The following is a 121896-nucleotide window of genomic DNA, read 5'->3' as shown; positions in this document are numbered from 1 at the left end:
GATCCTGTGTTCGGGACCCTTCTGGACTCTGCTCTATGTACCTGTTCATCTGGCTGTTCATTTGTATCTTACATAATAGCCTATAATAAGTACAGTACTTCCCTGAGTTCTGTGAGTCATTCTGCAAGTTGTCCAACCTAAGGGCAGGGGAGATCTGTGGGAACCTCTGGATTTGTAGTCCACTGGGCAGAAATTCAGGGAGCCTGAGGATCCCACTTTCAGCTGAAAGTGTCTGAAGTGGGGGCAGTCTTATGGGACTGAGCCCTCAACCTATAGGATCTTCACTAACCCCGGGAGTGAGTGTCAGAATTGAATTATAAGACACCCAGTTGGTATCAGAAAATTGGAGAATTGGCTGGCGCTGGAAAACAGTACAGGTGCATATTATCGTGTCAATTAAAACTCAGTGAAGTTGTTTTAAAAAGAAAAACCCACAACCAAGCAAAGGCTTTTCAAACTGTACTCGGAATTGAATTCCCTTGAGGGTCAAGGTCCCTGTTAACTATACACAGAGCAGCTCTCCTTTCATCTGATTTTTATACCAGACGTCCATTTGAACAATGCCTTCCATAGCTTAAAAAACATATTTGAAAACCATTGGTCCCTTTGTAAAAGTCCATTAGGAGTGGCCAATTTGATCGGCCCATACATATGAGGGAGGAAGGACTTGGATGTTTCCCAGGGTCTGAATTTCTCCTGGCCAGCATTTCTTAAACCCAGCTGCACATCTCAACCATCTGAGGAGCTTCTAAAAACACTCTGGTGCCTGAGCCCCACCCAGGATCTTCCTGGTGGGTCAAGGACATAATCATTGTGCTGAAAACTTCAAAGGAATTCAAGCCTTGTGGAGAACCATCGACAGGTGCAGTCAGACGCCACCCAGACCTCCCATTCTCCTGCCTAAATATTTCACCTACCATGGAAATCCTTTTGTAACCACTCTGAAACACCATCAAGGTGCATTTTGAGCGGATTTGACCTAACCGTATCTCAAAGTTTACCTCTCTCTGAAGCTAGTTAAGGCTGGAGAGGGGGATCTCTACTCCTTAGAGAAAAATGAAACAAGGTTGCGTTTCTCTGCTTCATTTTCGCAGAATCTGAGAAATTAATCTATGAGTTGATGTCTTTAATATGAGATTTATTTCCCTCCCTAGATAACTTTTGTTTCTTTCCAGGGGTAGACAAATAGACATTTTTTATAAAGGGACCTCAGAGAAACCTGACCTGCTAGAAAACAAGCAAACTGAAATTCATGTCCTAGGACTAAGGTGTATTTCACCTCATTAAATTATCGCCAGCCGGGAGCCAGAAGGAATCATCCTCACGGCTAAAAATACCATGAGGGGCTGGTTGCTCTGCTGGTGCATCATTGGGTAGCAGTTGACAGCTAAGCCCCAGAGGATTCTGGGTGTATCCTTCAGCATCAGTGAGTGGGGTGCGCCCAAGGACATCCAGACTGGAAAAGGTAGATGATGATTTTTAGTTCTTTCTCTCCGCAACTACGACTTTGGATCTGAAGCCACTAACCAATTTCTAGAGGACTGTGGGTTGACAGTGGTTCAGTCCCCTCTGTAACTGGGGCTGCCATTGGCAGCCACAGTGAGCGGCCCACGAACTTGAGATGGAAGGGAATGGAATCGCCCTCTGATGGTCCAACTAAGAAACCAGCACATAATGGATCACAGCCGAGAAGCGAGAGTCATCTTACTCCAGGGCCTGAAAGTCTTGACCGTGGCATCAAGTCTAAAGACAGATTATGTGGACCAGAGGAGGGCAAGGAAGGAGGCACTCAGAGGGCAAAGTGCGTCCTACCCACTGCCCAGCCAGGCACTGTCCAGGGGGTGCAGCCGTGGTCCAGGACAGAGAGCAAAGGGTCTGTTGGGAAGGCTGGTCCTGGCTTTGGAGGTGGAGGCAGATAGATCTCAGTCCCGGCTCAGCCATTTCTAGGCTGTGCGGCCTTCCACAAGTACTGAACACTCTCAAGAAGGCTTGAAACAGGGAAAGACGATCAGCCACTTCGCCAATCAGGGCTCCATTTCGACTTCTGTGAGGAGCTAAAAACATTTACAGGCTAAAGCAAGACCCTGTGTCTTTATCAAAATTGTCAGTCGGCAGTCCATTGCTGATTGAGTTTAGACTCTTCCTATGTAATGCCAGGGTGTGAAACTCAATCAGTTAGTGGTTTTAATGGCTTTTAAGAATGCACAACATTTTGCCCAAAATAAATTATCTTGGATAAAAGCTTTATAAATGATACACTAATTAATGGGCCGATTGGTGTGGAGGGGTTTTGTGTGTTTTTCCTCTGTCTGGTTGACAAATACCTTACACCCACCTTCCAATTTCCACAGCCCCCTAACTTGTACACGTGCCGGGGTACTCTGGCAAGAGACATTGTATCAAGAAGCTTGTCTTTTATCACCACCTAATGGTCCTTCTGTGTCATTACAATTCACTAAGGTTCCTTTACACTTAGCATGTTTGCACTTGTGTAAGTTAATCGGTTTTTTAAAGAAAACATTTTTAATTATTCCTCAAGAACTTGGCAGGCAATACATTTCATTCTCTTTCTATACCTCTCGCATTTAATTGAGAAAACGAAGAACTGAGTGACAACCATAAACCATCCTTATCACACATCTTGGATCCTTGTACCAAACGAAGATTTCAACCCAAAGAATGGGAGGAAATCCCCCAGAGAGGAAAAAGGCAGGGTGGAGAAGGGAGCATGTATTCTTCAGTGGTTAGAATAATGCACTCAAATTTTTATGTAGTTTTTTTCAAATTAAAAAATATAAAAGAAACAGTTACTCCAAACGCTTAGGCTTTCTGTAGACTAAGAAATCAAACTCTTTGAACCTCTGTTAGCTTCAGATCATCAAATAATTATTCCATTTATCTGGTCTTTTCTCCTTTTTGCAAAATGATTTTGCTTATTCACTTGAGTTTTTCTTTAGAGTTATTCTTTTTTACATATTCCTAATGCTGTTTAGTTTCTAGAAACTTCCTATATTGATAAAGCATGTGGATTTTTTAAACTATATTTTGCTATCGCACAGTCTATATTTGGGGACTTTCCTCACTGGGCCACTGGACCCGCTAGCCACTGAAGGTTAGAGTGACAGGTGACACCGAATCTGATAGAGAACTGAGGCCAGGTATATGGTATTATTGATCTAAGTTATTTTTGCATTTTAATAGTAGTTTAGAGAAAATGAAATGTGAAAATAAAATACTCTCCTAGAATGCTAATTTTCTGACTACAGAATGACACTGTGAGAAGAAATTAATTTAATTTAAATAAGTAGTCTATTGTTATCTTTGCTCATTATTTGCACCAATATTTATTTTCACTTTAAAACAGGAGAAATACGAGGAAAATTGGCACCTAGCTAAATAAATCTATCTCCTTCCTCCTCGAGCACAGAAGAGCTAAAAGTCAGCCAAAGAACAGCAAAAGCTGAAGGCCTATTTGTGCGTGGAGCTGCTGTGAAAATTGTGTATGCTTTTTAGATGGGATATAATTTCATGCAATGAGGTAAAAAACAGAAATTAATTTTTAATTATATGTTTCCATTTCACTGTAGTCTCTCACCTTATTTTTAGCAAAGGGAGAAACGTTTTCAAAGTAGTCGATTTGGAACAAAACAATCTTAATTCTCTTCATAATGCCTCTTTGTTACTAGGGTAACGAGAAAAGAGCTGTTTCCCAGAGTTCATGTGACCCACACGACTTCTGCCACCGCAGAATACATTCCCAAATGACCCAACAGGCTTAGCTGCAAGATCAATAGGCAGACTCAGGAGAGGAAAAGTTTACGGCCACTCCAAGTTGAACTGCCATGATTGTCATTAAATAGGAAAACAGCGAGGAGAGGAGCTCTTCTGACAGTGCAGAAGCAATGTTTGCTGCAAGAAAAATACAAACAATAGCAATTACGCAGAGAGGGGAGGAATGTCGATAATCTGAGGTGGCACAGGTGAGCAGAGAAACGCTTCAAACCTACCTGGGGAACAAGTCCTCGGGGCTGGACCGGCTCTTGGTGAACAGACACTCTGCATCAGGAGGCAAAATTACAGTAACGGGCTCTCCATGTAGCAGCGAGGCTGCAAATCAATCAAGGGCAGAAGGAACCAAAGCAGCCACTCCCTTCAGCTCAGAAATATGCAAACGGCATTGGGTGGCAAATTTCTTCATCTTTACCATCATCCCTACACATGTGGGTGACAGAGTTACATTTCGATAAGGCTTCAAAGATCATGCACACAGTGGTGTGTGTGACACAAAACATGACGTAACAAGATGATCAGCGTCGTTTGAAAACGTGGACCAAATAATCAGGGCAACCAAAAGCATCCGTCCAATGCAGCCAGAAGTTCCGCTGAGGATTCAGACGTGGCCACAGACAGATTGAGTCCGGGCATCTAAAAAGAAGGGACTATAAATACAGAAATAATGCTCTTTGGGACAAGATATTTGCTATTAATCTTTATTGGTATGACTATTCTCTGGAAAGCCCTTCGTTTGCAAAGCTAATTCCGAGACAAGTAGCATAAGGCACATACAAAGAATACTTTTGTCATATCACAAAGAGAAGTTCTCTATTTTGAAATCATTTTTTTCAGGGTATTAGTAAGAAGGTCTATTCATGCAGAGCAAATAATAATAATAAGCAAAGGCCACAAATGTCAGGCACATGAAGGTATGTATGTGTCGTCTTCACATTTAATTTCGTGTTGATATAATTAAGTAGATATATCCATGTACATCTAACCATGTCAGATAGTACAATTCCTCGGTGAACCCCGGATGTGCTGAGAGAAGGGTGCTAGCTTTGGGCCAAAGCATTTGGTTGAGTTTGGTTTGTGGGGAGATAGTTGAAATGTTGCTTCATGCCTTGGGTTTTCTAAAAGAAAGAGGAAATATTAGAGAAAAGACTGTTACAGAGAGACAGAGAATGTTCACCACAATATTCATTATTTAACATGCGATATAGGGAATGACAAATAAAAATGGCAAGTAATAGGATATATTGGAATATATGAGGAAGCCATTTGCTGTAAACCTAATTCGGCCTGACCTTGTCTTTCCAAAAGAGCCTGACCAAGGCCATTGAGCATGCATTGTGTATCTGCTTTAGAGATTCCCTATGGCAAGAGCAAAAGGCCCTTGAGATAAAGGTGCAACTTCCCTCCCCCTCCTAACGTTGGCGTCTCCTTAAGGATTAAGTATCTTTCCTTAGGCTAGAAGCTGATTGCTGCGCTCACCTGCGACCGCCCAGCTGGAGACAATAGACTTGCCTGCTGCTGCTCCCACCAAGATAGCAGACCCACTACCTGCTGTGTCCATCAAGTGCTGTGCCAACAGGGCAATCTTGTGACTATTGTGGGAGGGACATTTCAATCATATGTGAAACACCCTCTTTGAGGGTATATAACCACCCTTATACCCCCACTTCTTTGGAGTGCTCTGTTCCTTTGTGGAAAGACTCTCCCGGGTTATAATCCTAAAATTTAAGCTCAGAATAAACTCACCCAAATTTTCATTTATAGATTGGTTATGGATTATTTTCGTCGACAGGAAGTATTGCCTTTTATTCTATAAACCACTACTCATCGTTTGTTCCCAAGTGTAAAGAAAGAAAATTAAACTTTTCTTGTGGAAAAACAGACCAGGTTTATATCCTTTCTCTGAACCAGCATATATAAACTCCTTAAGAGAGTCAGCCTCTCCGATTCTTGTTTCCCCACTACATCTTCACAGAAAACGGAGAGGCTGGACTTACAGCTTAGTCCTGGAGGAGGAAATTTTAATCGGCCATCGCTACTCTAGAGGACAGTGAATTAAGTAGCAGCCCTTTGGGAAGTAGAATTCAGTCTCACACTATATATATATTTCTCCCAGGGCATCAACTTAGCATCAATTTCAAACACGGGAAATGAGAATTCTTTCATAGTTCTATTCATTGCCATGTTCTCCCTAACACTATTTTTTCAAATAAAATGCCTGGCATATTCAGGAGCTATGAGATGGATTTGTCTGTGGAAGCTGGATGGTTTGCTGAATGCCTGATTGCACTGCCATGTTGCATTTTCAAGGATATGGACTGTGTTCCGGGGTCAGGGGTCTGATTCACTCCTTCACTGGCAGGCACTTTGGCCTCACAACAAACCGCTATGGACTGGCTTCCAAACTAGAAGGCATCAGAGAAACAGGCAAAAGGTGCAGCCACAGCCGTCTTTGCCCTTTTTTTTTAAGACAGCCCTATAAAGCCATCTGGCCACATGAAGGATTCTAAGCTGTGCCATTCCACAAGCAGCATTTTGTTATAATTACCACATTCAAACTGCATAATTTTTTTACTGAGGTCACATTGGTTTCTAACATTTAAAATTGCATAATTTTTAAAGAACTTGACAAGCAACATGAATAGAAATGGATTTAAACAGTACCTATGAGTCCTTTACTGTTTGGGGGTTTTTTGGTATAAGGGTAAATATCAGCATATTTTCCTTTTCCACCATTCTTCAGATAGAATTTCTAAAAGTAAACTTGCCAATTTTCTTTTTTTCAAAAATGGGTCCCAACCCATTCCTTAGATATGGGATTAGGGACACTAATTTGACTGATGACAGACTTCTCAATAGTAACAACAGAAAAAGATTTAAAACAAAATAAATGAGATCACTTCCAAAATAACCATCATTAGGCTTTTTTAAAAATTATAATTTTTTAATGTAGTTTCTTTTCTTTTTGTAATGCTTTTTTTGGTGAGGAAGATTGGTCCTGAGCTAACTACTGTTACCAATCTTCCTCCTTTTTTTTCTCCCCAAAGCCCCAGTACATATCCTAGTTGTAGGTCATTCTAGTTCCTCTATGTGGGATGCCACCACAGAATGGCTTGATGAGCACTGTGCAGGTCCGTGCCCAGGATTCAAACCGGCGAACCCCAGGCACCGTCAAAGCAAAGCGCAAACTTAACCCCTCGGCCATGGGACCAGCCCCTTATTGGACCTTAAAGTAGACGTCTCTGTGTCCAGAACGTGAAAGAGACCACCTACGAAAACATCAAACGACGGGCTGGACTTTGCTCTGTAATTTAAATAAATGAACGATGAAACTTTCATGGCCCAGTAATAAATTGTGATGGCTACTCTCACCAGCTCCTAAAAAACGATTTCCTAAAAATACATTAATTGTTTTTCTTATATTAGCTTTCTAGTTACAAGTGTTAAGTATATAAGTGGGGAGAGTCACACTATTTGAGTTGGTCTTCGGGACACAGAGCAGTGCGGTGCCAATCTTCACAAAGCATGGGGCGGGGGGGTTCTTTTTCCTTCTCCAACTGAGCCCTGTGCCCACCTTCACCAGACAGGCTCCGATTTATCACAGAGCTTTGCTGGAGACCTACTGTGTGCTTCAACGCTTATTCCCTCATTCTCTCCTCTTTCTCTCCTCCCCAATGTCAACAGCCCAAAAATCTGTCCTGTGTGTTCCAGTGGAGACATAATATGGACAGTAAGGAGACTAAAACAAAATGTTTAATTTGAATTTGAATTTTAAAAAGGACCCCAATAGCACCAGAGCAAACTATAAACTTCACTGCCCTGGAGAATAAACTGCTGCCTCAAATTTGGTTGCAAAGTTGAATAATATTAATAATACACCATTTACATAGCTATTTGCTAAATGTCTGGTAAAACCAGCTATTTTTATAGCACATAATGATCTTTAGATGTTGTCACACATCCCCTCTATCTGTATGGCCCACAACATTTGAGTACGTCCCCCAGGTCCTCAATATCCACTATCATTAGACACTATCATTATCTTATCAATATATTGACACGGCACTTGCCACACTGTTAAGAATCACATAATTATTTCTCATCGTCAGTAGAAGTTTACAACTGCAAGGCAGCAAGCGTACTTGTCAAAGGTTCCTAGAGCAACTTCCCCCTATTCCATGCCGTTTCTACACGAGTGTTCCGGTTAATATTGAATAAATGAAAAGGTACCATCAAGCACTTATCACTAAATCTCTAGCAGCCATATTTTCCTTCATGAACAACAGCCAGCTTTGTGATTTTCAGGCTGTAGTGTATGGCCATCATTATGAGCGTCGATTGTCATTCCCCTGCAGATATGCAAGTACACTGGTCAGCAGAGGAGTCTGTGCAATAGGGTGCTGACAACAGAACATTTCCTGTGCCTTCACTTAAATGACGGTCACAGAGAGAAAGAGGAGGGAATAGGTACAAAACAAACTCTTCCTGGCCCCAAAGCTACGCTTTTTCTTGGAAATCATATCAATCACAGCCTTCCACGCCCTAGTGTACAAGAAAAGGGTCCGACAGACTTCACCAGCGCTGTGATTCCAGAAAGGGGCGTCCCAGGGCCTTGGGAAGACAGACGGATAGACCTGCATTTGAATCCACTTCTCCTATTACCGAGTGAAATGTAATATAGACCACACACTGTAATAAACAGGTTTTCAACCCCAGATGTATGCAGCTACCTGGAAAAGTTGGAGAAATCGAGCATGAAAAGACCTAAGAGTCTTCTTCTTCTTCTCCTGGCTCCTCCTCTTCTCCTTGTTCAGCTTCCTCTTCCTCCCCTTCCCCTTCTGCTCCCTCCTCGGTTACTTCTTTCGTCTTATTTTAACAAAAATTACATTATTATCGAGAAGTGTAAGGGTCAACAGACACAGTGAGGGAAGGGATAGAAAATCTCAGGCTAGAGTTGAGGGCCTCCCACACCTCCTACCCAACACACCTACCACACACCCAACACACACCCAACACATACACAACACACCACACATAACATATATGCAACACACACCAAATACACACACACAGAGCACATCTACCATACACAACACAACACACACACAACACATATACAACATAACACGCGTACAACACAAAACATACATACAACACACAACAAACACAAACAATGCACACAACATACATGCCACACACAGACATCATCTTTCTGAACACAGAGCCCGCAATTTGGACTGGTGATGCAGAGCGGTACATTATTCTAACGAGTTTCATGATTTCTCTTCAGCCTACAGTCTTTGCTCATATTAACAGATCACTGTCATCAAATCATCTTCAAACAATTCAGAAGGCAGTTAGAAGAATAAAATACAAAAAGAATCTCAGCAAATAGAATTTTTTCAGAAGGGAGGAAGCTTTTAAATTTATAAGCTGGCGATATTTTGTTAGAACTAGCTAATTTCTTCAAGCCAAAGTTATCGGCAACATATACATTTAATCTGAAATTACTTCCAAATTAATAGTATGTTTGTCTTATTTTTATGCATAAAAATGAGATTTTTAGAAACAGAAGCTTGCCTGACAAGAAAGAAACTAAAGAAAGAATTATTGGAAGGCTATAACTTATAGATAATGAAAAATCACAGCATAAAATAAGCTAGAAATAATCTTTAGGTCTGAGAATAGGGATTAGTTTGATAAGTAACATTACATAATGAAGTAGATCTATACTTACTGCCACTCCCAAAAAAATATAGATAGACTACACGAAAAAAGTAGATTACAGAGGAGTATTCAGCAAGGTTTGATGACTATGTGTGTGTGAGTGTGTGCATGATGTGTATGTGTGCGTGTGCGTGTGCAGTTAGTGGTTATCTCTGGGTAACAGGGTTAGAAGCTATTTTTATTTTCTTCTTTCATCTGTATTTTCTATAAAGATCATGAATTATTTTGTAATTTCAAAAATCAACAGAAGTTTCTTTGGAGAGTTTCTTTTGACATTTGGGACCCTCTTTAATGTTGATGACCATCCACAGAAACACCCAGATAATACATGTGACTTTTGGTAAATTATTCTCCCTACCCTTGAGCTCTCCATTTTAATTTAGCTCTCTGATTAGTATTTTAAAATGATTAATTCAAAAATGTTCAAAAACAACATTCTTAAAACTCTTGATTACAATGAAAGGAACAGATTTAGCTGAGGGGAGGGAATCCAAGAATGTCACTTTGGACCCGCCCTTAGAATTCACTAACATTCTCTGAACTGATTCATCTACACATTCCCATGATTAGGTCCCTATTAGGGTTTAAATTTAAAACTCCCCACATCCCAACTGATAAACAGCAGATTCAACAGGCAAACAGCCGAGTGAGAATCTCAATTCTGCTTCATTTTGACATGTAACGCCTCTTCCACCCTGTGAGCCATACGAAAATAGCATGCTGATCTTGCAGTGCTGAATTAATGAAAATTACCATAAAGCTCTTTATAATGAATCCTCCCCAATCCCTATTAGGAAGCAAAACAAAATTTCTCAAACAAGAAAAAGATCATTCTTTGAAGTTGGAATGTTTCAATATGCAGGAAAGGAATGGGAAAGAGAGGACTCCTTTGTGAAAACTGAAACGGAGTTTAAGAGCTCCCTCCATCTCTGCATTTGCTCTCTCTCCCTACTTATTTCCCATTACTCATTTCAATCACCAAAAGAAAATCAAGGGCTTTCTTTTTTAACCAAACACAGGTTCTTAATGTAAAGTAAACGTTATTGTCTTTGAAATTAGATGGACTTTCTATGACGAGCAGCAAAACAGGAGGAGTCCTTGTAATCGACCTCCATTTGACAACGCATCGGATCACCTAGAACGTAGATTCTAATCCAGTGGTTCTCAGACTTGACAGAGCATCACAGCCACCTGACGGGCTTGTGAAAATACAGTCTGCTGGGCTCCACCTCAGAGTTTCTGATTCCTGACATCTGGGGGCAGGCCTGAAAATGTGTATTTCTAGGGGTTCCCAGGTGAAGTTGATGCTGCTGCTCTAGGAACCCCACTTTGAGAACCCCTGCTAGAGTCTGTATTCTCTCTCTTAAATTATGCTGATGGATAACCAGAGCATGGTGAGCACTTGCAACTGGCAGGTTTGGCATCACGACCCAGCGAAGTCTTCATTTACCAGCGTGGGTTATGTAAGTTCCCACATTTGTGTCCCATTGGAATTACATAACTTAAATAAACAGCATGGAAATCAATAAATATGAACATGAAAAGAACGTTTTTTTCTATGTAAACTTAATGCAATACTTGGGGAAAACCCAATACATGTAAGTCACCTTAAAAACTTGTCATCAAATGAGGTGCCAAAAAAGTTGGGTGACAGGGAAGGCTCATAAAATTTGGAGAGATTATGTAGCCAGACTGCTTTGCAGGTGTCTTTAAACTTCTGCTCTATTTTAAAGAAACCAGAACTGGAATTTCTAGATGGACAAATGACTATGTTTATGTTAGAAAGACAATAGCTAATTCTAATCATCGAACTCTGGGGAAAAGGTCTTTGTCTAGCATCAAAAAAATTGGCAGTATATATACATTTATATATTTCAAGTCTGAATGCTTAATGCCCCTACGTTATCATGATTTACCACTTTAATTGACTTCTTCAATTGGTCAAACAACCTCCAGTTCCAAAGAAGGCGTAGGAGGTCTTCTTCTGTACTGGGGATGTTGGTTATTATTTAAACATAGACTCTATAAACAAACACATCAGCCAGTCCAACGACAGTTTAAATTACACATGAGGAGAAATTTTATTGCTTTAAACTTTATCCTTAATATTGTTTTCTAATTTTTCTTTTAATGTTGTAACTGCACTTTTAAATCTTACGTACTCAGCACTCACAATTTTTGAATAGTTTCTTCTAATTTTGTATACTCCTTAACCTTTTATCCTGATTGTCTTCTATTTCAGTTCTTCTTATTCTGCCCTTATTCACTTAAGACATTTCTTTCTTAAATTCTTCATCTTTGTGAATATATATGTTTCTTTTACATTCCTAATTTGAATTCTTTTTATAGTCTTTTCTTTCTTGTTGCTAGTGTTTCCTCTCATGGCCATAGTAGGGACAGCAAAGAGGAAGGCTAAGCCCCAAACAGGAAGTGAAGGCTGATGCATCTCGATATGATCTCTCATGCCTGTCAGTCCTGGCTCCTAAAATGAAGGCTCTCAACCTCAGCTCCATCAGACAACCTGAAGGCGTGCCAGCGCCCAGTCCTGGAGGGTCTGATTCACTGGCTGATGGAGGCAGGCTTCTGGAGGGTCCAAAAACACCACGGGTGATTCTAATGCTCACACACAGGAGATGAGAACCACTGTTCTAATATAACCTCAAGTTGGGGAGGCAGGTTCAAAGTTCTTCCCAAATCAATAATGCTCTCTCTGCATAGATCGCCACCAGAAACCCTGGAACCATGGGGTTTCTTAATGTCATACATCTTCCAGAGACTTAATAATGAGCTGCATGTTTAAACTTCATGGTGTCTAAGACCTAAAAGATGCAAGACCTAAAATTAAGACTCAATATTGTGTGCTGCCCTGACATCTGGTAAAATCAGGAAGGCCTGAAATGGCTTAATCACTAGTTCCCCTCCCACTCTGCTCCTGCAGATTAGGTCTCCTATAGGACCAACCCTTCTCAACAAGGGACTAGGCACAGTGCCTGCGTACCCCTCGGAAGTATTCAAACAAGCCTATCACATCCTCCTTGGGAACCAGGGGACACCTCATCCTCTTGTTCCTACAAAGCCTGCCTCCTGCCATCTCTGGTTGTTCATGCTGTTCCCAAACACAATCCTCGTGTGGCCCTGAACTGTGCAGATGTCCTCCTCCCCTGGGCTTTGAGAATATGTGACTAATAAATGACTGCCAATCTCATCTGTCCACTGTCAGGTGTTGTGCATCAACCATCCCCATAACCGTACAGAGGGAATCACTCCCGCACCAATGATGTGAACAGGAGGTGACCATAACACCACCACCAAGCACCATGCAAGCTGCATAAACTGTGTGCTATTCAATGGGGTGGGAAGGAGAAATGGAGAAGAAGTCTCTACCTAGTGACCTGGCCCCACGTGGTTGGACGTCACTGAAGACACCTTCACCATAGGAGGCTCAGAAAAAAATCCATAGCCAAGCCCTATTTCTCTACCCACCTCCCTTTGATAAATTTATCTGTCTCCAACTTATTTTATTTGTCTTCTCAGCAGTCTAAAGGAGGATATTCTGGGAGCGTGGGTTGCATCAGCTTCTTTATACCATGAAGAACAAGGAGAATGTGGCTAAAGCTGCAATTCTCTCACGTCAAAGGTGTTTTTATTAAGTGCAACTGTTAAATATGTTACTGTACCTCTTCCGTTGCTGTCTCTGCCTCTTCTTCCTTAGTTCCAAAGTAAAAATTAAAGAAAAAATATAAATTCACATAAATATTAAGTTGAATCTAAAAATTAAGTGAACTATAATAAATGCATGTTCATCAAAATGAAATACATTATTTATCGATAAAATATATGTATAGCAAAGATACGATAACTCAGCAATGCCTACTTATTTCATGCATTATATCTCAAGCTCTTGGAATATTATGAGATTAAGACATTTTTCCATCACTCATATGCCTGAGACAATAAAATTATTTAATACTACTGCTTAATTCTATGTTTAATTCTTTCTCTATATCTAAAGCATATTGCAGATCTATAGAGAGATCCAGTAAAATTCAGACCATATATGTAAGCAGTTAGAAAACTGGAACAAAACTCTATCTTTTCTACCTTTATGTCCTTATAAGTATGCCTTTATTTCAGCTTTGAACCTATTAATAAAAGTAGATCAAAAACTTTCCTCCATCAGAACAAAATGATGACATTTCTGAACCATGTATTATTTAAACACAGATTTACGGTTAAAGAGAGAAACTTGCAAGGTAAGAGAGGGTGAGACCATCGCAGGCTCAAACAGGTCTCCACTCGGCCAACCCACTGGAATTTCTATTTCCTCAGATCAAAGAAACAGAACTAGACTATATCTCCTAAAAATGCAAGGAAATAGGAGCTTTTCCATCCCTTCCCAAAATGGCTCTAAGATAAAGCTTTCTGGGAGCAGAGTACCACAACTGCTTTAATGAAGTGGAGAGATGCAGTTCTAAAGAGCAGGCCCTAAAACTTCCGAAGGCCTTGCAACTCAGGCAGTGAGCTCGTGGCATCTTGGACTGCGGGCATGGAGAGCAATCTTGCAGCTGAGTATATGCTATCACCCAGTCCCTTCTTTGGACAGATGAGGACACCAAGACCACAAAGTTAAGCAATTGGCCAAAAGTCACAGGAGAAGTAAGCAACACAGTGAGGACTTGCTTCAAGGCTCCTGGTTCCTAATTGAGTATCCTTCCTACTCCACCATGCTGCCTCTCAAGATTAGGAACAGAAAAGGCAAAATCATGGAAGGCCAGTGATAGAGGACCCGCCACACTGCCGCATTCCCCGGCCCAGCCTCCTGTTCTTGGCCAGTTCCAGAACAATACTCTCAGATTTCTGAGGTTGGCATAGAAAATGCAGAACATGAAAGTCTGATCCAGCTGGTCAAGGCTGAGTCAGCCCAAGAGGTTCTCCCAGCACTGGGAATCTCCAGACTAATCCTTACATTAAACACCACTGGCAACACACCAAATTTTAGTGCTAAAACAATGTCCAGGAAAAGAGAGTCCTGCACTTGTCGCAAGATTCAGCAGTTCGTTTCTCAGTGATGTGTTGACCGTACCTCTTTAATATTGCCTAATTCTGCTCATGCCTTGTCCCTCCCCTGCCATGACCACCACCTTCTTTCATCAGGGTTACATTACCTCTAGTATTCCTCATCTCCAACTTGTTCCCCACATTGTAGCCAGAGATAGTGTTCTAAAAGACAAGAAACCATCCCATGCTACCCTTGTGTTTAAAAACTTCCATCCTTTCAAGATTAATCCATAATCCTTAGAATGGTTGAAAGGTCATCACAATCTGGCCTCTGTTTGCCTCAACAGTCTTTATTTCAGCCAGATGGATCACATGCAATTTTTGCACATTAGCCACACCTTCCAGGACACTGCTTAAAATACTATTTTCAAGGAAGACTTTCCTGACTCATCAGGCTGAGTTAGGGGACCCCCTTATCTGCTCCTATAATCATCATTTACTTACCTGTCTCCCTGACTAGTCTGTGTAGTTCCTGGGGCACAACCTGTGTTTTATTCATTTTTGGATCTCCAGGACCTAGCCACTGTCTGGAACCAAGGTGTAAGCTCAAAACATGTGTTAAGTGACTGGATAAATGAACATACAAAATCTGATATTAACTCTTGGATATCAAAAAACATTAATTTTCTTCTTATCCACTTGAGAGCAAATTAAAATTCACAATACGCAACATAGAACTATCAACTACATAGAGTTTCACATTTTCCAGATCCAATTATTTGTATTAACTGTATTCAGCTGAAACAAATGCATTAACAAGATATACACTATAAAAAATGGGGTTGTCCTTAGAGCTAGCCTGGAGGGCAGTAGGGGGTTTTACAGAAATAAGTGCCAGTCTCAACTTTTACAGGTTAGCTAGCAGCAATTACCAAGGGACCTAGGACTCTTTATCAATATCTGAACTGACCTGAATTTCTTGAAAGAGACGTTAAAGAGAGAAAGTAATTGCTCAGAGAACTTATAAGCCTCAAATGGTCAAGTAAGCTTTGAAGAACCTTGGATATTACCATCACCAGCTCTACTAGCTCCCTGAGGGAGCAGGGACTTTGCCATTTTCATTGCTCCATCCTCAGTCTCTGGACTTCTGCCTGGCATGTGGCAGCACTCAATCTGTCAATAAAATGTTGAGTGAATGCATTTATGTATCCTACTCCTGCCTCAAGTCCCTCTTAGGAGGAGGTGGGATATATTAAGTAAGCAAGAACTTAAACTTTCATCCTTGGCTCACAGAATTATAAAGTATCAGAATTAGGCAGATCTTTAAAAGTCATCTACAAGTAATGTCAGCATCATGGTGGAGTGAGAGCTTCCCTTTGTCTCTCCCCTCTAAATCACAACCAAACAGGCATCCACTGACCAAGAGAGGATTCCCTACATGGCACAACAGGATGCCCAAGAGATCCAGGTAGTTATATATCTGATGATGGAAGCAGTGGAACTAGGGAAGCGGCCCCCTCCCTCACCCCTGGGGGCAGCAGTCCAGGAGGCAGATCCTCCTGTAGCAGCCCATGAGACTGAGTGGAGGTGAGGGCAGCCCAATCCCACGCACCTGGACACCGGCAGGGTGGTAGCAGCCACACATGTACATACACCCAGGAGGTGGCAATAGCTTGCACACAAATGCCCAAGTGGTGGTAGCAACTGGGGACAGCCCCACGCTCACACAAACATGCCCAGGGCAGCAGTACTGGTCAGCAGCAGCCCTGTGCATGTGTTCACAAAAGCACCCCAGGGCAGTGGCCCCACATGCAGGTGCATGCCTGAGGGGTAGCGGCAGCAGCACAGTGGCAGGCCCACCCCATGATGGTTAGTAGGGCAGCAGCAAAGGGAGTAGCAAGACCCACACAACTGTGAGCAGACAGGGTAGGAGCACCCAGCCCCCAGTACAGGCACCTCTGACACTAACTCCACTGGCAGTGAAGGCTGCATACAAGTCCCCAGGTCCCCAGGCCCCCACCAGTGACAGCGGCACTTGTGAACCCAGTACCCCTGGCAACAGTGCAACCAGCACCCACAGACAATGGGAACAGCAACACAGGTGGTGCATGGGACAACAGCATCCGAGTCCATGGAGAGTCAGTGGAGGAACAAGAGAGCCAGGTGACCAGAATAAAAGTAACCAAAGCCATATGCAAACAAGAGAAGGTGATTACTACCAGAAATGTGCCAGCAGAGGATCAATTCATCAAACACTGTGAAGAACTACAGTAACACTGCAGAACAGAAGGAAAATGACAACTCTCCAGAAACCAAAGCAGAAGTCACAGAAGATTGCAATCTAAATGATAGAGAATGCAAAATAGCTGTCACAAAGAAACTCAACAGGTTACAAGAAAACTCAGGAAAACAGTTCAATGAGCTCAGGAATAAAATTAATGAGCAGAAGGAATATTTCACCAAAGAGATTGAAGTTCTGAAAAAAAAAAAAATAGAGGGGCTGGCCCCGTGGCCGAGTGGTTAAGTTCGCGCGCTCCGCTGCAGGCGGCCCAGTGTATCGTTGGTTCGAATCCTGGGCGCGGACATGGCACTGCTCATCAGACCACGCTGAGGCAGCGTCCCACATGCCACAACTAGAAGAACCCACAACGAAGAATACACAACTATGTACCGGGGGGCTTTGGGGAGAAAATGGAAAAAATAAAATCTTTAAAAAAAAAAAAAGAAATTCTGGAGATGAAGAATACCATCAATGAGATAAAAAAATAATGTAGAAAGCATAAAAAATAGAGCAGACCTTATGGAGGAGAGAATTAGTGACCTCGAAGATAGAAATAAAGAAATGATTCAGGTGAAGGAGAGAGAACTAAATTTTTTTTAAATAAAGAAACTCTTTGAGAAATATATGACTCAATTAGGAAAAGTAACATAAGGATTATATGTATCCCAGTGGGAGAAGTAGGGAGAAAGGAGCCGAGAGCTTATTCCAAGAAATACTAGCTCAGAACTTCTCAAACCTGGGAAAGGAACTAGACATACAAATACATGAAGCTAATAGAACTCCTAATTACATCAATGCAAAAAGATCTCCAAGGCATATAATATTGAAACTATCAAAATTCAATGACAAAGAAAAAATATTAAGGGTAGCAAGATGGAAGAAAATAAGCTACAAAGGAACCCCCATGAGGCTTTCAGCAGCTTTCCCAGCAGAAACCTTACAGGCTGGGAGAGAGTGGAATGGTATATTCAAAATACTGAAAGACAAAAACTACCAGCCGAAAATATTCTATCCAGCAAAATTACTCTTCAGATATGACAGAGAAATAACAGCTTTCCCAAAGAAACAAAAGCCAAGGCAGTTGCCACTAGACCTGCCCTACAAGAAATGTTGAAGGGAGCCCTCCTACCCAAAACAAAAAAGCAAAGGTTTACAGAGCTTTGAACAAAGAGACAAAGAGACAGATAAAGTCAGAAAATCACAGCTCTATATCAGAACAGGTTAGCAAAGACTTAATTATAATGTAAAGGATAAAGGGAAAGAAAGCATCAAAAATAACTATAAACACTTCAATTTGGTCACAAACTCACAACACAAATAAGAATAATTTGTGACAACAAAAACATAGAAGAGGAAAAGGAAAAGGATGGAGCCTGCATAGGCTAACATGATAAGAGGCTATCAGAAAAAGGACTATCTTAGCTATGAGATCTTTTATACAAACCTCATAGTAACCACAAAACAGAAAATCAGAACAGAGTCACAAATCACAAATAAAAAGAAAACTGAGAAAACCTCACAGAAATGGCAAACAGAAATACATGGAAAAAGAAACAACAGAAATATAGAACAACCAGAAAACAAGAGATAAAGCAGTGGTACTAAGCCCTCATATATGAATAATCACTCTGAATGTAAATGGATTGAACTCACCCATCAAAAGATACAGAATGGATGGATGGATTAAACAACAAGATCCAACAATATGTTGCCTCCAGGAAATACATCTCAGCTCTAAAGACAGCATAGGCTCAGAGTGAAGGGATGTAAGCTAATACTCCAAGCAAAAGAAAGCAAGTGTAGCCATATTTACATCAGACAAAGCAGAATTCAAGGTAAAAAAGATAATAAGAGACAAAGATGGGCACTATATAATGATAAAAGGGACATTCCACCAAGAAGACACAACACTTATTAATACATATGCAACTAACACAGGAGCACCAAAGTATATGAGGCAACTATTAACAGACCTAAGGGAGAAACTGACACCAATACAATAACAGTAGGGGACCTAAACACCCCCCCTTACAACACTGGATAGATCATCCAGACAGAAAGTTAACTACGAAACAGTGACCTTAAATGAAACACTAGAGAAGATGGATTTAATAGATACATAGAGCATTCCATCCAAAAACAGCAGAATACACATTATTCACAAGTGCACATGGAACATTCTCAAAGATAGACCAAATTTTGGGAAACAAAGCAAGCTTCAATAAGCTTAAGAAGACTTAAATCATATCAAGCATCTTTTCAAACCACAATGCTATGAAACTAGAAATCAGCTACAAGAAAAAAGCTGGGAGAGTCACAAATATGTGGAGACTAAACAACACGCTACTGAACAACCATCAGAACAATGAAGAAATAAAAAAAAAAAATACCTGGAGACAAATGAAAATGGAAACACAACATACCAACTCATGGGATGCAGCAAAAGAAGTACTAAGAGGGAAATTTATAGCAATACAGCAATATAGCAATACAGGTCTACCTCAACAAACACGAAAAATCTCAAAGTAATCTTAAACTACACCTAACAGAACTAGAAAAAGAAGAACAAACAAAGTCCAAAGTCAGTAGAAGGAGGGAAGTAATAAAAATCAGAGGAGAAATAAATGAAATAGAGACTGAAAAAACAATAGAAAGGATCAATGAAACTAAGAGCTGGTTCTTTAAGAAGATAAATAAAATTGACAAACCCTTAGCCAGACTCACTAAGAAAAAAAGAGAGAAGACTCAAATAAATAAAATTAAAAATGAAAGAGGAGAAATTATAACAGATACCACAGAAAGGCAAAGGATTATAAGAGACTACTATGAAAAGCTATATGCCAACAAATTGGATAACCTAGAAGAACTGGATAAATTCTTAGAATCTTACAACCTCCCAAAAGTGAATCAAGAAGAAATAGAGAATTTAAAGAGACCAATCATAAGTAAGGAGACTGAAACAGTAATCAAAAACTTCCCAAAAAACAAAAGTCCAGGACCACACAGTTTCTCTGGTGAATTCTATTACACTTTTAAAGATTTAATACCTATCCTTCTCAAACTGTTCCAAGATATTGAGAGAACAGGACGCTTCCTAACTCATTCTATGAAGCCAACATTACCCTGATACCAAAACCAGACAAAGACAACACAAAAAAGGAAAACTACAGGCCGATATCACTGATGAACATAGACGCAAAAATTCTCAACAAAATACTAGCAAATAGAACACAACAATACATTAAAAGAATCTTACACCATGATCAAGTGGGATTTATTCCAGGGACACAGGGATAGTTCAACATCCACAAATCAATCAGTGTGATACATCACAAAATGAGGAATAAAAATCACGTGATCGTCTCAACAGATGTAGAGAAAGCATTTGACAAGATCCAACATCCATTTATGATAAAAAAAAAACTCACAATAAAATAGGGATAGAAGGAAATTACCTCAACATAATAAAGGCCATATGTGACAAACCCACAGCTAGCATCATACTTAACAGTGAAAAGCTGAAAGCTATTCCTCTGACAACAGGAACAAGACAAGGGTGCCCACTCCTGCCACTCTTATTCAACATAGTACTGGAAGTTTTAGCCAGAGAAAGTAGGCAAGAAAAAGAAATAAAAGCATCCAAATTGGAAACAAAGAAGTAAAACTCACTGTTTGCAGATGACATGATTGCATATACAGAAAACCCTAAAGAATCCACCAGAAAACTATTAGAAATAACCAGCAACTACAGCAAAGCTGCAGAGTACAAAATCAACACAAAAATCAGTTGCATTTCTATACACTAAAAATGAACTAGAGGAAAGATAAGTTAAGAATACAATCCCATTGACAATCACAACAAAAAGAATAAAATACCAAGGAATAAATTTAACCACAGAGGTAAAAGACCCATACAATGAAAGCTATAAGACACTATTGAAAGAAATCGAAGAAGACATAAAGAAGTGAAAAGATATTCCATGAATAAGGATTGGCAGGATAAACATTGTTAAAATGTCCATACTACCTAAAGCAATCTACAGATTCAATGCAATCCCAGTCAGAATCCCAATGACGTTCTTCACAGAAACAGAACAAAGAATCCAAAATTTATATGGAACAACGAAAGATCCTGAATAGCCAAAGCAATCCTGAGAAAAAAGAACAAAGCTGGAGGTATAGTAATCCCTGACTTCAAAATATACTACAAAGCTGTAGTAATCAAAACAGCATGGTACTAGCAGAAAAACAGACACACAGATCAATGGAACAGAATCAAAAGCCCAGAAATAAAATCACACACCTACGGACAGCTAATCTTCAACAAAGGAGCCAAGAACATACCATGGAGAAAGGAAAGTCTCTTCAACAAATAATGTTGGGAAAATTGGACAGCCACAAACAAAAGAATGAAAGTAGACCATTATCTTACACAATACCCAAAAATTAACTCAAAATGGATTAAAGAATTGAATGTAGGACCTGAAACCATCAAAATCCTAAAGGAAAATGTAGGTAGTACACTCTTTGACATCAGTCTTAGCAGTATCTTTTTGAATACCATGTCTACTCAAGAAAGAGAAACAAAAGAAAAAATAAACAAATAGGACTACATCAGACTAAAAATCTTCTGCAAGGAAAGGAAATCATCGACAAAATGAAAAGACAACCCACCAACTCGGAGAAAATATTTGCAAATCATATACTTGACAAAAGGTTAATTTCCAAAATATATAAAGAACTCACACAACTCAACAAAAAAAAAAATCAAACAACCCAATCAAAAAATGGGCGGAGGGTATGAACAGATATTTTTCCAAAGAAGATATACAGATAGCCAACAGGCACATGAAAAGATGTTCAACATCACTGATTATTAGGGAAATACAAACCAAAACTACAACGAGATAGCCCCTCACACCCGTCAGAATAGCTATAATTAACAAGACAAGAAATAACAAACGTTGGAGAGGATGTGGAGAAAAGGGAACCCTCATACACTGCTGGTGGGAATGCAAACTAGTGCAGCCACTAAAGAAAACAGGACGGAGATTTCTCAAAAAATTAAAAGTAGAAATGCCATATGATCCAGCTATCACACTACTGGATATTTATCCAAAGAACTTGAAATCAATGATCCAGAGATTTATGCATCCCTATATTCATTGCAGCATTGTTCACAATAGACATGCAAGCAACCCAAGTGCCCATCAACGGATGAATGCATAAAGAAGATGTGGTACATATACACAATGGAATACTACTCAGCCATGAAAAATACAAAATTGTGCCATTTGCAACAACATACATGGATGGAACTTGAGGGTATTATGCTAAGCAAAGTAAGCCAGACTGAGAAAGGCAAACACCACATGATTTCACTCATATATGGAAGACAAACAAACACGTGGATAAGGAGAACAGATTAATGGTTACCAGAGGGGAAGGGGTTGGGGGGAGGGTGAAAGGGGTAAAGGGGCACATATGCATGGTGACGGATAAAAACTAGACTATGGTGGTGAGCACAATGCGGTCTATACAGAAACTGATATGTAATAATGTACACCTGAAATTTACACAATGTTATAAACCAATATGACCTCAACAAAATAATTTTTTTAAAAAGTCATCTACACACAATGCTTAAATTGACTTTTACGGTTGGCAAACCATTATATTGGCAAAAGGTGTTTTTTAAGATAATTATAATTACATGGTCAAGTAAGCCAAACTCTTGCAAGATCTTAAGACAGTGTCGGAACCATTGACTTGACGAAGCTACAACTGAAAATCATGTTACCTTGCTGGTCTTCTAAGAAAGTTAGTCAAGGGAAGCCTCCGAAGTGGGAAGTCTTAGAACCTTCACCAGCAGCTATTTTTGTTGGGGACTTGGCCAGGAAGCAGGCTGCTGACGTGGCTCATGGCCAGGACTAAGGACAGGTGTCGGCCGTGGTGAGTGTGAGGCAGTGGGGAGTTAGGACAGGTGTCTGGTATGGAAGGAAGCCGAGGGCCAGCCCAGAGTGACCTGAGGAAGGCAGCTGGCCTCAGAACGGCTGGAGATCGGGGCCAGAGCAGAGCTGTCTAGATGTTCAAGCACTACCAGGACCCAGGCCCAAACTCGCCAGCTCCTCGAGGACCTAAACAACGTCTGCCTCTTGAGAAAGCAACTCTCCTCAAGACTGATTTTGGAGGAAGCCAAGGGGGGTGGTTTACAGACGGTAAGCACGTAGTCGAGATCTGAAAAGATTCTGGAGAGGACCACTGAGTTGGCAAAAAATACGCCGTAAAATAACTTTACCTCGATGAAAACCAACACAAGGATGAATAAGATGTGTTTCCAGCATTTCATAAAGTTCTCATGATGTCCCCAGTCTGCAGTTCCTTTCTTAGAGTGTGCCCAGAAGCTGAGGTGACCTCCTGCTTTCCTCCTTTACTCCTCAGGTACCATTCACAAGCCTCCTCTCTCCTCCTCAGCATCTCATCCCCCCTGGGTCATCAGAGAAGGGGACCATGAAGTCCCTTCTCTACAGGCGGTCTGAAGCAACAGGTAGGATCTTAGGCATGAATTAATGGTCTTTTCAGCATTCACCATCCTGCGTCCCGAGTGCTACCCCAAGCTGTCAGCAAGCAGGTGATGTACATCTTGACATCTTGTGCTTAAGAACCCTGGGGGCTTCGGGAGGCAGTCAGGGCAAGTCCATGTCATTAGAGGAGAGAACTCTGTCTCCATTTCTGATTTTTTTTAATCAAAATAATATTCTTAGATATATATTTCTCCCCGTTAAAATGGCATCGTGTGAGTGTTTACAAGTATGTAGAGTGAACACGTGCAGTAGTTGAGATCAGATGAGCAAGCCCATGACTTAGACACTTAGCTGGTTTATCATGAGGTTTAACACTGCCAGCTGCTGGGGGCACTTGGTACCATTGCACACTTGAAAATTGTTCTGAACACACAAATGAATGGCTCTTAACACACAATCGAAAGATTTAAAAAAACAGTAAACACTGAATAAAGTCTGTAGTCTGCTCAACAGAGAGGCATCAGTGCCATATTCCTGGTTTTGATACTGTACTGCAGCTAAGATGTCACCACTAGGGGAAGCCAGATGAAGGACACACAGGACTCTGAACTATGTCCCTGGAAGGCCATAATTATTTCAGAATAAAAGTTTAGAATATGTTTGTATTCCTTGTCATAAATAGTGTGGCTGAATACCAGGATACGAATTCATTTTTTTGTCCTCCCTACTACACAAAACTGGGGAAAGGGAGCAGAGCTACCATCCCTCCCCACACTCCAAGAAGATAGCTACATATTTGTTCCGGTTCTCCGCCCCTAGGGAAGAAATTCTAGGCCTTGCTTTTCAAAACCCAGGGCTAACAGAGGCGATGAAGCTGGATGGTCCCTGGAAAAGGGCTTGGAGCTTAGGGCTTGGAGTTGAGGAGATGGGAGCAGCCAGACTGAAGAGAGAAGGGGGCCGAAGAAGCTGTGCCAGGGACCACGGGGGCATTCAGGCAGCAGGGGCCCTCTGCACCGGGCAGCGGCTGTCTGCGGTCAGAGCCCTGGTCGCTGTGAGAGGCACAGCCATGTCCACCCAGGGCAGAGGATCTGACCCACGCGGAGGGACCAGTGCTTGATGGCTCCATCAGGCAGCAGAAAAGCCACGTCATGACATGCTCATGGCAAAGAACCAGAGCTCCCTCCCCTTCCAGTCCTCAGTGAAGACTCTGCGGGCACTCGAAGTCCCTAGGGAGGAGAGGGTCTGTGAAACACCTCGCTCACATTGCATTTCCCTCCAGCCAGGAGGTGGAGGCAGGAAGCAGACATAATGACGTCCACAGAAACAAAGGAAGCTGACATGCCTTGCCCACGAGTCTTAGGAGCCAAATCTAGGCCCACTGAGACCACGTTCTCCACACCCCTCTCGGCATGTGGGCTAAGGGGGGACGCTCAGCGGGCAGCGCTCTTTCCACACAGCGGGCTGGGAAGAGCCGGAAGCAAGGACCCAGAAGTCTCCTCAAGACCGCCTCCAACAGAGCCGGAGTTCTTGTCGTAAAGCTGTGGGTTTAGCTGAGTTGTCAAATCTAGAAGAGCCTACTAGGATGTGTCTACTACTTTGAAAATCAATGTTAAAAAGGTGAAACGCAGGGATCCAATTAGCCTTTCTGTTTACTCCAATTAAGCCCACCGAAGCCTGGGTGCCTGGGGGTAGAGAGGTGATGACAAGTGGCTGAGCCAGCAGTCCTATATCAACCTTTAAAAACAAACCCTAAAACTGTATCAGCAAACAGGTGGTCCTTCCAGCAAGGATTCTCAATATCAGATCGTCTTTTTCTCCTTTTTAAATTTCAGTCGATTTTCCTATATATTCAGTCTCAACGCTAATCATGTTATTATGCGATTTTCAACCTCGTTTACTGACAAATTGTGGCTTTTTTTCTTTTCCTTTTTCTTTTTTTGAGGAAGATTAGCCCTGAGCTAACATCTGTCACCAATCTTCCTCTTCTTGCTGAGGAAGACTGGCCCTGAGCTAACATCCATTCCCATCTTCCTCTACTTTTTACATGTGGGACGCCTGCCACAGCATGGCTTGACACACGGTGCATAGGTCCACACTCAAGATCTGAACTGGCGAACCCCGGGCCACCGAAGTGGAACATAAACTTAACCGCTACACCACCGGGCCAGCCCCTTTTTTTATTTTTTAAGTGAATTAAAGTAAGTCAAAGAGCACGTACCCCTTGTCAAATGGGAAAAAGTCAGAATTCGCCTTTATGTAGAATAAATATTATTAAAGAGTTGAAAAGTGAGTTTGATAATTAATGTTAACAATATAGTCATCTAAAATAAAAATGTCTTTTACTTAGTCATTTATTCATCACAGCCCATGCAAAAATCACAAAAATGGTTTTCGTAAATTCCTATCAAGATGCACAGGATTATAATCTACTTTGGAAAGGGCTCATAATGTTAAAATATCGTAACAAGGAGAAGCCCAGGCTGGCTGGCTTATCACGTCATTGAACTAACCTGGCCCACCGGCTGAGAAGCTGGAGCAAACCTTGCCCTTGCTGTGGGAGGCAGGGTTTGGTTATAACACTGCTCCCTTCCTCTAAGTCTCATGGGTCTTATCTGTGTCTCTCCCTCTTAAAAGAAGCAAATTGAATTTCAAAGTACAAATCAATAACACTGTAAAACTGCATTAGGCGATTCACGCAAAGTTTAAATTACAAAAACACAGATTTTTGTTTTAATTTCAAGATCATGAAACTGTCACTCTATTTAATTTAACATTTATTATTTCTGAATTATACAGGCTGCTGTGAAGCCCCATCTAACTTCGAGGTCAAGATTGAAGATTTCATCTTTCTTCAAAACAATAAAAACTTCAGAGTCTTAAATTATCAACATTTTGAAATAGCAGTCTTCAAATAGGAGGGAATTTACTGCCCTGGCATCTCAGAAATTTAAATTCCCTAAGATAAAGACAAATTGATGCCCACTCCACACGCCTCATTTTCCCTAGCGTGGTTGTCACGCTCAGCACCCTTCCTAGTCACATTCCGTCTACTCAGAATGAGGCTCCAAATATCTGAAAAGCTGTCCGCACCTCTCCTGGAATCAATGAGTAGGTAAAAACACAAACCATCAGGGTTTGGTAGACAGTCTTTGCTACAACTGGTCCAGTGCAGCAGCCCACTGGCACGCTCCTAAGAGGAGCCTCAGCCCCACGCCAGCAACCCCTCCCGTTCAGGTTCCCTCTGCACCGGAGTCTCCCCCTTACCTGGATTCCCAGCCACATTTTTAGAATTCCTGATTAAGTGGCCCACCTGGTCCCCCATTATCTCAGCTTGGTGCTTCTAGAAACCGCAGTGTCCTTCCCCTGACATACTCCCCCATCCTTTATCCTGTGGCTCTTTAATCGGAACCCCTTTAGAATTAGATGGCAGGCCTTGGATCAGCTGGGACCTGTGATTCCCCCAACTGGATTTTAATTTTGTGTCGGTTTTCCTCCCCAAGGGCCCCTTTCTATCCTCAGCTCCTGTTGGCTTCCCACAAAACACCCCACCCCCTTAGTTCTGTGTCCCCACTGGGTAGTGCTCTTGGTGTGTGTATGCTGGGAGTCCATCATCACTCATGATCAAGGAAGAAGGTCCTCGTTTTATAAAGAACTTGAACCTAACCTAACCCTAACAACTCAGCTACAAATTCTTAAAGCCTTTCTAGCCTGTCCCTCCCGGCCTGGGTTCAGGGTCCTTCCTCTGGCTTCCTTTTAGCCCTTTACGCACCTCAACCACAGCAGTTAACATGTTAAATGAAAAGTACCTGCTTCCTCCCTGGCTAAGCCCTCAGCTCCTTCCTTTCCTGCTCACTCTTGGGTGCCCAGAATGATTCCTGGCACCTGGTAGAAGTTCAATAAATGTTTGGTGAGCAGAACTGAATCCAGTGAAATGACAGTGAAAAAAGCAAACACTCACATTTTTCTCCTGGGATTCAGCAAGGTTGCCTGCATCTTCATTGTCCTCTTTTTGTGCCTCATTTTCTCCACTTTCTTCAGCCTTCTCTGTTCCCTGGTCATAAAGGAAACCCACAGCATCACTAACCTTAGATAAGCTTCCAAGAAAACACCAGACCACACGTACTGTGGTTTTCTTATTTAGATACACAGAATATAAATGGAGCAAACGTGGACCTCCTATTTATTAGATCATTATCCACTAGAGTATAGGATCGCCACCTCTCAAGATTGCTGATTCAATCTGTTGGTGTAAGTCAATAGATCTGACTCACATGCATGATGGAATAATAAACTCCCTAATCAGGAGTTTCAACTCACCCATTTAAGGCTTATGAACTCCAAAAGATTCAATATTTAGGTAGTGTTTGTTTTCTATTGCTTTTGGAGAGAGGCTTTATAATTTTAGAGTTTAAAAAAGATGGTTGGATGGATGGATGAATGATGGATGAATGATGGACGGATGATGGATGGATGATGGGTGGATGATGGACGGATGGATGGATGGATGGATGATGGATGGATGAATGATAGATAGATAGATAGATAGATAGATAGATAGATAGATAGATAGAAAAGGTAGACCAACAGGCAGACAAATAGATATAGAAAGATGAGAACCAAGTAGACCTTCTGAGAAACCTGGTCTGGGGGAAGATGGTTCGACATACAAACTCTTACCTCTGTGGTGCCCTGCGCCTCTCCCACTACGTCGCCATTGGGAAGGGAAGATGCTTCCTCGGGTGATTTTTTCACCTGCATCATATAAATTGAGAATGTTTGAGAATTTTCTTGAGAATAACAGCTTGAATGTCAACATCTTTGAACTATTCAAATTATGTTTGTCTTCATTCCTCATCTTAGCTTCACAGCAACACTGTAATCTAAGTAAGTAGGACACTCGCTACCACTCACAAGCTAGTGACAAGAACATAAAGGCAGCAAAGGTCACACTGCAAGTTAGAGGCAGGGCTAGGTCCAGACCTCCTACTTTATGCTTTTTTTCCCTTACCCAGTGGTTCCAAGTCTTTTACAATATTAGATTATTTTTCTCAACACACACACACAAAATTGTAACTATGTGAGGTGATGTAACTAAACTTCTTGTGGCAATCATTTCACAGTATATACATATATCAAATCATTATGTTATACCCTTTACACTAATACAATGCTAAATGTCAATTATATCTCAACAAAACTGGAAAAATAGGTTGTTTTTATTAAAAAGGCACTTCAGAATCATGGGAACAAATTAACCCATATACACACCCTCCAGTCCCATGCTCCTTTGATAATCAACATTAAAAATCTGATACGTACCTAACTCTATCCTAATGCATTCATAGAGGCTATTTTGGGGGGGTTGGTTCTAATTTTTGTTCTATTTTTGTGTTTTTTAAAACAGAAATGGGACCATACTATGAACAATTTGATTTTTTTAGCTTATTATATCATGGACATTTGTCCAGGTTAATTCGTATGGTTCTACCACATTCTTTTTAAAATTGCTTAATATTAAAAATATAATAATTTATTCAAATATTTCCCAGTTGATGGTTGTTCAGAAAGTTTACACGTTTATGCCTTTACAAACAACACTCTGCTAAACTAAATAAAATGGTGGGGGTTTTTTGGTTTGGGGGAGTTTTTTTGAGGAAGATTAGCCCTGAGCTAACATCTGCTGCCAATCCTCCTCTTTTTGCTGAGGAAGACTGGTCCTGAGCTAACATCCGTGCCCATTTTCCTCTACTTTATATGTGGGACGCCTGCCACAGCCTGGCTTGACAAGCAGTGCCATGTCCGCACCCGGATCCGAACCGGTGAACCCCGGGCCGCCGAGGCAGAACATGCACACTTAACCGCTGCGCCACCGGGCCGGCCCCCGTGGGGTTTTTTAACTATATTTCTTTCCAAAAAAAAGAAATCATGGCGATTCATATTCCCATAGTAATATGTGAATGTCCTCTTTTCCTTTATCCTCATCGCAAATGATGATGATTGCTTTTCAATCTTTGTCAATCTGTTGGGGAGAAAATGTAATTTTCTTTCTGTTTTCATTTACATTTTCCTAATTACTGAAAAGAAAGAGCATGTTTTTCATGAGTTTTAGCCACTTACATTTCTTGTTCAGATAATTGCCTTCATGTGTTTTGCCCATTTTTACTTGAGTTGTTTGTCTTTTATTATCAATATTTTATTATTATAAATTTTCAGAGGTTCTTTATATAATAGAAATATGAGCCCTTTGTCAGATTATAAATTTTTTCCAGTCTATCATTTTTTACAAATTTTTTTATATTTCTTTTCAGTTTTTAGCCTTTTATACAAATAAATTTATCTAACTTGAATTCTCTGAAATGTGGTTCTATTATTTTATATTCGTTATTAACAGCTAGAGCTCTAATGCCTCTGGAACTTAATTTAGCATATAATGTAAAGTACATCTCTCTTCCCTTTCAAATAGATGGCAAATTATGCCTGAACTATTTATAAACTCTCATTTTCCAACTGAATTAAGATGTCATTTTTCTCATTTACTAAGTTCTATATATAATTGGATCTGTTAATACACTACTTTATACATCAATATATAAACATATCCGTGGATGTATTTATCAGTTCTCATGCCAATATACTGCTTGTATATTGGCATGTATCTCTTTTAACATGAATTTTAATATTCAGAAATGCAACTTGCTACACAAAGTCTTCTTCAAAATTTTCTTGGCTCTTCTCAGACATTTATTATTCCAATAAATTTCAAGATCATTTTTTTCTAGTGTCAAAAATTTTTAAATAGACTTTTGATTGAAATAGCACTAAATCTATCTGTTTAGAAAATGTTCACTTCTTACTGTTAAATCATCCTATCCAGGAACATCATTGGTCTATGACTTTAGTATTTACTGGCATCCTTCAGAATAAAATTAAGTTAGGTTCTTCATAATATGAAGCCAAATATGTGTCTTGATAAATTTACTTGTAAACATTTCGTAGATTTTTATCACTATTGTGAGTGAGATTTTTTTTACATTTTAACTTCCCACTTGTTATTGGTGATATAAATGAAAGTTACTAATTTTTCTATATTTTTCTTTTATCCAGAAATTTAATAAACTATCTTATTAATTCTAATGAATTTTATTGGGGTTTCTAGAGATTTCTAGGCATACAATTACATGATACAAAAATAAAGATAATTTTCAAATTTTTTTGTGCTCTTATAAATAACATATGGCTCAATCTTTGCTAAAATCTGATTTCACTGACAAATCCAATTCCAGCATAGCCAAGTAATCTTCTATTGAAATCACCCTCCAACAGAAAATGACTATAAACTCTGGACTAAATTTTTTTAAATAAAAATTAAAAAAAGAAAACACAAGAAAAGGAAAAACAAGAGGAGAATAAACCAAAGCAAGAAGATTCAAGAGGGAGTTAACACTTAAAAGATGAGAATGATTTGCACACCCACGTTCATAGCAGCATTATTCACAATAGCCCTGCCTCCCCACCCAGCTCACACTCACTGCTCTGCCCAGGGACAGGCGCCTCTGCTGACCGCTGACCGCTGCCTGGACTCAGGGCAGCACGGAGGTGGAGTGAGAGGGTTCCATTTGCCAGGCGGCTCCAAATCAATGCCCAGGGCCCCCTCTGCAGCGGAATGTGCCACCTGGGGGCATGGAGGGCCCTTAAACCACTCCCACCTTCTGCAGGTGGCAGGGCCTTGGTTTCCTTCTTCAAACCAACGCCTTTGGTGTTCCAGCTTTCAGAGATTCTTCCATAGTGTCTGGTCCTCCCACAGCATCCTCTCTGGTTTTCCTGCGCAGCCGCAAGACCAGGGGCCAGAGCGGGAGGCTGCAGCAGCATCTTCACCTGAAGGCCCTCCGGTGTCTCCTTAATGACTAGTTCTCTCCGATCTGGTCTTTGTTCTTTCTAGAACTCCTATTACTCACATATTAGGTCTCCTGTATCTGACGTCCAGATTCTTGGCTTTCCCTCGTGATTTCCATTTCTCTGTGTTTTACTTTGTGTTTGATGTTTGTCCCCTGTGGATCTTCCTGACCCACAATGCGGGCCTCCACAGTGTCCATTCTCTCTCTTGCTCATCTTGCAGTTTTAAAGTAGGAAATTCCAGAATGTCTGTTTCCGCCCCAAATTCACGTCCTTCACGGTTCTCATCAAATGTTTCTCCAAATCTCCCTCTGCTTCTTCCCTTTGTGCTCCCTCATTGGAAGGCACCAGAATCCTGTATTCAGTGCGCTCTTCCTCCTCCAGGTTACAGGGAAACGCTGCCCTTATTGAAATATTTTTGCCATCACTCAAAATTGCTTTCAACAGGAATTCACTAATCACACCAGAAAAGGAATATCAAAGCTTTTAATCACACGTCATTTGGGGCCCAAAGTTGTGTTACTCGGATGTATCATCTGCACCTCGTTCCTCAGACTCGGATGCGTAAGAGCAGATCCATCTTCCACTGAGGACGCCACCATGGCTTCAACAGAGGGATCTGAAGCCTCTTTTGAGCAACGTCAGTCTTGCTGTTAGGAATGTTAGAGCGTCCTGAGGCGGCCGCCATGGGGACAGCGCTCACCGGGATGTTCAAACTCTGACCCTGAATAGTCAGTCACACCCCAACAGCGTCCTGTAAATGCAAGGCTTTGACATTGTCACCACTGTACTTATCGCTACCAGTTAGGGGAAAATCCAATTACATGTATAATAGGATATTTCCCACTGGTATCTTAATAATATTCCCCTGACTAAAATAATGTATAAAAGACACTGATTCTAGCGTTTCTTTGCCTGATATTTAACGACAATGGTATAGGTCAGCAATCATAGCTTCAGTTACATCTTTAAATGTTAACTTGGTCAAATCTTTGCTTCATTAATTTCAATCTAGCACGTTCTAGGACAGCAGTTTTCAGTCAGAGATTCTTATCACCTCTCGTATCATTTTACTAATATACAGATATCTAGGATCTACTTCAGACGTCCTGAATCTCATTTACTTGATTATTCTTGATATAGTCCTACCATATATGGTAAGAAGATGCTTGGCATTTGTGGTATATTGCATGGTACACATGCTTAGTATATTCATGGCATATTATGGGTGATTATTATATCAAGATTTTTTTCCCCTGTTCATCCATTTTATAAAAAAAATATAATGTTTGCTGTCTTCTTTAAAAATAGGCTTAGTGATTACATTTATAGATATTTTGTCTAAAACTTTCTTGGATTGACTTTATTATTATCTTTTGGATGCCACGGCAACAACCAAATTTTCCTGTCAGGTGCATTATTCTGGGTATAATTCTCATCAATTCTTTCACCTTTGAAAATTATTGGTAAAAGATTAATCACAGTCACTTTAGGTCTTTTGTCATCCACAGATATTTTTCTTAGCTTGTTTTACTTTGACACTTTCCTGAAAGCTTTTGCAACCAGCTACAGGCCAGAATGCTTCATCTTCCACATAGAAGGACCCAGAGCCCCAAAGAAAAGGATTATATGCCGGGTGCTTTTGGGTCTAGGCTTCTGATGGCATCACTTAAAGAACTTTGAGACTATACCAGTGGACTGAGCCAGGATTCCAGAACTCTAGTTGAGAAGTAGCTGGGTTCATCAGACTGCTAACCCCAGATCCAATGGAACAGGAATTAACTACATAGGACTGAATGAATCGATGAGGGGTAATTGTCATTTTTGCTTGGAATATTGTTGATGTTATTTTAATGTCCTATTTTCTGGATATAGAAAGAAGCCCTCTGTCTTTCCTCTTAAGCTTTTTATAAATCATGACCATGTAGTAGACTCTGCTTTTGCACGCTGAAATGAAACATTTGTAAATGATCTCTCTGCCGAACCCCTCCAGAGTTTGAAAATTCTTCTCAAATCTTTTTACATGCCATGGCAGTATCGTCATTTGCCTAGGTTCAATAAGAATCCATGTTTCTTGTTACCAGGGCATAATTGGAACTGGTTATGTAACCAAGGCCTTGCCTGGAGTGTGGTATTAAGAAAGAGGCTCATTTACTCAGACACAACCAGACACTTTTAAAGAACTAAGGTTGACATTATGGAGCCACCGCTTACTCACAAAGCCCTCTTGGGAAAACTGGCTCGATATTGCCTGCCTAAGACAAGAAAAATTGTCTAACACCAGTAATACTGCTCATGATGCTTAATACCATTTTATAAGCATACATTTCTACGTAATTGTCAAGAGTGTCTATTTTTAGCTTGAGCAAGATTAATTTCCTTGCTGACACGTCGCCACAATGTTGTTTACTAGAAAACGACACTGTGACAAATAATATCATTTCCATAAATCATCAAGTGTCTTCCCAAAGGATACTTGAAGGACTTTCTCCATGTACAGACGTGTAAACACCCATAAACCCAAGCAATGTTGACAACACGAAGGTTCTAGCACAGACTGTGCCGCTCATTAGTGGAGTATCTTTGTGCAAATCGAGTAAACCCCTTGGGCTTCAAGTTCCTCCTCTGGGAAGAGAAGACTCTGGACGGGTAGACCTCTTAGGTCTCTGGGCCACGTTTTATAATTCCACGGCCATCCCGTTCTTCCACTTAGTTAAAGAGTATGTCACGCAATATGACAGCACCTAAGCCCAAATCAGGGCGCAATCTAAAAACTGAGTACACATTTTTTTAATGAGATAAGATGACACACAGCAGAGGCTGAAATAGATTTACACATATGAGTATGGATACATCGCAAAACATAACGCTGTTTGTTAAAAAGCAAGTTGCAGAACATTCTAAAAAACAGGATACCAATTAGGCGTTAAAAATACAAAACAACACATGTATTGCTTGTGGAGGGAAGATAAAATAGGAATTTAACTAAATATCCCAGAAAGTAAAAAAAAAAAGACAAAAACATGGAAAATGAGAGAGAAGAGATAAGAAAATTGGAGAATTAGTCTAGGAGGTCCAACATTCAAATAAGAGAAATTCCAAAACAAACAAAGAAAAGAAAACAGAAACTAATGAAAAACGAATGACCACAGAAATAGTACCCCCAACACTTTGCAGAACTGAAGGACATGACTTTCCAGATTAAAAGGGCCCAGCAAGTGCCCAGCACAAATAATGAAGAAAAGACCTACCCCAAACACCTCATCATACAACTTCAAAACAAAAGATAGGATCCTAAAATCTCCCAGAAATGAGCAAACCAAAAACAGGCACAAACAAAGGATCAGGAGACAGATTGACATCAATTCTCTCAACAGCAACTCTGGAAGCCAGAAAGAACTCAGAGTAGCACCTTCCTGGTTCCAAGGCAAAATAACATCCAACCTGGAATTCTGCACCCAAAAAAAACTGGAAAAGAAAGGTTCAACGTTCACGGTTAAGGCAGGGCCTACCGCTTTTTGTAATAATCCTTGTAGGACTATTCGACCTTTACAATAGTATGTACGTATTAACTTAGTATTCAAAAAACTGTCTTTTCATAGATAAATGAAAGTACACATTGGGTTACAAAGATGCACTTAAGATAGACATTCCTCACACCACAGTCTCTCTTCATAGCACAAGAAAGTCAGAAACAAAATTTTAAAATAGAATCTGATGGTGCTAAAATCAAGGAGATTAAACATGCTCATTGCTGGTTCAGGAAGGCTGGTCAGCCACGGTGCGGCAGGATAAATGTTATGATCTCACCAAAGAGAAATTTAGTGGCACATTTCAATCTCATAAAAATACTCATGCACTTTTATTTTACTAAAAACGCTACTGGAGATGCATCTTAAGGAAATATTCCAAAAGAAAGAATGCTATTTCGTGGCAACACTCACTGCAGAGTTATATACAATAAAAAAAAACCGTCAGCAACAAATGTTCAAAAATACAGTAAAACTTATGACACGCCAATTTGATAGAATATTATACAAACTATTTAAGTGGCCCTTATGAGACTGTAACAGCATAAACAAGTTTATGATACAATAATAAGTAAAAATAAAAAATAAAGGAATGACAAGTCAATTAGGATACATCAATTTAATAGAGTATTAGACACAATTTTAAATGATCATTATGGAGACTACAGCCACACGAAAAAAAATCATAATGTTACAAGAAAAGGAATTAAAAAATAATAAAGAACATTGCCAAGGAAGGAAATGAAGAAAAGACGATTCCTGGGATTTGCCGTGAATTTTTCTACTCCCCCTCTCTCCATTCTGTTTATTGTGACCCTTGCTGGAGAGGGTAGCTCTAAGAATCTGACCCATGAAAGATTAAAGGAAAACTCTCATTTCAAAGCTTTGCCAGATTATTGTTGACCAGGGATAGAAAAATCCCATTTGTTCTGAAAACCCCTGCTGAGTCTATAGTTGTAAAACTAGACTCCACCCTCCCACCATCCGCTGGTCTAGGGTCTGGGAAGCGGGGATTGAGAAGTAGTAGGAATGTGGGAGATGTCTACTGAGAGAGAACTTGGATTCAGAAGAGAGGGGAGAATTGTCTAGAGGGTGGGGAGGAGCAAGAAAGCTGGGAACTGGCAGCAAGGAGGGAGTGCAGGGGCTCTGCCCCCTCTCCAGGGGCGGGGAATGAGTAAGCACTTTTAGGACGCCTGACACCTCTTCTTGGGGAAATTCCCCAGAGATAACTGACTCTACATAAGCCTTGCTTCTCACCACCAGTTTTCCTTCGACCTCTCCTGCCTGGCTTCTGGCTCCACCCCTCCTCAGAAACTATTTGTCATGGCCACCAATGACCTCCACGTTGTCCAAGCCACAGGTCACTCTTTTATTCTCACCTGACACAATCTCTCAACAGTGTTGGACACAACGAACCTCACCCTCTTCTGTGAAAAATACCCCTCTGAGGCAGCTTTCACACCACACGCTCCTGGTCCCCTCCTGCCTCAGAGACTCTCCATCTTAGCCTCCCCGGCTGGCTTCTCCTCATCCCCTAACCAGCTCTAAGCTTGGAGAAGCCCCCAGCACGACCCTCTCTCATTGTGTAACCTCACCATACCCCACGACTTTGACTCCATCCACGTGCTCCTGGCTTCCACAAGTGCATTTTCAACCAGACCTCAATGAGATGCAGATCAGTCTGCAGCTGCCTACCTCACTTCTTCACTTAGACGTGTTGTTCAAACTTAACACCCCCTGTATGTACGATCCTTCATGGAATGGACGTCTACACCCAATGGCTAGGAGTAACCATTCATTCCATCCCCACTCCCAGGTTCAGTCCATCAGCAAGTCTTATCAATTCTTCCTCCAAAATAGACCCTAAAATCCTCGGCTTCTGCATGGTTCTAGCCCCACTGCCCTAGTTCAAGTCACCGTCTCAAGTGTATTACTTTCAGAGTTTGCAGCTCTGTAATCATTCAGCCCACAGCAGCCAAAATAAGGTGTGTTTTTTCCCCAACTCCCCCCAGTACATAGCTGTATATTTTAGTTGTGAGTCCTTCTAGTTGTGGCACATGGGATGCCACCTCAGCATGGCCTGACAAGTGGTGCCATGTCCTCTCCCAGGATCTGAACCAGCAAAACTCTGGGCTGCCGCAGCAGAGTGCAAGAACTTAACCACTCGGCCACGGGGCTGGCCCCCAAAATGAGTTTTAAAGAAGGAAATAAGATCACGTCATTCCTCTGCTTAAAATCCTTACAATGTCCCCACTGCACCTAAGATAGAATCCGGAGCAGTGCTATGGCTATGCTGAAGCCATGAGACATTCAAAGTCATGATATTAGCTTTATTGGCATAATTCTCTATTTAATTAACATGATTATACATAAGCAAAGATGAAACAACACCAAAGGAAAAACCCTGGTGAAATTTATCTTGTTCTTATGTCTGGATCTTTCTTTTTCCCTCTTTATCAGACTAAAAAAGCAAAATTCAATTCATTTTAAATAGAAATAATTAATATAGGGGTATATATCATTATAAAATTAACTAACATAAGCTATACAAGAAGTCAAATCAAAACAAAACAATTTCATAAACACAACCTGAGAACTCATTTTTATAAATTTAATGAATCCACTTAGATTACTGAATGCAATGATATTTCTTAACTTAGATACTGGAAAATTTACTATCACAAGGTGTAAACAGGGGAAAAATATGAAAAGCATAGTTTAGGAACATGTTTTAGTAAAAACCTTATATTTTTGCTATGTATAAGACTTCCTCAGAGTAAGGAGTGTATTAAAGCCATGTTAACTTAAATATGACCATTTATTAAACAGTCTTGGATGCTGACTTCTATCTTCACTTATTATGACCTGTATTGGGCCCAATGGCGTGTTCCAGTTTACCTTAGAGCCCGGAGGGGGAGCCAGACCAAGGAATGAATAAATAATATTCTCTTCTTTTGCAGAGAAGAAAGAGTCAAAATCCTGGAAGCAAAGAAAAAGAATCAATTGTGAGCCAGTGTATTTACCCAAGCTGATCTTTTTTATTTACTAATTTTTATTTATTTACTTAAGTTAGGAGCTAACTCAAAAGGTGATCCCAGTTTGCTTTGTCAAAGATGACCAACCCCAAAATAAAAAATCTAACCGTGAAATTCACATTTTTACACACTTTCATTGTGCCTATTACAGTGCAGTGAGAATAAACATGTGCATGTGTGTGCGCATGCATGTGTGTGCATGCACACACACACACACAAACTCAGATATGCTCAGTAAAAGGCTTCTACAGATGTCTCACATCTTTAGCTGGTTTCCTTGTAATTTGGTCCTATGGATTTGGACTCTGATCAGCTGAGACTAACACAACACAGGATTTCTCTACTGTCGTTACAGCAGCTTCTAGGGGCCCAGACTCATCTCAGGAATCTTCAGACACCAGGAGCCACAAGATTGTGGAGGGCTTAGAGCCGTGCTTGTTTTGGCAAAATGGGGAAAACTGTAGAGTGATGTGAAACCTGGTAGCAAATTGAAATCTGAAGCTTGATGAAGCTCCACCCCACACCCCAGACCCCACCCAGAGTGACCTCCTTCCCCAGGTGAGTCCAGCCCTAAACCAACTCTTCAGTCATGTGGTTGGCAATAGCTGAGAAGAGCTTCATTTTCTATCATTAAAACATAAACATATTCCCCCAGACTACTTAATTACTGCCAATCTTTGTCACTGCTGAAACACTGTTTCAACAGTGTAGCAAAAACCCCTCACTTCGAACAGCAGTGTGTCTGGCCTGGCCTGAACAGGAAAATTCTCAAACCAACTTAGTTGCATTATTGCCTACCCTGCTCTTACTGTGTGTTGAGAAGCGTAAAACCAAACACAGGCCAGCTATGTTGAGAAGAAAATGTTAGGTATTCCTGTGTGTTAATCTTAATCACAGCTTTATTCTTTTCTACCTGTTGTCCAGATTCTCTCAGTGATTAATTTTATTCTTTAATACTGAATTCATTTTTGTAAGTTGCCTCAAAGCTCAGCCAAAGGAAATAGGGCATCATGAGTAAGTGATCTCTTGGTATCAGAAATTCTGACCGATTCCCAGAGCACACACTTACTAGGCATTGTTAAAAGATTACACGATAGAATACATTAGTGGCAGTGTTGGTAAATAGGTGAAATATAAGGAGGTAAATTTATGCTATTTTCCAAAAATTCCATAGACAAAGATCTAACAACTTTTCTAGTTGGCCAACACTGGAATCTTCCAAGTCAAGAATTTTCTTACAGTTGAGTAAATTGTCTTTTGCCTCAACTTAAGTTCAAAGACCTTCTTCAGAATTTCAGAGGAGTGAAGAACAATTTGTCATTATTTTTGACTTAATGCTAACAAATAGGTATAGAAAATAATGAGTATAGAATGGTTTTTGAGCTTCCATTTCTGTTAGCATGGCAGATTAGATGCCCTGAAACACTGTCTTGAAAAAAGAACTTCTTTTAAGCCAGATTAAGAAAAAGTATAAATGCATTGCTGAGCTGGTACAAAAGGAAAGATGACAGCAAGTGAGATCAGGAATCCTGAGAGTGAGCACACACCAAGGGTACCACCCATGCTGAGAGTTTCTGACAAACCCAGACCTTTGTCTCCCACTTTGATACTGCAAACGGAAAAGGGGAAGTGGATAAAGCCCCGGGCCACCTCAAGGTTGGGAGTTTTATAACACACACACACACACATACATACACACACACATATGCACATACACACATACACACATGCATATACAGTTGCATGCATGCATACATATACACACATGCAGACACACACACACACTCCAGAACCCCGTTGAAGGCTCTGCCCTCAATATAAATATAAATGAGGAATAATATTGCCATGCAGAATAGAATGGAAGAAAACTTTCCTGGTTCAACTTTGGTGTTGAGTGGAGGAGAAAACAATCTCCTCTGAGAATTCATAACCACAAGCCAGAATTCATGAGACTTTGTGGTCCAAATTCCCATGACATGTGTTGTCCAAAACATCTTCAAAGGAAATCTTAATTTAAAAGGGTTCTAGTTTTTATATAGCTCCCAGGAAACTAGCAGAAACAAATTCCAGGCCTCAAAGAGTATCCAGAAATAAAGTTTTCAAAAATGATCAGTTCAAAGTCAAAAAATCACAAAGTAAATAAGGAAATAAAAACATACCATGAGTGAATGCCAACAGAAATAACAAAAAGCAGAGTCAGAAATTAGGAGCAGATATTTGAATTATCAGGAAGAAAACATAAAATATCTATATTTAACTTACTAAATAAGTGAAAGAGAAGCTTGAAAACACAAGAAATAAACAAACTAAAGAGAACAATGAAGCAAATTTGGAAAAGAACAAAAACTACTCCCCAAAATGAAAATGTAACAACTGAATTGTAAAAGTTAACATAGATGGATTAATAGCTAATCAGACACATCAGAAGAGAAAATCAGCTAACTAGAAGAGTCAATCAAAGAAATTACCTAGAGAGAGAAAAAAGAGATGAAAAATGTGGAAGAAATATTATTACAGGAAAACAGAATGAGAAGGTCTCAGAAACATCTTACAGGTGCTCTAGGAGAAGCTAACAGTGATAACAGGGGAAAGCCATGCTCAAATATTTTCTAGACTTGTCGAAAGATGCCAATCCTTAGACTAAGGAAGCCCAAACAATAATCATAAACCAGATAAATTAAAAAAAACCTCTAAACATAGACACATCCCAGAGAAAGATTATTAAAAGCAGCAGGGGTGGGGGGAAGGAGGGAGACAGTCAACTGGACGAGGTGGGGAGGAAAGGGGGAAGAAGAAAGACAGTTTCCCTACAAAAGAGCGGCAGTTAGAGTGACAGCTGGCTTCTCAACGGCAACACAGAAGACAGAAGAAAATAAAATGATAATTTCAACGTGTTTAGAAAAAAAATAACCATCAACTCAGAATTCTAGACCCAGTGAGACTATTTTTCAAACATGAGAGTCAGATAAAGACATTTGTCAGAAAAGGTCTCTTAGACAAACAAAAATTTAGAAAATAAATCATCAACAGACCTTCATTTAAAGAAACTTTTAATCTCTTTATTGATTTCTTCTGTATTTTCCTTCTGGAGTTTGTAAAACAGAAGTTTAAGACCTAAGTTGGAAGAAAGGTCACATATTTCAAACAAATAGATGGGGCTCCAAAATATTTGTATCTCTGTGCCTGAACTTGAATGGCCTTGAACGTGTTTCAGTTCTAACAGCAGAATTTTATTTGGGCAATATTCGCCCATCTTGGTGTAATTTATGTGACTCTGGGTGTTCAAAGCTGCCGTTGAAGCTAGTATTCTTACTCAGTTCCACAGCACTGAATACCTTATGCTGTCGAAGATATGAATGAAGTGTGCAATGTGCATCTACTGCTGAATTCATTTTGTGCTATTTTTGTAAATACGGTAGTTTTGCATAACCTCAAAAAAAGAGAAGGGGCTGACCCGGTGGCACAGTGGTTAAGTTCGCACATTCGGCTTCAGCAGCCCGGGTTCACCGGTTTGGATCCTGGGTGTGGACCTATGCACCACTTATCAAGCCATGCTGTGGCAGGCGTCCCACACATAAAGTAGAGGAAGATGGGCACAGATGTTACCTCAGGGCTAATCTTCCTCAAAAAAAAAAAGCTAAACATGCTGACAGCTATGACCTAGCTATTCCACTCCTCCTTACAGAACCAAGAGAAACTCGCATGTCACCGGGAGACCCACGGAGAGCATTCATTGAGCAGCCTCTTTGTAACAGCCAAAAACCAGACAAAAAACCAGACAAAAATCAGACACTGCTATGGTCTGAATGTTTGCGTCCCCTCCAAAATTCACGTGTTGAAATCCTATCTCCCAAAGATGGTTGGTCTTAGGAAGTTGCCTTTGGGAGGTGTTTAGGTCATGAGGGTAGAGCCCTCATGAATGGGATTCATGCCTTATAAAAGAGGCCTCAGAGAGCTCCCTCACCCTTCCATCACATAAGGACACAGGGAGAAGGTGCCAGCTATGAAGCAGGGAGAGGGCCCTCACCAGAACTCAACCATGCTGACGCCTTGATCTTGGACTTCCAGGCTCCAGAACTGTGAGAAATACATTTCTGTTGTTTATAAGCCACCCAGTCTATGGTATTTGGTTATAGCAGCCCAAACAGACTGAGACACACACCAGCGTCCATTCTGGAGCAGTGAAAATGAACAAGCCATGAACACCACCAATCAACATGGACGTATCTTTAAAATATGTTGGTGAAAGAAGCAAGTCAAAGAATACAGGTAGCACAAATCCAGTTATATAAAGCTCAAAAATAGGCAAAACAAAACGTACTGTTTAGGTATTTACACATGGGAGATGAAAGAGACGAATGGGAATGGTGAACACAAAATCCACTACGGCGGCTCCTTCCGGGGCCGAGGAACGTGGACATGACAGGGAGAAGCACACAGCGGAAGTCTCAATTTCTGGTGATATCATGCTTCTCAAACTGGATGGTGTGCACATGGTTGTTCATTTTATTATCCCTCTTTAAACTATATATTTTTATCCTATATGGCATATTTCATATTAAATTTTCAATGACATAAAATAGCTTGTTCAGCAACATCGATGTGTTGAGAGAGCCCTCCTCCTACCCTAACTGGGCGGACATCCTGCCCTCCCTCGCTGCCCTGAGGGTACTGGCCTCTCTGCTGAATGGTCAAGGTCCCCTTTGGTTGTGTTCAGGCTCAGGTGGGCACCCCAGCCCTTACCTGGGCTGAGAGGCACAGACTGCAACTTGGCATCAACAGACACGTCTGCCACCTCCAGTTAGTACCCTCTGCCAGGCGGGTAAGCTGGCCTCCTCTGTGCCTGGCTTCCTGTCGGGTGTCTCCTTTCTCCAGCTACCAGCTGCCTGCCCTGCCCTTGGGATAACATCTTCATCTGTTCTGCAGAGAGCAGCAGGAGTTCACAATGGCAGAGACATGGCAGTATTCAGAACTGCTGACGTCCCGTCCTCTCACCGCCCTGGTGCAGAGAAATCCACTGCTTCTCCTTGCGGTTCTCTCTCCCTGCGGCCATCATCAGGGATGGCACACGGGTGACCATTCAAGAATCCTCAGAGACCAGTGATTCACTGTAAATCATAGAGTTATTCTTACAGCTCACATTTCAAGCACATTTCAATCTGGATTGACGCCATTTTAACAGATCCTTCAGAACCTTTGAGCCTCCTTTTAAAATCTGAACCTACAATACAAATAATCATTTTTAGCCACTTTCTGGAAACAACGCCCTCTGCCTCACTAATGCACTTTTGTTAAGAGTGTCCACAGACTGCAGAAAAGCAAATGCAGCAAAGCTGTTAGTAAGGTAAACTACCAATACCTCTCTGAAGGCAGAACTGAAGGTATTAAAAACAGCTAAACATAAAATAATTTGTATGTTCATCTCATTAGATCCATACTTGTAATAATAGGAAAATATATCTTAAAAATAGAAGTCTTTTTTTTCACTTGAAAAAACTTTTCCTTCTCCTCCACAATTAAAATTTAAAAATTGCTAGATCACAGCAAAACTGGATAAGAAATGCCTTTGAGGCTTTATTTTTATAGCAGAAGATAACTGCAGAAACTTTACCCCAGGCGTCAGCACAGACTGAAACTTGCACACTTCAACATTGTCTCTACTGTAGCTGCCCTTAAGTAAAAAGGGCAGCTGAAATAAGCAAAAGGAAGAGATTTAAAATCCTGCTTTCACTGGGGAAGTACTAGAAGAAACCATGACATGATTCTTTTGATAATTTTAGAGTGTAGAAAGCTTTTCTAAACAAGACGTGGGATGCAGGAACCATAAAGAAGAAAAATTAATAAATTTGTCCACACGAAAAACTTTTAAAGTTCTGCATTCCAAAAATGTCACTTTAAAAAGTCAAAAGACAAATAAGAAACATGGGGAAATATCTACAATATCTATGGTAGTGAAAGGGTCACTTTCCTTCATAAGTAAAGACGCTGGCAAACCATAAACGTTACTTGTAACCCAACAGGAAAATACAAGTCATAGAAAAAACACAGATAGCTTAGAAACATAGGAAAAGGTGTTCAGCCTCACTCACAAAGACAGAAATCCAAGTCAAAGCCACGAAAATACATTTTTCATCCAATAGATTGGCAAAGATTCAAAAGTTTGCAACGTACAGGCGAAGACTCAGGGAACTAGCCACTGTCAAACTAGCCTAGTGGAGACGTAAATTGGTACCACTGTAGTACAGGGCGATTTGCCAATATTTCTAATATGAGATGCATATATGCATTAACTCAGCACATCTTCTAGGAATTTATCCTCGATATATATGCTCATACTGGATACAAAGTCCGTATGGATACAGAGATTTCCTGCAGCATTGTTTGTAACGGCAAAAGACTGAAAACAACCTGAATGCTTCCCATCAGAGGACCGCACCAATAAATTATGTTGCATACGATGGAACGATGGAACATTTTATAGCCATTCAACGACTATGTGCAGGTACGCAGTGATCTCTGAGATACAGTTACCAAGTGAAAAAACGAAGTGTGTACAGTACACTCCCATTTTTAAGTGATACGCAGTTGTAAATATACCCAGAAAATTTTTGGAAGGTCAATCAAGAAATTGCCAAGATTGGTTGGTCAGAGCAGGACCTGCTACGAAACTTGCAGGGCCCCCTGCAAAATGAAACACAGGGTCCCTTTTTGAAAATTGTTATGTGTTTCAAGACAGGGAGAGCAGAGCATTAAAACAGGTAGAGAGCTCCCTGGAGCATGGGGCCCCTGATGCCAGCCCACCTCAGGGGAAGGAACCAGAGTGACAGGGGTCTGAAATGGGAGGGAGAATATTTTCACTGGAGGTAAAATTTGAACCATTTTAATTTTCCAGTGTGCACGTGTATTAACTTTTCAATTATTAAAAAAATATATTTTATAAAAACTAAAATAAAAATTGCCCACCACCACTACACCAACCAAAAAACTTTATTCTCCCTTTCTTTATCCAACAGAGCCACAATTCTCAGAAACGTGGGTCACGGTGTAGGGGTGTTGGGAGGTGGGGAGGGTGTGGGGAGGGCTGCAGCGGGAGGTGGAGGGGAGGACTTCCTCACAGAGGAAATCCTCTCTAACCTCTGGGAAGCTGCAGCTTAAATCCACAGGAGAGTTGGACTGAACCACACATTCCTCTAAATAAGTGCTGGCCACACTGAGACTGTTTGAAAACACTCCCACAGCCACGGGACTTTGAGCTAAGCCTCTGAAGAATGCTAACACAGCCGTGTAAACTCATGCAGCCCTGTACTGGGTTGAATAGAGTCCCCACAGATTCATGTCCACCCAGAACCTCAAAAAGTGACCTTATTTGGAAATGGGATATTTACAGATGTAATTAGTTATGAGGAGACCATACTGGATAAGGGTGGGCCCTCTTCCAATGACTGTTGTCCTTATAAGAAGGCACGGGAAGACACAGAGAGACATACAAGGAGAACGCCATGTGACTATGGAGGCAGAGATGGGAGTGATATATCTAGAAGCCAAGGAATGTCAAAGATTGTCGGCAACCGCCAGAAGCTAGGAGAAAGGCACGGAACAGATTTTCTCTCAGAGCCTCCGGAAGAAACCAACCCTACTGACTCCTTGATTTCAAAGTTTTAGCCTCCAGAACTGTGAGAGAATACATTTCTGTTATCTTAAGGCATGGTCATAGTCAGCTTGGGCTGCCATAAAAAAACACCACTGACTGGGTATTGACTGGGAAATACCATTGACTGGGAATGTATTCTGTCACAGTTCTGGAGGCTGGAAGTCTGAGACCAGGGTGCCAGCATAGTTGGGTTCTCTTCCTGGCTTGCAGACAGTCACCTTCTGGCTACATGCTCACATGGCAAAGAGAGAGGGATCTCTCTCTCTTCCTCTTCCTATAAGGGCACTAATCTCATCATGAAGGCCCCACCCTCATGACCTCATCTAACCTTCATCACCTCCCAAAGACCCCATCTCCAAATACCACCACACTGGGGGTTAGGGCCTCAACACGCGAATGTGGGGGATGGACAAGCATTCAGCCCACAACAGCCACCGAGTTTGTGGCACTCTCATCCATCAGCCCTGGAAACTAACAGAAACCCCCAACAACTAAACCATTCATGCTTCAGATCAAAGGCCCAAAAGCTTTTCTGTAAACGGGCAGACAGTAAATATTTTTGGCTTTGTGGGTCTTAGGTCTCTGTTGCAACCACTCAGCTCTGCCATGGTGCAAAATCAGCCACAGGCGATAGATGAGTGAATCCGTGTGGATGCATTCCAATAAAACTCTATTGACTAAAAACAGGTAGCTGCGGGCCTTGGCCCTCAGGCTATAGTTTGATGACACCTGCTTTGGAGGAGAAAGGTATAGTAAAGAGAAGCTAACCTAAAGGGCCAGCAGTTTCATGTAGCAAGAAGAGAAGAGGTGAGTTAGGATTCCTACCCCTGGCTCCAGCCTTCTGCAGCACGACGGATCAGTTCCTGCTACCTTCCAGAGCCCTGCTTGCTGCATCTGAAAAACGACCTAGAAAGTTGATAAGACCCCTAAGATACTTCCAGTTCTCATGTTCTAAAGTCCTCTGAGTTGTTTTTGTTTTTGAGGAAGAATAGCCCTGAGCTAACCTCCACCGCCAATCCTCCTCTTTTTGCTGAGGAAGTCTGGCCCCGAGCTAACATCCGTGCCCATCTTCCTCTACTTTATATGTGGGACGCCTACCACAGCACAGCTTTTGCCAAGCGGTGCCGTGTCCACACCCGGGATTGGAACCGGCAAACCCCAGGTGGCCAAAGTGGAATGTGCTCACTTAACCGCTGCGCCACCAGGCCGGCCCCATTCTTTGAGTTTTTAAATGTTTCTTTTCAGCTATATTGATTTACTAAGTAGAATCTGTAAACTGTTAGGAAAAAGTGATTTTATAGTGAAATGAACTATTAAATATATAAAATGAAGTTGCTGTTGTGATCAAAATGTCCAGAACCGTTCTTAAACTGTTTAGATACATTGACACAGATTCGTCTTGAATCTGTAGGAAGACTTTCCTTCTGCAAGTCATCCTTTCTGAAGATGAAGACTCGCTCTGTGTCTGTGTGGGCGCATGGATGTGTACACTGCCAGGCTGATTAGAATTCCTTTCCAACGAAATACATATTTTGTTTGAATGAGTGATCTCAATTCTTCAAAATAAAATAAGGAACTTAAAATGGTCCCCAGAACGTCTAAATTATTTTATTGTTTCCATCATTTTGTAAATCTTAAATATTGATTATTCACAATGGATCTACAATCCAGGTATTGGGTAGTAGAAATACATCATGACTTGAAAATTGTGAACAATTCCGAATACTGCCTCGAAATTGACCTGCTTTAAACAATTTCCGATGGACGCACACGCAGAACTTTCCAAGAAACCAAACACTCACCCCACAGTACTGCTCTTCGTTGAAGATTTGGGGAGGCAGAGGAATCCCATTTTGAGGTTTTTTCTCCCCAGGAACATTCTCTCTCATCCACTTCCTATTGTCTTCATCTCCAGCTATGTCTAATTCCTTAAAGTCAATTTTATTAGCTTCCAGAAAGCCCACGACTTCTTGCTGCTTCTTCCTAATCTGGTCAAGAGTAGAGAAAGATAACTATTAGAGTCTTTTTAAAAAATGTTTTGCTTACATTTACATAAATTAAATCTTTTCTCCAACTATACCATACAACACAAATAATTTTGCTAAGTATTTAAACAAGGAAAATAATAAAACCACACTGTATTTTAAAGGATCAGCAGAGTGATTATTGAAATTCTGAAACTGTAATCTCATCGATGTTTAAATCATGGTATAGTCAACTTAATAAGAACAGAAATGCTCTCGCAGAACTTCTATTTAAGATCTTCAAGATACTTTTAATTCTCTGCTAAGTTTTAATGTCAAAAAATAAATAAGAGGGGCTGGCCCCGTGGCCGAGTGGTTAAGTTCACGCACTCCGCTGAAGGCGGCCCAGTGTTTCGTTGGTTCGGATCCTGGGCGCGGACATGGCACTGCTCATCAAATCACGCTGAGGCATCGTCCCACATGCCACTAGAAGGACCCACAATGAAGAATATACAACTATGTACCGGGGGGCTTTGGGGAGATAAAGGAAAAAAATAAAATCTTCAAATAAATAAATAAATAAATAAATAAGAATTGGTTATGAAGAAAAAGGGTGTTTGGAAGAAGAGAAAGAAGAAAATTTACTATGAAACTCAAATACCAAGTATACCCATCCTAAAATACACTTCATTCACAGTTATGAAAATAGGAACACGAGTCACATGGAAGAAAAGTAGCTTTAGAAATAATACAGGACATTGAAAAGCCCACATGGAGATTACTGGAAGGGGAAGGACAGAGGAAAGGCTCGAAAAAGATATTTCTGCCAGCACATAAAAGAGTAAGGCAGTAAAATAACCCTGTTGTCCCGCAGATTCTTCTTTCCCTTATCACACCCAACTCCAACTGAGAGCGGGGCGGCAGCCTCGCCTCAGAGAGGAGGCTGGAGGGCGCTTTTCTCCACCCGTGGGTCACATGCACGGACTATATCTACCAGCCATTTCTTACGAACGTGGCCATCTTTAAAGCTTAGAACTCCTTCCCTGGAAACAATTACAAAGAAGAATTCACTCCCAGAAATGCATGATGCCCTCTTTCGCAAACACTGGTAAACAAGTTACAGCAGAGTCTGCTTCCACAGAGATTTGTATTCATTTTTGCCTAAATGAATGATTCCATCAGTGACTTGTGTACAGTGTTTCTTTCTTAACATAAGGAAAAGTAAGATACATATAGATGCTTCAGCACCGGAATGAAATCATCACCAAAACCAAAATCTATATAATTTGGTTTTGGTAGTCACTTGATTCTACACATTAAATTAATTATAAATATAAGTTAATATTAAATAATTTTGAAATCTTTTAAAGAATCTGTAATTATAAATTACACATAAAATTCTATATATAAATTACATACACACATAAATATAAATGGTAATCACATAGTTACTTTTTATTTATTTATTTTTGCTGAGGAAGATTTGCCCTGAGCTAACATCTGCTGCCAGTCTTCCTCTAGTTTGTATGTGGGTCACTGCCACAGCGTGGCCACCAACGAGCTGTGTAGGTCTGAGCCTGAGAACTGAACCCAGGCCACTGAAGCAGAGTGCACCAAACATAACCACTAGACCACCAGGGCTGGCCCCACATTTACTTTTTAGTTAACATTTGTACTATCAAAATAACAAACATATTGCAACTACAAGCTTTAGATCAATAAATTAAAGGCTGCTGTTAGCTACAATATAACACTTAATCAGTAAGATTCAGGCCAAGATATGTATCTCAGTTTGGGGCAAGCGTGGACAAAAAAGGAAAATGAAAGTCATACAGAAAGGTGGAGGATGATGGAATTTCCCTTCAGCTTCTGGCATAAGCACTCTGGCACATTCCTGAGTGTCACATCTGCAGAAGCAAAGGAGGGGCTGCGTACTTGTGCACCAAGCTGCCCTCTCCCAAGGCGAGGCTGGGGGAACCCCCAGACCTTCTGCTCCTTGAAGAAACTGTACTCCAAATTCCACAGCTTCATGACTGATTTCTATTGCAAAATCCCATCAGACCTGATGACAGGTTGTTGGACTAAATTATTATCTTAATTAATCTTGTTTTCCATACATACTCTCTAACCTGTTCATAATTATTCATACCACTTTATAAATTACTTATTCTTTTAGATATTTTCAGAGATCACTTTGCTGTTTCGAAGAGTAGCGATGTCTTCATTTTAGGCAGGTTTACCTTTAATTAAACATTCAGAAGGCAACATCCTTTATTCTGCCCAAAACCATCTTCCTTGCTTCTCAAATACCCTCCCAGGAGCCTGAATAAAGCCTGGCAGAGGTCCACAGCCACCTCACCACCACTATTTCCATCTCTATTATTCATGCCTCGGGACTTGAGACAGAATGAAAAATGGATTTCATGCTTTTCCATGATTTCTAAATAGATGAAAAACATTTCCCTGAGTCCTGCCTTATGTGTCTTCTGTTAGAAAGTCAAAGATGGAGAAAATGAGAGCGGAAGACCCATTTACTGTTATTCCTCACAAGACAAGCAATTGCATCTACAGAAAGTTAACTGATATTGTGTTAAATGCTATTTCTCAGCCCCCTCCCCGCAAAAAAGAGAAGAAAAATAAAATCTGCCCCTCTGTACTCCCAAAATCCCTGTAACTTAAACTGGGCCAAAGCTATCATTCATCCGGCTATTTGGACCACTTGAGTTCTGCTTGAGACTGCAGGGGGTCTTAGGATGAGCCTGTGGAGGGGCTGGGGAGTAGGGAGCAGGTGAGCTCACCTGGCTGGCATCGTCAGCTTTGCCAGCACCCTGATGCCCACCCAGAGTGGGGGTCCTCTCCCCTGCAATCCTCCCCCTTGGTGGGTCCCTGTTGAAGGAGCCCCCTTGGACCCTTGCAGGCAAAGTGCAGCTCTTCTCCAAGTGGCTCTTAAGCTGACCCCCAGGGACACAGCATCAGCTCCCAGGGGGCACCTCCCCTTTCTGGCCTCAGGGGGAGGGGCGTGCACAGCACCCCAACAGTTCTTGCCACAGACACACTCCCCTTCTCCTCCTCTTGCCCCTTCTCCCCCATCCAGGGCGCCATGGCCAATGCTGGCCTCACAGGATGCACCATCTGTCTGGGCAGCTCCTCTGAAGGCTCTGGGGATCCTTGGGGTCTGTGTCATCTGGAGTCTTTGGGACCTCATCGGAGGCTCCGAGAGCTCTGTTTTCCTATCTTGTTACATTTACTCATAGGAAAGTGTGGTTCTCTGTCCTGAAGTCACCGGCCACTGTTGGTTACTGTGACGCATCTGAGTGATCTTGGGATCACTCTCTTGGCACCTCCCGTGTATTGTTTTGTACAATTAGAGCCTTTCCAAGTGAGGTCACACTCTCCTGCAGTAAAAGCATGCGGCTTTTGAGTCAGAAACGGCCTGCCAAAGGCTGCTGTCCAAGCAGGGGCTCTGCTCTTCAGCTGCCTCATCTGCCAAATGGTTGGGCTGCAGCCTTCCTCATTCTTTTGGTTTTGGTGAGAACCGAAGAAAAGGCCGCATGGAAAAGCATTTGGTACCACAGATTGAGAACCTGCACAGTCAGGCACCCAGCACGCCATTATCTCATCGACTCATCTTGAAAGCCAGGCCAGGCGAGTATTCTAATGACCGTTTTAAAGTAAGAAAACTGAGGCACCAATGAATTAAAAAAATTTCCAAGATTTACACTCAGATCCATCTAATTCAAGGGAAATGTTTTTCCCACTATCTTTACACTCAGTCAAGACTGGAGAAAGGATTGAGACACCCAGAAGCCACCATTAGGGTCTGTCCTTAAAGATGGTGGTCCCAGCGGCTGTGCATCTTGGAAACAATGAGGACCGTCCTCTCTCCTTCTGTCCCCCAGAGCCCGTGGCAATGACCTTCAGGAAGAGAGGAGGGTCAGAGAAGAGGACACAGGCCGTCTTTTGCTCACAGGGTCTCTTCACCTAAACCTGCTGTAAAAATATGTAACAGAACCATAGTGTCAACTGTGAAAACCCATTTGAGAGCTGCATGTGTGAAACCCCCCAAAAATCGCCCCCCCAAAAAATTACAGTTTGTTTTTTTCCTTTTTCATTTATTTCATTCATTCAACAGAAGTCATAAGGACCTCCTTGAATAGGTCTCAGGCAAGAATCCTAAATATATAGGCCAAAGAATTAAGTAGTAAAGGTTTTGCAGACCCACCACCACACACGTAACAGAAGTCCTGACAGCGGCTCAGTGGTTCCCTGCAAAGAAGCTTCTGGGTGAAATTCCCTCACCCAAGAAAAATCATTACCATGGACACCAGTAATCAGTTCTCAATCTTTAGGATAAGAGAGAAATTCTCCTATTTATATGGTTTAGAACAATTCTTCTGAAACATAATCATCATAGATTCACATCTACTAATATTTACTAAGTATAATAATTCCAATAATATTATTAACTAACATTAACAATTATAATAACTAATAATTATAATATTAGCTAGCCATAGCTAATAATTATAACCTTCACTAGTAACTATAACATTTACTGAGCACTGAGTAAGCACTCGACGCCATGCCGGCTGCCCCACACTTATTTCCTAAGTCCTCATGACAAGGCTATGAGATGAGTACTATTCTTATCCTCATTTTACAGCTAAGGAAATTGAGGCGAGGCAAGGTGAAAGAACTTTCCCAAGGTCACACAGTTCCAAGTGGCACCAAAACATTTGCTTAGGGAACCAGAACTAACTTGGCTTTTCCAAGATCCTGGAATGAATGACATCCCTGCACATCGTCCAAGGCCAACTAAATCATGCTCGCAAACTTCAAGAATGTCAGACATCAAAGAAGCCTAAGAAATCCTTAAATTTTTTCATTGTCTCCAGAGGGATGCAGAGGGCCACTCGGACCTGGTCTACAGAATATGTGGAGGATTGGCAGGTAAGGGGTATAAGTTTCCAGCAATGAGTGTCAACAGCACGTTTAAAGCCCACAAGCATCATTTTCCTCAAAAAATTATTTTTATGTAAATAATCCCAAAACACGCTCATTCTAGATCAAGTAAAAGTTTCTGAGGTCATCAAGAGCCACAAAAGATTTTGCAGTTTTACATTTAGAATTTTTCCTCATCTTTTTCCATTAAAAGATGCTTGAGAGATCATTAAAGAGTTGCTGATCAGTTGTGCTCAGAAGGGACAATCAGGCTCTTTCCTGTTTTCTTCTCGCCCTCTCTGGAAACCGCCTGAGCTGGTAGCATTCAATAGCTGCTGTTTGGGGCTATCCCCCGGCCAGGCCAGCAGCTCCCTGGGCCATCATCTCTGGCTGGGTGACTGTTGGAATCCACGCTGTAACCTGAGCTGGTCCGGGACCACGATATAAAAGGAAACAGCCCCCTTTGCTGGTCTCCAGCGGTAAGAATTACGAAAGCTCTTTTCTCTCCACGCCTCCCTGACTTCTGCTACAACGCTGGTTGAAATGTCAGTCCCAGATAGGCACGACAAGTTCAAGTCTAAAATCAAAGCCTGAATCACTTCCAGGAAGAAGTCAGTCTCCGCTACCCCTGTTTCTCAAGGCAGGTCTGTCTTGCCCAGCCTGAAGGCTAGAATGGAGAGGCTGATGGATGATCACGAGCCTGGTCCCAACGAAATTCCACAAAGCAATGCAGTGAGGGTCAGCTTTTAGCACCTATTTTTGGTCCATTGGAATTCCTAGAGCGTTTAAAACTGTGACCTCAGAGATGTTTGTTCTTGTCACTGTGACATCATTTTCCTCAAATAATAGGATGACACATGCGAACTTTACACTTTTGGTACGGTTACATTGCATACACGAGTGATCACACCCAGGAGTCATTTTAGTAATCTAGTTCATCCCCGGCGCCAAATATTGTTACACAAAGTGTCATTTATTTGCAACTCTAGATTAGTCTGTATTACAGAATGACTAGCAGAAACACTCTACGGGAAAAAAAAGTCCCTGAATCTCTAATCAATGCAACACAAATCGCATGTTAAAAATTCTGGTATCAAACACGCCCCCTTCCTCGGATCCCCTTTCACACCCAGCTACCCCAGCTCACACATTTTATACACTTCTGCAACACTACTAAAACAATCTCAGAAAGCAAAGGCACACGGGCTTACTGCAGAGCCACGGTTTACTCACACACTCCTCACAAAGAAATTTAAGGCCAGCGCTGGGCCATACGCGCTCCTTCTACTTCCAAGGCTCAGTTATTCAGAAAATAGTGTAGGAAGACAGCCCCACAGACGCCATCAGACACCTACCGCTACGGACCCAGAAGATGTGGCCACAAACACTTTGATAACCATTTTGATAGTCGGAAAGAGGACTCCCCCCAACACACCCCAGTGAGGGAACGCTGCGCTAGACAAATCCTGACAGTGACACGGCCGAGCGAGTGCCAGGTGGGAGCTGGCGGGGGCCCCGGGGCTCCGCTGAGCTCCGCACCTCCCACTGCAAGTTAACCTCTGCCTCTCGGAGGAGCAGCCCAGGCATCTTGGGCTTCCCCCTCCATTGGCCCGAGAATATTTGGGGATGTGTCGGGAAAATATTTGATTGGTTGATAAAAGCAGTCACTGGCCCCTTTCCCTTATCACTTTCAATGCCCCACAGCAGTCCCTAAAAGGCAAGGCTGCGCCGCGCACCAATCGGAGGCCTGGGGGCGAGGCCCGGGGGCAAGGGAGGTGGGGCCCTGGGAGCCGAAGAGCGGTGGAGGAGGGCAGGAGGGAGGAGCTGGGACAGCCAAGAAACACCAGCTCGGTCTGGTCCGGAGGAGCCTGTGTTTAGGGGGCTTTTAGTATCGGAAGAGCCACACTGGCCTTTAAAAAAATAAACAGCTTCTTTAAAATTTTGTGGCAGATTAAAAAAGCACTTCAGTGAACTGTCACCCAATAGATTCCTTTCTGAGTGGCCTGGTTCCCGTTTTCTCCCTTTACCACCTGTTTCTCCTAAAGAACAGGAGGTGACGGGCCTTGGACTGTGGAAGGTTTCTCTGACATCCAGAGGAGGCAGGGAGAGCGCGGCTGGCTCGTGGGTACCGAGGACTTGAACAAGCAAATTGTCCTCACTCTTTTAGAGACGTTGGGGAAAAAATTAACGGTCTGTTTGTAACAGGCTCACTCTGTCTTATTTATATAGATAATCTGAATTGTGTTAAAAGTTAGAGGAATTCAAAATCCAGTAAGAAGCCCAAATGCTGGCCGCCCGACTCATCTGATGGCTTTCAGGATCAAGATCAAGGGCAGTGAGGGGCAAAGGAACCCCAGGGATATTTAGTCCTCTTAGATAACTGAGTCTCTCTCTAATATTTTTAATCCCCAGCTACTCTTGGAGGAGGTGGCACTGGCTTCCTGGAGCAGGGAGGGACCTGTCTGGCTTCTGCATCCGCCCCTTCACCAGAGTCCCAGAGGCCTGGAGGTCTGCTCCCCTCCCGGTCAGGCGGATGTCTGCAATGAGAAAGGACACCTTGTCCCTGGATTATAGCTCAAAGTCACTTACAGTAGTCCCTCCTTTATCTGGGGGGGGATATATTCAAGACCCCCAGTGGATGCCTGAAAAAGTGTGGACAGTACTGAACCCTATATATACTGTTTTTTCCTATACATACATACCTGTGATAAAGTTTAATTTATAAATTAGGCACAAGAAGAGATTAATAACAATAATCATAAAATAGAACAATTGTAACAATATACTGTAACAAAAGCTACAGTAGATCTTAGCAACCTTAGCATACGATTTTTTTTCTTTCAAGTCGAGAACCTACACCTTTTCACTTAAAGGAAGCACTTTAGGGCTTCTCTTTGGCATATCTGAATTGCCAGCATGACAACTCTTGTGCTTTGGGGCCATTATTAAAGAAAATAAGGGTTACTTGGACACAAGCACTGAGATACCACCACAGGCGATCTGATAACAGAAGCTTACTAAGTAACTAACGGGTGAGTAGCTTGTACAACGTGGATCCGCTGGACAAAGGGAGGATTCACGTCCCAGGCAGACGGAGCAGGATGGTGCGAGATCTCATCACGCTACTCAGAACGGTGCAATATTTAAAACTTATGAATTGTTTATTTCTGGAATTTTCCATTTAATATTTTCAGACTGTGGTTGATCGCGGGTAACTGAAACCACAGAAAGCGACACCGGGATAAGGGGGAACCAACCCATGTCAGAAGGAATGACTGAGAAGACGCCGCCACAGTTCAACTCTAGCCTCAACGTGCAGTTTACTCCCAAACTTGGGGCCTTGGAGAGAAGGATTATTGGTTCCCCAATTTTAAATCACTAGTATCATAAATTTTATTTTAAAACCCACCAAATATTATAGGTCCTTTTTTCTTCTTTTCTATATTTTCAAAATTGCTACAGTGAGTATATACTTTTTGTCATACAAAATACTGCTTTTCAACACCTTAATGTCTACCACCTGAGCATGCTATTTTCCTCCAAATATTATTTAAGAAAGTAATAAGCTAACTCTCGCTGAAAGATCTTTTAATTTACTACAGTGACACCAAGGACCTTCAAGATAATTAATGGGGATACCAAGCATTCCAAATGAGTCTTAAAATAATGCTCAATAAATCTCTGACTTAGAAAATTCACTTCAAACATGATATCGTCTACACAGAAATCGAAATATAATGATGTACACCTGAGACTTACATAATGTTATAAACCAATGTAACCTCCATAAAAATTAATTAAATTTTAAAAAAGAAGAATATTCACTTCAGAAATGAACTGTATAATCTAGTGAAGATTCAGAAGGCTGATCATTTCATATCTCTGGTCCTTGATGTTTCAGTCAAGTAACAATAGTTTTAGATTTGACCTAATTTTTTTAACAGAATTAAGTTTTCCTTTTCTCAGCTGTATTGAGGCATAATTAACAAAGGAAACTGTAAGATGTTTAAAGTGTACATCGTGATGACTTGACGTGAGCATACATTGTGAAAGGATGATTTGACCTAATTTTATGTCAGATAAGAGTCTGAAATATTGGCTCCAGACTTCACAGAGATCCTCAGATGATCTTACGATAAATGATACTAGATGCTACGTTTTGGTTCACATAACTTTATGGGTAATCTAAAATAAGAAATAAAAGCATATTTTTATTATGTAGAATGACAGTGGTGACCATCATAGTAACTGTAATGAGCTGAATAGCATCCCCCAAAAATTCATGTTCACCCTAAACCTCGGAACATGACCTTATTTGGAAGCAGCATTTTTGCAGATGAAATCAGTAGAGGATCTTGAGATGAACCCATCCTGGATTCCCCTAAATCCGCTAACTGATGTCCTTATAAGAAGAAGAGAAGACACACAGAGAGACAAGAGAAAAACACCATGTGAAGACAGAGGCAGAGACTGGAGAGATGCTGCCACAAGCCAAGGAAGCCTGGAACCACCAGGAGCTGGAAGAGGGAGGGAGGGATTCTCCCAGAGGCCTTCAGAGGGAGCATGGCCCTGCCAACACCTTGATTTCAGACTTCTAGCCTCCAGAACTAGGCGAGAACACATTTCTGTTGTTTTAACCCCTAGGTCTGTGGTAATTTGTCACAGCAGCCCTAGGACACTAACACAGAGAAATAAAGGCATATATTAATATGTAGCATGATGGAGGTGACCACCATAACTACTAAAAGGCAGTTCTTCTACTTTGTACCCCAAGGACCTCTCCCCCTTCCAGAACACACAGATGGAAAAGAAGCACCCCACTGAAAGGCAGAAACAGAGGCTAGAGACGGGGAAAAGCTAGCAAAAAACAGAGAGAGACTATTCAGATGGGAAAGGAAGTTCTGAGGAACCTCCATCTTTCAGGTTCCTCCAGTCCTGAAGACCAGGGTTGGGATGTTCCCGTAATAATACACTGCCACTTTTGTTACTGTCCTGGGAGTACCACCAGCCAGGAGGCAGCCATCTTTCCATGAACGTTAAGTCTAGGGTGACACGTGTCTAATGCATGTCTGCCTGGAGATGCTGCCCAGCTCATCACTGAAGAAACCACCACCACCCATCTTATAGGAATAACTCACCACCTAAGGTTGTAGAAACACACAACCCACTAGAATTGAGAGTGCGTACTCTAACAGCATGTGGAAGAAGGGGTGGTGATGTGAGGAGAAAGCCTTGCCCCCTACCCACCCCTACAACATGAGAATTAAACAGAGTCTGCTTGGACATGCCCACTGCCCCTGTTATGTAAAAACCAAATGCAAAAATCATAAAGGGAAAATGTGATAAATTTGACTCTACAAAAATATCAAAATACACTGTAAACAAAACTAAAAGGTAATTGACAAACTGGAGGAAATATATGCAACATACACCACAGAGGAGTTTTCATATACCACAGGCCTGAGTCTCACAGGACATGAAAAGTTCTAGCAAATCAGTTTTTACAAAGATGAACACCAAGTGAAAATACCGGCAAAAGGCAAGAAAAGGCAAATCACAAAGTACACATGGTCACTAAAAATATTTAAAAATATGAAAAATGTCTATCCCTCCTAGTAATCAAGGAAGTGAACAAAATCAAAGATATCAATTTTTGACAATAAAACAAGCAAATATTCTAAAAGGAAATAAGATTATCCCCAATGTCGGTTAAGGATTGGAGACGCGCGTGGCAGGCACACTTTCCTATGTCTTCAGAAAGCGTCTAAATGGGCACATCCTTTGACCCTGCAACTTCACATGTAGAAATTTACCCTAAGGAAACAGTCAGCGGGGATCTCAGACTCATCTACAAGGATACAAGGCATTGATACAACGGGGGGAGGAAGAGGCGAGGAGGAAGAAGGGGAGGAAGAAAAGAAATAATATAAATGTTAGTTATGCCTTGCAGTCAATAAAAGTTCCTCTGCAATCATTAAAAATTTAGAATTTCATCACCTAGGTGATTTTTTGCTTTCTCTTGGTACTTTCTTGTACATTCAAAATTCTCTACACCAAACACGCATTGCTCTGCGATCAGATCTTCTTATACCATCTTACATTAAAGAAATCCATCTTTATAAAGAGAGGTTAACAGGTGCGCTTTGCTCTCGATCCGTTCCAGGCAGGGACGAGGCGTCTACATCTGCCCGCCTGGGTCCACCCCCTTCCCAGGAAACCCGACGTTTACACCTGCCCGCCTGGGTCCACCCCCTTCCCAGGGAACCCGACGTTTACACCTGCCCGCCTGGGTCCACCCCCTTCCCAGGGAACCCGACGTTTACACCTGCCCGCCTGGGTGCACCCCCTTCCCAGGGAACCTGGTGTCTACACCTGCCCGCCTGAGTCCACCCCCTTCCCGGGGCACCAGGCGTCTACACCCGTCGGCCTAGCAGCCTACTTGGGGCGCTCTGCTCTCGGTGCACGACCCTCGCAAGCAGGGAACTAAACGTGCACCCTGCACTCGGATTCAACACCCGGCGCGCGGGCAAGAGCGACCAGCAGACGCAGGAACAGTAGCGGGGCCGCCTCGTTCTCCACCAGCGCGGCGGGGTGCAGGCGGGGTCGGGACGCAGAGGACGGGCGGTGGGAGACTCGCCTTCGGACCTCTACCCACTCAGCTCGCTCCGCCCCCGCGAAAGAGAAAGGCTCAGGCAGACTCGCTCCCCGACCCTAGATGGCCCCGAGTGCGCATGCGCGCGGCCCGCCGGTCCCAGGAAGCTCTGCGCGCGGGTTTCCAGGGCGACGCGTCCGAGCCGGAGAGCGCGGGTTGGCGCTGCCCGGGAGCCGCGCAGAGCAGGTAACGGCCCCGCCGCCGCCGCCCGAGGTCCCGGCCCAGCCTCAGCCGGAGCCTCCTGCGAAACGTCCCGGGCCTTCCGGTGTCGCCCGGTCGCTCGGCCCTGGCGCCTGCCCAGCTCGGGCTTCGGTGCCTCGCTCTCCCTCGAGTTGGTAACGTAGCCGGGTGGTCCGGCCGCCTCCTCCTGCAAGGCGCGGCCTGGGGAAGAGCCACCGGCGCCCTTCCGCTGCCCGGAAGGTGGGACTGCGCCGCGCAGCTCGCGGGCGGCCTCGGGACCCGCCGGCACCCCGAGTGGTCTGCCACGGCCCGTGGAAGGGGCCAGGCCCTCGGGCAGCCCCCCGGTCCCCCCCGCTTCCCCCACCCCTGTCACACGGGCCCGGATCTCTCCCCTCCCAACACGTGCAGGCTTCAACCGCTCTCTTTCTTTTATATGTGAATCGTATACCTTCACTTTTGCATCTACCCACCTGCTTTTGCTTTGTTTTTCCCTTCCAACCTTAGCGCATTTTCCCCATCCCCATCCCCGCGGAGATCTGAATCCTTTGAAATGCCTGCTCCGTGTTTGCCCCTCACCCGCTCAGCCTTGGAGTTCCTTGTCCACAGTTTCCCCTCAGTGCCACACGTGTGCCAACAGGTGACTTTCTTCAGACCAGTCTTTCACTGCTGGACATGATCTTGAACCTTTTTTCTATCCACATTCACTCCCTAGATGAATTGATCCAGTCTCCTAGGCTCAAAACCCATTGAATGCCAATGAACCCCAAATGCATATTTCCAGCCCTGACCCTCCCCTGAACTTCAGACCCGTGTGCTCAGCCGCCCGCCCACATCTCTTCTTAGCTATCTAAGGCATCTCCAGAGCAGCAGGTCTTCAACAGCTCCTGACGTTCCCCCAGAGCTGCTCCTCCCACGCTTTTACCCTCTCAGGTTGCTGGAAACCATTCTCCCCGTTGTCCAGGCCTTAGTGTCCTCCTTGACTCCTGTTTTCCTCCCTCCCCACGTTCAGTCTGTCAACACACCCTTCAAAACATACCCAGAATAGATACACAATCCTACCATCTCTCCCAACCCCCGCTATCGCCACCCTGGTCCAGGCCACCATCATCTGGTGCCTGGATTATTTCAGCAGCATCCTAATTGGTCAGTCTCCCTGCTTATGCCCTACCCACTGCCTTGAGTATAGATGCTCTAATGCTGTTTTGTCTTTCTCTGTTATTTCAAGAGGATACGTTTTTTAAAAAGGTATGAATTTTATAGTTCCCATAGATAAAAATACAGTATTTTTAGTCTGTATTTTGAGAATTGCAACTTTTAAACCAGGTAGACAAAGCTACCTAAGCACCTTCCTGTTAACAAGCTAAAACTGACTGTAGAGAAGAATAAAAGAATCCAGAGCCGCCTTCCGAGTGAGAAAAAGACGTCATGTGGGAATTTAGGCTGTTTGTTCCCCAGTCTTTCTTTTTTGGTTTTTTAGAGAGGCACCAAAAGAGGCAAGTTGAGATGGAGACAGATGGTCATCCCTGTGCTGATCACTTTGCTAGTAAGTACCTGGGGGCTGATACTCAGTCAGGCACTCACGGAGTCGGGCAGCGGTTGACATGACAGGTCCCTGGCTCAGGGAGCTAATGGCCCCACACTTCTGTACCCTTGCCAATCTCAAACCCCCAGCCCCCTGTTTTTTCTCTTTTTCCATCGAATGAAACCCCAATTGACAAAAGTAACCCCGTAGGATTGCCATGACTAGCAGAGGGTTTACAGGATGGGGCAGGTCGTACACCTCCACTTTCCTCAAATTTGACTCCCACCTCCCCCTCATGCTCTCACCTCATAGAGGAACTTACAGCTGTCCGATGGGAACGCCTCACTCTCCAGCCACCACGACCGCAAGCCTTACCTACGTCTGTACCGTCTTACCTTCCTTCCTCCTGTCCAAGGCCACCCCTCCCCTCCTGCTTGTCCAAAACCCTTTGCTGTTGCTGCTAGTTATCCGTTCTGTCCCCTGTATAACCACCTGTTCCATCTCAGCTGGCTCTTTCCCTTGGCTTTTAAACATGCTCAAGTCTCCCATCACAAAAGAAAGAGAAAAAAAATCCTCCTTGACCCCCCCCATTCCCCTTCATTTTCCAGTTATTGCCCAATCTCTCATCCCCTTTGACAGGCAAGCTTCTTTAAAGAATCGCCACATCCAATGCATCCGTTCCTTGTGTCTCCTTCCTCAGCCCACTCCAGTCTGCCTTCCACCCTCTTCTCTATACTAAAGTGGAAACCGCTAATCGGACGCTTCCAGGCCTCATCTTGCTCAGTCTCTCAGCAGCGTGTAAACCAGACACTGCTGCTCCCATCTCGCTCTTGAAACGCTGTCTTCCCTTGGCTTCTGCGCCCCCACGGACCCCCAGCCTTCTGCTTTTCCTTCTACCATCGGGCTCGCTCTCCTCCCCTCGGCTCCTTACTGTCGCAGTTCCTCCAAGCTCAGTGTCTGCTTTGGTTGTGTTTTCTCCCTACACCCCCGGTATTCTGACATTCGGCACAAATCCATGCCACCATCTCTGTGTTCTTGACTCCCAGCTTGATCTCTCCGGCTTGGCCTCCTTTTCTGAGCTAGACCCACGCGTCCAGCTAGCTGCATGGCATTGCCTCTTCACACCGCTCTGACACCTCCAAGTCAACCCACACGGGACCAGTCTCCCAGCACCCCACACAACTGGGACCTCTGCCACTGGAAACCAGGGTTCCTTCTTGACCTTTCCCCTCACCCCGGCACCCAGGAGATCCCCAGGCCCTGATGACGCTGCCTCCTGGGCATCTTTCACATCTCTTCATCGTCACTGGCACCTTAGTTCGAGCTGTCGCCTGCCTTCCTCCAGCCTTCTGCAGTCCACTGTCTGGCTCTTGTCTGCCTGTTCTCTGCCCTGCAGCCAGGGTAACCTCGTCAGACAGCAGAGCTGATTGTGCCCTCCCCACCCCTTCCTCCCTCTTTGGCTGACTGCTAGCTTCCCATTGCTCTTGGATTAATGATCCAGATCGTAAGCATTCCCTCCGTGACCCTGCACCTACTCACCCCCACTGCCTCTAGATTCCCGTCTGGAACCCGTGGCCCTTCTCACTGGACCCAGCCAGACAGGCCTCCTCTGCCCACCCGGCCTTAGCACTGTCTACTCTCCCTGTCCACAGTGCTCTCCCACCCTCCATCCCTCTTTGCCTACTTGGTTCCCACAGACCCTTCATATCTTAACGCAGACGACACTTCTGTAGGAGAACCTAACCGGTCTCTGTCTCGGTCAGGTGTCCTTGTCACATGTCCTCACAGAGTCGTATCCCTTTCCTTTAAAACACCTGGAACAGCCATAACTGTGACTGTTTTATTACCGACATATAATATCCATGAAAACAGAAACATTTCTGTTTGTGTTCATTATGTCCCCCACACCTCACACAGCTCCTGGCCCGTGGTAAGTGCTCAAATATGTGTTGAAAGAATGAAGGACATGAATATTCTAACGTGTAAGATATGTCAAGTGTGTGGTATTTTAGTACAGTTTTATTAAAATAGAATGAAAATTCTAGTAAAAAATAATTAGGTCAACACCGAAAGTTAAAAAGAAATCTGGCAGTGGCCAGGAGCGGGGCGTAAAACTACCCTTCTGTAAATGTAGCACCAGGACTCCCCACGCGGTATGTTGCATTTGCCACCACTTGGTGGGAGCAGAGAGGCACAGCTTCTCATCCTGAAGGCGCGTCTATGGGATGCTCAACCTGATGGTGAATTGAAGCTTTTTGTGAAAAATAAATATAATATATAAAATTGTTCAATGACCAAAACCTACATAACTTGTCTATAACCATCTAAACTTTGAACATGGGACATTTCCATGTTATCAAATAAAGCTTGAAATTTCTGATATAGATAGGTATATTTAATTTATGGATTTTCACGCAGGACTGGTTCTTAGAAGTCATTGAGAACGAGCCGCTAGCTTCGTACGTTAAACAACTAAGACCAGCAGCCAGTTGTGCTAGCAGAGCTGGCACTGTAATCAGATGTCTTGCTACACAAGCCGTTTTTTCTTCTATAGTATATCCCCTCTCTTCTTAATCACTGTTAGTTCTTAATCTTCCCTTATTCAATATTAGTGACCACATTTCTGAAGCAAAAAATTGGGACACAGAATCTTAAAAGTGGGTGCAGTGTTTGAAACAGCGTTTTTGAAAGCCCAAAGCGATATGACCATCTTACCTATATAATACTATTTTTATAAGCTAAGGGGGGAGCTTCTCTGTTCATTTAACTTTCTGCTTAACTTTGTGTCAAAGAGTTTGTGTTAAAGGGTTCAGGCCTTTCATTCTATAGAAAAACTCTCTACCTGGGTCCGGCTGATGTTTCTTTCTGACCCAACTCAGGCCGTGCTTCTGACAGGAAGACCAGAGAAATGACTCTGTGCTCTCCTCAGGCACAGGGAGGCACATGAAGTCCACCTGTCCCATCACTAGTGATGAACCTTGAGGACCTGGCCAGGTTTCCCCACAAAGTCACCATCTTTCCCTTTGTATTTGATTAGTGTTATGCCAAATCCTGTCCCTTGTCAAACTTATATCCACTGGCCTTTAGTATCCATTGACGACTCCTGCCTGTTTCAACTACCTCTGTGCACTTGCCAAATACTCATTATCTATTTCCACCCTCCCTTGTACATTTATTAGTTGTCATTCGTCCATAAGGAAGAGCGCTCTCTTCCTTTTGCGTTTATTTATTTATTCATTTAAATCAGTATGGACTCGTGGATTCCTATTTTATTTAATAGGTTGTAATCCTATATCCTCCTTACTTATTTTGGTGCTCAGATTGTCCTAGATTTGACCAATAAGAACTTCTTCATGCTGGCTTCTGCGTCCTTTTGCACCTACCAGCCTTGTCTGGTACTTTGCCTGCCCCAGGCCTGGAATCATCCATTTCTCCAAGGAATCCTGATTCCTTGTAGTAGAAAAGGTATTTAGTGGAGATGGGGCTCAGTGTGCTTGTCATTACTGGGGTATCATTGCTCCTAGGCCCTCTCAGAGAGCAGGGTTTGGAAAAATACGCACATACATATGCATGTTCACACACACATAGATCTATAACTATTTCTATAGCCTCGTGTATGTGTATATATCTGTTTTTTCACCCAGTATTTCCTGTTTTAATCCAACCCCTCAGGGTTCTTCTAGCCTTCCCCCTTTCTGTGTAAGTAAAAACCCTTCCAGGCAGAAAGAAACTTAGCTCCCATGAGTCTAAATATCTTTGCTTATTTCCTCAATTAACTTATTTGCTCTGTCTAATTAATTTCCTGACCTTGCCAGCTACCTGTCACCTCTTGTCACCGCCTTCCCCTCCCCACGCCGGCTCCTCCCGACCCTGCTTTCTCAGGCTCCAGGCGTGCCTCCACCGTTGCCTCTGCACAAGGGCCAGCCTTCTGGCTTCTGTTAAACCTCCATCCTGAAAGCTGACGAGCGTCTGCCGTGTTCTCCAGCTAGTTTTTCCAAAGCAAACGATCCCCCCAGCTCCCGCGGCTGGTCATCTTTTCCTAGGTGTAGTCCAGACAAGGTAAGGCAAGACGGTTTCTGGGAGTATCAAGTTGCTTCTGCAAAGCGTTTGAACTCCCCGTCTTCGTTGACTTCTTGAAATTTATAATAGTGCGTTTCATTTACATTTTAATAGCCTGCTTTTAGTCTCATTTTGATTCCTGGTGTTTTTCAAAATAATCTGTATTAGTTTCCTATTGCTACTGTAACAAATACTACAAACTCAATGGCTTAAAATAATAGAAATTTATTCTCTTACAGTTCTGGAGACCAGAAGTCTGAAATGAGTCTCATGAGGCCAAAATTTAAGATTCCGCCAAGTCTATCCATCCATTCCCTTGCCTTTTCCAGCTTCTAGAATTGCCTGTATTTGGCCTGTGACCCCTTCCTCCATCTGCAAAGCCAGCAGCAAAGCCTCTGTCTCTGACTCTACTTCCCTTATCGCACTGCCCTCTTCTGGCTCCTCCTGTGTCCCTCTCATAAGGCCCTTGTGCTTACATCAGGCCCACGTGGGTGATACAGGGTAAGTCAGGATAATCTCCCCAGCTCAAGATCCTTCAGTGGATCACTGCAGAGTCCCGTCTGCTGTCTAAAGCAGCAGGTCCTGTCCCCAGGTTCTGCGGGTCAGGATGCAGACATCCTTGGAGCGGGGAGCATTATTCAGCCTACTGCAGGAGCAAATGCAAGGCTTCCATCTTAAAAATGGGAATTTAACTCCTTTCATTATGGCGGGTGCTGAGCAACATGTAGACATTGATTAGAAAATGAACCCATCTTGGAGATCTTTACATGTCCTCACAAACAGAAAGACACTTCATTCTTTCATTTGTTAAGCAACTGTGCAGTACCAGTATTATTACTAATCATCAACACAATAACAATGTTTCATCCAATTCTTTAATTTTTGCCATTCTGATAGGTGAAACTGGAATCTAATTGTTTTAATATGCATTTCACTAATTAATAGCAAGTTCGAACATCTTTTTTATGTATTTCTTGTTTGTCTGTGTTCCTGTAATGTGCTTATTCTGTAACGTGTTCATATCCTTTGCCCATATTTCTAAGGGATTATTATAAAAGTTCTTTGTAAATTAAGGAAATTAGCTCTTTGGCATGTGTGTTGAAAATAGTTTTCCCAGTTTCTGATGGGTCTTTTAACTTGATGATTTTTTTTTGTTACACAAAAGTTTTAAATTTTTGTGCAGTCATTTTTACTAATTGTTTCCTTTGTGATTTCTGAGCTTTATTTCTTGCCATACTCCATGTTTTCTTTTAAGATTTGCTTTTAACATTTACGTTTTAAGGATTCTTTTTTTTTTTTTTTTTAGAGAATTTAGGGTTTTTTTTGTTTGTTTTAAAGATTTTGGGTATTTTCCTTTTTCTCCCCAAAGCCCCCCGGTACATAGTTGTATATTCTTTTGTTGTGGGTCTTTCTAGTTGTGGCATGTGGGACGCTGCCTCAGCGTGGTTTGATGAGCAGTGCCATGTCCGCGCCCAAGATTCGAACCAATGAAACACTGGGCCGCCTGCAGCGGAGCACGCGAACTTAACCACTCGGCCACAGGGCCAGCCCCTTAAGGATTCATTTTTGTTTTGATTTCCAGACAGATGTCTAGCCCATCGTCTTTCCATCACCCATTGACTAGTCCACTTATCTCCACCTTTGTCTTATACTCAATTTCCATATGTATTCATTTCTGTTCCTGAACTTTGTATTTCATTATATTTCTCTGTCCATTCAAGCACTGGTATCAGGCTGTTTTAATAACTATAGCTTTATATCTCAATATCTGATAGAGGTAGTTCCTTCTTATCATTCTTTTTCAAAATCCTTTGTGTTTTCCCATATTTATTTTTCTGTATGAATTTAGTATCATTTTATCAAATTTCCAAAAACATTACTCTTGGTAATTTATTAGGAATACTTTGATCATGTAGATTACATTAGGGAGAATTTACATCTTTATCATATTGGTCCTTTATTATATAAGAACACAATGTGTTTTTCCAGTTACATAAGTTTTCTTTTATTTCATTCAGTAGTTTTAAAGGTTTTTTCATATTATTTGACTAAACCTGCATGAGATGTTTTAGATTTTTTGGCTGATGTAGGTGGGACATTTTCGTCTATTTTCTAAGTCATTTTAATTTGTGTATAGAAAAGATTGATTTTTATATTCATTTAGTAACCTATAGTTTTATTGAATTCTCTTTATTTTATAATGTTTTATAGGGCTTTCTAAGTCTGTAATCATGTCATCTGCATATAATAAATAATTTGCCTTTCCTTTTGCAATAGTTAGACCTCTTCTTTCTTTCTCACGTCTAATGTCATTGGCCAGTACCTCCAGAACAATATTAACAAAAGTGATAGTAGGCATCCTCATCTTAATCCTTACAGCCATGTAAGCTAATGTTTCACTGTTAAGCATGAGGATAGCTTTTATTTTGAGATACGTGTTTATTTATCGTATTTGGAAAGCATTCATTTAGGGCATTTCGAGTCAGGTCAGCAGCAGTGAGAAGTTTGTCAGGAGTAATGGAAATGGAGACAGGCAATAAGGAAGCACAGAGAGTGCCATGCATGTTAGCTTATTAAATCAATGTTTATTGAGCACTCATTACTTCCCAGGAACTCTTCTAGGCACTTGGAATAATACAGAAATAGACAAAACGGTCAAAACTACTGCCGTCATGAAGCATGCGATTTAGTGGGGAAGTCAGGCAACAAGTAAACCAAATAGGTAAAATACGTATTGTGTTAGATAATGGTATGCGCTAAGGGGAAAAATTAGGGGGGAAGGGGAATACAGAGGGTTGAGAATGGACAAGAAAAGAGGGAAAACTTGTTTGTCAAGCCGTTGTTTCCCAGGACTGGTTAAGAATACTGTTACCTACCCACACAATAATTCCGGTTTGGAAACATAGTTGTGACCATCTGAAAACTAAATCGTCCCTATGAATTAATTATAACTTCACTACAGAGTATTTACCTTTAAGAATTCGGATTTTCTGGTGGTAATAATAGCCAAGAACCTGATAATTTGTGAGACGGATTGTTGAGCCAGAAGGACCAATTTCAGTATATAATAGTAAGTCTGTCAATATCAGTGCTTCTGAAGTAAGAAACAGAGGCCAGCCCCGAGGCATAGTGGTTAAGTTTGGCACACTCCACCTTGGGGGCTCCGGTTCGCAGGTTCGGATCCTTGGCACGGACGTACACCACTCGTCAGCCATGCTGTGGTGGTGACCCACGTACAAAACAGAGGAAGACTGGTAACAGATGTTAGCCCAGGGTGAATCTTCCTCAGCAAAAAATTAAAAATAAAATAAGATGCAGTGCCCACCAGCAGTACCAGGAGGGTCTTCCTTTTGTTACTTTTTGTTGTTTACAGGGAAGTAACACATAATTCAGAAACTTTCATTATTCATGGTCAACTTTGCACTGGAAAGAAAGAACAGGCAGGTTCACGTGCTCTTTTGTTCTGCCCTGAAAATTTTGAGAGGCATTGCTCTGTTGTGATTTCTTCAAATCTTATTTCAGCAGGACTGCTTGATAACTACAACCAAGAATTTCCCAGTCAACTGCCAATTGCTGATTCACTTTGATAGAGAAAAAGCCTTAATGTGTGAAGTATACAGCAATCCATATGCAAATGAATATATATTAATTAATACCGGTTCAAAACTTTTAATTCTTTTTTTTTAAAGATTGGCACCTGAGCTGACATCTGTTGCCAACCTTCTTTTTTCTTCTTCTTCTTCTTCTTCTCCCCAAAGCCCCCCAGTACATAGTTGTATATTCTAGTTGTGTGTGCCTCTGGCTCTGCTATGTGGGACGCCGCCTCAGCATGGCTTGATGAACAGTGCCATGTCCACACCCAGGATCCAAAGCAGCGAAACCCCAGGCCACTGAAAGAGAGCGTGCGAACTTAACCACTCGGCCGTGGGGCCAGCCCCCTAATTTATTCTTATTATAAATGTTATTTGTGCAATCTTAACATTTTCCTTTTGTAATATCATTCTAGGTTTTTTGAAATATATTCTTTCCGTAAAAAGAGACCAAAACATGTCAAAAAATACTACCCTGGAAACCTCATAAATACTATAGTGTGAAGAACCCTCCACTCAGAACATACTGTTGGTCCTCATACATCTCAGGAACAGGAACATTTGATAAAGAACGGCAGGTATGCGTTACTTCATTTTAAAACGTTTTAGCATACGTTTATTCTTTCTGCCTTGTTGCAAAACCAGAATTGACAACAACTACACAAAAGTGTAGTATTCAGAATGATTCAGATGTACCTCTTGATCTTAAACATTCCTATTTCTACTTCTGTAATTAAACGAACACAATGCAGAAATTTGTTGTTCTGATAGACAGTCATCCCTTTTCACCATGGTACCTTCCAGAAAAACGTATCTTCAGCTGGATCACGTGTTTCCATTAGAACGGTATTTTTAATTGTAAGGTTCTCTTCCTGAGTCATAACAGCAAAGAAACTGCTGTAAACCCTGTAATGATAGAAACAGTGAAATTATGGTTCAAGTGCCCAAAAAAGACACTGTTTTAGTGTAAACACTGATTGTTCAAAATATAAATGCTGCCAAAATCTGAACAATACACTACCATAAATTTGGTATATCAAAAACTAGTGTGCCAACTGTATAGTAAGCATTAATTCCATAATTACTACCTTTGCTTATTTTCAAATCCTTGAAGGTGGAAGTTTGCCTTCTCCTTAACCCCAGTGCCTGGTAGACACTAAATAAATGTTCTTTGGCTGAACATTATAATTAGTTAATTATTCAATTAGTTAAGAAGAACATTAGGCTGTTCGCCTAAGACCTAGATTTCCCAATAATGCGCCACATAATAAGAAATCCATAAACGTGGAGCCTGCGTGCATTTTTTTTATTGGTAACAAGGTGTAGCCTATTTATATTAATACAAAAACACTCTAAAACAATTAATCACTCAGAAGCGTAAACAGAGTCCTGATACCACTCATCACTCAATCTTAACGGATCAGTGAGGAAACTGGTATTTAACAGGCTGAGTAGTCCAGGCAGCTGCTTGAGAGACGCGTCCAGGGTGCATCTCATTGCTGACTGGTAACAGCCAGAAATCAGACTTAGTTTTTGCTGATGATGTCTCTCAGACTCAGTTTCATGAAAAGGAATGGAATTCTCACAGGTGAACCCAAACAGACCCACATTCAGGTCTTATAGTTAGAAATTTTAGAACAGGTCTGGGGTCCTGGGAATTCCAGAATTCTAAGAATGTTCTGTCTAGCATTCCAGAATTCTAAGAATGTTGTGTCTCTTGGGTGAGTGTGATTTATCTTACGCTCAAGTAATTCTTTTGGAAACTGAACCACCTTGAGAAGATACATCTGAGTGTGTTATCTATGCCTGTGTGACAAATCACCCCAGCATTTAATGGCTTAGTGGTTGGCCGACACTCCAAAAAAACTACTTTGATAAGATCATGATTTGATTAAAATTAATGGATTAGAGATAGAGAAAATATGACATTTTATAGATTTTTTTCAAGATGAAGTAAATAAACATTTGAGAAAGCATCTATTAACCCAAATTAAGTTGTTTCTCATAAAATCTTGTTCTTCCATTTTTCTGCAAGATCACGGTTGGTTTTGTAACCTCCTGTGGTAGATTCACATGGAAGTTTTCTGTTCTGTATGTCTCTCTCCAGTTTTCACACGAACACTTACTGGCTGGAAAAACTACAGCAACAAACATTTATTATGCTGTGGTCAGGAATCTGGGCACGGCGGGGGCCTTTGGCTAGGGCTGTCTCTCAAGGCTGCAATCAGCATGTCAGTTGGGGCTGCTCTTATCTCCAGACTCATCTGGGGGAAGGTCCAAGCTTCCAAGCGCACTCGGTGGGGTGTGGCAGGATTCGGTTCCTCACAGGCTGTTCCGCTGAGGGCCTCAGTTCCTCACTGGCTGTTGGCTTGAGGCCTCAGTGTCTTGCCATGTGTGCTTCTCCATGGGTCACCTTACAACATGGCAGTTGGGTTCCATCAGTGTGAGCAAGTGATTAAGATGGAAGTCAGAGTCTTTCCGTTACCTCATCTTACAACCATCATCTGAGTCACACTCTAGGGGAGAGGGTTACACAGGGCATGGATACCAGGAAGTGGGGATTGTTGGGAGCCAGCTTAGAAGCTGCCTGCCACACAGGGTGTGATTCCAGAGAGCCTGGGAAGGGTGTATGATAACTCCCCTTACCACTTGGGGCACTGGGGCCTAGGGAAGGAAAGGTGACCGTCTGTGGAGGAACCACCTGGTTGTCTCCCCAGCTGAATGGGTGTCTGCAGTTACACGATCCTTACCCTCTGGTAGACAACAGACAACAGTGCGGTCCTGCTTCTGCCTCTTGATAACCAGCAGAGGGGCCTCTGGTCTTCCAGAGAGCGCTGAATGCCCCTTCCTAAAACCAAATGCAATACAGACTGAGTCTAAGGGAACTCGAGGGGGTTCTTATGGAAGCGCTCAGGAATAGAGCCAGTTTGGGAAATGAAAGCATTGGTTCCTTGTCCTAGACGGTAGTTCCTGACTGTACTTGTAGAAGGGGGAGGTACTGCCTCAGCCTGGATGGACAAAGGGTTTTCCAGGTGGATATTCCCTCGGCCTTCAGCAGGAGCCCCAAATGGACTTCCCTCGTTTCCTAACTCTCTCTCTCCTCCCTTTTGTCTGTTCCCTCTCTTGATATCTTCTCTCTTCCCACTTCTTCAAGATTTGCATTACTTCCCCAGACAAATGATGAATAGAAGGGAACTTCCTCAGCCTGATAAAGAGCATCTGTGGAAAACCTACAGCCAACATCATAATGGTGAAAGGTGCATGCTTCCCTCCTAAGATCCAAAACAAGACACTGACGTCCACTCTTACCACCACTTCTGTTCAACATGGTACTGGAGATTCTCGCCAATGCAGTCAGGCAAGAAAAAGAAATTAAAGGGTCCATCTTAGAAAAGGAGAATTAAACTCTTTGTTTACAGATGACGTGATCATCTGTGTAGACAGTCTGATGGAATCTACAAAAAAGCTATTAGAACCACTAAGTGGGTTAAGCAAGCTTACAGGAGGGCAGGATCAATATGCAAATATCAATAGTATTTCTATATACTATAAGCAAACAATTAGAAATTGAAATTAAAAGATAACACCACTTACAATAGCAATACAACACCAGTTCCCATCAAAAAATATGAACTACTTAGAGATAAACCTGTAAGAGACTTGTGTACTGAAAATATGAAACAATGCTGAGAAATCAAAGAAGACCTAATAAATGGGAGGTGTATCTTATCCATGGATGGGAAGATTCAATTTTTTCATGGTCTCGATTCTCCATAAATTTATCTCTAGACTCAATGGAATCCCAATCCCAATCCCATTAAGCTTTTTTAAAGGAATTGACAAGCTGATGCTAAAATTCCCGTGGAGGGGCCGGCCTGGTGGTGTAGTGGTTAAGTTTGCATGCTCTGCTTCGGCGGCCCAGGGTTCTCGGGATCGGATCCCAGGTGCAGACCTAGCACCGCTCGTCAAGCCACATTGTGGAGGCATCCCATATAAAATAGACCAAGATTGGCAGAGATGTTAGCCCAGGGCCAGTCTTCCTCACAAAAAAAGAAAATTCCCATAGGAAATCAAAGGACGTGAAATGGCCAAAACACCTTTGAAAAGGAAGAGCAGCACTGAAGGACTAACACTCCTTCATTTCAAGATTGATTGTAAAGCTGCCGTAACCAGGACAGTGTGGATTGGTGTGAAGTTGGAGACATTGATCAGTGGAGCAGGAGAGAGAGCACAGAAACAGATCCACATATGGACATCTCAATTTTTATCAAGATGCAGAGGCAATTCAGTGGAAAGGGATAGTCTTTTCAAGAAATGGTGCTGCAACACTTGGATGTCCGTATACAAAAAAGTGAATTTTGGTCCATTGATCCATAATAACTCAAAATGGATCAAAGTACAACTTAAACTATAAAACTTCTAAAAGAAAGCAAGGAGAAAATCTTTGTAGCCTCAGGTTATGCAAAAATTTCTTAGATGCAACACCAAAAGGATCATTCTTAAAAGAACGTATTGATAATTATGCTTCATCAAAATTCAAAATACTGCAGACACTTTTAAGAGAATAAAAACACAAGCCACAGACTGGGAGAAAATATTTGCAAACGTATCTGATAAAGGACTTATGTCCAGAATATAAAAGAACTCTGAAAACTCAACAATAAGAAAACAAACAACCCATTTTGAAAATTAAAAAAAGATTTGAACAGACACTTCACCAAAAAAAAAAGAAGAAGATATAAGGATGGCAAATAAGCATGTGAAAAAATGTTTAATATAATTAGTCATTTGGGAAATGCAAATTAAAGCCATAATGGGGGGCCAGCCCTGTGGCGGAGTGGTTAAGTTTGAGCGCTCCACTGCAGCGGCCAGGGTTTCGCTGGTTTGGATCCTGGGTGCAGACATGGCACTGCTCATCAAGCCACGCTGAGGCAGCGTCCCACATGCCACAACCAGAAGGACCCACAACTAAAAATACACAACTATGTACCAGGAGCTTTGGGAGAAAAAGGAAAAATAAAATCTTAAAAAAAAAAACCCACAATGGGACATCACTACATAGACCTATTACAAAGCCTAAAAAGACTGACCATATCACATGTTAGCAGGGATGTGGAACAACTGGAACTCTTAGACCCTGCTGGTGGGAATGTAAAATGGAACAGCCACTTTGGAAAACAATTTGATGGTTTCTTAAAAAGTTAAACACGTATCTACCGTGTGATCCAGCCATTCCACTCTAGGTATTTGCCCTAGAGAAAAGAAATCGTATGTCCATACACAAGACTTGTGTGTGAATGTTCCTAGCAATTTCATTTGTAACAGCCAAAAACTAAAGATAGCTGAATGTCCATCAACAGGTGAATGGATAAACAAATTATCATTTATTCATACAATTGGGTGCCACTCAGCAGTTAAAAAGAAGAATGAACTATTGATACATGGTAACGTGGATGAATCCCTAACTATGCTGAGTTGAAGAAGCCAAACCAAATAAAAGTACATACTGTATGATTCCATTTATATGAAACTCTAGAAAATGCAAACTATAGTGACAAAATACAGCCAGTGGTTGTCTGGAGTGGGGGTGGGGTGCAGGGAGGGACGGGAGAGAGGAGTCACCCAGGGGTCCAGGGAAACTTCGAGGTGATGGATGTGTTCACTCTCTTTTTTTATGAGGAAGACCGGCCCTGAGCTAACATCTGTGCCCAACTTCCTCTACTTTATATGTGGGACGCCTGCCACAGCACGGCGTGCCAAGCGGTGCCATGTTCGCACCTGGGATCCGAACCGGCGAAATCCTGGGCCGCCCAAGCAGAACGTGTGAACTTAACTGCTGCGCCCCCGGGCCAGCCCCTGTTCACTCTCTTGATTGTGGTGATAGTTCCAGGAGTATATACAGATGTCTACAAGTACCAAATTGTATACCTCAAATATGTGCAGTTTATTACCTCAATAGAGACGTTTAAAAAAAAAAAAAAAAAAGACTTGCATCCCAACAGCTAAGGAACTGGTTTTCTTATAAAATATATACTCTCAGTCAGCCAAAAAAATTGACCTATTGGATGCATTAAAAATGACCATTTAGGGGTCAGCCCATGGCCAAGTGGTTAAGTTCGCTCGCTCCACTTCGGCAGCCCAAGGTTTCGCGGGTTTGGATCCGGGGCGCGGACATGGCACTGCCTTGTCAGCCCACGCTGAGGCGGCGTCCCACATCCCACAACTAGAAGGACCCACAACTAAAATATACTACTATGTACTAGGGGGATTTGGGGAGAAAAGAAAACGGGAAAAAAAAGAAGATTGGCAACAGTTGTTAGCTCAGGTGCCAACCTTTAAAAAAAGACAAAATGACCCTCTAAATGTTGGTGAACCACCCACTAAATTCATTTGAGTGTTGATTCCGTTGTTGCTGAACTACTTAATGTGGAACCATCTGGTTCCAGTTCTTCTCAGGACCTCCTCCTGTCGAAGACTATGCTGTTATACTGGGAACAACTGTCTTCCTATTTGTTATAGCGGAGAGGAGCACAGCAAATTTACCCAAAAGCTGATTCTCGTGACACTGACATCAGTGCGTTCCGACAAATCACTGGGCCAGCCAGGGCACATACTGGCCTTACCAAGCTGTAAATCGATTGTTTCAAAACAATATAGCACTATCGTTTATGACAAATTTTAAGTTTAGTAAATTCAAAAAAAAAAATCAGTGTCTTAGATTGAAATTGTAGTTCCTAATTCTTGGATATTTGGGCCTGTTTAATTATAAGATGATGATAGAGCAGTGAACCCAGTAATTAACCTGAAGTTGCTGATACTTTTTATGTGTGTGAAATAATGATCAATAGTAGAATGTGCCTCGTGTGTTTTAGAAATTTAGTGAAAGCAAGCTGACAGCACATCCACTAGATAATTGGTGGCAATAAAGAATTTTCTACCCACCCATCCCACCAAAAAAAATAAAATTTTCTTTATAATAAGACTACTTTTTGGTCCATCCTAAGGGAATTCTATCTTTTGTATTAGGTAAGGTAAATTATTATGCAGGAAAGATTATGGACAATTTTGCTAATAAGGTATCTTCTCACTGCGGCATTTTTAATTGTACGTGATTTTTGAAGCATTTTAAAGGAGCTACAGGTACTGCCTCCTAGCGATAGAGACCTTGCAAAATAGAGACCCACAGGAGACAGTACACACGGGGGCTGTCCAGCCGTCAACAGAGGCTGGCTTTTGCAGATCCACATGAGGAGGGCAATAATGACTTCAAATCCTTCTTCCTTACAGCTAATCTGCAAAGCCTTCCATTGGGGCACATTTTAATCTGCTAGAATTGTTGTAGGAGTGAGGTGGTTTATAGTTAGCGTCTTATGTGGCTCCAATAGATTTCCATTAGAATTTTTTTCCTTATTTTTCCGTGTTATATCAATGTATATTAAACAAAAAGACCAGAATGACTAGTTCTCTACTATATCAAACATGGGACAGTTAGAGCTTGTGTTAGCCCTCTGTGAGCATGTGATTCAGAGGGAATCTTTTAAAAAAACTTGTAAATGGGGGCTGGCCCCGTGGCCGAGCGGTTAAGTTCGCGCGCTCCACTGCAGGCGGCCCAGTGTTTCGTTGGTTCGAATCCTGGGTGTGGACATGGCACTGCTCATCAAACCACGCTGAGGCAGCGTCCCACGTGCCACAACTAGAAGGACCCACAACGAAGAATATACAACTATGTAGGGGGCTTTGGGGAGAAAAAGGAAAAAATAAAATCTTTAAAAAAAAAAACTTGTAGATGGGGTACAACCACGTCCTCAAACCTCAATACTCTAATTTAGGAACGGAAGAGAACGCCGCTCCCCTAACCTCCTCATCTTCATCATTTCACTGCTCCTATCATGTCAAATTCAGAGTGAGTCATGTGGATTAATCTGAAAGATTAAGGGATTATTTTCAACATAATCTAGGATTTTGAACTCTAGAGCAGAGGCAAAACAATGAAAAGCCAAATAGGAAGTCACTCCTGTCAGCTTATCCCAGGTTTGGACAAAACATTTTAAGTTTGCAGTGATAAATAAGTTGGGTCAAATTCTGTCCATTTGGGGTCAACCAGTATGGTGTAGTGAAAAAAACTTTAAAGGCAGACAGAGTCGGATTCAAAACTCAGTTCTCCCACTCATTAGCTTTGTGACCTTGGACAAGTTACTTAACCTTTCTGAGCCTTAGTTTGCTCATCTGTAAAATAGGGTTATAATACCTATTTCTCAGGACTGTCGTCATGAGTAAGTAAACTAATGTATGTAAGCTCCTGCCTCTGTGCTTGGCGTACATAGGCCATGGTGGTCATGGTGGTGGTAGTGATTCTTCAAGCCTTTAAGAACAGCGGTTGTGTGGTAGCACTCTGCTAGGCCTGAAGTTGCGACAGGAACAAGACACACTCTCCATCTTCAGGGAGTTTTCGGGCTGATGGGATTAGTCCAGCACTTGTTCCCACTAAAACAGTTGATGGGTAAACCAATGTTACCTCAATAAAAAAAGAAACTTTCACTACAAAAAAATAAGAATAAGTAAATAAGTAAGACAGTTGATGGGGAAATAGACTGACTCTTGGTTGCATCTCTCACGTGAAGACACCAGCAGAGCCCTTGACAGTTCTGGGGTTTGTCCCAGCATGACTTCCAAGAGGGGAAACCAGTGTGTGTTGACTGCTTGCTGTGTGACAGGTGCCATGACAGGTATTTTACGAACACGGTCTCATTTCCCCTGGGATAACCCTAGGAAATCCAGGCCGTTATTCACATTTCACAGATGGCCAAGATCTCCTCACTCAGTCAGTGACAGACCCAGGCTCAAACCCAGGTCAGTCGCCTTCAGATTGTCTGTCACCGTCTACCTTGTCACACTCCCACTATTGTAGCTGTTGGGCAATTTGTGACCGTAACCTGAAAAACACTGTCAAATTAAGCCTTCATCCTACAATGCCGGCATGAGATTTCTCCAAGAAGTATTCAAGGTGGGGAAGGAGGAGGAATTTTTATAGGGCTTTCTCAGGAGTGGTCAGCCCAAATTTAGCTTGTGTCAGGAACGACGGTCTGAAACAAATTCTTATGCATTAGCAACCGGTGTTTGGGCAATCTGGACTTATCAGGATGGGTGGGGAGGGAATTGGGGGCAAAGGTCATGAGCAAGAAGGTGTGAGGAGGAACAGCTCCCAGGGACAAGGACAGGCGAGGCTTTGAGGGCGACAGCTGAGCATTTTTGGTCCTTCAGGGTCTCTTCCGGGTTGCCAACATCTGGATCTCTTCTTAATCCAGGTGCAAAAGTTCAAAAATAAGGATGTTTGCCTGTGCTCTGCCCACTGTTACATGGCAGAAGGTGCCTGGAAAGATCGGTTCTTTGCTTTAGGCTCGTGTGATGGTCCCAGCGGTCTGTCGTTTGCAGTCATGATGCTTCATGGCCTTGAAGCCGGAAAACATGGACAATCACTTAACCTGGCTGCACCCGTTCCCTCCGTGCGGCCAGGATCACATGATGTGAGCACAGTTTGCAGAAAGTCAAAGCACTGGTTGAATACTGAGGATAATGCTAATGTTACTGATCAGTTTATTCGGGCTAAGATTCCTGGAGGAGGAAGATTATGAACTGGCTAACGTATTTCATGAGGAGAGGAGAAAGCTGGAGAGTCGAGCAGAAGCAGAAAGAGGCAGGAACTGAGCACAAACCCCCTCTCATTCGAGAGTCCTGCCAGACTCCTGTTGGGAAGCATCTGATGCCGACTAACTTCCCTTTGCTTTCTTGATAAAACAGGAGAATTGAGAGCACTCAACGAAAAAATAACCCTTTTAAAGGCCCCCGGGAGATGAAGTCCTCTGCTTCAAACTGCTGTTGAGGCAGGCTGACCTGAAGGAGACGCTAGTGGCGTTACTGTGCCTCAGTGCAGTAGCGTTACAGAGAAATGCGGAACCGTCTGGTTTGTAACGAGAGTCGGTTCCATCGAGGGTGGGTACTGGGGGTCCTTCTTGTGTTTGATTTCTTATTCTCTCCATTTTAAATTCTCGCTTCGGAGAACTAAGAGGCTTATCAACTATCAAAAGTTTGTGTACGTTGGAACCCACCGTTTCTAAATCGTCAAGGATGAGGGCTGTGTGAAAAGCGACTGAAGTAGCTTCGTGTAGTAGCCTTCGTGAGCTCTCTTGGAGCGGGACTCGTTGTTCTTCATGGAAACTTCTGGATCGTTAGGGAGTGTGCCTTTAACCGTGGGCTGTCATCTCTCCCAGAGTCCTCGGATGGAGACAAGAAGCGGGTTTAGGATTGCAGACCTCATGGGGCATATGTGGGAGCGTCTGTGTGAAACAAATAGGAGCGACGTTGTCACCTAGCCTTGTCTGTCACACAGATTACTCAGTTCAGTCAAGTTGAATACTAGTGCCTACGCCCTATACCAAGAGTTTTAAAATAAAGTGGAAGTAAAATACAATGATTTTTTTTCACTGAATGTTAAGCAAGGTGCTAGGAGCAAAAAGCTGAGGAGTCATTTTAGCTGCAGGGAGCTCTGGAGCAGCTGGGGAAGTTGCTTTGGGGAGTAATCCACTAAACGCGAACATTCCTGATCTACAAATGAAGGAGTACTATGGTTGAATTACTCTAAATTGTTCTTAATTATAATCAAATCCACTCTAAATAAAAGAAGTATGGCTCTGTGTAGGTCTTCATTCAGTAAGTTTTTCAGACATGGCCTTTAGCTACAAGGACTTTCAACTGTGTGGTATCATATGCCCTTGATTAGAAATCAGGATCACACCATCAAATTTCATTTTCATTTTTAGTTTTAAACACATTTCTTTGAAGTCTAGCCTACTCTCTTGTTTAGTTCTCAAATAAGATTTTAACTATTCACATTGTATAAACTGAAAATAATTAGGCAAACTTAGTGTTGATTTTTCCAAATCCATTATTTATAAAAGTTTTTTGTGTAGATGAAGATATGATGAGTTCTTTATTAAACAAATGTAAATTTTCCATTTGGTGATTTTCTTCAAAAAGGTTCCAATCCATGGATGATTTTTCTATGTAAATCATGTTTTTCTGAATTGTCTCTTCTGTCATCATGTAGTATATAATCAAGGAAATTATGCTCATGTTATAATAGTCTAAATAAAGCATAAAAAGGAATGCAAATTTCCTGAATTAAAATATAAAGAACCTTATAATCATGGATCAAGTTTACATCACTGTAACCCACTATTTCTCTTAAATTTAGAACAAATATTAGCTCTAGAAACCTAGATTAATTAATTATTTTCTACTCTATATGTTTAATCTGAAAAGTATGTGATTTCATCATTAGTAAATAAAAGTGTGTGCATCTCCACAAACATGTCTGAATTTCATTTCATAAATGATGCATTTCATACCAGCCATCCAAACTTGCCGCATACTGTCATTTTCTTCAGTTCTGATCAAGGCAAAAAATCCCAACAGCCAGCCAGCCTTAAAGAATGAGACTGTAGCCCACTAATTCATAAATTATTGTCAATATTATTATCTGATAGGCACTTGATCTTGTATTACCTGTAAGTATAATGTCACCAAAGTTTGGTCTCAGGGGTTTTATAATTTATGTAGAGAAAGTGTAAAAACCAAACAAATTTTTTCAGAAAACACTTCAAACTAATGTGTGGTTTCATGTTCCTAATTATCCCTGTGGAGTTCAACATCATAAAGCATAGGTTTATTTTAATGTTGATAGCTATAAAGCTAAAAACTCTTTTCTTCTGTCAGGCTGTTGACCATGTCTTTGGCCGATGCAGCGGAGACCCACGTGGATGAGCGTTTCCCCGGGGTGGCATTAGAAAACCCCAGGAGGTCTGCGGAGCTCGGGAGCCACCCCGGCACAGGCACAGGCGACCATCCAGGGACCAGCAACGCCTCCGACAAGAGCGTGGATTACAGCCGCTCGCAGTGTTCCTGCCGAAGTTCTTCTCACTATGATTATTCGGAAGACTTTCTCTCCGAAGGTTCAGAAACACCTGTTAATAGAAATTATCTAGAGAAGCCTGTGGTAAAAGGGAAGAAGGAGGAGAAGAAAAAGTGTAATGTTTCTAAAATCTCCCAACCTAAAGGTAAGAAGCAGAATTTCCCACCTGAGACCAAATTTCTGGTTATAATGACATTACCCTTTAATGCACTAGTTTTTGAAGAGCTCCATGTGCTGTTTTATTGTTTTCTCATATTGTAAATGTGTATTGTGAGTGAACGTTTATAGAAGGAAATAGAGAAATTAAGAATAATTACAAAATAACAGAAAGTTGGGCTTAAAATGTAAAACCTAGCCCTCTTGCATGGCTTCCCCTGCTGGAGCCCACTAGTGAGGTTAGTTCCATTTTTAGTTAACAGGTGGCCTTGTTACAGAGTACCAGAGTACCTGGATTTCACTGGCATCTTGCCTTTCATCCTAGCTGAAGAATCAAGGTTTGAGTCGCCAATGAAATGTAAAGACCTGTCTCAGCTCCCCAAGAAGACGGTCCCCAAGTCCGGTGAGGCACGTCGGCAAAGACAATCTTTTGAAACAGAGGTGGTTCAAAAAGCCATTAATAATGTCATTTCCTTGTAGATTTTAAAAGTACGAATTCCAAAAACAAAAAAGTACCAACACCAGCAACTCCTAAGGATCCAGATTGGAATTAGCCTTGTGGTATTCTTGATCTTCTTCCTCCCTGCCTCCCTGCCCGGACCGTGACTCCTTCCCATTTTAGGAAATCCGGGGCTTACAAATACCCCTTATGTAGAAATAGCTGGGACTCTTTTCCACTGTGACTATCGGAACTGCTGTCAGTCAACAGCTGGAAAATAATTAAGAGCCGCCTATGTGTGGGGCACATCCACTGTCGCATTTACCCAGTCTCTCTCACCCCCAGCCTGCTGTGACTAGCTGCGCCTCGCACCCGTGCGCTCCTTCTGGATCACCTAGAATCTTCAGTTCCCCTTCTTCCTAGCTGTAGAGGAGGATTCTTAATCTGAGACCCATGTCCATGAACCCCATGGAGTTCTAAGCATTTCTGTGTCTATTTGTATTTGTGAACTTTTCCAGAGAGAAGGACCTATAGCTTTCACCAGACTCTCAGAAGGTGAAAAGCCCCTTTTCTAGAGATGTGGGAGTCCTACACCCACCGGCAAGGCCCAGGGCAGTAGATGAAAAGTCCTTCCCTCGCAGTGGGACTCTGTCCAGAGAAGTCTGTTGGTGGCATTTAGACGAGAGTTTCACCACAGAACACACACCGTGGTTGGGTTTTACAGTTACACAATCCCTTATCAGCATTTGAAATTTACAAAACTCTGAAAACCAAACATTCTTCATATCCTTTGCACCGAAACTGACTTGACAGCAAGATCTTGATTTGAACTGACATGAGACTGATCTTTATTTATTTCACTTACTGCGAAGTCATATATTTCACTACAAAAATATTCTTTGATTAAAGTGTGCTGTCCCCAACCCTACTGGGAATACTAGGGAAAATACCATATATGCACCATAAATAATGAAGCTATAAAGGTCCAGAGACAGTCTGGCCCCAGGGGTTTATGACAAGGGACCACTGCTCCGTACACTACACTGTATATTGAGTCTAGGCTTTTGTGGGACTGTGCGAGAAGGCACTTGGCATTCATAGAACTATTTCTGCAAGAAATGGACTGCGTTTTGAGTTCTAAGCGCCTTGTAATTTAACTTTTTAAAACTGTTTCCTCATTTATATATTCCACAAATATTTATTGTGTCCTTTATGCAAGATACCTGGTCATAAATTAGGAGCAACCTCAATTAATTCAGCCACTTCGCACTGGGCTAGAATCCTAAATTCCGTTATCTGAAAGAGTGAAAGTTTCCTGCCACTTGGGTACTCTTTTGTGTATGAATACCCTAAAATTATTTTAAATAAATATGGGATGCATCTTTAACTTAAATGTTATATGTCCCTGAGGATCCTTCCACCAGTGTATGATGAACTTCAAACACTCATTGTAGCATCAAGGTTTGTCACAGAATGATAAAGTATTCCCTGGGTTTATTCTTTTGTTCCCTTACAGCTCGTGTTTTGCAAGCATTTGCCAAAGAAATTTAAGCAGCAAGTAACTAATTAATGCTGGGGTAATATAATTCTAACCCAAAACAAAGAGGCTTAATGTTTTAGGCAGTGCCTCCCCTTCTCCAGAGAAATGTTCAAAGTCTGTTCAGCTTCCTGATATATTAAAAGTAGACCTCGGACCTCAGGGCCTGGTAACACCAGGTTACAAACCACCAATACAGACCCAGAATTCACTAGCGAACAGTAACATCGATTATTTTCAACTCCCCTCTTAGAAAAGCAAATTTTATGCAGAAAAATATTTCAGAGAGAGATTATAAGAATAAAATGAGGGCTTCAATTTGATAGGATTTTTGCTTTGGTCAGATATTGGAGATTTACCTAAATCAGTGTAAAGAGCAAGCAGTATATTTCTACAATTTGATTTTCAAAAATTGGTTATTCCTTCTTTTGTAGAAAATGTAGTTTCAGAACTCTATTAATTATATATCCTTCCTTGACTTGTTTTGTCAATATAATGGCAAAACCTGTGATGGTCATTCAAAAAATTGGTATACCAAAAAAGGAGTGATTCTGCTGCGTTCAGACAAGATGGGGCACGTTCAGGGTGGTATGGCCGTAGACTCTGCTGCATTCCGTCGCTTGGGTCACCTCTTGCCCCGTTGTCTTTAGTCAGGAGTGAGTGGAAGACCCAAGGGAGCGCTGAAGGGCTCCCTCTCCAGCAGGCGAACCCCGGGAACCAAGGAGAACAGAAGGGGAAAGGCCTTCCTCTGAACCTCTTCTCACCTGGTCCTTGGAGGAAGTGGGCCATCTCTTTTTAGGTGAATACAGCGTAGACTGGGAAGAGAGAGAGAGAGAACCTGGCAGAAGAGGGCAGAGCCAGCACAGCTCAGGATAAGGAGCAGAACCAGACCGAGGGCGGGGAGACGGCGGGACTGGAATGGACAGTGAAAGCAAAATGGAAAATGACCAGGAGAGGGGACTGCGATGAGGCCAGGGAGGACTGGGGAGGAAGGAGCACGGGCAGAGAAGTGTGACAGGAGGACAGCAGTGCTTTAAAAAGGAGGCATTGTGGTCCAGAGGGTGAACCCAGGGAAATGGGCCTGGGAAGGAGGACGGCAGGAGACGACAGAGCGGAGAGTGCGGGGGCGTTCTTAGGTCTGTTCAAAGAGCACGTCTCACTGCAAGTAATGAGAAGGGTGTCTTTGTGGCTAACTGTGGGCTGAAATGTATACGTTTCTGGTGAATTAACTTGTTTGAATAAGTGTTTTAGCTCAGTGGTTTAAAAATCAGGTATCCTAAGAGTAGTTTAATCATCCAGCTAAATCTGGCTTATTGTGTAAATGGGACAGAAATTGTAAATTTTACCAAACTCATTATGTGTAGGTTAGGATAATGAGATATAAAATGTTAAGGATTAAACACTATTTCAATTTTCCATCACCTTTATAGTTATACAAGAAAGCATGGTGCGTACGGTATGAGTTTGTTCTCTCCCCCTCCCCTGCAGTGGTGTATTTACCTTTCTGAAGCAAACTGGCTCATCCTCTCCCACACACCCACTAGGTAAACAAGAAATTCGATCTCAGCTGTGTCTGGGGAATGGAGGGAGTGTGGGGGGCCTTACACAGACAAGAACATTGGGGAAAGGCTTCTGGTCCTTCATTTTCATCACTGTGTGCTCCTGGTCCAAGCCCATGTGGTCTTTAAAAGGCTGGCACTCCTCTTTTCAAAGCATCCGTGCCCTCTGTGCACCCTGGCCAGTGCTCCCTTGGCCGTGGGGTTTAGTCCCCAGGCACCCGCTCATGCTGACTCTGCCCTCGCATCATTTGAGCACAGCATGAGGTGGGGACATAAGCCTCCACTGCCAGTGTAACCCACCACCCTCATCCTTCTAGTCCCAGGGAACTCCCTCTCTCCTGCAGGATCACACCACCCAAGAGCTGGAAAACATTACAAGTTGGAGGTCAAGTTCAGGCATGCTGGGCATGGCGTAGAACATGACAGCCCCCACCCACCCCTGTTTTAATCTGGCTTGATCCACATTTTCTGCATCTAGGGCTCCCCTAGCCAGTGCCCAAAGTATTAAGGTGTCTGGCCTTGACACGACCACAGACACCTCTTCACTGGCCTTCTCAAAGTCTGACCTGCTCTGCTTTCCAATTTTCAGTGTGCTCAAAAGCCAATTCCAAAATACTAAAACATTCAACCATAGCCCCTACTAAATTGCTCCCAGTGGGAAAATAAATACCATTGGAGACATAGTTGTAAAGAGCCCATCAGTGACTCATGTGATACAAATGCTGTGATCGTTGTCAAATCTATGTGGCCTGTCATAGTTAAGATTCAGATGCCTTATCCTCTGTTTCTTTTGGCTCAGTGTTTCCATCACAGGCAGAATTGCCTTTCCCTCCACCTATACCAAACCCATTAAGCCATGTCTCACATGACGTATCCACACTTGGCCAATAGCTTAAAGTTAGGACTCCGGTGACATTGACCACTACTTTCCCTTCTCTCTCCAAGATGAGGGCCAGATTTTTTTAGATTCAAGAATCCAGATTCAATCTCTCTTTCTCAGAATATAGACATACTAATCTGTACACATGCACATACATATATTTACACACATGTGCACAGATACATACATATATATCATACAAATGCACGTGCATATGGGGCAGAGCATAGGCACACAGCAGAGCTGGGTTCTGTCTCACCACTTATGAGCTCTGTGCCCATTGACAATGACATCGCCAAGCATCAGTTTGTTCATCTTTAATGTGGGATAATAGGACAGCGATGTTCACACACATTTGACATGCTCAAATCCAGTTATATGAGCGTGGTGTAATATTGTTTAGATACTTTTTGTTTAAAATAGACCGCTGATCACAAGCCACCTCACTACTTCATTCAGTGTGCAGCCAAAGTAACAAAGGACAGATTGGCTGTGTTGAATTTATTGAGAGACGGAATATCTGTATTTACAGTCTAAGCAGTTTAATGGCTTTTTACGAGTCCTCTTGAATACACGAGATCTTCCTATATAACGGCAGGCTCTCACTTTACACTCTAATTACCTCATAACATTCTTAGAAGGATTCCATTAGATCGTCTGTATAAAGCGTTTAGCTCAGTGTCTGACGTATGGTAAGCACCTAGTAAATGTTATCTATTATCGTGATTTTTAGTTTAGCTTTTCTGTAAGAAATAAGTCCAGTTTTAGAGTCAAAGAAGACCTGGTTTTCAATCTATTCTGTGTCACTTTGTGGTTATGTAACCTTGGACAAATGATTTAAAATCTCCAGGTACAAAATAGACTATTATTGACCTTCAAGAACGGTATTAAATGAGATACCTCTATATAAAGTGCCAAGCCTAAAGCACGATATTCCTTAAATGTTAGCTCCTTCCCTTTCTAGTGTTGGTGTGTCTGTACATGTATGCAGGGAGGGGATGTTATACATACGTGCATACTTACATGTCTGCATATCTGTCTATATATGTGCCTAGTAACAAAGTGAATTATCTGCTTACACAGGCCAGAAGGAAATCCCAGTTGAAAAAAAGCGCAGCTGGAATGCACCATTTTTAAATTCTCAAATCAATATGACCACCCAAAGAAGAGGCGTTATGGCTCATCGCATACTCTCGGCAAGGCTTCACAAGATTAAAGAACTGAAGAATGAAGTAGCGGACATACATCGGAAACTGGAAGCCACAGTAATAGAAAACCAATTTTTGAAACAACTTCAGCTTAGGCACTTGAAAGCTATAGGAAAATATGAGAATTCACAAAATAATCTACCTCAAATTATGGTTAAACACCAGAATGAAGTAAAAAGCTTAAGGCAGCTACTTAGGAAATCCCAAGAAAAGGAAAGAAGCATATCTAGGAAACTCAGAAACACCGACGGCGAGCTCCTGAGGACTAAAGATGCTTTGCAGGCGCTGCAGAAACTTTCTGAGGACAAAAATCTTGAAGAGAGGGAAGAACTTACTCAAAGATTGTCTATTCTTAAGACAAAAATGGAGGCAAATGACAAACAAATACAGGTCTGTATTTCAGAGGCCTAGAAATTTTCAGGTTCCAAAATTAAGACAGAGACGGTGGCCGTTTGCCATATTTGCCCCCGTGTAAGGAAGCCTTACCAGCCGCTTTGCTCGGCAGGCCTGCGAGCGATGTTGTCCGGCGGGCGCTGTGCGCAAGGGCGCGTCCTGTGGCGAGGCTCATTTATCTGGAAATGACCATCCAGTGTTAGGGGACTTCTTTCATGGGCTGGAAAGGTTGTGTTGAGTTGTGTTGTGTTGTGTGAAAGCTCTCTTAGGAACTAACCCTCTCCTTCAAACTCGTAATGAAAAGGCTGCTCCCCGACACCCTCAACAGTCCGTGTCCTCCGTCCCTTTCCTTGTGTTGTCCCTCATCACGGTGTCCAATTGTCACCCCTTAGACATTTTTGGCATTTTAGAAATAGAAACTTTTCCCAGATAATACTCCTGGGGACAGAGAGGGAAAAGGAATGCAAATGCTTGAGGAAATGAATGGCTTGCTGTTCCTCACCGAGAGCTCATTGGCAGGGCTGACTGGGGAGAACAGCTTGACTGTATTGAGGACTCTGCCTGTCTTGCATTAGTTAGTCTTTGGTCTCTATGAACAGAAACAGAAACGGAATTAATTTATCGTTTAATTCCTTAATACATGACGGTGAGAGAGAAGTATTTTCTATGATCTTGAAATAAGAAGGAAATTCCAAGTTCATTTCATTGACTTTTTTATCTCAGTTATTTCTTCCTTGGTGAAATCCTCTCTTTTCAGAGAGAATTTTCTCCATAAAATGTATGTGAGCTACAGAAAATATGAGCACCCTCGTCTCCCCTCGTGGGAAGTGCGCCGCAGTTCTCTGGTTTGGCCTCTTAGGTCCTCTTGGATCCACCTGAGGACATGTCTGTCGTGTAGCAGTGTGTTTTTATTTCAGCTACATATTTTTACATATATATGTTGAAGTAGTTCTTGTCTTTGTTTTAGAAACAACACCAAAAAGAATTCAAGAACTAATTAACTATTTCCTTAACAAAAGCACTTGGTTGTATGGGAAATTTCTTTTGGTTGTAGGGCATTTGGTGGGGAAAAACATTTGTGGGCCGGAACAAGTAGGCATTTTTTTAATGTTAATATTTTAGGGGGTGGGATTTTTAGTCCTATTTCATCCTTTTAGCTTACCCTATTTCCCACTTTTCTTTAACGAGAAAGTATCAATGTTATGAGGGAAACCAAGCTTTATGGAAAAAAAAGAGAAAGAAAAAGCCTTTTAGCCAAGCCTCTGTCAACGTCCAGCTCAAACGGTTCTCCAGTGAAATCATTCTCGTTCCAGAGAGATGGTGAACATGCAACAGGAGCCCTTTGTGTAGACGGTTACTGTGCCGAATCGTCGTTCCCTTGCCTTAGACTCCGTCTCTGTGGGTGTGGCTCTGTGAGTGCCTGTGTCACCGTCTGCTCCCAGCTATCTGAGAACCACAGTCCGGGACGGGCTGTCTGCGCTGATGCTGAACACACTTCAGCGAGAGAGGCTTGAAATGTTTTTAAAGGGCACGCTATGCCGAGTGAGCAGAATTCTTCCTTTCAGCATAACTGCTCAGGTTTTGTTTTAAAGTAGGACATTGGTATTTATTGATTTTCAGGATCTTTCCAAAAATTTTTTTTATCAGATTCCAGAGTATAAAAAAATGTTAGGTTCAAAACATATTTATTCTCTAGAGTTGGGACCTGGGATTTTTTGGTGTGTCTGTGTGTGTGTGTGTGTGTGTGTATGGTTATATTTAGTTCTAATATACGTCCCCTATACAAGCCATCTACTAAAGTTGTGTTAAAAATCTGCACTTCTCATGAATGTAATTAGTTCCATTATAACTGAAGTTTTTACTAACACTACGTTGGTTACAGAGTAGTTGAAATGTATCCTGTTTTCAGAGCTTGGAACAACAACTGAGGTTGAACAGGAAAGCCTTTAATCGCCAGCTGGCCATTGAGAACCGCAAGACTTGTGCCGCTCAAACAGCCACAAAGACTTTGCAGATGGAAGTAAAACGCCTTCAACAAAGACTTAAGGTACTTCTTGTAGAGCGAAATTTAACAAGATTTGTGAAATTCTGCTTCCCAAGATATCAGAGCTATTTATGCCTATTATGTCTTTAAATTATTTAACTTCAGAAACATGTTTTTCAAATCAACTTTCTTCCCTACAACCATATGAACAGATAGGGGATCTGAAATTATTAGAATGAGATAACAGCCTGGTAAATGTGTGCCATAATTAGAAAAATTAAAGCTCTAATCTATTCATTAATAAGACTTCTTGTTATTATTTTTATTTCATCACATGAAATAATATTATTGTATTTTATTACCTTTTTTTTTTGGTGAGGAAGATTGTCATTGAGCTAACATCTGTGCCGGTCTTCCTCTATTTTGGAGGTGGGATGTCACCACAGCATGGCTTGATGAGGGGGTGCAGGTCCGTGCCAGGGATCTGAACCCACAACCCCGGGCCACAGCAGCACATCGCACAAAGTTAACCACTACACCACTGGGCTGGCCCCTTTCGTTAACATTTTAATGGAACCCAAAATAAGTTTTTTAATTGAAAAATTAACCTATTAAAATATTTAGAGTAATTTTAGTGGCCTATAGATTTATTTTAAAGTCTCGCTCACAAATATGCTTGCAAAATGGTCTTTTAAAGTGTGTTTTATGGGGCTGGCCCCATGGCCGAGTGGTTAAGTTCGGGGGCTCTGCTTTGGCGGCCCAGGGTTCGGATCCTGGGTGTGGGCCATGCAGAGGCGGCATCCCACATGCCACAGTTAGAAGGACCCACAACTAAAAAAAACATACAACTAAGTACTGGGGGACTTTGGGGAGAAGAAGGAAAAATAAGATCTTTGGGGAAAAAAAAGTGTGCTTTAAAAATGGGAATTTAAAATATTTATTTTTTCAGACTTTTGCTATCGTTCTGCCTTCCAGATTTCTAAAATGTCCAAAAGTTGGAAAAACTAGATAAAATCCTTAAGAATTATAGCCCTTTCAAGCCTCAAATTAGTAAATGTTAAGCTTGATGCGTTAAGACAGGAATCTGTTTTATGACAATAGGGAGTTCAGATTTCCGGGGAGCCCTGAGAGCACTCAATGGCAGGGGGAGGGTCTCAGGGGAGAGAGTGGGATCTGAATTCTCCCTTTGTGAAGCAGGAGAAAGAGTTCGGTGTCTCTTCTCTGGAGTCTCAGGAGACTTCACAGAGAAGACTATGCTGGAAGATGGGCGTGGCCAGAGCAGCCAGCTTAGAGGTCTAACAGCAGAGGCTTCAGGATTCACTGGGCCAGGCAAACACGCACACATCTGGAGACATGCTCTGGGAACTTTAAAATAAAAACTTTTAAATTTTAAAATAAATTTTGTGCTTTCATATGCAGCCATATGCATGTAAGTAGTATACAGTCATTAAAAAACAATTTTGTCAGAAAAAACACTGGGCCAGCCCTGGTGGCCTAGTGGTTAAGTTCAACATGCTCCGCTTTGGTGGCCTGGGTTCAGTTTCCTGGCATGGACCTACACCACTTGTCTGTCAGTGGCCATGCGGTGGTGGCAGCTCACATACAAATAGAGGGAGATTGGTAGCAGATGTTAGCTCTGGGCAAATCTCCCTCAGCAAAAAAAAAAAAGAAAGAAAGACTACAGTAGGATAACAATGGAAGTGGGGAGAGAATAGAGAAGAGACAGTTACAGAACCTGGATTTCCTTGAATATCTTTTTGGTAGATTTGACTTTGGAAGCCTGTAAACATTTTGCATAATTATGAAGCAGAATGAAAAGTAAAAACATTGAAAAGCATTCCCTAAAAAGCTAAAGTAAATGAAAAACATGAACCCACCTTGTATTCTGGTGGTGACATAATGTCACAGACACCATTCCAAACGACTGAAAACACATTAATTTCACTATGTGCCCAGTGAAATCCGCTCTTGGTGGTAGTGTGGGTACGGTTATTTTGAGACTGTTGTGTATATCTCATGGGATTAAAGCACAGGATGAATTATGTTGGTGTCACTGAGAACTGGGATTGGGGGATGGAAGAAAGAAAATACAGAAGTAAGATAAGGTCGAACAGGAACCCTGCAGTCCTGACTGTGAATTGAAGTGAAAGTGTGAATTTATGATATATTTTACCTTTAAAAATAAATACATGTTTCCTAATGTGACCAACTCAGTAGCAATGAAAACCCCTAGTGCCCCGATTAGGGACTTCAAATTCCACACCCCGCTGAAAAGAACCAAAGCACCTAAAAAAATTCTAGGTCTGGAGCATAAAATATACTACGTGAGCCTAAGACATATTGTCATACAAAAGCAGGGAAAGTATGGAGAACTCTCAGGGTGGTATCAAAGAGACTCGGTAGCCGTCTGGAATAGGATCTTCCTGGCCAGAGATGGGGCCATTTGAGAATCAATACAGTAACTGCGTGGACTGAAATTAATCAAATATATAGAAATCCCGAAGTTCACAATGATACTTAAAAACAAAGCACAACACCTCAGTGATTCGTCCTCACCTTTACATGATACTAGGGAACCAGCACACTATTTCAAACATTGGTCAACAGAGGATAAGAAACTATTATTTTTATCTTTCCTATCCTCAGAGTAACCAAACCTGTGAGGAAGACAGACCCTCCGTGTGAAAGCATTCCGGTTAACAGTGAGGAGGAATGACAGGGTCAGAGCATCACTATTTTGGAGCTCCTCATGAGTTAATGGATCTAAGCAGTGGCCATCTTTGGCTGCCAGCATCACAGAAGGGAAACATCAGCCACTGAGTACCTCCTGACTGATGGGCACACCACCACTAGATCTGATTAAACATTTAGGTCTAGCCACCAATTTAAAAGAAGGGTAGAGGAGAGTGGGACATGATAAACAACACCTCAAGGATGCAGTCAGCAACATCAGACTGTGGGAAACTCTACAGCACAAACAACTCAGTTTCTGCAACAAACAAAAGAGATGAGGGTGGGAACTTCCAGATTAAAAGAGACTACTAGAGGGGCGGGCCTGGTGGCTCAGCGGTTAAGTGTGCATGTTCTGCTTCGGTGGCCTGGGGTTCGCCGGTTTGGATCCCGGGTGCGAACATGGCACTGTTTGGCAAGCCATGCTGTGGCAGGCATCCCACATATAAAGTAGAGGAGGATGGGCAGCAGATGTTAGCTCAGGGCTAATCTTCCTAAAAAAAAAAGAAAAAGACTACTAGAAAAACTCAACAACTGAAAACAAACAACCCCATTCAAAAATGGACAAAGGATTGGGGCTGGCCCCGTGGCCGAGTGGTTAAGTTTGCGCACTCCGCTGCAGGTGGCCCAGTGTTTCGTTGGTTCGAATCCTGGGCGTGGACATGGCACTGCTCGTCAAGCCACGCTGAGGCAGCATCCCACATACCGCAACTAGAAGGACCCACAACGAAGAATATACAACTATGTACTGGGGGGCTTTGGGGAGAAAAAGGAAAAAATAAAATCTTTTAAAAAATGGACAAAGGATTTAAATAGACATTTCTCCAAGAAAATATAGGAATGGCCAATAAGCACATGAAAGCTCAACTGGTCATTAGGGAAATGCTCAAGACCATAGTGAGATACCACTTCATACCCATTAGTATAGCTACTATCAAAAAAAAAAAAAGAAAACAAGTGTTGACAAGGATGTGGGGAAAGGGGAACCCTTCTGCACTGTTGGTGGGGATGTAAAATGATACAGTCACTATGGAAAACAGTATAATGATTCCTCAAAATATAAAAAATGTATGTGGTCCAGCAATTCCACTCCTGGGTATATATACACAAAAGAACTGAAAGCAGGTTCTCAAAGAGATCTTTATACACCCATGTTCATAGCAGCATTCATCAGAATAGCTAAAACGTGGGGCTGGCCTGGTCGTGCAGCGGTTAGGGTTGTGTGCTCCGCTTCAGTGGCCCAGGGTTCTCTGGTTCAGATCCTGGGTGCAGACCTACACACTGCTCAACAAGCCATGCTGTGGGAGCAGCCCACATGCAAACTGGAGGAGGATTGGCACAGATGTTGGCTCAGGGCCAACCTTCCTCACTCCCCTCCAAAAAATAGCTAAAGAAGCAACAAATGTCTCTCAACAGATGAATGGATAAGCCAAATGTGGTCTATCCATACAGTGGAATGTTATTTAGCTTTAAAAAGGAAGGAAATCCTGAAGCCAGCCCCGTGGCCGAGTGGTTAACTTCACGCGCTCCGCTTTAGCGGCCCAGGGTTTCGCTGGTTCGGATCCTGGGCGCGGGCATGGCACTGCTCACCAGGCCATGCTGAGGTGGCGTCCCACATGCCACAACTAGAAGGACCCACAACTAAAATATACAACTATGTACCAGGGGGCTTCGGAGAGAAGAAGAAGAAAAAGAAAAGAAGAAGATTGGCAAGAGATGTTAGCTCAGGTGCCAATCTTTGAAAAAAAAGAAAAGAAAGGAAATTCTTTCACATGTTAGAACATGGATGAATCCTGAGGACATTATAAGCCAGTCACAAAGAGACTAAGACTGTATTATTCCACCTAAATGAGGAACTTAAGAGCAGTCAAATGCAGAGACAGAGAGTATAGTGGTGATTTGCCAGGAGCTGGGGGAAGGGCAGGATGGGGAGTCGTCGTTTGATGGGGACAGTTTCAGTTTTACAAGACGAAAAGAGTTCTGGGAATGGATGGTGGTGATGGTTGCACAGCAACCATCAATGTCAGTGTATTCAACACACTGAACTGTGCACTTAAAAATGATTAAAATGGCGAATTTTATGTTATGTGCATTTTACCACAATAAAAAGAAAGGAAAAAAATTGGATTGTATACTTTGAAAGGGTGAATTGTATGGTATATGAATTATATCAATAAAGCTGTAAACAAATTTAAAAGAAGACTAAGAGACATTAATAAATCTCAATGTTTTGGACCTTGTTTGGATCCTGATTGAAACGAACTTTAAAAAAAAATTATAAAACAGTTGGAAAAATGTGAAACAAGCTGGATATTTGACGATATTAAGAGATTATTATTGACTTTTTTGCTAGGTGAAGTGTTGATATTGTGGTTAGGTTTTAAAAGTGATGCCATTGTCTGTTATACATACATACTAAAATATTTACAGATTAAGTTCTATGATGTCTAGGATTTGCCCCAAAAGAACCCAGGGCCGGGGAGTGGGGCGAGAGGGTGGGTGTGTGAGGGAAGCAGATGGGCGTGAGTTGTTCATCGTGAAGCCAGCTCATCAGTTTCTGAGCTTCACTCTACTATTCTCTCTACTTTGCATATTTTTAATATTTTCATAATCAAAGTTTTTCAAAGGGAAAAATTACGTATTTTATGCACAAAAAAAGAGTTGAAATAGATCAAGAAGATGGGCTAAATACACCCTTTTCATCCCTTCCTGCCTAAACCCCATGGAAATGACAGAAAACATTTTTAAAATAATAACGTGTAACCCCAGAAAGGATACCATGATTGTACCAGAAATGCCAGAGAATTTCTGGAAGATAAAAAGCAGGGGTTTTTTGGGATTGATGGAGAAACCAGACAGAGATAATCACAGCCCAGAAAAGGTGGTGGAGAGGTCCCAGGGACAGGCAGGGAGACCCCATGCTCCGCATCAACACAGGTGACCACCAGGAGCAGAGCTCAGGCAGCCATCTTCCTGTTTGACGGAAGCGAAGGTCCTCAAACTGGGGAGCACAGAAATCATCTGGGGAGATCTGAAAACTCCCTTGCCCGGCCGCACCCAGTCTCCTGAAAGCGGGGTCTCGGGGTGGCAGCGGGCGTCCGTAGAGAGGCGTTTGTCGGGTAGCAGGCGGTGGGGGGGGACAGAGGGAGAGCGCTGAGCACAGGCGAAGGATTCAGCCATCTCTCCTGCCGTCCTGCTCACCCGCGCGCACAGCATCAGACAGCCCAGCATCTCCCACGGGCAGAAAGGGGCTCCTCCCCTAGAAAGTGAACGAACCGCTTGAGAAGAAATGGGGCAGCTGGTCTAAATAGTGGCATCCGAGGTAAAGCCCCTCACAGAGTAAATTCTGGAATCTGGGAGGCACTCAGTCAAATGACCCACCTCAAAGCAAGACATGCCAGTGAGCAAGTCCCACTGATTTACCCAGAGCCAGCCTGCCCTCCCACCCCAGAGAGGAGCCGGCCAAGAAAATGAATTTCCACACAGAAGACCCGGTAAGTTATCAGTCCAGCCCCTCATTCTTAAATACGTTCAGGCAACCCGATCTATGCGGAAAACCAGCAGCGTGAAGAGTAACAAGCAGAACAGCTGACCCCGTAGATTCAGTTAAATACCGCAGGATAGAAGATTTTGTATCCATAAAATAAGAATGTTATGAAAATGGAAAAAAAAATCAGAAAACAATCAGTGAACATTACAAGATGGTTGCCAGCATACAAAACTCAGTGGAAGAGCCGGAAGATAAAGAAAATCTAGGGATGTTGAGGAAATCTCCCAGAAACAAAGAGCCAGAAGACAGATGAGAAATGAGTGGACACACAGACGGTGTAATGCAAAATAATTGAAAACAATCCATGAGTCATTTCCCCGTAAGTCTGTCTTTAAACCCATGGCCCATCACCTCTAGTTTCTCCCTGCATTCAGGATATACTCCTGCCTTCCTCCAGGGCTGTTTCATCTGGAAAACTGAGATTCCCTTTTACGCTTCCTCGTCATCCTTAGTACTGACCCACAGGAAGAGGAATGGAAACTCTAAAGGTGTTTTAGAATCCCGACTGTTCCAGTTACTATGGCTGCATGACATATTACTCCACAGCTTAGTGGCTTAAAAAATGACAACATTCATTTTGTTCACAAATCTACAATTTGAGCAGGGCTTGCCAGGGATAGCTCATCTCTGCTGTTCTTGGCATCAACTAAGGTGGTTCAAAGTCTGGGGGCTGGAATTACCTGAAGTTTCACCCCTATGTCTGCAGCTGGTACTAACTGACAGCTGAGCTCTTAGAGTGTTGGCTGGAGCCACCCTACATGCAGCCTCTCCGTGTGGTGTGGGCTTCCTTACAGCATGGTGGCTGGGCTCCAAGGAGAAGAGTCGAAAGATAGAGAACCAGTCACACAGCCCCACGTCCACCTCACTCCCTTCATCAAGGCAGTACAAGGGGAGGAGCAAGATGGCACCTCTTGACAGGGAGTCTCAAGGTTCTGGAAGAGCATATAGGACCAGAAATACTGCTGTAGGAATTTTAGAAAAATACAATCTGCCACATTAACATAAGTCACTACTACTTGAGCTTGGGAGGGTATGGTCCCAAAGATCAAAATTTCTATTTCTGTACCCTGAAACTCATTTTCAAAGCCACCCAACACCAAGTCTAGGCTCTGCTCCATCTCTAGAGCATGGGCCAAAGTGAGGGGATGGACGTCAGCCTTCCATAGCTCCCACATGGGGTGCTGCAAGTCCAGCTTACACCCAGGCTACAAGCTTACCCCTGTCAAAGGGCCGGTGTCTATCCAGACATCGTTTCCTATCTAATTTTTGGAGGCCATCTATCTTGACCTTACTATGTTGCCACACCACGATCCTACTTCCTATTTAACTCTGACCTGATACCCTCTGAGCCGTGAGTAGTCATTCTTTCCTGTGAGTATTCCACAAGATTTCATGAGCATTCCAAGGTGTAGATTTTCTCTTATTGTTTCTCTTGATTAACTAATTGAATCACACAACCACGCAAGTATCCTGGATCGTGTTCTGAATCTGTTGTCTTCGATTTTTGGCCCACCTCTGTGGTGGGTACACAGACTTGAAGCCTGAAGGAGAACTGTCCTTCACGTTACTTCCTTCTGACCCCAGCCATCGCTGCCCCAGCCACTTGCCACGCAGCAGTTCTCAACCTGCCTCCTTCCTGCTCTCTGCTGCTGAAGTACGTACTGACCCTCTGAGGATGGAGATCAAATCAAAAGACCCAACTGAACTTTCCAGATAGCGAAAACTTGCCCCTCTAAACACCAGAATCTTCCTTGTCTTAACCAGTGTGGGTGAAAAATCTTTCTGAAATGTTCTAGACAATATCCTTCTTAAACATAATACTTGGAATATACTTGCCCAATTTTTCACGGTAATAAACTGTCACCATCACTGTTCTTTCTAGCTAAGTGTTATCACAATGAGACAGAAATAAAAAGAGAAAAATACTGTAACATTTTTGCTTCTAGAAACCTAAATTCTAGAAAAGATTAATATTGTCATATTTTATCCATTTATGTACCTCTAATAGCAAATTGATTTTATGATTACAAGTGCAAAACCGACACTCTACAATTCAGATGCGCAAAAATATGTAATATTCTTTATTTTCTATAACTGTACTTCCTTATGACCCCCATTCCCACAAATTGGAGGTGGAGATAGGGAGGCACGTGGAGAAATGGACAGAAGCTTGTCTCAGTCTCTTCTAATTAAAAACAGTCCTATTTTAGGTTGCCTCTCAGACCTGCAGAGTTTTTTCCCCATCCCCATCCTCCATCTCTCAGTGGAGACAGCATCCAGGCATAAGGGAAAATGAGCACGTCCTATTGGTGGAGGAGAAAGAGGCTGCGGACCCATGCGCTGTCCTCTGGATCCTCTAGAACTAGTTCTGTGGAGAGCGACTGGTCTTAACTAGTGAGATTCCCAGGACCTGTCCGTTGTGTACTGAATGGGGCTGCTGAAACTCATGGCCTCCTCTCGGTAAGTCAAATCTTGGTGATCTTCCCTTGCTGATGGTTGATGCCAGTGTCTTGAGATGCACCCACCCTCTGATTCCTGGCTAGACTCTATCCCCAAGCCTGTGCTATGGGATCACCTGGATCTGTAACCTTGAGGACTCTAGAGAGGGTTCCCCAGCTCTCCACACAGCTCCCCTCCACAGGCCCCATGTGTTGTGGAGCTGAAGGACGCAGTATCTTTGGCTTTTGGTCTAGACATTGCATCGAGCTGTTTCTAACTGACTGGGGCAATACCATCTCACTCTAGCTCCATGCTGACCATGGGGGCTTGTTTATGGGGTTTGAATTTCCTGGGCCATGCCAAGGCCTGAGACTTTTCCATCTGATTTCTCTCCATCTCTCTCTTTCCTCCTTGGTCCTCTCTCCCATCCCAGGGCCCCTTCCTCTTGGGCTGTCCTCTCTCATTGCACAGTGGGAGACACCCTTAACTCACATATGCCCACCTCTCCTGACAATGGTTTTGACTTAAACTCAGTGGTCTTGTGTCTAACAGGCTTGCCTCTTGATGTATGTGTAACAAAGAGTGTTTCGTATTTAATAAAAGCTTTGTCTTTTTTCTCTACATGCAAGGATGTCAAACCTTTTTTTCCTTGCCAAGACTTTAAAAAGTCAATATTGAGATTTAAAGCTGAACAACGATATCTTTGTTCTGGGCTTTACCCACCCTACACTTGTCTAAATGCAGCCCTGCCTAGTAGAACTTTCTGCGATGATGGAAATGCTCTGTCTGCACTGACCAATACTGTGGTCACCACTCACATGTAGCTATTGGGCACTTGACATATGGGTAGTGTGACTGAGGACTGAATTTTTAACTTTATTTTAATTAGTTTAAATAACGACGTGGCCAGTGGCCACTATATTGGAGCATGCAAAAGAGCGATAAACTTCATGGCACAGTGAAAAATACAGTGAAAGAAGCTGGCTTGCAAACTCTTCAGAAATATCGTTCCCAACACAATAGTTTGTCACTCTGTTAAAAAATACTTTTTGATACCAGGAATGCTATATAATGATATGGCCTGTTTCTGTTTCTGCTAGAATCTATAGATTCTATTCAAAGAATACTGAGCTCACTTAACCTGTTTTTAGAAGAAATCAAGGATGATAAAAGCAAACATTTATAGAAGAATTGGTATTGTGGTTCTCTTTAGGAGAAGGATCGAGAGCTTGAAATTAAAAACATCTACACTAATCGGATACTTAAAAATTTACATGAAAAAGAAGATTATCCAAAAGGTATGTTTCAATTATTTTTGCTCAAAATTTATTTTTAAGTAACTAGTCAGATTTTCCTAATTTATGATCACCAAAACTGTGGATACTTTAAAAAGTCATTTTATCAGGCATTGAAACCCATTTTGTGATTCTTGAATAATGAAACTGTGATATGGCTGAAACAGCCAGAAAAGACTAGAAATGCTTTCCTGTCTTCTCATCTTCTGCTTGGTCCTTTCTGTCCTTACTTCAGGTGAAAGGAGAGGATAACTGTTCAGCTTCAAGCAAAATGCCTGCCAAATATTGAACTCTCTGGGTGTATCTGTTAGCCAGTGTGTGGATTTTTGAAATCAACTTTACTTATGCAAAAAAATGCACCTATTTTAGGGACCAGCCCAGTGGCATAGTGGTTAAGTTCGTGTCCTCCGCTTCAGCAGCCTGAGGTTTGCAGGTTCAGATCCCGGGTGTGGACCTGCACACCACTCAAGCCACACTGTGGTGGTGTCCCATATACAAAGTAGAGGAAGATGGGCACAGGTGTTAGCTCAGGACCAATCTTCCTCACAAAAAAAATAAAAATTAAAATATACCCATTTTCAGTGTGCAGTTCAGTGGGTTTTGACAGATGCTCATACCCATGTAACCACCACCCCCATCAGGACACAGAGCGTTTCCCTCTCCCCAGGAAGTTCCCTCAGGCCCCTCAGCAGTCAGTTGCCGCCGCCCTCCGTCCTGGCCGGAGACACCCACTGATTTCCCTCCTGCCACAGCAGCTCTGTCCGCCCGTTCTAGGATTTCATTTCAGTGGCATCATACGGCATGTACTCTTTGGTTCGGCGTAATGTTTTTGAGATTCATCCATGTTGCTGCTGCTGTCACTGGTTTGTACCTTTTTATGGCTGAGTAGTATCGTTTCCTTCAAGACAGGATGTACTTATTTTTCGCCCCAAGATCTGCCAGTGTAAGATTCCGCTCAGAAGAGGTACGACAGGAATCCTCACCTGTTTTGGCAGAAGAAGTAACTAACCACGCGATTACTCTTAAAGGCAACAACCTCAAATTTCCTTGCCTTCCGTTGTTTGCTTCTGGATTATAACCCAGAATAACAGCCAGCAGAGATGATAAAATCAACCGTGGGGTCATTTCAATGGGTAATACTTCAAGGAAAGTGACCTCTAGACTTAGTGGCCATGCTCGTTGGTCATTGATAACGGAGCACTGTGACACAAGAGATGGCCGTGGCTCGCTCACAGCTGCACGGCGACAGTGTTGGGTCCTTTCAGAGAGCAGGAACAGCATGTGCGCCAACAGCCCCGACCTGGCGCCTGCCTGCTTTGTACTCCAACTCTGTGATACCCCTAACCTATGTCGTCCAAAATAAGACAAAATGGGTGAGACAGTAGGGGAAAAAATGAAATTGGAAAATGTCGTACATACGTTGAAAATGTTTAGAAAATACCTAGTATACTTTGTTTCATTATTACATTGCAAACTTCAGTGTTATTTTATATTTGAAATCAATATTGCTTCCAAATGTAAAATATGTTTCTTACATATAATGTACCTGTTCTGTAGTTTCTTCAACAAAATCAGTCCAAGCAGACAGGAAAAGTTTTTCACTTTCAAGTGTGAGACACCAGGAAACCCAAAAGTCGGAAGACGGCCCATCTTTACCAGCCAAGGTACAGCACGCTTGATTCCGGCAGCGCCTAATTAAAGATCCCTTTACAACAATGGGCTATAAAGTCACTTGTTCTTTACAAAAAAGTATTTGTCTTCATTGAAATACAATTTAAAGTTATCTGTACCCAAAACCTGTTTTTGCTGCCTTTCTAAATTCTAGGGTAAAAAGACAACAGGAAGCATTGGCCATAAAGCGAAATCAAGGGCCGTCATCCAGGAGGTTCCTCACCTTCTCAGCCAGGTGGCTCCTCACGTTCTCAGCGACCCGCCGAGCCAGGGCGACTCCAAGAGGAAACACGAAGGTAACTGTGACCACTGTTGGTCGTCTCCTTTACTCTGACTTGACTTTTTCTAAATCGTGAATTAGTCCACATGTGTCTTATCAAAGTAAACATAAAACACACACACACCACGGAAAGCAACATTACAAAAGGAACACCTGTGTCAGCAGTGGCTTAAGAAAAAGGACACCAGTGTCCCTGGAGCCCCCGGGGCCCTTCAGAACCACACCCTTCCCACCTCCATGAACCTCCCCGTCCTGCACAGGACCCAGTCAGCCCGTCCTCCCCTCACGACTCCCTGTCCTTGTGTGCCCTTAAACAGCATGTTCAGTTTCGAAAAACTGAGCAGCAAACCCCACCCAGCTGAGTGAAGGGCAGCGCTGCCCCCCGTGAAGGCTCGGCGAAGACTTCCAGAAAGGACGAGCTGGGGAGACTGTGGCTTCAGCTTCCCTGCGTGTGCACGGGCCCCATCAGGGCGAGGTCACGCTCATCCTGGGCGTGGAGGTGGCACCTGGCAGGGCCCCTTGCAGGTCCAGGAGGGAGAGGTCGGAGGCCGTGGGCCCAACCTCTCAGGGCTCCCCTCCCGCTCTCGGGAGCAGGTCAGGCGGAACACCTGTGTGGGGAAATGAGTGTCCGCAGGCAGCCCAGGCGGCCGCGCCGGGAGAGGGGCCTCCCCTTCATCAGCCACCCTCGGGACGGCCCAGGGACATTCGGGGCCTGGGAGGTGCGGCGGAGAGGGGTCTTGGTGACACCAGCCCTTAATGCTGAAGCCTCTTGGTCTCTGACCGGTAGCCCTCTGCCCGTGGGTGCGGCTCCCATGCCAGGCTCTCGCTGCAGGTGCCTATCCCCTCTTCCTACCAGGGCTGGTTTCCCAGACCAGGTCCTCCTCTTTCTTGGTAAATGCCGTCATGACACAAGAGCACAGCCCCTACGAGCTTCTTGAGAATGGGTGCATGAAGTTTGTACACCTTCCATCTGGAAATGCCATTATTCTACCCTTATACTCGGTTAATAATTGGGTACAAAGAAAGTTCTAGGTTGGAGATCTTTTTCCTTCAGAATTTTGAAGACACCGCCCCATTGTTTTCATGTTAAATTATTGCTAATGGGAAATGTGGGTGAAACCCCACATGGATAGGCAAGCACAACCTCCATGGAAAGAACGGTCACCAACAAACAATCCTCAAAGCTCACCCAGCACAGGTCACCTGCGTCACCCGCGTTCCCTGCAGCAGAGCGGAGAGGCCTGCTGAGAGGGCCTAGCGGGGCCACCCCTTAGATGCGGGGCCACATGGCCTTCCAATAAAGTTGAGCGAACACAAAGGTGCAGCAGAACTCGCCAGGAAAGCCCTCTGTTTGGGGCCATTTGGCGGGAGCCGAGGACAACTGCATTTTCAGTCACTCGTCTATTTAAGTTTTCCATTTGCTTTTCAGTCCATTTTGGCAATCCCTATACTGTCCTACAGTTTATGCACTCATGTGACAAATATCTTTTAAGCACACACTATCTGTCAGCCACTGTTCTGGGCACCAGGGATACAGCAGTGAAGACAAAATACCCTGCCCTGAGGTGCTTACAGTCGAGTGACAAACATTACATGAGATCAGAAGGCACGTGGTCTGTTAGGGGGTGAGGCACAGAGAAGAGGGGAGGGAGGGGGCTGAGGCAGGGCTGGTGGTGCGAAGTTGGGAAGATGGCACCTCAGCAAAGACCTGCAAGGAGGGACGAAGTGATCCACGTGGACACCTGGGGAAGGGCATTCCAGGCAAAGAATGTTCCACAGACCCCATAGCCTGGACGGGGGCTGTGCCAAGGGGAGGACTGAAGTAGGAGATGGGGGGAGGGGTGTCCCCAGATGGGGCCTGGCTTTGTAGCCATCGTAAAGACCTGGGCCTTCTCTCTGAGGGTGGTGGGGAGCCATGGAAGGTTCTGAGGAGGGAGCAGACCTACCTCCCTGGGCTGCTGCGAGGGAAGGGCGGCAGCAGGGAGACCAGGCAGGAGCCCACTGCCACAACCTGGGCGAGAGACGAAGGCACCCGGACTGCGGCTGGGAGTGGTGGAGGAGAGAAGCAGCAATTTCAGCACGTTACCAAATTTCACCATTTGCATCAAGTATCATAGGGCACAATATTAACAGTTTTTTTAGAATTAACTAAACATTTTGCTGGCTTCTTTGCTCACCACTAATTCTTGAAACACACTTCTTTGTCTTGCAAGAATTCCTTTTTTATTTTCCTGGAGTATAAATGAGTAGTTTTATTTCAGAATGTGTTCATTTAAGGAAGTTTTCCAACTGTCTGCACATGCGACACTGTCCCCATTCTCCCTCACAAAGGACTGGCCACTCAGATTGTCAGTGGTGCCTTGCTGACCAGTATGGAGGTGGCCCACGCAGGTTTCCTCAGGGCGCGTGTGTGTCTGCACCTGCGCGGGCCTTTCCTCTGGAGAGGGAGGGTTAGGGCAGGGCTGCCTGAGTGCTGAAGAACCGGAAAGGAGGCTCCTCTCCAAATGGGCTGTTCGTGCCACAGTGCGCCTGGAACGTCTATTCCTGTCCATTCGTGTCCGTCACCTCCCTCTTTGGAGCAGCTGCCTAGCACGCTGCAGGCTGTGCACGCGATAGGTTATTTAACCACGACTCCCTCGACAGACATTTAGGTTTCACTGTTATTAAACCACGCTGCAGTCAACATCCTTGCACCATCTTTGTGTACTTTTGTGGGGTTTGGTCCTAGAAGTGCAGTTGTTGGGTCTGAGAGTATGTTCACTTAAAATTTTGATAGATACTGCCAGATTGCCATCCAAAAAGAGCTAGACCAATTTATAACCCCCGCAGTGGGGAACACAAGTTCCATTTCCCCATATTCTCGTCAACTCGGCAAGTTATTTGCCAAGTGGGTGGGTAAAAAATATTCTCATTGTTTTCACTGGCATTACATCCAGCTAGCGATGTTGAACATCTATTGATAAGTTATTGGCAAATTTTAGTTCTTCTTTTATGAATATCACTTTTCTTTGACTTCATAATTCTCATTTATTTGGTATGTATAACATTTTCCTGTATTCTCGTGGTGACGCATTTATTTTCGTACCTTTTTTGTCATCTTAATGTGCTTGTCAGGGAGTGTAGATAAATGTGCTAAACATGCCACCTTGAAATAGAAATCCATTCATTTTAAAGACCACTAAATTGACTATTCCTCTCACATAGGTTTATCACAGGAAGAGGAACACTGGGAAGTGGAGCCACCTCTGAAGAATACTGGAAGACAAAGAGAGAACAAGGAAGATCAAGAAGAAAAAGCCACTTTAGTGAAAGAAGAACTACCACCAAAAACAATTCAGGTAACTCCTGAAAGGGAAGGCAGTCAGGAGGAAGACACAGTGAAAGAGAAGTTTAAAGGGCGTCTACACATAAGCGACACGGACGAGAGACGTGATAAACAGGCTGCCCCAAACAGCAAAACATCCTTCAGACAGAGAAAGCATTATTCCTTCACAGAAGCCATCGAAAACCTGCATCACGGGCTCCCAGCTTCGGGCGGGCCAGCCAACGCCGGCATCCTGAGATACGGTCACAGCACAAGCAGACGTCGCGGCAACGCGCAAGAGCTGAAGCTAGAACCCGCGGCTGGCGGGTATGAACCCTCCTTCGGGATCTCTTCCAGAACCAACGCAAAGGAGACGACATTCCGAGATAAGAAAAGCAGCCTAATGGAAGAACTCTTTGGCTCAGGCTGTGTCCTAAAAGATGAGCAAACAGGTACCGGAGGGTCTGAGGAGACTTCGAGAAGTAAGAAGATGCTCCACCTCCCTCCCAGCCAGGCCTCGGCCAGCAACGCGTTTGGAGATTCTAAAGTAACTATGGTAAATTCTATGAAGTCCTCTTCACCCACAGAAGGAAAAAGAAAAATAATTATTTAAATATAATCAATATCCTAATACATTCCGGTTTGATATTCTAGTTCTTATGTGCCTTTAATCTTGTAATTTTAATGTGTCTGTGTGTGTGTGTGTTTCAGTAATTAAATTGACTTTGGATAACTAAGGTTTTATTGGTAATCTAATAAAAAAAATCCATTGTAGGGGCTGGCCCCGTGGCTGAGTGGTTAAGTTCGCGCACTCCGTATCAGGGGGCCCAGTGTTTCGTTAGTTCGAATCCTGGGCGCGGACATGGCACTGCTCATCAAACCACGCTGAGGCAGCGTCCCACATGCCACAACTAGAAGAACCCACAACAAAGAATACACAACTATGTACCGGGGGGCTTTGGGGAGAAAAAGGAAAAAATAAAATCTTAAAAAAAAAAAAAAAAAATCCATTGTATATTGGCCAATGACATTTCAAATATGAAATTACATCTTTTTTTTCCCCACAACTGAAACATGCCCATTGTCTTTTGGAAGACTGATTTATTCTGTGGGTTTAATATTCTATGGGACTCCACAGCTTGCAAGTCTAATTTAATCAACCCAAGACATACACATCTCAGACATACAAGAATTTTAGCATCAAACTGCGCTGGAACTTAAAAACATGGAAGCAGCATTGAAAGGGAACAGTATGATCAGAAGACTCTCTTTACTTAAAAAAAAAAAAAGCAGTGATTACCAAGCTTGTTTTTATGAGAATTATTTGAGTGTCTCTTATTCAGCTAAACTGGGCATCTGATATTCTACCTTTGTGATGATACTGTCCTCACGTATACCTAAGACTCAGTAGTTTTTATTTATGTTTGTTGCATACCTGTACCTTGACCTTTTTTCTGTTAATCTTGTTCGAAAAAAAAAAAAGCGTATCAGTATAATTAGCGTCCACTCAAGCTAGCTGCTCAGTCCTAATTAATCTATTCATTACACCTAGAATATTTTAAACTAGACCTGTACAAAAAGGAGTGTACTCCCAATGTTAATCAGTTAACTTACCTTCATTTATTTATAAGGGCAACTGATTAATAATTTAGACTATACTGGGGCCAGCCCGGTGGCGCAGTGGTTAAGTTCGCACGCTCAGCTTCTCGGCGGCCCAGGGTTCGCTGGTTTGGATCCCTGGTGCGGACATGGCACCACTTGGCAAAAGCCATGCTGTGGTAGGCGTCCCATGTATAAAATAGAGGAGGATGGGCACGGATGTTAGCTCAGGGCCAGTCTTCCTCAGCAAAAAGAGGAGAATTGGCAGCAGTTAGCTCAGGGCTTGTCTTCCTCAAAAAAAAAAAAAAAAAAAAAACCAGACCTAAAGGCAGAACTTATGACTAGAGACAACATGGATTACTATAACGCAATAGAGAGTTCAATCTACCAGGAAGATATGAGTTCTAAATGTACAAGCTTTAACAATAACTTGAAAACATAAAACAAAAATTGACAGAACTGCAAGGTGACACCACAGCGGGAGATTTTCACACTTTTCTCAGTGATGGACAGCTCAGCAAATAAAAAAGCACCAGTACAGATGAACGAGACAACTGGTAACTCTGACCTAATGGACATACACAGACAATCACACCCAACAACTTCAAAACTTGTATTCTCCATCACATATTGGGCATTTACAAAAATTTCACCCTAACATATTTGAAAGTTGAGAAGAAATGGATAAATCCCTACACTAAAATGCCTAATACGACTCAAGAAGAAATATAAAACTGAAAACCCGATAATTATTAAAGAAATTTAAATCTTACAATAAAAATAAAAGAAAATGCACTCTTTACCAGCAAGTTCATCATATATTCAAAGAATAGAAAAATTCAGATCTTAAAACACCTGGTCTAGAATATAGAAAAAAAGGCACACCCTCCAACTCATTTTTCGGAGGCCTGTATAAGCTTGATACCAAAACCAGATGAAGAAAAAAACAGAATGTCCCCTCATCACTCCTACTCCACAGTGACTGGAGGCTCTAGCCAGAGCAATTAGGCAAAAATGAAATAAAAGGCATTCAGGGAACGAAAGAAAGAAAACTATCTCTATTCACAGATGACATGATCTGATATGTGGAAAATCCTAAGGAATCCACTAAAAATTATTCAAATTGATAAATGAGTTCTGCAAGGTTGCAGAATACAAGAGCAATGTACATAAATCAAGTTCTATACACTTGAAACAAACAATCTGAAATGAAGTTTAAAAAAAAATCCTATTTATAATAGCATGAAAAAGAATGAAATACTTATGAATAAATTTAACAAAAGAAGTGCAAAACTTATCACCTGAAAACCACAGAACATTGTTGAAAGAAATTAGAGACGATCTAAATAAATGGAAAGACATGTTCATGAAGTGAAGTCTTAGTATTGTTCAGATGGCGATACTCCCCAAACTGACAGATTCAGCGCGATCCCCATCAGAGTCCCAGCTAACTGCTTCGTAAAAATCGACAAGCTGATTCTAAAATTCCTATAGAATTGCAGGGACCTAGAAGAGCCAAAAGAATCTTTAAAAAGAACAAAATCGGAGGATTCACACTTCCCAATTTTTTTTTTTTTTTTTAGATTTTTTTTTATTTTTTCCTTTTTCTCCCCAAAGCCCCCAAGTACATAGTTGTATATTCTTCGTTGTGGGTCCTTCTAGTTGTAGCATGTGGGACGCTGCCTCAGCGTGGTTTGATGAGCAGTGCCATGTCCGTGCCCAGGATTCGAACCACCAAAACACTGGGCCGCCTGCAGCGGAGCACACAGACTTAACCACTCGGCCACGGGGCCAGCCCCTCACACTTCCCAATTTTAAAACTAACTACAAAGTAACAGCGATCAAAACACTGTGGTGTCGGTGTAAGGACAGACATGTAGAAGAATGGAACAGAACTGAAAGTCCAGAAGTGAACCCATGTATCTATAGTCAACTGTTTTTGACCAGGATGCCAAGACCACTCGATGGGGAACAGTCTTCTCAACACACGGTGCTTGGACAACTGGATATTCACACATAAAAGAACAAAGTCGAAGCCTTACCTTACTCTGTATATAAAAATTAACTCAAAATGGATCAAAGACCTAAACATAAGAGCTAAAACTATAAAACTCTCAGAAGAAAACTTAGATATAAATCTTTTTGACCTTAGATTTGGCAATGGATTCTTAGACATGACATCAAAAGCACAGGCAACAACAAGAAGATTGGCCAAAGCCACCCAGTCTTCATTCAACTTAAGACTGAACTCACTGGGAACAAAGAGTCAGTACTCCGAGCATTGAAAGAGGGATGCACACACTTCACCGTCCACATACGCAGGCGGAAAAGCTGACTCACAAGCAAGAACAGTGAGCCCAGAGAGGACGAACTGCCACCCTGGGCTGCACAGGGGGTGCAAACCAACCACACATGCAGCTCTGAATCTGGTGATGCCGCCCGAGGGCTCTGTCCTGAAGGGCTAGTCAGCGAAGAACACCCTAGAAAATTCTCCTAACAACTGGTGGTTGGTAACACCTCAGTTATGAAGAAAATACACTCCCTGTGAAAGGCATGCATGGCCCCAGTGGAAAACTATTACGTGATTTTTTTTTTTTTTTTTTAGTTAAATATTCCTGGGTATTGACTGAAGACATAGCGGGAGGGGTATAAAAAGTCTAAGAAGGGGCCGGCCGGTGGCATAGTGGTTAAGTTCATGCTCCGCTTCAGTGGCCCAGGGTTCGTGGGTTCAGATCCTGGGTGTGGACCTAGCACCACTTGTCAAGCCATGCTGTGGCAGCATCCCACACACAACATAGAGGAAGACTGGCACAGATGTTGGCTCGGTGACAATCTTCCTCAAGCAAAAAGAGGAAGATTGGTAACAGATGTTAGCTCAGGCCAATCTTCCTCATCAAAAAGAAAAAACCCAAGGAACAGTCTCTGGCCCCAAAGGCACTTGCAGCATGGATGGAAAGAAAACCTTTTATCACAAAAAAAAGTATCTAAAACATAAGGAACAAAACCACAAGAGCAGACACCACAAGTCAGTGCAAAATTAGTTGACAAATCAGTCATATAGATGTTACTTAAGATGTTCAGACAAGGAGGGGAAGAAAAAAGAAATCAGTATCATCTAAAGTGATCAGGGAAGGCTTTATAAACAATCTCAAAGGTCTGGTAAAATATAACCAGACTGGGGAGAAGGGTCGGTACACACACACACACACACACACAGTGCCCCCATGGAGAACTGTGTGTGTGTAAGGAAAACCATAGGAGGCCAGAGAGCCCAGCCAGACAGGGGACAGCAAACGAGTGTACCCGGCATCCCACCCACTTGGGCCGGCAACAGGAAGGGTATACTAACCCCATACAAAAGTGACTGTGGATTTGTGTATACAAAGATTTCCCCGCTTCACTTCCCATAAATATAAAGCAAACAAAACTGGCATGAAGACAGCTTTAGATGTATTTTAAATCAAACAACAGATGTCTATTTTCATGTAAAGCTATAAACTTTATCTAGTATTTTTTAACAGAAACAAAACCTATAGCTATCCATATGTTACACAGAAAAAAGGAAAAGCACAAATGTCCACACCAGTAATCCCAGTTCTGTGGAATCACAGGACACTTTGCTTCCTGGCTCCTTTTCTATACTTTCCAAGGAGGAAGACTGGCCCTGAGCTAACATCCGTGCCCATCTTCCTCTGCTTTACATGTGGGTCGCCTACCTCAGCATGGCTGGACAAGCAGTGCCATGTCCACACCCGGGAACCAAACCGGCGAACCCCAGGCCACCGAAGCAGAACGTGCAAACTTAACGGCTGCATCATTGGGCCAGCCCCCTAACTTTTTTTTTTTAGGTATTACTTTTATAATTCACAAAACTTTTATTTTAAAAGCACATGTATCAACATTCATAAATGTATGGAATATCATTGGGAGAATCGTAAGGAACTGGTAACAATGGTAAACTTTGGAAAACTGGGTGACAGGACTGCAGTCAGAAGATACACTTCTCAGTAGACCCGTCTGTATCTTTCGAATTCAGTACAGACAGGCCTCGTTTTACTGTGCTTCGCAGATACTGTGCTTTTATAAATTGAAGGTTTGCGGCAACCCTGCATGGAGCAAGTCCATCGGCGCCATTTTTCCCACAGCTTTTGCTCACTGCATGTGTCTGTGTCATTTTGGTAATTCTTGCAATATTTCACACATTTTCATTGTTATGTTACAGTGATCCATGATCAATGATCTTTGATGTTACTGTTGTAACTGTCTCGGGGCGCCACCAATCACACCCACATAAGAAGGCAAACTTCAATAAATGTTGTCTCTTGACTGCTCCACCGACCAGCCGTTCCCCGTCTCTCTCCCTCTCCCAGGGGCCTCCCTATTCCCTGAGACACAACAATATTGAAATTAGGCCAATTAACAACCCTACGATGGCCTCTAAGGGCTCAAGTGAAAAGAGTCACCCGTCTCTCATTTTAAAACAAAAGCTAGCAATGATTAAGCTTAGTGAGGAAGGCACGTCAAAAGCGGTGACAGGCTGAAAGCTAGGCCTCTTGTGCCAAATAGTTAGGCAAGTTGTGAATAGAAAGGAAAAGTTCTTGAAGGAAATTAAAAGCGAACACACAAATGATAAAACAGCCTTATTGTTGATGTGGAGAAAGTTTTAGTGTTCTGTGGAGAAGATCAAACCAGCCACAACACTCCCTAAGCCAAAGCCTGATCCAGAGCCAGGCCCTAACTCTCCTCAATTCCGTGAAGGTGAGAGGGATGAGGAAGCTGCAGAACAAAGTTTGCAGCTGGCAGATGTTGCTTCCTGAGGTTCACGGAGAGAGGCCATCTCCATGACATAAAAGTGCAAGGTGAAGGGGCCGGCCCTGTGGCCAAGTGGTTCAAGTTCCACATTCTCCACTTCAGCGCCCGGGTTCGCAGGTTCGGATCCAGGGCGCGGATCTACTCCACTCATCAGCCATGCTGTGGAAACATCCCACAAATGAAAAATAGAGGAGGATTGGCACAGATGTTAGCTCAGGGCTAATCTCCCTCAAGCAAAAAAAAAAGAAGACTGGCAACAGGTGTTAGCTCAGAGTGAATGCTACTCACCAAAAAAAAAAAAAAACAATAAAAAGTGCAAGATGAAGCAGCAGGTGCTGATGTAGAAGCTGCAGCAAGTTCTCCCGAAGATAATTCATGAAGGCGGCTACACTAACAGATTTTCAATGCAGACGAACAGCCTTATATTGGAAGGTACCATCTGGGACTTTCATAGCTAGAGAGGAGAAGTCAATGCCTGGTTTCAAAGCTTCAAAGGACAGGCCTACTCTCTTGTTAGGGGCTAGTGCAGCTGGTGACTTTAAGTAGAAGCCAATGTTCATTTACCATTCTGAAAATCCTAGGGCCCTTAAGAATTATGCTGAATCTACTCTGTCTGAGCTCTATAAACGGAACAACAGGGCCAGCCCCGTGGCCGAGTGGTTAAGTTTGCGCGCTCTGATTCGGCAGCTCAGGGTCCAGATCCTGGGTGCAGACCTAGCACCACTCATTGGGCCATGCTAAGGCAGCATCCCACATGCCACAACTAGAAGGACCCACAATTAAAATATACAACTAGGTACTGGGGGGCTTTGGGCAAAAGAAGGAAAAAAATCTATTAAAAAAAAAGGAACAAAGAAGCCTGGGTGACAGTACATCTGTTTACAACACGGTCCACTGAATATTTTAAGCCCACTGTTGAGACCTACTGCTCAGAAAGAGATTCCTTTCAAAATGTGACTGCTCACTGACACGGCACCTGGTCACCCAGGAGCTCTGATGGAGGTGTACAAGATTAATGTTGTTTGCAAGCCTGCTAACACAGCGTCCACTCTGCAGCCCATGGATCGAGGAGTCATTTTGACTTTCAGATCTCACTATTTAAGAAATACATTTCACAAGGCTATAGCTGCCATAGATGGTAATTCTTCTGATGGATCTGGCCAAAGTAAACTGAAAACCTTCTGGAAAGGATTCACCATTCTAGATGCCATTAAGAACACTTGTGATTCATGGGAAAAGGTCAAAATATCAACACTAACAGGAGTTTGGAAGTAGTTGATTCCAACTCTCACGGATGACTTTGAGGGGTTCGGAACTTCAGTGGAGGAAGTAACTACAGATGTGGTGGAAACAGCAAGGGAACGAGAACTGGAAGCGGAGCCTGAAGACGTGACTGAATTGCTGCCATCTCATGATAAAACTAAGGGGCGAGGAGTTGCTTCTTATGGATGAGCCAAGAAAACGGTTTCTTGAGACGAAATCTCCTGGTGAAGACTGCAGACATGACAACAAAGGACTCAGAATATGACATAAACTTAGTTGATAAAGCAGTAGCAGGGTTTGAGAGAAGTGACTCCAATTTTGAAAGAAGTTCTACTGCGGGGAAAATGCCATCAAAGAGCTTCACACGCTACAGAGAAATCGTTCATGAAAGGAAGAGTCAAAAATGCAGCAAACTTCACTGCTGTCTTATTTAAGAAATTACCAGAGCTGCCCCGACCTTCAGCAGCCACTACCCTGAGCAGTCAGCAGCCGTCAACATCGAGGCAAGACCCTCCATCAGCAAAAAGACGACAGCTCGCTGAAGGCTCAAGTGATGGTTAGCATTTTTTGCAATAAAGTATTTTTTTAATTAAGGTGTATACATTTTTTTTAGACATAATGCTATTGCACAGTTAATAGACTACTGCATAGTGTAAACCTAAGTTTGATATGCATGAAGAAACCAAAAAATTTGTGTGGCTCACTTTATTGTGATATTCGCTTTCTTGAACTGGTCTAGAACCAAATCCACAATATCCCCGAGGTATACCTGTACCATGTTTATTATTTATTTAAAAACAAATGCAGTTTTAAAAAACCACAGTGATGTGAAACATGACATTTAAATTTCCCCTCTTTAATCTTCACAAACTATTAACGTCCGTGGAAAGAATGAACAGCAGTGAACTGTAAATCTTTTCCTCTAGCCTCAGTGAGATTTGTCAAAATCCTTGCAGTCTTCAGTGAAAGAATTCATCCTTAGGAGATAAATAGGGGTCTCGTCAGGGAGACGTTATACTGGTTAGTGATCCAAGGATGTCCCTGGGCAGGCCATACCTGGCTGCCCGATCCTCTACTGTACAACCTGCTAGGTATGCCCGCAGCTCACTAGAAATGGACGTTAGGCATGTGGCCTCTAAGGGACCCGGACCCTGCAGTTTCCTTGTGCTGCTATGATCTCCTCCTCAGACTGGCTTCTCATCCTTTGTGGCCAAAATGCACCCTGTGTGGTAACTGAGATGTTGGAAGCTCGTGTCCAAGTCCTCCATGATGCTGTCTGTTATAAATATGGCTGCGTTCCCTGTTTGCATCCTTTCTTAAAGTTAGGTCAACTGGGTGCTGGGTCAGTGAGAATGAGGAGGGGAACCTGAAACCCACTCTGGGGATGACACAGTACAGCAGCACAGCACTGCGTCCTTTCATGAGACAGTGAGCAGAAATCACAATGAGCTACTTGTTAGATCCTTAGGGAACACAAGAATACCAATATGACCTTTTAAAAACTAATCACAGAATGTAGCTTTAAGCTGCTATATGGCCCACTTAGTTAATGGTTAAAGCCCTCTGCCACTTGTCACAGTTACAGATTGGTCACAGCGAATAAGAGGCTGTAAAGAAGGAAGTCACACAAGCACTTGCAAAAATTTAATTAGAAAAAAGTGTTTTAAAAAATATTTAGCAGAATTATACTCTATGGGCCAAACATGTACCCACTCAAATTAAGTTAATCAGACTCCCAAGTTTGTTTTTTAACTTTGTTTCATTCTACAGCATAAATATTAAATGCTTATAAAATACACTTCATTTGAAATGATTTAAATACAAAACACAATTCAAGCACAAAACAATGCACTGTGGTCTCATGAACACGTTTACAAAACACAGTAATGAAAAGTTAACAGCTTCAAATAAGTAGATAACACAACGCAAAGGCTGGCCCAACAAATGACACTTTAAACAGAGGAAGAAAAAAGTACAAGGTCAATTAGTGTTATTCTTTTAGTACTACCGCATGAGATTAAAAAATAAAGTTTTAAGTTCTAGTAGTGGTATTAAATAGCTAATCTGGATTAAAAATAGCAACGAGGTCTTTAAATTACTTAAATTATGAGAAAATTCTGACTTTCTAGTTGGCAATGTGACCTTTAAAATAAGCTAAGAGTGCAAATCATAAGTAACAACATGTAGACGCTGAAAATGTCACACATTTCTTATACTAAAGCCGGTACTCTGCTGGCCCATACACACGCAGGACAGACTGACCTTTCTGGTTCAATGACAAGAGTAGAAAATTGTGATTCTTAGAAGAACCTCACATAAAGTCCAAGAACAAAAAACGTTCAACAAAAAACTAACCTGTGCGCTTTTGTTTCTTAAAATAAAATAAAATAAAACAGTATAAATCAGATTTTTAACCTACTAGGTGAAAATCCGTTCTTAAAACTGTCACAGTCGGATTTGTCGTCTTTTTCAGCTGAAGGGGTGAAGCACGATAGCCACAACTTTGTTACAGACTAAAATCCAGCAGGTAATCCCAACACCACCTAAAAATAAAGAAATTCAACCTAAGAGAGCACGCCAGGAGTTCCGCCCACAGCGCCTGCCTCTGCTCCCTTTAATTTAGAGAAAAGGAGAGCATTTCACGTCTCGTTGAGCAGCGCTGGGCTAAGAAAGACCAAGTTCATGTCTGATGGCTTCAAATTCATCAGACTTTCTACTGATTCACAGGACTGCCTTCTGTACTCAGCAGGAATTACTCAGAATGGGCCCTGATTTGAATTTCTCGCTCCTGTGAGAGATATGCAGCATTATTTATGATATTAGTGGACTGGAAAACCACCCTGTGAGACTTTGTTTGTCCCTTCTCGGAAAAGCACTATGAACGAGGCAAGGTTTACCACCCACACCTTCCTTGCCCCACTGATAACTGAGACAACAAGACAGGCTGCAAGAGGGGCCCACAGCCCGCTGGATGCCTGGAAGGGCGGCCTCCAGCCCCTCTGCTGGGCACCACTGAGAAGCCGCCAGCAGAGCCCTCACGCTGTGTCTGGATAAGGGGAGGGGGGAGGGAGGGAGGGGGACCTGGAGAAATAGGAAATCTCTGAAACAGTCATTCCTTAATAATTCACCTCCAGCACTATCACAAATCACAACCAAAGACCGCCTGACAAGGACGTGTGCTGCAGTATTACTCTCGACAGCAAAACATTAGGGCCTAACAAACGTCCTTTAACAGGGAAATTAGTAAATTATGACTCATCCAACAGCTATGCAAAATTCCTTAATAAAAATGTTTATTGATATGGGAAAGGGCCTAGAATATAAAGTAAAAAGGGGTAAAAAATTTTATGTGCCAGATGACCCTTAACTGTATAAAAACAATTAGAAAAAAAGACTGGAAAAAATATAGCACAACGTTAAGAGGGGTTATCCATAGCTAATGAGACTTTTTTTAATTGTTCTTACATTTCTAACCATGCTACAGTGACACGTCCTACCCTGTTAACGTCCAAAGGAAATTACCTTTCAAAAATAAAGGACGGCCGTTAGCAGCAAACGCTGCCGAGAGGCTAAGCAAGACAGGAACTGAAAGGCGGTCACGGCACTTGGGAACAAGAAGTGGCGCTTCAATAAACAGGGTCAGGGACCTCAGGGACCAGTCTTGCATTCTGGGAGCAGACGCAGGGTGACTTCAGCTCTGCTAGTTAGCACCTCGGTGACCCTGGACAAGTGAAGCCACTTCTCTAGACCTCAGTGTCTCCACTGCGAGCCTGTGTGAGGCTGAGACCCAGGGCACTGCCCACTCGTGACATGGGCCGTGAGGATGACGTCAGAGTGACCTCCTCTTCCCCTACATCCCTGCACATAAGCCCACCCGTACCCTTCCGCTGCTCCCAAGGGAGCTCTTACCTGCCACTCTCGTAGGGAAGGCTACCAGGCGGTCTAGCGGAGTGATCCACTTGGTCGGCACCACAGCCACAGGCACAGAGTAATACTTCCAAATGAGCGAGACCATCAGGGCCGCCTGTAAAGACACTGCCGGTGAGGGGGACAACCTGCCAGTCCCGGAGCCAACCACCACAGCAAGAGGGGGATGGTGACAGCAAACCAAGGAAGCGCTCCAAATCCACGACCTTGAGCCCTGGCAATCCCGTCACCAATAACACATACACACCATTAAATTAACGGATAAACCAAGCGCTCCCATAACATAGGTGTTCTGTCCTCATGGAGTGTCTCCTTTAAGGAGCCAGACTAGGCTAAATACACCTTATTAGTGACAAAAGCAATCAGAGGCCTCTAAGATCCTTGAAAAACTAGTTAATTCTCGCATCAGCACACGAGTGCTAGCAGGAGTGCAGAGCGAGCCCTCTCCAAGTTTAAGCGGTGGGCAGAGGAGCGATGCTTTCTCCTTCCTCCTTTCCCTAGCAGCATTCATTCCTTCACTTGTCTTCTGCTCCCTTCGGGGCCTTAACATGCCACTCAAATGAGCAGACCTAAAAGAGGGCATCTGGCTTCATTCCTGTCCCTGAAACCTATCTCACAGCAGTGACAGCGCCTCAGGATCCCTGTACTTAAATCTACCCGACAACCTGGGCTTTGGGGGGCAGGCTCAAGTCCTTTGCCCCAGTAAAGCTCACACGTAGTACAGAAACTCAGAGATCACTTACAGCGGCCACTGAAGTGTGTGCGCAGCATATCCACCACCTCAGGGTAAAGAGGAATAATTCCACAGGCAACGAAACAAGTAAAAAGCCCCCGGACAGGAAAGTCGGGAATCAGTGGCATGGGACTTAAACGAGGACAACGGGCTCCCTACCCAGACAGGAGACAGTCTCTGACACAGCCGCACACCACGGAGCGAGCAACGGCCAAAGTGACCACCATCTGAGGAAACCCGAAGTCGAACTACGCTGCTCCCACCTCAGCCCCCAGGCCCCCAAACCACCCTGGAACAGAGGCCACATGAAAGAACTCACTTCAATGTCCACCTGCTACACAACCCCATACTTAACTACTCTAACCAAGAGGAAGGCTTTCTTTAGGTCTAACTTACAAATCCAGAGCGCTCAGAGTTGCACGCTGGCCGGACTACGCGGCACGGCAGCTGAAAGCAGAAAAGCCTGAGCTCCAGACCTGGATTCTGGGGGCCTCACAGCTCTGGAGGAGAGTCCACTATCGACTTTAATGACCCAAGGTGACACCAGAGCGCACTTACTTGTAATATGTAGAAAGCAACACTTATAACCCATTTTATCTTGGCCAACTGAGCTGTCCGTGCTTTCACTGAAAGGAAAAACAGGGTGAAATGATCACGTGAGTCCTTAAAAATGAAGAAAACATTCAAGCACACAGAAATGTTATTCCCTCTCATAAAATATTTTCTCATTATGTAACATTTGCTCAATATTCATAGAAAATATAAAACAGACTTTCTTAAAAGTCACCCACTATGCCATTATTTAAAATAGAATCACACAGATTGTGAGACTTGAAGCGTTCGCTTTGAAAACCCTTAAAGCTATTCATCTAAATCCGAGATTCTTCGTATGACGCCCTTCCCAACAGGACTCAATTCTCCTCCCTGATTTTGCGGTCTACACAGCGCACTAATCCGTAAGTGGGAGTCTAGTCTGTCTTGGCCCAGGTAGCCCGAGGGTTTGACCAGCCCTGGAGACAGCTCTCACCGTGCACACTCAGCCCACGGGCGGCCCTGAGAATGTGCTCTCCATCCTAGAGATCACCAGGAACAGTGGCAAACATAAGGATGAATAAGCCTGGGCCCCAGCCTGAAGTCTACACTCGGTGAAGGACATTGCTGGGCATTTTCTAGAGAGTGTTCACAAAAGCCCAGAGAATCCACTATGAGACTTTTTTCTAGGCTTTTCTCAGAAAAGTGTTGGAATTTGAAAATGACAACCTACAGTAACAAGTTGGCTCTGAAGAAAACCTAAGAGGATCCTGGAGGGTTCTGTGTTTAGAAAGCAAAGCTTCACCAGCAAATAAGAAAGTAACAATTATTATTGGGTTTCTTCTAGACAATTTAAACGTTTATATCAACATTTAAAACATCCAGAAATCAGTGCATATATTCTGTGAATCTTTATATAAAGGTTTCCCTATTAATCAGTTCTCACGAAGCTTTCCACACTACGAGTGAGAACAGTACCATGAGTTTTGAGCTTATCTGTCATCTTGTTGATCCTTCTCTCCAGCCGGGCATATCTGGCGAACTCGTCCATCATGTTGACGGTGGAGAGCTCTTGCTTCATATCCTGGATCTCTGCCCTCATCTGTGACTCCTGCTCTGCATCCTTCTGCAGCACCCTGGACATCTGGCGGAGCCGACAGACAGCTGAGATCAGCGCCTTTCCATGGGGGGCAGACATTCTCCCCCACCTCCTCCACCATCCTATCCGCTGCCTCTTTCAACTGGGCAAGCTGCCCAGCCAGCCTCTGCTGCCTTGTCCTGCCCCTGCTCCCTGTAACAACCGGAAAAACAAAACTCCTTCCGATTTGAATTGTTATTCATACAATATTTTTCCTTTTGCAGACATGCCCACGGACTGCTATGGTACAAGTATATATCTTTCACTATAACTGTAAAATTGTAATTATACAGTGAAAAGCGATTCCATCCCCAGAGCTGTCATTCAGGTGACAAGGACCACGCATCCTCTTCCTTCCTTTAGAATTCAGTCGTAAATTAGGTGGACAGAGCAGGGTAGGGGTGCAGGGTGCCAGTGATGAGGCGGTGGCCCAGCACAGGGACTCGGGGCCCAAGCACAGTGAGGAGGGCATTCCTGCGGAGGAGCACGCTGGCAGGGGGGCGGGGTGTCAGAGCCAAGCACTGTGATATGGGGTCTCCAAGCAAGGGTAGCCTGCCTGGGAGTCAGAGCCAGAGCAGAGTGAGGCCGGCACACATGACAAGAGGAAGGCACCCAGCCAAACAGGTGTCCGAGCGCAGGTGGGGCAGGCGGGCAACCACCCTGGGGAGGGGGCAGCAGTGGAGACGGGAGAGTAGCTATAAGGATTGATCAAATAGAGTGAGCATCTTGAGGATGATGGGGGCCAGCTTTCTCACTGTCAGAAAAGGGAGAGAGAAATAGGGATGGGGAAGAAACTAGAATGAATCCTGAGGTGTTGGATTAGAATTGGAGGTATGGTTGTGAACTCGCGGTTTTCCATAGATGCAAAGACAGAAACATAAACGTAAGTGTTTGTAAAGAGGCGCTTCTGACAGCCAGACCCTACACAGAACTTGGCTGGCCCAAGCGCCCTCCAGGAAGCCTGCAGAGGGGACTCAAGTGTGGAGCCCCTCCACACCCCTCCTAACCCCCTCCCCCCATCTGCCCGTACGCCGCCCAGTGTCCCAGAGCCAGGGACGAGATAGCAGCGGCCGCCAGGTGGCGTTGGACAACCGGCCAGGACGGGCCTGGACCCCCGGACCAGGAAAGTGCACCGGAGCGGAGAAGTCCGGGAGCAGGCTCGGGAGGACTGAGAAGTCCGCGGGGCGTGCCTCCGGGAACCGGCCCCGAGTGCCGAGTGAGCATCCCCAAACTGACGCTCACGGCGCTGGATGAGATGCAGAGCACGCCGCATTCCTCTGTGCCATCCCCGCCAAACATCGGACAAAGATGTCCACAGAGGGCCATTCTGCAAAGTCACTGCCCTGCGAGAATCGGAAATGCCAGCCAAGCAAGCCAAGGAAAGACGGAGAATCCTTCCAGATTGAAGAGACACGGCAAGTACGTGCAATGCGCGGAGCTGACGGGGTCCTTTCGCTATAAAGGACGTCGCCGGACTAGCGAAACCCCCTAACGGGAGAGGAGCGATACAACTGGACTGCTGTGCTGTGGACAAGGCCGCTGCGTGCACGCTGAAGAATCGGGGAGTGAGGGGGCTCAGGGTGACAACTTACTTTCAGATGGTTCAGGAAACAAAATCAGTTCTTTGTACTGTATGCATAACTTGTCTGCACGTTTGTTTGTTTCAAAATTTTAAAAGTAGATAAAAAAAGGATGAAAGGGGATAATGTATTTAAGTGTACTGACACGTAGCAAGCGCACAATAGATTGTCCCTCTAGCTCCCGGTCCGCTCTGAATGGCGCGCAGTAGGACGACTTCAGTCCGAGACAGAAATCGCGCCCCCCCCCGGGGGGGCGGGGGGGGGGGGGCTGGAGTGCCACGGGCGCATGCGCAGGTCCCCGGGATGCCCGCAGAGGCCCCTCCCCGGCGCCTGCGCAAGGAGGCCTTCAGCGCGGGGGCGGGGTGGCAGATCTCCATGGCGCCTGCGCAGTAGCGCAGTGTGTTTGCTACTGCGTAGCTTCTTGCAGGCCTCGAGCCTGGATGCGGGGCCTTCAAACCCAGCTCCGTCTTCGTCCCCTCTGTCTTGACCTGTACCCAACACTCTAACTAAAGGACATATACTCCAGCCTGACCCACCCTTGAGAAGAAAATAGGGATGGGCCAAATTCTCTTAAAAATTACAGAAGCATCTTTCAAGAGCAAGGAGTCTACAGATTCTGCTTAAACTTTGTACAACAAACACGTGCAAGGTGGGGGAGGGACTTCTTGAGGTGGTAGAGATGTCCTTTATCTTGACCGTGGTGGTGGTTCCCATACTGAGGAAGTGGGCCAAAACTCACCACGTCACCCAACTGGGACGAGTAAATTTCACTGAATGCAAATGACACATCAATAAACCAGACTTTTAAAACTAGATTTTAAAAAGAAACAGACGTGCAAACACATTCTTTAGCTTCATAGAGAATATACAAAACGCTTAAAAAGTGAACAGGCCGAAAACGGTTCCTCAGGAGTGGAAGGTGCCTGAGGGCGGGAAAATGAACGTGAGGGGAACTGAAGAGGATTGTGGTTAAATCAGACAACCGTAGTGCTCAAAAAAAAGGACTGTATATCACATCTATAAGTACACTGAAAACCTTTAGAAGTATTTAAGTTTGCAAATAGGCACCAACATTAATCCAAAGTCTCTTCATAAGTGTTAAAATGTGCTAGAAGTATAAACTGAATTGTAAGATTTAATGAGATTGAATTTAAATAGAATTCAAATATTAATTTTTAAAACAGGAACACATTTCTGAAACCTTTATGGACCCAAAAATACCTTCCAGGACTTTAAACCTCTCACCTGACAGAAACAGATAAGCTGTGCTGAGTACAGCTTTTCAAGGTCCTGGAGATGGGTCCACCAAGCCTTCTGAAGCAGAAAATGAGTTTTTAAAAAATCTTATCAAGGTAACTCAGACAGTGGGAGAATTTGAGGAGAGAACCAACCCTTCTTTTTTTTTTTTTTAAGATTTTATTTTTCCTTTTTCTCCCCAAAGCCCCCTGGTACATAGTTGTGTATTTTCAGCTGTGGGTCCTTCCCGTTGTAGCATGTGGGACTCGGCCTCAGCATGGCTTGATGAGCGGTGCCATCTCCGCGCCCAGGATCCGAACCTGCAACACCCTGGGCCACGGAAGCAGAGCGCAGGAACTTGACCACTGGCCATGGGGCGGCCCCAGGACCAATCCTTCTTGTTACTCTTGCGTCCAGACGCTGGCCGCCGGCCTACGTGAGCTCAAAGTATCCTCCTAGCAGTCACCCTCAGATCCTGTCCAATGCCTTTGCCGACAGACAAAATGCCAGGGCTTGACCTTGGGGTCACACCGGGGGGACTCAAATCCCCACTCCGCGACTCACTGGCTGGCACCTCTCTGGACCAGATTCATCTGGAAATCGATGCCCGACGAAGGAAGGCCAGCCCCTCCTGGAACACAGGGGGCACCTCGGGAATGATGAGCTCGGGTGCCCGCTCGGGTGTGTCCCTAACATTAGGGACGGACTCCTCATCCCATGACAGGGCCAAGGCCCCTGCAAAGCTGCGGGCCCAGAACAGCCCCACGTGCCAAGTTCTGCCAGGGCCGCCCAGGGAACCCCTCGTCAGGGCAATGGCCCCCGCACGTGGACAGCCCCACCTGCATGAGCGCACTCAACCCCTACCACCCCCTCAGCCAGCCCCTAAACTAATACTTGGGGGCCATGCTGATGCCTGGTCCAGAGCAGGAAATCGCTAGGTGACAGCGCTCCCTGGAAGGAGGGAGGGTCTCGGGAAGACGCCCACAGGGGCAGGTCCAGCAGCGTCCATAACTCGGCTCAGGGCCCCGGGCCCCTAGAGGAAAGGCAGGCGGCCACTTTTTAGAGCAGGAAATTAAGGTAATTTCGAACTCGTCCAATATAAAAATCGCAGTGAGCCCCACAACCCAAACCCCGGACGGCAGCCTGCAGCATGCCACGTCCCGGGTCTACACAATAGTGGTCTCTGCAGAAGGGGCCGCTGCGCTTGCGCAGTGCGAGGGCCTCGCGGAACCCTCACCGCGCCCTCCGCCGTGTCAGCCCCAGGCGCCTGCGCAGTGCCACTCCCTGCAAACCGCGCAGAGCCAGCGTTCTCCTACCAGCATCCTTGTCCCCCCTCCTCCTCTGCCTC

General features: G+C 43.1%; 3 protein-coding genes and 1 long non-coding RNA gene across 50 annotated transcripts in view; 1 reads left to right on the top strand and 3 right to left on the bottom strand.

Annotated features, from left to right (window-relative positions):
• Positions 1-4476: 4476 nt before the first annotated feature.
• SH3BGR (SH3 domain binding glutamate rich protein) lies at positions 4477-54028 on the bottom strand. The gene is made up of 8 exons (XM_005606156.4): positions 53689-54028; positions 47231-47416; positions 37641-37721; positions 27997-28071; positions 27278-27370; positions 13194-13223; positions 8520-8655; positions 4477-4907 (listed from the first exon to the last, which is right to left on the bottom strand). The coding sequence occupies exons 1-7, from the start codon at positions 53731-53733 to the stop codon at positions 8554-8556; spliced, it is 612 nt and encodes a 203-aa protein (XP_005606213.2). The 5' UTR covers positions 53734-54028; the 3' UTR covers positions 4477-4907; positions 8520-8553.
• A 1736-nt stretch (positions 54029-55764) lies between these two features.
• LCA5L (lebercilin LCA5 like) lies at positions 55765-104364 on the top strand. Of its 46 annotated transcripts, none has more exons than XM_023630183.2 (12): positions 59116-59171; positions 60643-60708; positions 64986-65247; positions 68753-68914; positions 80109-80449; positions 80717-80863; positions 85959-86473; positions 88386-88523; positions 98393-98477; positions 100032-100138; positions 100300-100441; positions 103630-104364. In XM_023630183.2, the coding sequence occupies exons 5-12, from the start codon at positions 80119-80121 to the stop codon at positions 104340-104342; spliced, it is 2178 nt and encodes a 725-aa protein (XP_023485951.1). In that variant the 5' UTR covers positions 59116-59171; positions 60643-60708; positions 64986-65247; positions 68753-68914; positions 80109-80118; the 3' UTR covers positions 104343-104364. The 46 variants fall into 46 exon arrangements, 40 of the variants coding, with proteins under 40 accessions (XP_070108301.1, XP_023485955.2, XP_070108303.1 ...); XM_023630175.2 differs by lacking the exon at positions 64986-65247 and adding an exon at positions 64503-64746; XM_070252218.1 differs by lacking the exon at positions 80717-80863 and adding an exon at positions 64503-64746.
• LOC138920898 (uncharacterized) lies at positions 69107-86695 on the bottom strand. The gene is made up of 3 exons (XR_011432888.1): positions 86570-86695; positions 71087-71184; positions 69107-69242 (listed from the first exon to the last, which is right to left on the bottom strand). It is a non-coding gene; the product is annotated as an uncharacterized lncRNA (long non-coding RNA).
• Positions 104365-113025: 8661 nt separating the features above from the next.
• Positions 113026-121896, bottom strand: part of GET1 (guided entry of tail-anchored proteins factor 1) — a 12729-nt gene continuing 3858 nt past the window's right edge. The window contains exons 1-5 of one of the 2 annotated variants that reach the window (XM_070252229.1): positions 119325-119559; positions 117573-117738; positions 116622-116689; positions 115313-115427; positions 113026-113946 (exon numbers count right to left, since the gene is read on the bottom strand). In XM_070252229.1, coding sequence (XP_070108330.1) covers positions 113873-113946; positions 115313-115427; positions 116622-116689; positions 117573-117738 — 423 coding nt within the window. In that variant the 5' untranslated portion in view covers positions 119325-119559 and the 3' untranslated portion in view covers positions 113026-113872. Of the gene's footprint in view, positions 113947-115312; positions 115428-116621; positions 116690-117572; positions 117739-119324; positions 119560-121896 lie in introns of those variants that run through there. The other variant, XM_001491997.7, reaches the window with a different exon arrangement.

This window comes from Equus caballus, chromosome 26 (assembly GCF_041296265.1).
Source record: "Equus caballus isolate H_3958 breed thoroughbred chromosome 26, TB-T2T, whole genome shotgun sequence".
NCBI classification, from domain to species: domain Eukaryota; kingdom Metazoa; phylum Chordata; class Mammalia; order Perissodactyla; family Equidae; genus Equus; species Equus caballus.
The sequence above is the reverse complement of the archived record's forward strand: the minus strand, read 5'-3'. Positions and strand labels throughout refer to the sequence as shown.

Coding starts and splice junctions, on each gene's coding strand:
- SH3BGR (XM_005606156.4), bottom strand. CDS start 53,733: ATGGTTATCAAAGTGTTTGTGGCCACATCTTCTGGGTCCGTAGCG. Junction 47,417..53,688: donor CATCTTCTGGGTCCGTAGCG/GTAGGTGTCTGA, acceptor ACTCTTGACCAG/ATTAGGAAGAAGCAGCAAGA. Junction 27,371..27,996: donor AGGCGCAGGGCACCACAGAG/GTAAGAGTTTGT, acceptor CTTTATGACCAG/GGAACAGAGAAGGCTGAAGA.
- LCA5L (XM_023630187.2), top strand. CDS start 59,065: ATGCGCGCGGCCCGCCGGTCCCAGGAAGCTCTGCGCGCGGGTTTCCAG. Junction 80,450..80,716: donor TAAAATCTCCCAACCTAAAG/GTAAGAAGCAGA, acceptor TTCCATTTTTAG/TTAACAGGTGGCCTTGTTAC. Junction 100,442..103,629: donor CTCCAAGAGGAAACACGAAG/GTAACTGTGACC, acceptor CCTCTCACATAG/GTTTATCACAGGAAGAGGAA.